Source organism: Zingiber officinale, chromosome 1A (genome assembly GCF_018446385.1).
Source record: "Zingiber officinale cultivar Zhangliang chromosome 1A, Zo_v1.1, whole genome shotgun sequence".
Classification (NCBI taxonomy): domain Eukaryota; kingdom Viridiplantae; phylum Streptophyta; class Magnoliopsida; order Zingiberales; family Zingiberaceae; genus Zingiber; species Zingiber officinale.
Genome location: NC_055987.1, coordinates 77,341,627 through 77,485,805, shown reverse-complemented (window position 1 = coordinate 77,485,805; position 144,179 = coordinate 77,341,627). Strand labels below are relative to the sequence as shown.

At 39.6% G+C, this 144,179-nt stretch overlaps 1 protein-coding gene across 1 annotated transcript; it reads right to left on the bottom strand.

Annotated features, from left to right (window-relative positions):
• Positions 1–138,176: 138,176 nt before the first annotated feature.
• Positions 138,177–139,481, bottom strand: LOC121998886 (xyloglucan galactosyltransferase KATAMARI1 homolog). Its single transcript, XM_042553880.1, has one exon. The coding sequence runs from the start codon at positions 139,413–139,415 to the stop codon at positions 138,177–138,179; it is 1,239 nt and encodes a 412-aa protein (XP_042409814.1). The 5' UTR covers positions 139,416–139,481.
• Between the last annotated feature and the right edge of the window lie 4,698 nt (positions 139,482–144,179).

The window sequence follows — 144,179 nt, the reverse complement described above, 5'->3', positions numbered from 1 at the left end:
AAATAAAATAGTTTTATATTAATTGAGATAGATAAACTAATTGAGCTATGAGTTTTGTAATTTGCAGATTAAAACTAAATTTACTCCTAAAAAATCAATATCATATATGAAAATAAAATATCATAAAGTTTATTATATTAAGATAAAAAACTTACCCATTACAAAAAATCAAAGTCCTCATTGTCATTGTCATTATCATTATCATCCCTGTCGTTATCGTCATCGTCCTCCTCCTCCTCCTCCTCCTCCTCCTCCTCATCATCATCATCAATTTCAGTTGCATCCACGTTTATGGTTACTCCACTGGGATCTCGTAATGTTGGAATAATATATTCCTCAGTATGAAATGTATTCGTAACTTTCTCTTGTTGATAAGCAATGTCCTCCCAATGTTCCTCAATTTTTTTCCGTGCTTTCGTTTTACAAATGGCCCACCAATCAACTTTGTCACATTTTAGACTAGGATATGAAGCATAGAAAACTTGAATTGCTTGATGTGCCAACACAAATAGTTCATATTTTTTGTACAATCTCTTATGATTTATTTCAATCAATTTATATCGTGGATGAACCTTCATCCCTCTGATAGGGTCAAACCAACGACACATGAATATAATTACTCTCATTTCTGGGCCAGGATATTCTATCTCTATAATTTCATCCAGCAAATCATAAAAATCATTACTTGTATCACAAACTCCACTATTCATTGTAGTTTTTCCCATTCTATAATTTTGAGCAAGTGTGTACCATTGCTTTTGGACCTCATGCCAGATGAATTAACAAATCTTGCTCAATGTAAGTTTGATTATCAAGAACCTAAATTCAAATACGACAATTATTACAAAATTATTAAGCAAAAACCAAATTTAAATTGACTACTTAAAAACCAATTATTACCTTGGTGCAAATTCTTCTTGACATAAGTGATCAAACTCTTGTGTCGACAAATCAGAATATAAGTTTTCAAAAATCCTACGATAAAAAAATAAACTATAACTCTAAATGTTACGACATAGAACATATAATATATATATATATATCTAACTCGTAAAATGATGATACTTCTAAACAATTCAGTAAAATATATGTATGGGTTGTCCGTCATTCTTGACCAGTTAAGTATCTCTGCTTACATGGTCCACTTGATCGACCAAGGTAGTTAAAAATTGAGAATGAGTTTAAATTGGGATCAATAGGGCCCTCATCATTTCTTCCTGGCCTTCGCCTTTTTCTCTGAATATGAGGCTCAAAATAATATGATGCAAAAGTTGTGACTTCCTCAACAATGTATGCATTAACAATAGATTCTTCAACATGTACCTTATTTTTGATTTTTTTCTTCAAATGATATAAGAATCTGATTATGATAAAACAAATCATATTAGATATTAATATATAATTAAATTAGTAAATTTTTATACATTCAAATTATCGAAGTATATTAGATAAAAAATTAACCTTTTAAAGGGATACATCCATCGAAAATGAATAGGTCCTCCAACTTTGGCCTTATATGGCAAGTGAATCAAAAGATGTTTCATGGAATTAAAAAATGAGGGTGGAAATATCCTTTCTAAATTACACAAAATGATTGCAATATCTCTTTCTAATTTCTCCATGTGTGATTTTCTTAAAACTGTGGAGCAAATATCATATAGAAAAATGCTTAACTCTGTAATAGCACCTTATACAAAATTTGATAAGAGTTCCCTAAAGCCAATAGGAATGAATCTTTGTATTATTATATGACAATCATGACTTTTCAAACCAATCAATTTACATTCTTTCATATCGACACATCTTCCAAGATTAGAGACATACACATCTGGAAATTTTAATGATTTTAACCATTCACACACAACACGTCTATGATCCTTATTTAATGTATAAGCTGCCATTGGCTTTGGTCCCCTACTATTTTCATCGACATCAAGATTGAGCCTTTTACAAATAAGTCGCATATCTTTTCTTACATTCAGGTTGTCTTTGGTTTTTTCGTTAATATCCAACGCTGAATTTGTGAGATTATCAAAAACATTCTTATCAATATACATTACATCGAGATTATGATGAATCAAACGACTAAACCAATATGGAAAATCCCAAAATATACTCCGTTTAGTCCATTTATGTGTACCTCCTTATTCATATATTATACCATGTGGCTCTTCAATAACAGATAGAAAGTTAACTACTCACCACCAAATCTGTTCATCAATTAATCTCAATGGTGGAGGGGTTCTTTCAATTCTATTCATAGTGAATTCATCTTTATTTCTTCTGAAAATATGATTTGTGTTGGGTTTTTCGGGCCGTAAAAACCGCTTTTTGCATTGCGGAAACCCCGAAATTCCCATGCCACGGATCCTTGTGAAGAAATAAAATTTCGTAAAAACTTTCACGTACAAGTTTTCTAACCTAGATCTACAAGATCAAAAGGTATACCTTTGAAGCGAAGCCCTTCGCGTATCCTGCTCGTCCAAGGTTCGCCGGATCTCAAGGTTGTCAAGTGTACAACCCTTTATGCATATCCACACGAACAAATGATGGAGAAACCTAACAAAAGGTGTGCTAGCACCTTTGAAAGATTCGGCCAAAGAGGAGGAGAGGGAGAGAAGAGAGCTTGAGGAAGAAGATGGAGGTTACTCACCAAATGAAAAACTCCCAATTGAATTAAGTGGCCGGCCACATTGAAAAGAAGGCTTTTAAACCTCCATGGGATACCAAGAGTCACAACTCTTGGTCTCCCTCATGAGGTGGCACACACATGTGCAAGCCTTGACGATGTGGCACATCATTATTGGCCCACTTAATGCCAACTCACCAATGAGGTGCCAAATGGTCAAGTCAAACTTGAACCTTCATCTTCCTCTCAAGTCAAGTCAAACTTGACCACTTCTCTCCCATGGTTGATCTAATCTAACCATTGGTTCAAGTTAATTTTAATTTAATGAAGCTCTATTCATTGAATTAAATTAATTAAATGAGTCTAAGTCCAAATTAGACTCACTTAACATACGAACCAAATTGAGTCCAACTCAATTAGCTCAATTTGGATTACTTTTAATCCAATTTGGTTCATCACATGAATCTAATCCTTTAGGTTCATCAAATGAACCTAATCTCCATCTAATTGCCCTTTGTGTGTGACCCTATAGGTTCTTATAACGTTGGCAATGCTCCTAAACTCATTTAGAAGTATAAGTAATGAGCGGTATCTAGCAACACATCATTACTACCCAAGTTATAAGAATGTTGAGATCTAACATCACCTTGTGACTACTAATTGCGACTCTTCACAATATATGATATTGTCCTTCTATCGTAGACATCTAGATTGATCAATATGAGGCATAGACTGTGTCATCCTCTAATCAATCTAAATCTTGAATCCCAAGTAGACTCACTCAATCAAATGAGCTCAATATCTCATATTGACTCATTTGGGCATGGTCATGCACTTAGTGATCTCACCCTATCAAGAATATCGATGTCACTCCCGTCATATAGGAGGGATAGATCCCATCTACATCACTCACATCCCTACGCATAATTTGTTACATACCCAGTAATCGCCTTTATAGTCCACCCAGTTACGGGTGACGTTTGACGAAGCCAAAGTACGTAACTCCTTATGTAGGGAATCATGGTGACTTCAGATCCAAGGACTAGTAGTCATACTAATAGCCACATAAGAAAGTATATGACACTCATATAACAATCCATGATACTTTCTCATGGCGGGGCATTCAGTATACATTCTCCAATGCATACCCATGTGTCAACTTGATATCTCCATATCCATGACTTGTGAGATCAAGTCATCGAGTTGGCCTACATGCTAGTCTCGTCGCATTAACATTGTCCTTGAATGTTAATACTTGACTAGGAATGATTAAGAGTAGTGTTCCCTATATCATCTCACTATCGATTCAACCAATCTATTGATATAGGTAAGAACCATCTACTCAAGGATGCTATTATACTTAGTTATTTGGCACCAATACAAGTAAGTATAATAACTCAAACAAATGTCTTTATTTATATACAAGAATATGATACAACGAGTCCATACAACAATCATCAAATAATTGGCTCTAAGACTCTAACTAACAATCTCCCACTACACTAGTGTCAATCAATGTAGGCTCTAAGGCCTAATGACCTAGTGTGACCATCATGCTTTCTCTATGGCAAATCCTTGGTCAATGGATCTGCGATGTTAGCCTCTGTGGGTTCTCTGCAAATCTTCACATCTCCTCTCTCGATAATCTCTCGAATGAGATGGAAGCGTCGTAGTATGTGTTTGGTCCGCTGGTGTGAACGAGGTTCCTTAGCTTGTGCTATTGCTCCATTGTTGTTACAATAGAGCTCTATGGGATCAGCTATGCTAGGAACCACCCCAAGCTCGGTAATGAACTTGCGGATTCAAACTGCCTCCTTTACTGCTTCTGATGCAACAATATACTCGACCTCTATCGTAGAATCAGCTATTGTGTCCTGCTTCAAACTCTTCCAGCTCACAGCACCACCATTTATGCAAAACACGAACCCTGAGTGCGATCGATAATCATCCTGGTTGGTCTGGAAGCTGCCATCACTGTAACCTTTTACAGCTAGCTCGTCATCGCCTCCAAATATCAAAAAAATATTCTTTAGTCCTTCTCAAGCATTTAAGAATATTCTTGACCGCTATCCAGTGACTTTCACTTGGATCTGACTGGTATCTGCTTGTCATGCTCAAAGCATACGAGACATTAGGACAAGTACATAGCATGGTGTACATGATAGATCCTATGGCTGAGGCATAAGGGATCTGATCCATGCGGTCTCTCTCCTCTCTAGAAGTGGGACCTTGAGTTTTCGAAAGACTCACGTCATGTGACATCGACAGAAATCCCTTCTTGGAGTTCTGCATGGCAAACTGTAGGAGTACCTTGTCAATATATGTACTCTTACTTAGGCCAAGCAATCTTTTAGATCTATCTCTATAGATCTATATGCCTAGAATGCGAGATGCTTCACCTAAGTCCTTCATTGAGAAACAAGTCCCTAGCCAAGTCTTGACAGACTACAGCAAAGGGATGTCCTTCCCAATGAGTAGTATGTCATCCACATACAATATAAGGAAGACAACTGTGCTCCCAACAACCTTCTTGTAGACACAAGGTTCATCTTCATTCTTGATGAAACCAAACTATTTGATTGCATCATCGAATCGAAGATTCCAGCTCCGAGAAGCTTGCTTTAGTCCATAAATGGGCCTATGTAGCTTGCATACTCTGCTAGTATGCTGTGGATCTACAAAACCCTCAGGTTGTGTCATGTACACATCCTCGAGCAGGTTTCCATTCAGAAACGTAGTTTTGACATCCATCTGTCATATCTCATAGTCATGGTATGCTACAATAGCAAGCATGATCCGAATGGACTTAAACATCGCTACTGGAGAAAAGGTTTCATCATAGTCAATACCATGAATCTGCTTGAAACCTTTAGCTACCAAGCGACCCTTATAAATAAGTCCATCCATGTCAGTCTTTCTCTTAAAGACCCACTTACACCCAATGGGTTTGACCCCTTTGGGTGGATCAACCAAAGTCCATACTTGGTTAGTGTACATGGATTCCATCCCGGATCTTATGGCCTCTAGCCATTTCTCGAAATCTGGACTCATCACAGCTTCCTGATAGGAGGTAGGCTCATCCTCAATGAGCACAACGTCATCATGGTCAGACAAGAGAAATGAGTATCTCTCAGGCTGACGGCGTACCCTATCAGATCTAGGAAGAGGTAGGTCTACTTGAACTGGTTGTGGTTCCTCAACTCCTTGTGGAACAACATCATCCACAACACTTTGTGGTTCCAGTTCAACTTCCATCGAGGCTTCAGTGCTATGGTCCATATCTTGAACTTCTTTAAGATCGAACGTACTCCCACTAGTCTTTCTAGAAACAAAGTTCCTTTCTAGAAATACCCCAGTCTTAGCCACAACTACCTTATGTTGACTGGGAATGTAGAAGTAATATCCCTTCGTTTCCTTGGGATATCCAATGAAATAGCACTTGTCGAATTTGGGTCCCAATTTGTCCGAGACTTGACATCGAACGTAAGCCTCACAACCCCAAATCCTCATAAAAGACACCTGGGCATCTCTACCAGTCCATATCCTATATGGTGTCTTTATTGTAGCCTTAGATGGAACTCGGTTGAGAATGAAGGTTGCTGTGTTTAGAGCATAGCCCCAAAGATACATAGGAAGATCTGTGTGACTCATCATAGATCGTACCATATCTAATAAGGTACGATTCCTCCTTTCGGATACACCATTCCACTATGGTGTTCCAGGAGGAGTGAGTTGAGATAGAATCCCACACTCAGCTAGATAGTCATGAAACTCATGGCTAAGGTATTCACCACCTCGATCTGATCGAAGTATCTTAATACTTTTGCCAAGCTGGTTTTGTACTTCATTTTTTAATTCTTTGAACTTTTCAAAGGATTCTGACTTATGTGTCATCAGGTACATATAACCATATCTACTGAAGTCATCAGTAAATGTAATGAAGTACCTATAACTACCTCTAGCAGTGACATTGAAAGGGCCACATACATCACTATGTATAAGACCTAACAAGTCAGTCGCTCTCTCACTGTGTTCACTAAAGGGAGTCTTGATCATCTTGCCTAGAAGACATGACTCGCATGTCTCATATGATTCAAAATCAAATGAGTCCAGCAAACCATCTTTATGGAGTTGGGATAAGCGTTTGTCATTTATATGACCTAAGCGACAGTGCCAGAGATAGGTTTGGTTCATGTCATTTGACTTGAACCTCTTGGTACTAATGTTATAGATAGGGTTCTCAAGGTCTAGAATATAGAGTCTGTTTATCAGAGGTGCACTACAATAGAACATTTTATTTAAATAAACTGAACAACATTTGTTCTTTATAATAAATGAAAAACCTTTCTTGTCCAAATAAGAAACTAAAATTATGTTCTTAGTTAAAGCAGGCACATAACAACATTCATCTAATTCTAATACAAGCCCAGAAGGTAGAGATAGATGATAAGTTCTTACAGCAACATCAGCAACCCGTGCTCCATTGTCTACGCGTAGGCCCACCTCGCCCTTCGTCAATGCCCTGCTGTTTCTCAGCGCCTGCACATTAGTACAAATGTGAGAAGCACATCCGGTATCTAATACCCATGATGAAGAAATAGATAGATTGACTTCTATAACATAGATACCTGAAGTGGAAGTCTCACTTCTCTTCTTCTTAAGATCTTCCAGGTACACTTTGCAGTTCCTCTTCTAGTGCCCGGTCTGACCGCAGTGGAAGCAGGTAGCATCCTTGGCGACCCCTCCTTTGGGTTTCGGTGCCTTTCCCTTGCCCTTGGCTTGGGACTTTCCTTTGCCTTTGGGCTTGCCCTTGTCCTTATGTTTCTGAACCATCAAAATAGAGTTGGGCTTAACCTTCTTAAGGTTGAGCTCAGCAGTTCTCAACACGCTAAGCAGCTCGGGCAGTGACTTGTCAATTTCGTTCATGTTGTAGTTCATGACAAACTAACTGAAGCTCTCTGGTAAGGACTACAAGATCAAGTCAGTGGCCAGCTCTTGGCCAAGGGGAAATCCCAACCTCTATAGGTTTTCTATGTACCCAATCATCTTGAGTACATATGGACCTGCTGTTAGAGTCTATACTGAAAGCCTAGGCTTTTGTAAACATTTATTTTGAATAAAGAATCACATTTGGTCAAATTGTCTACATTTAGTTGTAGTTGTTCAATTAATTTATATTGTAGATAACATAGTATGTGGTGCCACATACAGAAGAGGATGTTATCAGTACCTTATAAATTATAAACAGTAGCTCACGACCAAAATGGAAAGGAACAAACCATTGGAAGGTCGTAGTGTAATTAGAAATTAGTTTATCTTAACTATATAATTACACTAGTACACTTAGAGTGTATTGAGTAGGACCATTTGAGGTTGTTTCTTTTATACTGACTTTATAAAGGAACAAATACCTCAGTTATTATGGAAGTGTGTACTCTTAATCCTAATATAATAACAAGCACATATATTTGATATTTATTTCTTTAATTTATCAATGGGTGAGATTTAGTTCGATGAATCAATAAGCCCGATAAGTTGAGAAATGATATCACTTATAGTGTGTGTTGTTGATTATAGAAGGAAATTGTGTCCTAGTAATTTAGGTTGATAATGTCCCCAAGATGAGCTCATAAAGATTGTCATGTTAAACCCTGCAGGTGGACTTAGTCCGACATGACGATAAGGTTGAGTGGTACTATTCTTGGATTAAGATATTAATTAAATGAGTTGTCAGTAACTCACTTAATTAGTGGACATTCGACATCTTAAACACAGGGAGACTAACACACTCATAATAAGAAGGAGCCCAAAAATGTAATTTGGGATTGGTGCGGTAGTTCAATAATAGTTCTCTAGTGGAATGAATTATTATTGATAAAATTAAGTTGTGTGTTCGGGGCGAACACGGGATGCTTAATTTTATCGGGAGACCAAAACCAATTCCTCCTCTCGGTCCCTATCGTAGCCTCTTATTTATAGAGTACTATACCCACCTATACCCACCTTCATACTTATAATAAAGGGACCGGCCAAGCTAGCTTATGGTTCAAGCTAGGGTCGACCAAGCCTGGTTCATGGGTGGCTGGCCCTAGCTTGAACCCAAGCTTAAGTGGCCGGCCCCCATTAAATTTAAAAGAATTTTAATTTTAAATTTTTATTATGTGGAAGATATAATTTATTGAAGAGAATTAAAATTAAAATATCTCTTCTACAAAAGATTAAGAAAAGAGATTAGATCTCTTTCCTTATTTGTAGATAGGAAAAATATTTTATTTTTTCTCTTTGAAAATTATTCACATGTTGAAAAATTAAAATTATAGAAATTTCTTTTTATCAACCATGAAGGGATTTTAAAGGGAATTTTTTTTTTAAATTTCCGAAGACAAATAAGGAATTTTTAATTGTTGATTGAAAATTGTCTTGTTTGCTCTCTATGAGGTGGCCGACCATTACAAGTTTAATTGGGAAATTTTATTTTATTTTTCTCAATTAATTCATGTCAAGGAAAATTAAGGAAATTTTATTGTAATTAAATTTCCTTATTTACCAAAGCTAAGGAATATAAAAGAGGGGGTTGGGGTGCCTTGATCAGATACAACCTCTATTGTTCTCTCCCTCTTTTCCTTGGTGTTGTGGTCGGCCATCCTCTCTCCCTCTCTTCCTCTTTGTGGTGGACGAAACCTTCTCTTGCTTGGAGCTCTTGTGGTGGCCAGATACTACTTGGAGAAGAAGAAGAAGGAGAGAAAGCTTTCATCCCTTGGAGTTTGGTTGGTGTTTTTTTTCTTCATCCTTGGTAAAGATTTTGATTTGGCCGAACCTAGCAAGGAGGAGAAGAAGGTGCTTTGGTGGTCCTCATCTTGGAAGATCGTTGCCCACACAACGTCTGAGGTTAGAAGAGGAATACGGTAGAAGATCAAGAGGTCTTTCTAGAAGGTATAACTAGTATTTTTCCTTTCCGCATCATACTAGTTATTTTTGGAAATAATACCAAATACTAGAGGCATACGATTTTAGTGTTTCGAATTTGTTTTCGATGTAATGTTCTTTTGTTTTTCTTTTCCTTGTGATTTGATTGTTCTTTTTGGTTGACCTAAAGTTATTTTAGGAAATTAAATATTAGTTTTCCTTAAAAGGTTTTGTCTAGTCGGTGGTGGTTGCTCCCATATTCAAGAAGGCCATGTGCCTCTCCACGTCAGCACTGGAAACCAATTTTGGAAATTAATATTTAATGGAATTAATAACCTAGGTGATTTGGATCGAACGTGTTAAGTTCCGCTAGAGATCCGAGTCTAAACCTAAAAGAACAAATAGATTAAATTTGGATCAAACGTGTTAAGTTCCGCAGGCAATCCAAGTTTAATTTAAAAGAACACATGGTACCTAGGAAAAGGTTCAGACCTTTGTACAAAATTTTTGTACAGTGGAACCATTAGGTTTTCCGAGTAGCAACCAACAATTGGTATCAGAGTTAGGGTTTTGCCTCTGTGTATTTGGTATTAGTTTAATTATGCACATGTCATACATAATTTAGGCAGGTTAATAGTAGGATGTGCTAACTTTGTGGATGCAGGATCCAACTATTATGGCTTATAGTTTTTATGTGTGTGATTGGGCCCTTGGACATGTCAAGGGCAATTATATGTGTGTGTATGATTGTATTATAAAATACAGCAGGAGCTGTATTTAGTTTTATTAGGATTTTATTTTTGATCTAGTTACATGTACATTCCTTTTATGGAATATAGGATCGATAGTTGTAAATTTTTTATTTTATGTTCGATCTAGTTTACATGTACATTCCTTTGAGGAATATAGGATCGAAAATGCAAAATTCTATTTGTGTCGCGGATCGAATCTTGCAAGGCGTGGAACCTTTTGAGGACCAGAGGCGCAGCGGAACAAGGAGCAAGATGGATGCGACAGCAAGACCCGGTGGCGGTGGTCAAATAAGGCAGTAGCTAGGGTTGGCGACACACGGAGGACAACAATAGATAAAAGCCATAATAGTTGAAAATTAGTTTTTCATTTATTGCTTTTATATTGTGCTGTGTGTGCATGTTAGTATACATGTCTAGTAGGCTAGCATAGTTAAAATTCCTCATTTATAAATAACTAAGTGGGAGAGGGATTTTAAATAAATTCCACGGTCTCCATTACTGGTTTGTAAATGATGCAAACAAGCTTGCGCATTGGCTCTGAGTGCCTTCCTCCATATCGGATGAGCTTGTTTGTGGATCACTAGAACAAACTTCCATTATGGATGACTATAGGAAGTTAATTAAGAGCGTGAGATCTTCCCCATCGGAAGGGGCACAATCTTATTAATGGACTTAGTGTCAAGTAATGGTATACACTTAAGAACGTTTAATAGTATCCTCCCCATCGGAGTCACTGCTATTATTCGTGTGACCAAAGGATACCAACTATTTGTAGGACCGTGATCGTTCGATAGAGGGGGGGTGAATATCGATTCGAAAACTCGAGTGTAAAAGTACACAGCGGAAAAGTAAATGAACACAGTTGATTTTACTTCGTTCAGAGCCTGTGACGACTCCTACTCGAAGGCCCGTGGTCCTTGACCACTTTCGTTGGGCAATCACTAGCAATTCGAATATGATTACAAAAAGAGTACAAGAAATGCTAATGAAACAAAGTGATACCGACAAGGAAATTAACCAAAGAAAAAGGAGCACTTTGTCGGAGCTTTGTTAGCGTCGTAGGAGCGTAGAGCAGCAGGGCAAGCAGTCGAAGAGTTCTCAGTTGTGTTTGAAGCTCCACCCCTGGGGCTTCTTTTATATGCTGCTCCGGGCGCCTGGATCCCTTCCGGGCGCCCTGGTGAGACGTGGCAAGTCCAGTCAGGATGCTCTACGTGTCGAGGCGACGCAGAGGATAAAAGTTGCCTCCGGGCGCCCGGATCCCTTCCGGACGCCCGGACCTCCGGGTGCCTGGACCACCTTTTTCCAGAGATTCCTTCTCCTGCAAAACAAGGTTAGTCCGAGGCAAAATATACCCTGCAACACAGATTGTTAGCACAATTTATAAAGTATGAATTAACAGAAAAAGTATGACTTAGATTCCGTCTTTTCGAGACCGGAATCTAGTCACGATCTCGACTTAGATATCCGAAATGGATCTAAGCCGGATCGACGCCTAATGTTCCCTTCCCGGGAATGCGTCCTCGCAGTCACTCCCTTCCAGTGACTTACCTTTACTCACCTGCCAGACGTCCGGTCAGCCCTTCGACCCGTCTGGACTTCTCGCCAGCTATCCGGTCAGCCCATCGACCTAGCTGGACTTCTCGCCAAGCGTCCGGTCAGCCCGTCGACCCGCTTAGACTTCTCGCCAGCTATCCGGTCAGCCCGTCGACCTAGCTGGGCTTCGTGCCAGACATCCGGTCAGCCCGTCGACCTGTCTGGACTTCTCCTGCACACTCGATCAAAGTGTCAGACAACAACAAAACTAACTTAACCCATTTGTCATTCATCAAAACCTAGGTTAGACCGTTAGTGCTACCCGCACCAACAATCTCCCCCTTTTTGATGGAATGACAACCTGGTTAAGTTAGTGAAAAGACGCAATAAATAAAACAGGTACATGGTTTTTTAAAGTTAGTTTTGGTGTTTTCAATTTGGTTTAGCTAACGTAACCACCTAACCCTCCCCCTTTGGCATTCATCAAAAATAGGCAATGGTAAACAAGCATAGTGTAGAGTTACTGTAAAAATTTGTAAATTTAAGAGACAGCTAAAAAAGATACTGATAAAAGTACAATTTTTTAAAACCAAGTTAAAAATAGTTAAGTTGACTTGGGGGAGTCTAGATTAAAAAAAAAATTTGCTTTAAATTTTACTTTTTAGCCTTTGAAAAAAATAGCTAAGTTATGAAAAACTTAGATTGCAGAGTAATTTTCAAAAGATAATATTTGCAATAATGAATTTTAAAAGTTATAAGTTTAAAGTTGATAATCTTTTCAAACGTGTAAAATTTTTCAAATCAGGTTTTTCAAATTTAGATTTTAAGTAACATATACTTTTCAAAAGGTAAAATCTAATTTTCAAATTCCAATTTTCAAACACTAAGTTGAATCTAGTTTTAAGTAAGTAAAATTTTAGCCAAAATAAATTTGTTAAAGCTAATTTGATAAAAACTAAGTTTGGAAAGTTTAATTTTCAAGCATATGTTACAAAACTGAATAAGTTTAAATTTGTAATAAATTTCAACTTTAAAATCAAGTTTTATTTTAAAAATTAGGTGGGATTTTTAAACTTCCAATTTTTCAAACACTCAGTTAAATTTAACTTTTTGAAAACTAGTGTTCAAAAATAAATTAGTTTTAAAATAGATGTACAAAAGCATTTTTCAAATATACAAAATTTTAATTAATTTCTCCCCCTGAATTTGACACTTAAAATTAAACAGCTGTCTAACCAATTAGATACTAACTAACTATCAGAAGATAGTGGCTTTCATTTGGTTAGTCAGATTAAGTTGATTATAAGCAGCCAGTGTTTGACTTGACTGATGAACTTAATCTGATTAATGTCTGAATTGTATTTAACGTCCAGACTTATGCTGATGCACTGATATAAGCATCTTAAGTCCAGACAGTTGGCCTATGCATCTCCCCCCTTTCTATGTTTGTCAAACACAGGCAAGGTAAACCTAAGGTGTTGGTGAGATGCTCAAAGACTAGTCCTATGGGTACATGTTTTCTAGGGATTTTGAACTAGTCTACGGCTAAAACTTTATTTGAAAATCTAAAAAGACGGAAGGTTTTGAAAACACAATATGTTTCAACCTATAATTTGAGAAAGCCATTTTTGAAAATGTTTTTGAAATTTGAAACTCCTAGTCTATTAAGATAGAACATAATCAATGCAGGTCTGAAATATCACTAGATAGATCCAAAATATTTTACAGGTAGTGTAGCTACAGAAGTGAGTCATAACTAGAGCTACTGAGATGATGAAGGGGGTGGTCCAGATCCCAAGGATCGGAGAAGCGCCATCAGCTCAGTGTGTCGGGTCTCCCTGGCAGCTCGTAACTCAGCAACCTCTCGCCGTATGTCCAGATGAAAATCAGAGTTCTCCTGCTGGAGACTCGCCATAGCTCTCTCTAGTACGGTCATACGGTCGGCTAGAGTGCGGGGAGCATGACGTGGTGCTCGAGCTGGGGGCGGTGGTGGAGTCGGTACGGCTTCCTCTGGAAACAGTGCAAGCATGAACTCATCCACCTGTGCGTCTGGATCGGGCTGGTGCTATGCCCCCCTCTGCCAAGACATAGTCCCGTCATCTCTATCTACGTGGATACCAACTAGGGAGAAGTTCCGAGCTGCTATAATATCGAACTCGGTCATATAGGCAATGTCTCCTCTAGTGACATCAATGTGCAACGAGGACATATAGGCTGTCAGAATGTGACAGAATGGCATGTGGACTCGTCTATCAGTCACGTATCCAGCCGAGTAGATAATGGTGGAGAAGATATGTAGGCTGATGTCAATATCTAACCTAAGACTCAGGGCATAGAGTAAAAATGAATGGAATGGGCGCATCACAGCGATGTCCCGAGTAGTCAGTGGTAAAATGCAAAGGACTAAGACCCTATAAAGAGCGTAGTCCTGGACTCAAAGTTCTACCGACCTAAACTGGGTCACAGTGGGATCTCGCTCTCCCCCAAAAAAATATGAATAAATCGTATCGAGAGTAATATGTGAGTAGGGATCTCCGAATGGTAGATCCCTAGGAGGATAGCACAAAAAAGAACAAGTAGATGGACGTAACTCTAAAAACTCTCGGATAGTCGTAGGGGAAAATGTGATATCAGTACCCGTTGCCCTAGTGGTATAGGTGAGATCGTCTACTTTCACTAGGTTATTGCAAAATTCAGCACACAGACTTATGTTTACTGGACTGGTACATTCGACAAGATTCTTTAAGTTATAGTGGTTTATAACCTCTATTACGGAGGGACATGAACCTAGAAAGAACGATCTATCTATGCAGGTAGTCCTAATGGCCTTATAAACGGTTGACTCAAACTTAATCCTTAGTTCATCTGTGGGAAACCTAGGGTCAGTGCTAGCATTAGAGGGTCCAACACCAGTATTTGTTCGTTTCCTACTGTATATAAAAAAAATATTTTAAGAAAAAATAAGAAGACAAATTCTAATAAATTTTTAGAGAGGGGAAGAAGTTTTACCGAGGAGCCATCGACAAATATAGATCTGACGACCTCGGTTGAATCGCAGCAGCGTCTTCACCGCAAGAAAAATTTGATTTAAAATACTCTCGCACTGAGGTTCGGAGTGAACCTTGGCAAAAGTGAAGTTTTTGTGGGGCAAGGGTTGGGGGCGCCTGCTGCCCCTTATTTATAGGGAGCTCCGGGCGCCTGGAGCCATTCCGGGCGCCCGGAGTTGATTTTAGGCGGGGCGCCCCGGAAGTGAATACCAAGGGCGCCCCCCTTTTAAAATTAAGTTTTTTTTTTAAATTATTAAGTTTTAAAATTAAAATTCAAATTTTAAAATTAATTAAAATTAAGTTTTAAAATTAAAATTTTAAGTTTAAAATTCAAATTTTGAAATTAATTTTTAAGTTTAAAATTAAAATTTTGAAATTAATTTTTAAGTTTTAAAATTAAAATTTTGAAATTAATTTTTAAGTTTAAAATTAAAATTTTGAAATAATTTTTAAGTTTTAAATTAAAATTTTGAAATTAATTTTTAAGTTTAAAATTAAAATTTTGAAATTAATTTTTAAGTTTAAAATTAAAATTTTGAAATAATTTTTAAGTTTAAAATTAAAATTTTGAAATAATTTTTAAGTTTAAAATTAAAATTTTGAAATAATTTTTAAGTTTAAAATTAGAATTTTGAAATTAATTTTTAAGTTTAAAATTAAAATTTTGAGATTAATTTTTAAGTTTAAAATTAAAATTTTGAAATTAATTTTTAAGTTTTAAAATTAAAATTTTGAAATTAATTTTTAAGTTTTAAAATTAAAAGTTTGAAATTAATTTTTAAGTTTAAAATTAAAATTTTGAAATTAATTTTAAAGTTTAAAATTAAAAATTTGAAATTAATTTTTAAGTTTAAAATTAAAATTTTGAAATTAATTTTAAAGTTTAAAATTAAAAATTTGAAATTAATTTTTATGTTTAAAATTAAAATTTTGAAATTAATTTTTAAGTTTAAAATTAAAATTTTGAAATTAATTTTAAAGTTTAAAATTAAAAATTTGAAATTAATTTTTAAGTTTAAAATTAAAAATTTGAAATTAATTTTTAAGTTTAAAAAAATTTAAGCCTTATTTTCTCACCCGATCTATATTATTAATCAATGAATCCTATGATTTTGTGAGATGAAATTGGATTGTTAATTATGGAGTTTTGGTTTAACTTGTGTTAGATTCAGATTTAGCTTTGGTTTCCACAAATAGGCAATCTTCGAATAAACTTCTAAGCTTGGTGAGTCACATGGACGTCATTAGAAGTAACCAACCTATCCACGGAGCTTAGTACTAAATCTTGGTCTAACTGGTTAGGATTCATTTAAGGGTAGCTTCGGTTAGTTCCACTTGGCCAAATGCACCATATCTTTCTAGACATGCGATGCCCAAGTTTACCTAACGTACTATCATCCAAAAACTTCACCAGTACCATGATTCAAGTTAAACTTGGTCTCTAATCCTAATTACCCTGCCGGGTTAGTTTGTTTTAGGTTACCCTGTCGGGTAAGTTAGTTTTGGAGGTGCCAGCTATTCTGGAGCCTCCCCCTGAATTATTGGTCATTTTGGTGTTAGGTTTGTGTCGATTCCTTTTATAGTTATAGTTAACTTGGTGATAATTTTGTTGATTTTTAAAGTGTTTAGATTTTGAATTTGATTTAGGTTTGTATTTTATATTTTGGTTTGGTTTATTCGATTTTATATAATGTATTTTTTCTTTAGGTATATAATATTGATTAAGTCCTATTCGCGTGGTTAAGCACGCTTTCGGAACCCAAGCTAGATTGGTTGATTTGTATTGGGTTATTAATGATTTGAAGGTTTTATTTGAATTCGACTTATATCCTAGTCTGGTTTTATTATAGCATGCTTTTTGATTATTTAGGATTAAGTCTAGATTTTTCGATCTTGTTGTGAATTAATAATTTTTTGATTATTTAGGAATTTGGTATCCTATGACCAATAATTTTGAACTAATAGGGTATTCTGACTCAGATTATGCTGGATGTAAATTAGACCGCAAAAGCACAAGTGGTGGATGCCAATTATTAGGTTCATCACTTGTTAGCTGGTTTAGTAGAAAGCAACATTGTGTTGCTCTATCTACAACTGAGTCAGAATACATAGCTATAGGCGAATGTGTTGCACAATTATTATGGATGATGCATACTCTAAAAGATTTCAACTTAAATATCACAAATGTAAAAGTATTAATTGACAATATAAGTTCAATTAACTTAACCAAGAACCCTGTGCATCATTCAAGAACCAAACATATTGAAATTAGGCACCACTTTATCAGGGATCATGTTACTAAAGGTGATATTGAACTCAAATACATTGAGTTCAAATCAAATTTAGCTGACATTTTCACAAAACCACTCCCTGAAAGTGAATTTAGCAACTTACGTCGAAAATTAGGGATGTGCTTAATAGACTAGGAGTTTCAAATTTCAAAAACATTTTCAAAAATGGCTACCATCGCGAATTTTCATGTCCTAAAACCCCCCAACAAAATGGAATTGTAGAAAGAAAAAATAGAACCTTACTAGAAGCCTCTAGAACTATGTTAAATGAATATAACCTACCTAAATATTTCTGGGCAGAAGCTGTTAGCACAGCCTGCTATGTGAAAAATAGAACAACATTAAATAAAAGACATAATAAAACCTTCTTTGAAATATTTTATAACAAACAAGCTAACATAAAATATTTTAAAGTATTTGGGTGTCCAGCCTTCATCCTAAATACTAGAGAACATTTAGGAAAATTTTCCTCTAAAATTGAAAATGGAATTTTTGTAGGATATTCCCTAAATAGTAGAGGCTATAGAATTTATAATAAGGTTACCTTAAAAATTGAAGAGACTACTAATGTAAAATTTGAAGAAACTAAACAAAACTTAGAACTTACACAACCACTTGAATTTGTTCCAGAAACCAACCAAACTCTAAGTCATGAAGAAGAGGAACAACATCAAGAGAGTCAACCCCCTAGAACAATAAGGGTTAACCCAAATCACCCAACTGATCAAATAATTGGTGACCCAGACTTGAGAGTACAAACCAGATCATCCTTTAGAAACCTAAGTCAAATTTCTCTAATTTCAAAAATTGAACCCAAAACTGTAGATGAATCCCTACTAGACCCAGACTGGATTATAGCTATGCAAGAAGAACTAGCCCAATTTGAACATAATGAAGTTTGGGACCTAGTACCACCACCTAAGAATAAGAAAATAATAGAAACAAAATGGGTATTCAGAAACAAATTAAGTGAAACTGGGGAAATTACTAGAAATAAGGCTAGGCTAGTTGCCAAAGGGTTTAGTCAGGTTGAAGGACTTGACTATGATGAGACCTATGCCCCAGTAGCCAGATTAGAATCCATTAGAATGTTACTAAGTTATGCAGCCCATAAGGGATTCAAACTATACCAAATGGATGTTAAGTCTGCCTTTCTTAATGGACTAATTAAAGAAGAAGTTTATGTAGGTCAGCCTCCTGGGTTTGAAAGTCTAGAACACCCTGATTACGTTTTTAAGTTAAAGAAAGCATTATATGGACTTAAACAAGCACCCAGGGCATGGTATGAAAGGCTAACATCTTACTTAACATCTAAAAGATTCAACCAAGGTCAAATTGACCCAACCTTGTTTGTTAAATCATTAAATACAGACATATTTATTGCACAAATATATATAGATGATATAATATTTGGTTCAACAAATTCAGATTTTTTAGAAGAATTTATTAATCTAATGGAAAAAGAATTTGAAATGAGCTTAGTAGGAAAATTAACTTATTTCTTAGGATTACAAATCAAACAAACAAATGAAGGAAATTATATTTATCAACACAAATACACTAAAGAATTACTTAAAAAATTCGGAATGAAAAATACAAAAGAAATAAAAACACCTATGGCAGTAAACACAATCTTAGATAATGACCCAAATGGAAAACCAGTTGATTTAAAATATTATAGGAGTGCAATAGGTAGCCTACTGTACTTAACTGCAAGCCGACCTGATATTTTATTTGTAGTTAGTATGTGTGCTAGATACCAAACCTGTGCTAAGGAATCCCATTTGACACAAGTGGTATCAGAGCGGGTACCGCTCTGATTTGGTGCAACCACCAATCAGACAGGGGGTGAAAAATTAATTTTTATTTGTCAAAAAGTTAGGTTGACAAGATAATAAAATTAATGGGTTAAAACCCTCCTTTTACAAATGTTGAATTTGTATACGTCCACACTATCGTGGCATACAAAATTCACGGTGTTTTGAGGTGTTGGTTAATTTAAAATAGTATTGTTTGAGGAATCAATATTATTCTAAATTTAGAGTTCTGACCAAAAGTTATTTGTGATTCTTAGGATGACTTTCAACCCACTGTCCATCATACTACAACAGAATAGACTTACTAGTCCTAACTACATAGATTGGAAAAGGAACCTGGACATTGTTCTTACTGTTGAAAGCTATAAGTTTGTACTGACTGAGCCTTGTCCTGATGCACCCACTGGTGAATCTACCCAAGAGGAGATTGAATATCATAGGAAATGGGTAAAGGTAGATGAGATGGCGCGGTGTTACATTTTGCCTTCAATGTCAAATGTATTGCAACATCAGCATCAAGATTTACCAACAGCTTATTATATTATGACCAATCTCAAGGAACTCTTTGGTCATCAGGATCGGGCTTCTAGACAAGAAGCCATGAGAAAGATAATGACAGCCACCATGCAAGAGGGTACTCCTGTGAGGGATCATATCCTAAAGATGATGGCTTATCTAAACGAAATACAGATCCTTGGAGGAGAAATTGATGGGGAAAACCAGATCGATATGATTCTCCAAACACTACCTAGAAGTTTTGAGTAATTCCGCCTGAATTACAATATGAACAAAAGAGTATATTCATTGGCGGAACTACTGACAGAACTTCAGACAGCAGAATGTTTGTTTCGTCACAATTCTCATATTCACTATGTTGAAAATGGTTCTACTTCTAAACTGAAAGGAAAGAAGAAGAAGAAACAAGTTGGTTCAGCAAAGAAAGTGAATAAATCTCAGAGTACAGGACCTAAAGCTGGAATGAAGAAGTCGAAGGGCAAGTGCTTCATTTGTAAGCAGTCAGGGCATTGGAAGGCGGACTGTCCTCGTAGAAATCAGAACAACAAAGGTATATCTCATGCTCTAGTTGTTGAAACATGTTTAGCGGTGTTATCTACCAGCACCTGGTGTGTAGATACGGGAGCCACTGATCATGTCTGCAATTCCTTGCAGGGGTTCCAGGAAACCCGACGACTAACTGAAGGAGAGATTACCATCTACATGGGCAATGCTACTAAGGTGGCGGCTGTTGCAGTGGGAGACGTCCACTTATCTTTTAATAGAAATAGAAATTTAGTTTTAAGAAATTGTCTTTATGTACCCAGTTTTAGAAAGAATTTAATTTCAGTTTCTAAACTTTTTTTAGATGGATATTCAGTTTCCTTTAGTAACTATGTAGTTATTAAGAGAAATAAAGTGATTATCTGTTCTGGTGCATTAGTTGACAATTTGTATACTTTAAATCCAATTTCTCCCACAAAGCAAAACAAGGAAATTTATAACTCATCTTCTAACTCTAATAAGAGAAAAGAACCTTTGGAAATGAATCAAGCATATCTTTGGCATCTAAGGCTTGGTCATATTAACTTAAGTAGGATTCATAGGCTTACAGCCGATGGAATTTTGGGTTCATTAGAGTTGGAAAATTTTCCAACTTGTGAATCTTGCTTGGAAGGTAAAATGACCAAGAGGCCTTTTAAGGCCAAGGGGTATAGAGCCAAAGAAGTGTTAGAATTGGTTCATTCTGATTTGTGTGGTCCTATGTCTGTTCAGGCAAGAGGTGATTTTAAATATTTTGTCTCTTTTATAGACGATTATTCAAGATACGGATACATTTATCTAATGCGTCGCAAGTCCGAGTGCTTTGATAAGTTCAAAGAGTACAAGGCTGATGTGGAGAAACGACTAGGTAAAAGTATCAAGACACTATGGTCTGATCGTGGTGGCGAATACCTCTTAGGAGAGTTTAGGAATTACTTATCAGAGGTCGGGATTCAATCCCAACTGTCTGCACCTGGTACACCCCAACAGAATGGAGTGGCAGAACGAAGGAATAGGACTCTTATGGAAATGGTTAGATCGATGATGAGTTATTCAGAATTACCAAATTCGTTTTGGGGATATGCTCTGGAAACAGCAGTGTACATTCTGAACTTAGTACCTTCTAAATCAGTTTCTTCTACTCCCACATAATTATGGAATGGGCGAAAGCCCAGTCTAAGACATTCGGATATGGGGTAGTCCAGCACATGTGCTGAAACCAGATGCTGATAAGTTAGAATCTCGTACAGAAGTTCGCGTGTTTGTGGGGTATCCCAAAGGAACGAAAGGTGGTTTATTTTATAGTCCTAAAGACCAGAAGGTCATTGTTAGCACCAATGCCCAGTTTTTAGAAGAAGACTATATAATGGATCACAAGCCTAGTAGCAAAGTTGTTTTAGAAGAACTTAGAGAGGATATGTCTACTTCAGTACCAACAGTACAAGATGAAGTACCACAAGAGACTGCAACACGTGTCACACATGATACACAATCACAGACAGTGCCTCGTCGTAGTAGGAGGGTTGTAAGGCAGCCTGAAAGATTCATGTTTTTGGGAGAGTCTTCGGACTTGATCCCGGGTAAACATGAACCTGATCCCCGAACATATGACGAAGCACTCCAAGATATAGATGCAACATCTTGGCAAAAGACAATGAATTCTGAAATAGAGTCTATGTACTCTAATATGGTCTGGGAGCTTGTAGAACCACCTGATGGTGTAAAAGTCGTTGGATGCAAGTGGATTTACAAAAGGAAAAGAGGGACAGACGGGAAGGTAGAAACCTTCAAAGCTAGGCTTGTTGCGAAAGGGTACACTCAGAAAGAGGGAATCAACTATGAGGAGACCTTTTCACCGGTAGCCATGCATAAGTCTATCCGGATACTCTTATCCATTGCTGCTCATATGGATTATGAGATTTGGCAAATGGATGTCAAGACAGCTTTCCTTAATGGAAGTCTTGAAAAGAACATCCATATGAAGCAACTAGAAGGGTTTATTGAAAAAGGCAAAGAGTATCTAGTGTGCAAGCTCAATCGGTCCATTTATAGACTAAAGCAAGCTTCAAGGTCTTGGAACATCTGGTTTAATGAAGTAATCCAGTCATATGGATTTATTCAGTGTCCGGATGAGTCTTGTGTATACAAGAAGTGTAACGGAAACGTGGTGGTATTTCTTGTACTATACATAGATGATATTTTGTTAATTGGCAACAATGTCAAGGTATTATCGGACGTAAGGGTATGGTTGTCCAAACAATTTGATATGAAGGACTTAGGAGATTGTGCACACATTCTTGGGATCAAAGTTATAAGGGATCGCAAGAAAAAAATATTGTGTTTGTCCCAAGCTTCATATATAGATACAATCCTTACTCGTTTTAGCATGCAGGATTCCAAGAAAGGTTTCTTACCTTTTAGGCATGGAGTAGCTCTATCTAAAGAGATGTCTCCGAAGACATCAAAGGAGATAGAGGACATGAAAGCAGTTCCTTATGCTTCGGCTGTTGGAAGCCTAATGTATGCAATAATGCTATGTACGAGACCTGATATCTGTTTTGTCGTGGGCATGGTTAGCAGATATCAGAGTAACCCTGGACAAGGACATTGGACTGCGGTAAAGCATATATTAAAGTACCTGAGAAGGACTAGAGATTATATGCTAGTTTACCAAGCAGACGATTTGCTCCCTGTGGGTTACACGGATTCAGATTTCCAATCAGATAGGGACAACAGTAAGTCTACATCAGGCTATGTGTTTACTTTAGGAGGTGGAGCCATTGCATGGAGGAGTGTTAAGTAGAAATGCGTTTCAGACTCAACCATGGAAGCTGAGTATGTAGCAGCCTCTGAGGCGGCTAAAAAAGCAGTATGGCTAAGGAATTTTCTAATGGACTTAGATGTGATTCCTGGTTTGCCCAAAATCATCACAATTTATTGTGATAATAGCGGTGCAGTTGCAAACTCGAAGGAACCATGAGCCCATAAGGCAAGTAAACATATAGAGCGCAAGTACCACCTGATACGAGATATCGTGAAGCGAGGAGAAGTTGTCATCGCCAAGATTGCATCAGCAGATAACCTGGCAGATCCTTTCACTAAGGCCCTTCCGACAAAAGCTTTTGATCGGCATGTGGAGGGAATGGGAATCAAATGTATGGCAGAAGATATGGCAGCTTAGTCATTAGTATAAGTGGGAGATTGTTAGAGTGTATACTGAAAGCCTAAGCTTTTGTAAACATTTATTTTGATTAAAGAATCACATTTGGTCAAATTGTCTACATTTAGTTGTTGTTGTTCAATTAATTTATATTGTAGATAACATAGTATGTGGTGCCACATACAGAAGAGGATGTTATCAGTACCTTATAAATTATAAACAGTAGCTCACGATCAAAATAGAAAGGAACAAACCATTGGAAGGTCGTAGTGTAATTAGGAATTAGTTTATCTTAACTATATAATTACACTAGTACACTTAGAGTGTATTGAGTAGGACCATTTGAGGTTGTTTCTTTTATACAGACTTTATAAAGGAACAAATACCTCAGTTATTATGGAAGTGTGTTCTCTTAATCCTAATATAATAACAAGCACATATATTTGATATTTATTTCTTTAATTTATCAATGGATGAGATTTAGTTCGATGAATCAGTAAGCCCGATAAGTTGGGAAATGATATCACTTATAGTGTGTGTTGTTGATTATAGAAGGAAACTGTGTCCTAGTAATCTAGGTTGATAATGTCCCCAAGATGAGCTCATAAAGATTGTCATGTTAAACCCTGCAGGTGGACTTAGTCCGACATGACGATAAGGTTGAGTGGTACTATTCTTGGATTAAGATATTAATTAAATGAGTTGTCAGTAACTCACTTAATTAGTGGACATTCGACATCTTAAACACAGGGAGACTAACACACTCATAATAAGAAGGAGCCCAAAAATATAATTTGGGATTGGTGCGGTAGTTCAATAATAGTTCTCTAGTGGAATGAATTATTATTGATAAAATTAAGTTGTGTGTTCGGGGCGAACACGGGATGCTTAATTTTATCGGGAGACCAAAATCAATTCCTCCTCTCGGTCCCTATCGTAGCCTCTTATTTATAGAGTACTATACCCACCTATACCCACCTTCATACCCATGATAAAGGGGCCGGCCAAGCCTTGGTTCATGGGTGGCCGGCCCTAGCTTGAACCCAAGCTTAGGTGGTCGGCCCCCATTAAATTTAAAAGAATTTTAATTTTAAAATTTTCTTATGTGGAAGATATAATTTATTGAAGAGAATTAAAATTAAAATATCTCTTCTACAAAAGATTAAGAAAAGAGATTAGATCTCTTTCCTTATTTGTAGATAGGAAAGATATTTTATTTTTTCTCTTTGAAAATTATTCACATGTTGAAAAATTAAAATTATAGAAATTTCTTTTTATCAACCATGAAGGGATTTTAAAGGGAAATTTTATTTTTAAAATTTCTGAAAACAAATAAGGAATTTTTAATTGTTGATTGAAAATTGTCTTATTTGCTCTCCATGAAGTGGCCGACCATTACAAGTTTAATTGGGAAATTTTATTTTATTTTTCTCAATTAATTCATGTCAAGGAAAATTAAGGAAATTTTATTGTAATTAAATTTCCTTATTTACCAAAGCTAAGGAATATAAAAGAGGGGGTTGGGGTGTCTTCATGAGATACAACCTCTATTGTTCTCTCCCTCTTTTCCTTGGTGTTGTGGCCGGCCATCCTCTCTCCCTCTCTTCCTCTTTGTGGTGGCCGAAACCTTCTCTTGCTTGGAGCTCTTGTGGTGGCCGGATACTACTTGGAGAAGAAGAAGAAGAAGGAGAGAAAGCTTTCATCCCTTGGAGTTTGGTTGGTGTTTTTTTTCTTCATCCTTGGTAAAGATTTTGATTTAGCTGAACCTAGCAAGGAGGAGAAGAAGGTGCTTTGGTGGTCCTCATCTTGGAAGATCGTTACCCACACAACGTCCGAGGTTAGAAGAGGAATACGGTAGAAGATCAAGAGGTCTTTCTAGAAGGTATAACTAATATTTTTCCTTTCCGCATCATACTAGTTATTTTTGGAAATAATACCAAATACAAGAGGCATACGATTTTAGTGTTTCGAATTTGTTTTCGATGTAATGTTCTTTTGTTTTTATTTTCCTTGTGATTTGATTGTTCTTTTTGGTTGACCTAAAGTTATTTTAGGAAATTAAATATTAGTTTTCCTTAAAAGGTTTTGTCTAGTCGGTGGTGGTTGCTCCCATATCCAAGAAGGCCATGTGCCTCGCCACGTCAGCACTGGAAACTAATTTTGGAAATTAATATTTAATGGAATTAATAACCTAGGTGATTTGGATCGAACGTGTTAAGTTTCGCAGGAGATCCGAGTCTAAACCTAAAAGAACAAATAGATTAAATTTGGATCAAACGTGTTAAGTTCCGCAGGTGATCCAAGTTTAATTTAAAAGAACACATGGTAGCTAGGAAAAGGTTCAGACCTTTGTACAAAATTTTTGTACAGTGGAACCATTAGGTTTTCCGAGTAGCAACCAACACCTACGGGATTCCCATCTTGCATCTTGCACTGAAACAGTGCCTTAGAGATCTCGAATCTCTCGTGCCTCGCTTGTCCTTGATATAGTTGACGAAGATGTTCAAACCATATCATAAGCGCCCATCAACTCGTGTTGCTTTTGAAGCTCAGAGTTCATGGTCGCGAGCATAGGACATGACACATCTAATGCGTCATCTTGATGCTTCTTGTAAGCATCTAGGTCAGCTCGCGTGGTAGTGGCATGAGGTGCCTCCGGAATGGACTACTCCAGAACGTACAGTTTACGTTCTTGTGTGAGAATGATTCTCAGGTTCCTGTACCAGTTCAAGAAATTTGCTCCGTTGAGCTTGTCCTTCTCAAGGACGAAATGCAGGGAGAAAGAGTTCGTATTTGACGTCATGGTTATCTACAACAGAAAAATACAGAAAAATAAATAAATATCATATTTTATTAATCATTTAATTAGGCCTTTTAATCAAATGATGGTCCCACTAAATTCTATAATTCATGTGGGACAAGATCCACATCATACTACGCCTTGAGTTAGCTTTGGCTAAATCGCCCAAGACTTAGTATGATCGGTAGGTAACTCAATTACATCTCTATGCAACTCTTATTTATAGGATCAAAATTCGCATTTATATTAAAACTCGAGTTAGCTTTGGCTAATACACCCAAGAGTTAATATAAACGTGATTTTGACCTATCTACCCACCATTGGAAAATGCCTATAGTTAAACTCGATCCAATTGAGTTAACTAGTTACTCAATCTAATTGAGTTGTACTCACCCATGCGTTGATAGGAGAGACCAAAATTGTCCCTCCGTACCCTACCAAGATAATAGGGGTGTCAATTCGGGTGGGTCGGGTCGGGTTGGGTCGGGTTGAGTTTTTTTTTTTTTTTTTAACCCAACTCGAACCCAACCCGAACCCGAGTTCAACCCAAAACACCTAAACCCGAACCCGAACCCGACCAACCCGATCAACCCGAACCCGACCCATATAACCCGAAAATCCTATTCAAAATGACTTTTTTGGACTATTTTCCCTATAATTCTTCACTTTTATCTCAATACTCCATCATTATCATACAAATATACATAAAAACATCTAAATTTTTAAAATAAAATTTGATTTAACCTCAAAAAAACCCACAAAACCCTATATTTAAGTCAACCCGGGTCAACTCGAACCCGGCCCGACCCAACCCGAAAATTTTTTACTCTCCAACCCTCCAACCCGAACCCGACCCGAACCCGAAAATGCCCAACCCGAACCTGATTTTTTTCGGGTCGACTCGGGTTGGGTCGTCAGGTCGGGTTCATTTTTGACACCCCTACAAGATAATATGTGTTGCTTTGCTTTGGTAGATTCAATAACAACATGTGATCGAGGTAGTGATAGGTATCACGGCATGGTTGGCATTACGAGTTGACGCGATTGAGATCTAATCTAATCGACGAGGTGTATCATATACGTGATTTAGATCTAATCTAATCGTTAGGACGCATTATGTACGCGATTTAGATCTAATCTAATCGTTAAAGCGCTAATTAATTACTATTCTAGCATGCATCACATATACACACACAAGCAATTAATTAAATATTTTGTGATTAGTCATGGCCCTACTATGATCTTCTCAAGCCAATGAGAAGATCGGATGGTCAACCTAAGGTCAACAGCTTCTCAAGCTCCTTCCTTTGACCACCTTGTGTTGCTCGTGCCCTCCTCGTAACTCCGTCTCGAGTGGACCTTCCACCGCTCCAATTTTGTACATTACAATTTTGAAACTCGAGTTACATTCGAGTCTAAAAACTATTTTACAACAGGAATATAAAATAGAGGAAGGCACGACACGCAGGTCGCGAATCAAGTACAACACGCACAATCACATGACGGCACGCAGGCCGTATTATGAATTACAACACACAATATCCAATCAAATTGGGTCTTTTGGGCCATGACCATCAAAAAATAATACATAATTCTAAATTATGTAATTTCTAAAAATTTCTGTAATTTTTCTTACAATTTTTACAATTTTTATGAGTAAAAATTCTCGGCGGTCCCATTTAGCGATTTTCGGGTCCAATCGCGGAACGAAGCCCCTTGCGGGGTCAGGGGCAGCACCCCTACCTGCGATATAACCATCGCGAGTGTTCCTAAGTGATCCTACAGCGCCTTATCCCGCTGCCCCAAAACGATTTTGGGGCGAAACCTTGCCGTTTCGGAAATATTTTCTCGGTAGTCGAAGCTTACAAGTGTTTAAACTCTTGTGCTTCGCTTCTACGAGAAAAATACCCATAAAATCTATAAAAATCACAAACTTACAGAAATTCGCAGATCTGTAATTTTCATAAAAATACAAATTAAAACTCGTATGTGCTTTGCACGTGGCTGTGATACCATTGTTGGGTTTTTCGGGCCGCAAAAACCACTTTTTACGTTGCGGAAACCCTAAAATTCCCATGCCACGGATCCGTGCGAAGAAATAAAATTTCGTAAAAACTTTCACGTACAAGTTTTCTAACCTAGATCTACAAGATCAGAAGGTATACCTTTGAAGCGAAGCCCTTCGCGTATCCTGCTCGTCCAAGGTTCGCCGGATCTCAAGGTTGTCAAGTGTACAACCCTCTATGCGTATCCACACGAACAAATGATGGAGAAACCTAACAAAAGGTGTGCTAGCACCTTTGAAAGATTCGGCCAAAGAGGAGGAGAGGGAGAGAAGAGAGCTTGAGGAAGAAGATGGAGGTTACTCACCAAATGAAAAACTCCCAATTGAATTAAGTGGCCGGCCACATTGAAAAGAAGGCTTTTAAACCTCCATGGGATACCAAGAGTCACAACTCTTGGTCTCCCTCATGAGGTGGCACACACATGTGCAAGCCTTGATGATGTGGCACATCATTATTGGCCCACTTAATGCCAACTCACCAATGAGGTATCAAATGGTCAAGTCAAACTTGAACCTTCATCTTCCTCTCAAGTCAAGTCAAATTTGACCACTTCTCTCCCATGGTTGATCTAATCTAACCATTGGGTCAAGTCAATTTTAATTTAATGAATCTCTATTCATTGAATTAAATTTATTAAATGAGTCTAAGTCCAAATTAGATTCACTTAACATACGAACCAAATTGAGTCCAACTCAATTAGCTCAATTTGGATTACTCTTAATCCAATTTGGTTCATCACATGAATCTAATCCTTTAGGTTCATCAAATGAACCTAATCTCCATCTAATTTCCCTTTGTGTGTGACCCTATAGGTTCTTATAACGTTAGCAATGCTCCTAAACCCATTTAGAAGCATAAGTAATTAGCGGTATCTAGCAACACATCATTACTACCCAAGTTATAAGAATGTTGAGATCCAACATCACCTTGTGACTACTAATTGTGACTCTTCACAATATATGACATTGTCCTTCTATCCTAGACATCTAGATTGATCAATATGAGGCATAGACCTGTCATCCTCTAATCAATCTAAATCTTGAATCCCAAGTAGACTCACTCAATCAAATGAGCTCAATATCTCATATTGACTCATTTGGGCATGGCCATGCACTTAGTGGTCTCACTCTATCAAGAATATCGATGTCACTCCCGTCATATAGGAGGGATAGATCCCATCTACATCACTCACATCCCTCCGCATAATTTTTTACATACCCAGTAATCTCCTTTATAGTCCACCCAGTTACGGGTGACGTTTGACGAAGCCAAAGTACGTAACTCCTTATGTAGGGAACCATGGTGACTTCAGGTCCAAGGACTAGTAGTCATACTAATAGCCACATGAGAAAGTATATGACACTCATATAACGATCCATGATACTTTCTCATGGCGGGTCATTCAGTATACATTCTCCAATGCATACCCATGTGTCAACTTGATATCTCCATATCCATGACTTGTGAGATCAAGTCATCGAGTTAACCTACATGCTAGTCTCGTCACATTAACATTGTCCTTGAATGTTAATACTTGACTAGGAATGATTAAGAGTAGTGTTCCCTATATCATCTCAATATCGATTCAACCAATCGATTGATATAGGTAAGAACCTTCTACTCAAGGACGCTATTATACTTAGTTATTTGGCACCAATACAAGTAAGTATAATAACCAAAACAAATGCCTTTATTTATATACAAGAATAGATACAACAAGTCCATACAACAATCATCAAATGATTGGCTCTAGAGCTCTAACTAACAATTTGGTGGTAAAAATTATCTATGACAATCAAATAACTCGATTTTTTTCCATGTTTCAATCGGATTGACTTCGATCTCTCCATACATATTGGGCTTCCTAATATCCCAGCGGTACTGAAACCCGATAACATACCATAAACCGGAAAGTCATTCATGGTCCAAAGAAGAGCAGCCTTCATTATAAATATATGATTAGTATGAACATCGTATGTAGAAAACCTTCATCCCATAATTGTTTCAGTTCTGCAATCAATGGTTGCATATAAATATCTATTAACTTTTTTGGATTTTGTAGGCCAGGGACAACCAAAGTTAAAAACATATAGGGTATTTTCATGCACATCCCAGGTGGAAGATTATACGGAGTTACAATAACTGGCCAACATAAATAATTTCTTCTTGATTTACCAAATGGAGCAAAACCATCTGCACATAGACCTAATCTAATGTTTCAAATCTCCTTTACAAATTCTGGATATGTTTTATCAAAATTTTTCCATGTCTCTGTATCTGATGGATGACACATTAACCCCTCTTCTGTTTGATGATTTGCATGCCAAGTCATGTGTTCAGTAGTTGCCTTTGATGCATAAAGTCTTTATAACCTATGAGTTAAAGGCAAATAAAACATCTAACTGTATGATTTACATCGCTGTTGATTCCTTTTGGTGCTCTTGTACCAATCTTGATTACAGAATTTATAAACATCTGCATCTGCATTATCTCCCCAATATAGCATACAACCATCTCTACATATATCAATTCTTTCTACCGTAAAACCTAATTCTTTAATAAGTTTACAGTAAAAATCATTGGGCAATATATTATCACGCGACAATGCCTCTTCAAAAGTTTGAACAAACCTATTAAAACAATCTTCCAACACATTAAACTCTGACTTGACATTCAATAGTCTTGCGGTGAGAGATAATTTAGTGTGAGTGTCACAACTATCCCATAATGGTTCATCAGCAGTACCAATACTTCTTGAAATTTAATATATGTTTCATCAACACCTGGTGCTTGTACCTCCTCCAATGGTGATGTATAAGTATTAAACATTTGTTCAACCGATGGAGTATAACTAGAACTTGTACCATGCATGTCAGAATTGAAATTCTAACCTGCTACATCAATTATCATCCTCTGATATGAATTTAGTTGATTATAATAACTCTGATCACCACTAACTAAGACTTGTATGTTTCGTTCATAATCCTCATCAGATATGAATGGTTCACCAAGAGATGTTTGATTATAGTAATTCGGAGTAAATCCAAATCTACATAAATGTTCTTCAACTTTATCAGAGGATACAAATTTACCATTGTGACACTTTCTACATGGACACCTTATCTTATTGTCATCCATATACTCAACTTGACTACATGCAAAATTCAAAAATTTCCTCAAGCCAGTGATAAACTCATCAGTTAAACCTCGACCATGTAACACCCATGATTTTTTTTTTTTGAAATTTATAAGCATATATAGCTGCAGACATCACTTGCACATAATTCCCAAAATGGGTTCTTAATTCAACTAAAATACATAGAGAGCTCTTAAAACATAAATTACTAGCGAACTGTAGCTCAAAATTTATTCTTCAAAAGAAACACCTAACTAATGCGGAAACTAAACTAGAAGGTCTTCGGGTTGTACTGCCATGGTTATAATCTATGAGTCGAGAGACTCAGCATATTCTGAACTATGTTGTGCAATAGGTAGCACCCATAATTTAGTGTACTACGAGGTACCTGAGCAAGGTAACTTAGGACTTACCGAAATTTTATGGGCATAAGCATAGACATTAACATAGATATGCAGACATATGCATACACATAAGAATGTAAATAACTAAGCATGAAATAGACATAATCATGAGCATGTATATAAACATAGGCATAAGTATACGTACATGGCATAAACATACATACTATGGAGGAACAAAAATGTAAGCATAAGCATGTAATTAACTAAGCATGGATTAGACATGATCATGAGCATGTATATAAACGTAGGCATAAGCATACATACATGGCATAAATGTACATACTATGGATGGGCATAAACATAAGAATCATCGTGTACATAACCTAAGCATAAACATAATCACATAGGGTTAGTGAGCTCCTGGCCTAAGGTCACCGGTCACACTCAACTACATAGTTTGGTGAGCACCCAGGCTAAGGACACCGGCCACGCTCAACCACTTAGAATTTTGGTGAGCTCCCGGGCTATGGACACCGATCACACTCGACCACATAGATTTGGTGAGCTCTTGGGCTAAGGACACCAGTCACATTCGACCACGTAAAATTTGGTGAGCTCCCAGGCTAAGGGCACCGGTCACAATCGACCAAGTAAAATTGGGTGAACTCCCGGGCTAAGGACACCGATCACACTCTACCGTGTAGATTTGGTGAGCTCCCGGGCTAAAGACACCGGTCACACTCGATCACGTAGATTTGGTGAGCTCGAGGGCTAAGGCCACCGATCACACTCGACCACATGAATTTTGGTGAGCTCCCGCACTATGGACACCGGTGACACTCAACCACATAGATTTTGGTGAGCTCCCGGGCTATGGACACCGGTCACGCTCAATCACGTAGATTTGGTGAGCTCCTTGAGCTTAGATCCTCGGTTCATAACTTAACCCATAATAAAATTCATAACATGCACAATTATTTATCGCAAAATTCATAACATGTATAATCATTAATTATCATAAAATTCATAACATGTATATCCTTAAATAACGAACTAATCTAACACTAAGTTATCAATAGCACAGCGGACTTCATAGCATTTTAAACCATAAAACGAAACTAAATTAGCATGCTAAGTTATCAAAGTAGTGGCTGGTTTTGTAACATATTAAACCATAAAAACTGAAACTAACCTATACTACACAGTTAATGAAACTAGGGTTAATTTCATAGCATCCTAATCCATAAAGATCCAAACCATGATTGTTTTCAAGTTCATAATACTCATACTTGCACAAAATCCATGGAGCATAGTACACATTAAATTATGACCATGCATGTATTATGGTAGAGCATTATAATCTCATTGAAATCCAAACGCACTTACATACATTCCCAAGGAGCATAAATAACCCATCAAAGTCTAGAACCTGAGCCATCCATACATATTTTTTCCCACCAGCATAATCAAGCAATGAATCCGAAACTACTCATCCATATATGTTATCATTATCACAATAAAGTTACGGACTTGAAGCTATGCATGCCTAGGTTTTTCCAATAACATGATAAAGATAGTACATCAAAGCACCCAATTGTCTCCTAACCCCAAATTAAACATGCATGAATCAACTCGTCCCCATATCATACTAAAACCAGGCGGGTTGTGAGATGCAATTACCTAGATTGATCCCTATGCCTAAACATCAATTTCACATCTTATATATACTAAATTATTTCTACAATGAAAGGGTGAGGAACGTGCACAAAATTGTAGAGCAAGGACACCTTTCCTAAATAAATCCAAAACTTATAGTCCATACAATAATTTGGACCACAAGAAGAGAACCTAAACCGTGAGTATCATGCTCTCCAAAACAACCAAGAACACCAACCATGCTATCCGAAATTCACAAACTATAGAAACCAACTAAAGCATTAACAAAGTAGGGAACATGCTACCCGAAATTCTCCCTTCTTTGTCTCCCCGTGGTGCTCTAGGACTGGTGGAGAATGATGGAGAGGGTGGAGCTTCTTAGGGCCAGCCGCCAAAAATCCCCTAGAGCTTTTAAAGGTAGGGGTTTAAAGAGGTGAAAGGTTAAGACTTTGTCTAAATTTTATCCACTAAATTATATAATTTATTTATTTATTTTTTAATACTTTATTTCCATATATATATATATATATATATATAATGCATACATACTATATTAATCTTATATATATTTTTATTCTTATTTAATTATATATATTATATTATATATAATATATTATTTATATTTTATTTATACGTTATATGTTATATATATATTTATATATATATATATATAATATCCTATTATTTTATTAATTAATTAATCAAAATTTCATAATTAGATTAACTTAATTAATTAAATCTATCCACATTAATAAATTCTAAATTAAATTAAATGAACACTCTTAATTAAACGATTGGATTTTCGGATACTATAGATGGTTAGGCAAATTCTTATTATACATCCAATTTCTTTCATTCTATATTTTATTTTTTTTATAATAAATTACATTAATAAAAACGTCTAGACAACAAACTAATGGTAAATATGTACCAAGTGTACATATTAAAATACTATATAACAACCAAAATAAAAACAAGACATAGTACAATAGACAAACACAGTATCATTATAAATAAATGAGTCTAGATAGATATACCTAAGCATCTCTCCAAACCACATCAGTGTACAAACCTACACAAACAACAATACAATGTTTACAATTATATATAAGATTCAAAAAAAATTATATCCTCCGACACCCACGAAGAGCAGCAACCAATGGGGGCTGGAAGCGACTGTCGACGGCAGCAGGAGACTGGCAGTAGCTCCCCTAGGCATCACAGGGGAGCGACGACCGACCGCCGGCCGTCAAGGCCATCAGCGGCCGCCAAGGCCATTAGCGGCCACCGACGGCTGCTAGCGTACAGGAGGCCGAAAGATACCCACCCTGGTCGGCAGAGGACGAACTTTTGGTGTAGGAAGCATCCGACGATCGAACCTATATTTTAATTATGTCAAAGGATTCAAAGTTAAGTTGTCTTGTTATCTAATGTATTTAAATGAGATTGCAGGAGACTGGCAGCAGCTCCCCTAGGCATCACAGGGGAGCGACGACCGACCACCATTGTCGCCAAGGGACCGACAGCCACCCTCGGGCCGGAAGCATTCGCCAAGGCCATCAGCGGCCGCCAAGGCCATTAACGGCCACCGAGGGCTGCTAGCGGCATACAAGGGGCCGAAAGGTAACCCACCCTGGTTGGCAGAGGATGAACTTTTGGTGTAGGGAGCATTCGACGATCGAACCTATATTTTGATTATGTCAAAGGATTCGAAGTTAAGTTGTCTTGTTATCTAATGTATTTGAATGAGATTACAGGAAAGTCCTAAGTATATTTAGGCAAAAGCCCTAATTACGGTTAGGCAGGTGGAAAACCCTAGGGGGTGGTAACCCTAAGTGAAGAAAAGTCCTAACTACAGTTAAGTAAAGGAAAAACCCTAGGGGGTGGTAACCCTAAGTGAAGAAAAGTCCTAACTACAGTTAAGTAAAGGAAAAACCCTAGGGGGCGGTAACCCTAGGTTCTAGGGGGTGATAACCTTAGGCGGAAAAGTCTTGGTGGGTCGAAAGCTTTGGGAGAAAAATCCTAGGGGGTGGTAACCTTAGGTTTAAAAGTCCTGGTGTCGCGAACTAGGTGGAATTTTGGGCGGGTCGTGGAGCGGGCGTCCAACATGAAGATCGAAAGCATCGGGTGCTGAGCAAAAGTTCAGTTGGTCTAGAAGATCGAACAGGCAACAGGTATACTCTCCTGAGTGGAGTAGGTGAGGATGCGTTCCCCGGAAGAGGGAACAGTAGGTGTTGGTTTGACCTAAGATTTCTTGTCAAAAATCTAAAGTCAGAATCGGACAGTCTGGTGACTATCAGATATTCATATTTATGTTATTATTATGTACTAACTTTTTGTTGCAGGGTATGCTTGGCATTTTGGGACTAACATATCTTACAGGGACAAAATAGCATAATTTACCTTGGATGAATAGTACCCAAGGCGCCCTCCATGGAGCTTGGAGGCGCCTCGGGTGCAAGAGCTGGGGAGTGCGCGCAGCAGAGCTGGAGGTGCCCTCATGGAGTGCTGAGGTGCCTTCAAGGGCATCGCTCAGGTGGATAGGCTGTGAAGGAGTCAAAGCTCATCTACATTGCGAATCAGTCGGTAATGGAGGTGCCCTCTGTTGGTGCAACCTTAGGTCAAGGTTGACCTGGTTGACCCGACTCAAGTTGACTTGACTCGAGTTGTATTTTGATGTTTGACTTGGGAAGATTGTTGATGCAACTTTAGGTCAAGGTTGACCTAGTTGAGTTGCATGTTGATGTTTGACACTCGTGAGGGAGCTCTATTCTTGATATGGGACAAGAATAGATGTTTGGGAGATTATTGGTGTAACCGTAGGTCAAGGTTGACCTGGTTGACCTGAAAAGTCCAAGTATGGAGACTTGGCACTGGAAAGGTCCAAGCAGGGAGCTTGGCATGCGAAAAGTCCAAGTATGGAGACTTGGCACGGGAAAAGTCCAAGTATGGAGACTTGGCACTGGAAAAGTCCAAGTATGGAGACTTGGCACGGAGAAGTCCAAGCAGGGAGCTTGGCACGAGGGAAAGTCCTGGTGAGTGAAGCCAGGCAGTGGGAAAGTCCTAACTGGGATGTTAGGCAGTGTGGAAAGTCCTGGTGAGTGAAGCCAGGCAGTCGGAGAAGTCCTGGTGAGTGAAGCCAGGCAGTCGGGAAAGTCCTGGTGAGTGAAGCCAGGCAGTCGGAGAAGTCCTGGTGAGTGAAGCCAGGCAGTCGGGAAATCCTGGTGAGTGAAGCCAGGTGAAAATCCTAGTGAGTGAAGCTAGGTGAAAGTGGAAGTCCTGGTGAGTGAAGCCGGGCATTCGGGAAAGTCCGGGTGAGTGAAGCCGGGGAGAATGGAAGTCCTGGAGAGTTAAGCCAGACAGATTGGAAATCCGGTGAGGGCAGGTGAAAACCCTAGTGAGTGAAGCTAGGTGAAAGTCCTGGTGAGTGAAGCCAGGCAAGGGAAAATCCAGATGGATCAAGGGTGATCGGACATCTGGTGTTGGGAAGTCCAAGTAGATCAAGGGAGTGATCAGATACTTGGCACGAAGAGGAAAGTCCAAGTGGGTCAAAGGGATTGACCGGACACTTGGTGGAGAGTCTTAGCAGGTCAAGGGACTGACCGGATGCTAAGCATGATGTACCAACAGGTCAAGATTGACCGGATGTTGGTTTGAACTTGGTTTGGGCGAAAACCATGAGCTGGATCGATCTGGTGATCGATCCAGTGATACCGCGAATATTCTGATCGGTCTGGTGACCGATCAGTAACACATCAGTAGCATACTGTGTGATAACTGATAGGTCTGGTGACCGATCAGGAGTCGATCAGAAGCCGAACAGGAGCGAGGCGCGAGAGGGGCTGATCGGTCAGGGGACCGATCAGCACAAAGCCTGATCGGTCCCCAGACCGATCAGGAAGTTCCCTGATCGGTCTATGGACCGATCAGGAGGTTCCCTGATCGGTCCATGGACCGATCAGGGACGGAACAGAAGCAAAGCTTCTTCCCTGATCGGTCCCCAGACCGATCAGGAAGTTCCCTGATCGGTCTGTGGACCAATCAGGGACGGAACAGAAGCAAAGGCCTCTTCCCTGATCGGTCCACAGACCGATCAGGGTTCTAGCCGTTGCGACGCAACGGCTAGTTTCTTCTGTCTTCTTCGCAGGTTATAAAAGAGGTTGAGAAGCTACTGTTGAACTTCTTCTTCTTCCTCCTTCCTGTTGCTAAGTGCTGCTGTGCTTGAGTTTTGTTGAGCTCGTCCAAAGCTTCGCGTGAGCTTCCCCGACTGGAACAGCTGCTGCTGTTAGAGTTTTTGAAGCTGCTGCTTCATCCGGACTCCAGTCGACGAGAAAGCAAGATTGGTAGAGTGCTTGTGTATTCTTATTGTATTTCTTGCTTACTCTTTGTTCTTGTACTCTTTGTTTGCTGTTGCAAACGTTTGTGGCGAGGTTTCTCCACCCACAAGGAGTATATTGTATTAGCCGGTTCTCCGGGGACTCATCCACCGACGGATTGACTGGACTCGTCCACCTTACGGACACGCCGAGGAGTAGGAGCCCTAATCTCCGAACCTCGTTACATCCTTGCGTTTGAGGTTTGCTTTCTTATCCTTAGTTTCTTCTTTGTATTTCCGCTGCAACTAACCTAATCGTAGGAAGAAACGCGAAAGTTTGGGGTCGGCTATTCACACCCCCCTCTCTAGCCGTACAAAGGATCCTAACAAGTGGTATCAGAGCGAGGTTGCTCTTCATCGGATCAACACCCGTGGGAGCAAAGCTAGAGATGGATCAATTCGGAGAAGACATCACCATTCCACCCTTCTACAACGACAACTTCGCATATTGGAAGGTAAGGATGATGTATTTTCTTAGGACTAATATGTTGAATTGGTTTTGTGTACAAGAAGGTTTTACTCCTCCAATGGATAAAGAAGGAGAGCCTCTAGAGAAGAACAAGTGGACAAAGGAACAAGTCCATCAATCCACGATCAACAATGAGGTAACTAAAACAATTGAATTTTCATTACCTACTAATATTTTGCGTAAGATAGGTGAATACAACAATGCCAAGGAATTATGGGATAACTTGGCCAAGTACCATGAGGAGAGCTCCACTTCAAGCCATGAAGAGGAGCCTAGTGAGCCAAGTAGCTCACATCATGGAGGGAGCGAATTGGGAGTTGAGGGCTACTCAACATCCAAGGAAGAAGAGGAGGAGAGTTCCTCTTGTTCAAGTTCGGAGCAAGAAGAAGAGACATCTACCTCCGGAAGGGATGAGGAAGAGAGCTCACACCCATCCCCAAACCTAGGTAACTCAAGCATTTCAATTTCAAATAAGTTACATATAATATGCTTTGAGTGTAGGGAATTTGGGCACTACAAGAGTAAGTGTCCAAAGAGGGTAAGGAAGACTCCACCGCGCCAAAGGTCAAGGTAGCCGGAGTCCCGACACGCAAGGGCAAGGAGCACGTGGTGTGCTTCCAATGCAAGCGAAGGGGACATTATCGGAGTCATTGTCCGAGGGGAGGCAACCTCACAAGGGCAAGAAACCGAGCACTTCTATAGGGGAGCTAAGGCAAACCCTAAGGTATCATTTAAGTCTCATTCGTGCAATACTAGTAAGATACATGCTAGAAATTTTATTGCACTAGTCAATAATGATAAGCATGATAACATTAGAAATCGATACACATGCTTAGGTGCCAAACATGTGAGCCTAGATAAGGATAACACTAGGAAAGCCAACCCTAGAATTACCTCATCTAAGGTTAAGGAGAACCTAGGTAGGAATCCCAAATCAACTAGACACATGCCTAGGAATGCCTCAAAGAAAATGACAAATCAAAAATTGAGGTATTAGAGAGGAGAATCAAGTCTTGAGGTCAAGACTTGATACTTTGGAAAAGGCTCTTAAGAACTTGGAGAAGTCATCTCTAGGGTTTAAGGGTCAAAAACCAATGTCCAAGGACAAAAAGGGTTTGGGTCACAAACCTAAGTCCCAAGTGGTCAAGCCCACTTATCATAATGTTCCATTCAATTATGGAACAAAACCTAGGGCTAGGAAGACCACCACCAAGGTCACAAGGGGAGTCACCCCTAGAGTTGATCTTGATGAGTCCCAAATGACCAAGGCTTTAAAGCCTAAGAGGGTCATTAGGAGAGTTGCTAGGGAAGTCATCCCTAGTGAATATTTAGTGAACCCAATGAGCTCTAATAGGTATTGGGTTCCTAGGAGCATCTTCTCTACCCCATAGATGGGTTAGAGAGTGTCAACTCCAATTAGAAGGGTAGTTAACCCAACTTTGAGGAAATTGACACTCAAGGAGCATTTTCAAGGTCTTGATAACCTTTGGAAATGAAAAAGAATTATTAATTACTCCTTAAAGAGTAAAATGTGCCATTATGGAAAAGAATGATTTTAATTGGCACAATTTGAGGAAAACCTAGAGAAATACCATAATTGGGATTTTGGTTTTCTTAGGGATATATGGGCAATCTAGGGTTAGATTTTAAGTTAGCTAAGGCTAAGGATACTTAGATACGGATTTAGGTATTTTATTTGAGCTAACTTGCCATGATTGGTTGCCATATGCCATGCCATGACATCATATTTATTTTATTATCATTTGAAATGTCATGATAATACTTAGGCTAGTTTATATGTCATGTGTTAGTTTAGTTTCAAACTTTATGCCATGACATCATGACATTGGCACATGTTCTCATTTATGATACCATTTTATGCCATGTCATCATCTCTTGCATTAATAATCAATTGAATTGATTTAAGGATGAAAAACATATTTTGATATTGAGATCAAATTTGTGTTTAGAAAATGCATGAGACCTTAGCCTAAGATACCTAAACCCATATCTCACATCAAAATTGACATGGATGTGCTTGATACACTTTAGATGTGTGTGAGATATTAGGATCATGAATTAGGATCAAGGTGCATAGTTCTTGTACCTAGATGAGCCTAATTCAAGATATGGAGGATCATAGGGAAAGCTTGTGTACAAGTTATGTGCATATAGCCCTAAGATTATGGTCCTAAATTCAAATGGTTTTAAAAGCATTTTAAAATTGATTTGAAAAACCTTGATGAAGCTTTCCTAGTGATAGCATTCATCATTGAACATTGTGATACAAAGTTGAGTTAAACTTGAACTTTTTCAAAGTTTTTGAACTTTGTATCAAGATTGAAAAATGGAAACTACTTTCATAGAAAACTATTTTTCCATGGTAGTATATGTTATGAGGAATGTATCCTCAGAATTTCACATTTTGTCGAATTTTCTGGAATTTTCTAGGAGTTTCTGAATTTCGGGAAGGAAATTTCAGAAATCTGCCTATCAGAGTCTGGATCGGTCTGGGGACCGATCCAGGTAAGTCCTGATCGGTCTGCGGACCGATCCAGTGAAGCATGGATCGGTCTGCAGACCGATCCAGTAGGTTCCAGTAGCACGGGTGCGATCTGGTGAAGGCCTGATCGGTCTGGGGACCGATCCATGGGGTTTCTGATCGGTCTGGGGACCGATCAGAGCGTGCCAGTTTCTGATTTCAGCTGTTGGTCTGAAATTTCAGCTGGAAGTTGGGTTTTTGTAGATTTCTAAAGGTTTGGAACTCCCAAAGACATTGTTGGTGCAATGGTCAAGGGGGAGTTGGCTTTTAGGGGGAGTTTTTACTCCTTAAGATTTTTAAGGATTAGTGATATGGGATTATCACTAAGTTGATTGTTGAGTTTAGTATCAAGGGGGAAATTAAGAGTTTCAATGAAAGGTATGGGACTTTCATTAGGAAGAAACTCTTGACCTTGATCCTCTTTTTTTGATGTGTGTCAAAAAGGGGAGAGTGCTCATTGGAGAGTTATTGGAGAACCCAAGTTAGGTTATCGGGTTAACCTAAGCTAGGGGAAGATTGTCAAGGAATGTTCGAGGAAGAACATTGGAATACTTTTTGATGTGTGTCAAAAAGGGGGAGAATTATTAGAGAATCCAAGTTAGGTTATCGGGTTAACCTAAGGGGAGAATGTCCAGAGAATGTTCAAGGAAAGAACATTGGACATTGGAAGATGGTTGGAAAACCTAAGTTAGGTTATCGGGTTAACCTAACTTGATTATGATTTTGTCAAACATCAAAAAGGGGGAGATTGTTGGTGCAACCTTAGGTCAAGGTTGACCTGGTTGACCCGACTCAAGTTGACTTGACTCGAGTTGTATTTTGATGTTTGACTTGGGAAGATTGTTGATGCAACTTTAGGTCAAGGTTGACCTAGTTGAGTTGCATGTTGATGTTTGACACTCGTGAGGGAGCTCTATTCTTGATATGGGACAAGAATAGATGTTTGGGAGATTATTGGTGTAACCGTAGGTCAAGGTTGACCTGGTTGACCTGAAAAGTCCAAGTATGGAGACTTGGCTCGGAAAGGTCAAGGAGCTTGACATGAAAAGTCCAAGTATGGAGACTTGGCACGGAAAAGTCCAAGTATGGAGACTTGGCTGGAAAAGTCAAGTATGGAGACTTGCACGGAGAAGTCCAAGCAGGAGCTTGCACGAGGAAAGTCCAGTGAGTGAAGCCGGTGGGAAAGTCCTAACCGGGATGTTAGGCAGTGTGGAAAGTCCTGGTGAGTGAAGCCAGGCGGTGGAGAAGTCCTGGTGAGTGAAGCCAGCTGAAAATCCCTGGTGAGTGAAGCCAGGCGGTCGGAGAAGTCTGGTGAGTGAAGCCAGGCGAAGGAAAGTGAGTGAAGCCAGGTGAAAATCCTAGTGAGTGAAGCTAGGTGAAAGTGGAAGTCCTGGTGAGTGAAGCCAGGCATTCGGGAAAGTCCTGGGGAGTGAAGCCAGGCAGTTTGGAAGTCGTGGAGGGTGAAGCCGGGCAGGTGGGGAATCCTGGTGAGTGAAGCCAGGTGAAAACCCTAGTGAGTGAAGCTAGGTGAAAGTCCTGGTGAGTGAAGCCAGGCAAGGGAAAATCCAGATGGATCAAGGGTGATCGGACATCTGGTGTTGGGAAGTCCAAGTAGATCAAGGGAGTGATCAGATACTTGGCACGAAGAGGAAAGTCCAAGTGGGTCAAAGGGATTGACCGGACACTTGGTGGAGAGTCTTAGCAGGTCAAGGGACTGACCGGATGCTAAGCATGATGTACCAACAGGTCAAGATTGACCGGATGTTGGTTTGAACTTGGTTTGGGCGAAAACCATGAGCTGGATCGATCTGGTGATCGATCCAGTGATACCGCGAATATTCTGATCGGTCTGGTGACCGATCAGTAACACATCAGTAGCATACTGTGTGATAACTGATAGGTCTGGTGACCGATCAGGAGTCGATCAGAAGCCGAACAGGAGCGAGGCGCGAGAGGGGCTGATCGGTCAGGGGACCGATCAGCACAAAGCCTGATCGGTCCCCAGACCGATCAGGAAGTTCCCTGATCGGTCTATGGACCGATCAGGAGGTTCCCTGATCGATCCATGGACCGATCAGGGACGGAACAGAAGCAAAGCTTCTTCCCTGATCGGTCCCCAGACCGATCAGGAAGTTCCCTGATCGGTCTGTGGACCAATCAGGGACGGAACAGAAGCAAAGGCCTCTTCCCTGATCGGTCCACAGACCGATCAGGGTTCTAGCCGTTGCGACGCAACGGCTAGTTTCTTCTGTCTTCTTCGCAGGTTATAAAAGAGGTTGAGAAGCTACTGTTGAACTTCTTCTTCTTCCTCCTTCCTGTTGCTAAGTGCTGCTGTGCTTGAGTTTTGTTGAGCTCGTCCAAAGCTTCGCGTGAGCTTCCCCGACTGGAACAGCTGCTGCTGTTAGAGTTTTTGAAGCTGCTGCTTCATCCGGACTCCAGTCGACGAGAAAGCAAGATTGGTAGAGTGCTTGTGTATTCTTATTGTATTTCTTGCTTACTCTTTGTTCTTGTACTCTTTGTTTGCTGTTGCAAACGTTTGTGGCGAGGTTTCTCCACCCACAAGGAGTATATTGTATTAGCCGGTTCTCCGGGGACTCATCCACCGACGGATTGACTGGACTCGTCCACCTTACGGACACGCCGAGGAGTAGGAGCCCTAATCTCCGAACCTCGTTACATCCTTGCGTTTGAGGTTTGCTTTCTTATCCTTAGTTTCTTCTTTGTATTTCCGCTGCAACTAACCTAATCGTAGGAAGAAACGCGAAAGTTTGGGGTCGGCTATTCACACCCCCCTCTCTAGCCGTACAAAGGATCCTAACACCCTCAAGGGGCTTGAAGGCGCCCTCAATGGCTTATATAAGTCTGCCTCGACCAGCAGTTAGCAACAACACAGTTTTGGTAATCCTTCTTCAGTGCACTGCGAACGAGACGATCCGGCTGAGCTATAACAAGACCCCGACAACCCAAAGCTGCGAAGTTTCAATTCCTTGTTGTCGGTATAGCTTTTTTAGTACAGTTTTGTAATAATCTCTTGTAACCTTTTACGCGATTATAGTTGTTGCCCAAAGTAAACGCTTAACGAGCGTAGCCCTTGGAGTAGGAGTCACCACAAGCTCCGAACCCAGTAAATCCCTGTATTTGCTGGTGTCCTCCTGTGCATTATTTCTTTATTATTCCACTGCATTATTTGATAAGTTTTAAACCGAAAAGTTAAACCCATGAGCGTTATTCCCCCCCCCCCCCCCCCCCCCTTTAGCGCCTCTCGATCCAACAATTGGTATCAGAGCGGAGTCATTTCGACTTGGTGCAACCACCAATCAAGCATATTTTTCGTGGTGATTTTCAATTTTTTGAAGTCAATCGAAATCGATATTATTGTCGCCTTTTGATCTAGTATTTTTTCGTAATCGAATTTTTCCTCGAAGTTGGTGCAACACCACTCAAGTTCACGTGTTTATTATTTTTTTCCCGTACTACTAAATCCAAGACCTAGTCTTGGAATCTTTGTTGTTTATTTTTCTGTGTGCGAGATTCATTTCTCAAATGACCGATCAAGAAGGCTATAGCACAGCCCGACCACCGCTCTTCTCCGAGGAAGACTTTGGCTACTGGAAGGGCCGAATGGAGTCCTACCTCCAAACTTAGTTTGAGGTATGGATGATCATCAAGACTAGCATCTCGCTCCCACTTGACGGCGCAGGACAACCCGTATCATGCGAAAACTAGGAACTTAGCATAATAAAGAAGGTAGAAGCCAACGCAAAAGCAACGTGTATCCTTCAATGCGGCCTTACAAAGGAGGAGCTAAATTGAGTTGGCCCATTCTCAAGTGAAAAAGAGTTGTCACAAAAACTGATCGAACTACACGAGGGTACATCAGACACGAAGGTAAGAACGAGGGATCTCATTTGTAACAAATTATATAACATAAAGTTGCAGGAGGGTGAAACGACAAGCCAATTGCATGCCCGTATACAAGATCTACTCAACGGACTCCACGCAATCGGACAGAGAGTGAAGAACCACGACGTCCTAAGGTACGCCCCAAATGTCTTTCCGAGGAATACCTTGTGGGCATCCATGATAGAGACGCTTACAAGGTATCCAAAGATTTATCTTTAATTAAACTTGATGAATTATTTGTTGAATTTGAATTACATGAACAAATTAATGCTCAATCGTCCGAGAAGGGTATAGCTTTGATTGCAGGTACAAGCAGAGCACGCGAACCAAAAGTAAGACGCAGAACCGAATCGGAGTCAGAAGAAGAACTAGACTCAGACGATGACGACGACGAGATCACAGCCGAACTCGTCAACTTGGTAAGAAAACTCTACAAAAAGAAGAAGGGCTTCAACAAGAAAGACATCAAGAAGGTGTTCCAGTCCAAGGAGGTTCAACTAAGCTCAAAGGTGAAGTTTGAAGTAACCTGCTACAACTGTAACCAAAAGGGCATATCAAAGCCAACTGTCCGAATCAAAAGGATGCAAAGAAACAAAGAAAGAAGAAAGCTTTGAAGGCAACCTGGGACGAGTCCTCATCAGAAGTGTCCGATGAAGAGCTCGAACAGACGAGCTTCCTTGCACTGACGACCTGGGACCAAATCAACGAATCCGAAAGCGAGAATGAATCAGAAGCAGAATTAGAGAGAAGCCACGGATCCCTATCCATTTCCGAAGGGCCTAACCCCGATGTAAGAATTTCTTGGTTGCATAATCTAGTTAATTATCTTATGCGTAAATTAGCTAAATCTAACATTCGGATCAAATCACTTCTAAAGGAGGTAACTGTCCTTAAAGAAGTGACTAACTCTGAATCATTGACTGACCCTATTCAAACTGAAACCTCAACTCAAGTCCAAAAGCTTGAGGAGGAGAATTCCAACCTGAAAACTCAAGTCAAGGATTTGAAGATCACGTTGGAACAGTTTACACTGGGTTCCAAGAATCTTGATTTGATTCTTGGAAAACAAAAGGTCGTATACAATCGATCCAGACTTGGATTTAGGATAAAAAAGAAACACTGTTCATATCTATCTCTTGTCAATAGAACAAACAAGAAACTAGTCCAAGCATGAGTCCCTAAGTCAAACTTGGTTAATCAAGTTGGACTTGGCCAATATTGGATCCCCAAGGATCAAGTCCATTACCTTGATAGACCATATCGAGGTTATGATCTAGGGGGAGACAATAGAAAGTCCAATGTTAGAATTGTTTGATGAATGCTTTGTTTCTTCTGCTTTCATTATATGCTTAGATTAGGATAGATTAAGGACCCAGGCGTAATTTACACTTGATTGGTTAGTCCTAGGAGTTTCAAAAAGGAAAAATCAAATACCCAATTTCTTTGAGCGACTTTGTCTAGAAGTGGTGGATTATCCCATACACAAGAAGGCCTAGTGCCTCGCCACAGCCTGGAATCCAATCTTTGAAATGTGTATTTAATTGACCAATTGAAAAACCTGAGTCTAACTTAAATGTAAATTCATCCTTAAACATAACATAAATCAAAGATAAAACTAAATCATCTCACAAAATCCATAAGGATTCCTGATTAATAACTTAAAAATGGGTGAGATGGACCTAGGTAAAATTTAGAAGTAAATTAAAATAATTTTAAATTAACAAATTAATTTTAAACAAACAAATCAATTGTAACCTAATTAATTTCATTTTAAATAAATAATTAATTAATTTTAACTTAATTAATTTTATATTAATTTTCACATAATTAATTTTCACCTAATTAATTTTAACTTAATTTTCACTTAAATAATTTACTTAATTACTTAAATAATTTCAATTTATTTTCACTTAAATAATTTTAACTTAATTAATAAATAATTTTAACTTAATTAATAAAAAAAATATATATACTTAAATCTAACCAATTCTTGACTAAAACTGTTTAACTCAATAAAACCATCTCACACACACTCATAAGCTGAATATGCTTGATAACCTACAATGGGTGAGATGGAAAATTAGGAAAACAAATAATAACCTTTATGTTTTATTTTATACTTTTGACTCTAAAACCCTCACATATTCTTAGCATGACTTAAGGGGGAGTGCAAAGAAATTTAAAGATTTTAATTCTTATTATTTTTCAAAGATTTTAAAAAGTTCAAAATATCAATTTTATTTTGTAAAAATGAATTATCTTTGACAGAAACTAAGTATTCGCTAAAATATTTTCAAGTATTTTTACAAGAAAATATTTTTTAAAAAGTTAAGTACTTCTAATTAAGTTTTTAATTAACTTATTTTGAAAACTAAGTTTTTTTAAATAGCTAACTATTTTCAAAAATCTATACTTTAGCTAAGTTTTTTTTTAAAAAAAAAATATTTTCAAAGTTAAATTTCGTTGAATGCTACCCTTCAGGGGGAGCTTATAATTAAAAAGAATAATTTTTTTTACAACCCTCTCTCTACTTAGTATGCTTTTTTGATTTATGTCAAAAGGGGAGAGAGAAGTCAAAGTTAAGTAAAGGTTAAAGTTAAGACATAATCTTTTAACTAAGGGAGAGCATAAAGAAATTTTTTTATGAATTAATTTTATACTCATTCATGCTTAAATTCCTTTATTATGTTGCTATGTTTTCTTAACTTTGAACCATGTTACCATAATAAAAAAGGGGGAGATTGTTGGTGCAGGAAGCATCCGACGATTGAACCTATGTTTTGATTATGTCAAAGGATTCAAAATTAAGTTGTCTTGTTATCTAATGTATTTGAATGAGATTTCAGGAAAGTCCTAAGTGTACTTAGGCAAAATCCCTAACTGCGGTTAGGCAGGTGGAAAACCCTAGGGGGTGGTAACCCTAGGTCATAGGGGGTGGTAACCCTAGGTGAATAAAAGTCCTAGCTGTGGTTAGGCAAAGGGAAAACCCTAGGGGGCGGTAACATTAGGTCCTAGGGGGTGGCAACCCTAGGCGAAAAAGTCTTGGTGGGTCAAGAGATTTGGGCAAAATCCTAGGGGACGGTAACCCTAGGTTAAAAAGTCTTGGTGTCGCGAACTAGGTGGAAGTCTGGGTGGGTCATGGAGCGGGCATCCAGCATAAAGACCGGAAGCTTCGTGCGCTAAGCAAAAGTCCAATTGGCCTGAAGGATCAAACTGGGAATAGGTATACTCTCTTGAGTGGAGTAGGTGAGGACGCGTTCCCCGGAAGAGGGAATAGTAGGCGTTGGTTTGCCCTAAGGTTTCCGGTCGAAAATCCGAAGTCAGAACCGGATAGTCCGATGACTATCAGATATTCATATTTATGTTATTATTATGTGTTAACTTTTTGTTGCAGGGTATGCTTGGTATTTTGGGACTAACACATCTTGCAGGGAAAAAATAGCGTAATTTGCCTCGGATGAATAGTACCCGAGGTGCCCTCCATGGAGCTTGGAGGTGTCTCGGGTACAAGAGCTAGGAGTGCGCGCAGCAGAGCTGGAGGAGCCCTCAAGTGGATAGGCTGCGAAGGAGTCAAAGCTCATCCACGCTGTGAATCAGCCGGTAATGGAGGCACCCTCAAGGGGCTTGAAGGCGCCCTCAACGGCTTATATAAGCCTGTCTCGACTAGAAGTTAGCAACTACACAATTTTGGCAATCCTTCTTCAGCGCACTACTAACGAGACGATACGGCTGAGCTACAACAAGACCCCGACAACCCGAAGTTGCGAAGTTTCAATTCCTTGTTGTCAGTATAGCTTTTTCAGTACAGTTTTATAATAATTCTCTTGTAACCTTTTGCGCAATTATAGTTGATGCCCAAAGTAAACACTCAACGAGCGTGAGCCTTGGAGTAGGAGTAGCCACAGGCTCCGAACCAAGTAAATCCCTGTGTTTGCTAGTGTCCTTCCTTGCATTTTTTCTTTATTATTCCGCTGCGTTATTCGATAAGTTTTAAACAGAAAAGTGAAATCATGAGCGTTATTCAACCCCCCCCCTCTAGTGTGTCTCGATCCAACACAAACAAGGGTTGGATCAGGCGCCCCACGCCTACTATGCAAGAACAACCGCCGCGACCAAGTAACAACTTCTGCGGTACGCCCCAGTATGCTTGGGAAAAAAGAGAGGGGGAGAAATAAACTTTACCTGTCGGAGATCGTGGCCGAAAAAGATGGAGATGCCTGCACCGCCGCGCGCCGCCAACGAGCTGAGAATAGAAGAGAGGAGATAAGGCATTAGGGCAGTGTAGAGATCGGGAATATATTAGGGATTTTGCCGACGAAAATAAACTTTACCTGTCAAGAAATAAACTGTAACACCCCTAGAAAGCCTAGATAAAGTAAGGGCAATGAGAGTACGAATGTAATGAAAAGAATGTGTAGATAGTCTATGTTGAATGTTACGATGGGAAGGATTTAGATGATTAATAACTTTATGAAAGAAAATAAAGTTGAGAATATAAAGTTCTATACATGATTTATAATGCAAGGAATTAATGTAAACAAAAGAGATATGAGATATTATATATGCATGTATGAAATATTTATGCATAATGCATATACATGAATTATTTTGTACAAAAATATGTTAGGAGAAGGATTTGATCCTTGGTTCTCTTGTGGATGCATGCATGTGTTAACCAAGTGTGATAGGAGTGAATATTGTAAAAGGAGAGATGGGAATTATAATTAAAGGAAAGAAAGGAGAGAAATTAAGAGAAAGAAAAGAGAGAAACTCAAGAAGCATTTCTCTAGCATATTCTTTCTCATTAAGAGGAGAAGTAAATGAGGAGGATGAATCAAGTCAAGTTTTCCTCCCCTCACTTTAGTATAAATAGGCATGGAGGGGGGGGCTTCATCCTCAACTCACTCTCCTCTCCTCCATTTGTGTCGAGCACTCTCCTCCCTCTTTCCTCTTGTTGCCGAGAGCAACAACTCTCCCCTTCTTTCATTCTTTTTGTTGCCGACCAACACAAGAGGAAGAAGCCTCCTCTTCTTCCTCCTCCTCTCCACCAAAAGACCTAGCCACTTCTTCCTCCATTGGTGCTGAGCAAAGCAAGCAAGGAAGAAAGGTCCACAAGCAAGTTCTCAACTCTAGGAAACTTAAGCAAAGAAGGTAAGCTTCCCTCACCTGCAGTACAAGGCTTTCATGTGATTTTGGATTCTTTTCTATGCCTTGAAAGAAAGTTTTCCCTATGTTTGTATACATATATGATGCATGATCAGAGGTGTATGTAACCCTAGAATTTCAATCAAAAATATTGTAAATAGGTTAGGAAAATTATTGTCTAACCAAACTAGTGCAAGTTTCCCTCTATGAAATGCTAAGGACCTTCCTATGGTTTTCTTGCTTGGAAGTTGATTGGAACCAAAAGAACCCCACTCTCATGTTTCGGCCAAGAAAGAATTTAGGGTTAGGAGGACCTTGAATTTAAAATAACTATGCTTATATGACATGATATAAAGTTCTTAAGAGTTGTATACTTGTATGTTGAAAGAAACTCATGAACCTTACTCTTAATATTTCGGCCATGGTAAGGTGATAGTTTAGAGAAGCTTAAACAAAATTCTAATATACTCAATGACCTCTGTGATATTATGTTATGAAAGACGATTAATGCTCTCATGTTTAATTGGAATGTAGAAAATTAGTTACATGATTTATGACATGTAAGATCACAAGAGTCCTAGCTTGTTTATGATCCAACCTTGTGTATGATGTTCTTAGTAAATCTTGCTATGAAATTTACTTAGGTTTCCCATGCTTTAGGCCACTTAAAGGAAGTTTATATTCTATGAATTTCGGCCAAGTAAGGTTTAAAGGACCTAGAGGCCTTGGAAATGAAACCTAAGGGGTTAAAAGTACTTCTTATGAAAACTTGATAATGTGTGAATGTGATACATGTTTGTATGACCTAAATGAATCATTATGTGTTCGGCCATGAAGGGATAGATGCCCTAGAAACCCTAGAACAAAAATTAAATATGTCTATGCCATGCTGTATGAAAATGATATGATAATAAGTTAGAATGCATGATTGCTTTAGTTACGAAATGATATGCATAATGAAGTTATATTATGAAATATGCCATGATGTGTTATAGCATAGAAAATGCTATACATAATGTAAAGAAATGAAGTTATGTTATGATATGTGATAGCATAGAAGATGCTATACATAATGAAAAGAAATGAAAAGAATAAATGCATGAAAGATTGTTAAGGACATGATATGATAGTTATGCATGATAAGTTATTTTTATGGTTTGTACCAAGGGTGGGCTCCGTAAACGCTCCGGGGTCGATGGAGTAAGACTCGGGCCTCGTCAGTAATGGGCCTTTGAGTGTCCTAGGTCGATGGAGTAAGACTCGGGCCTAGTATGTATGCATGGTAGGGCTCAAGACTTGCTACCTTGGACCTACGCATTATGTATGTGGTACAAACCGGGATCCCAAATGATGATGATATTAATTTCAAGTACTATTAAGTATAAGTTTTCAAATTCACGATGCATTTCCTACATTCATATGTGCTTGAATTATATGATGATATGATATAATGTCATGTGATATTATGATATGAATATGATGCCCTTGTATGTCTCATGCTTGTGATTTATTTGTTTTATGATATGATATTCATGCTTCTATGAAATGATATGTGAATAAGAAATATGCATGATATGTTTGAATAGAATGATATGTTATGTTATGATTATTTGAGACGATGATATGTTGATCCATTCTTGATATACGATGATTCTCGGTTTTAGTGAGTAGGAAAGGAACTTACTGAGCCATGAGTGCTCATAGCTTACTTTCCTTGTACCGCAGATAAAAGAGAAAGCTGGATGTACAACGGAGCAGCAGGAGGAGCAGATAGTGATGTGTGTGGTGGTGGCTCGGCAAGAACGATTCGGACAAATTAATATTTTTAGTTATAAGTTCAATATATGCACATTTGAACAAATCAGAATATGTGATATTATGCTTAATAAATTAAATTCTTTAAAGTTTTTATTCTTCCGCTGTTATAACTAAAGTATGTACGTAAGTAGTATAAGTACGTAGCGCCGCCTTTGGTTGGGTAAGAAGGGTGGGCGTTACATAAACTTTACCTGTAGAGATCGAGAAATAAACTTTACCTGTCGGAGATCGTGGCCGAAAAAGATGGAGATGCCTTAGGGACGAATTCCAAAATTCGTCCCAAACTTTTTTTTAAGTTATGCATTTAAAAAATGGAAGATGACCCTAGAGAGTTCAGAATGATATGAAACAAGTTTCTATTGGTTTGTCTCATTCTCCTGATCTTACTAATGCGCTCAAACATAATTTTTAACCAAAACACGGATGTTTATAAATTTTTTACCCCGAACGACTAATAAATATTAAATTCTTGTTCCAAAAATTTATAAATATCGGTGTATTGGTTAAAATTTATGTTTGAGCACATTAGTAAGATCAGGAGAATGAGACAAATCTATAGAAACTTGTTTCGTGTCATTCCGAGCTCACTAGGGTCATCTTCCAATTTTTAAAAGTATAATTTAAAAAAAAATTGGGACAAATTTTTAAATTCGTCCCTAGTTTGCGAAGAACCTGGAAGTTAGTCCCAGATTTGGGACGAATTTCCAAGTTCGTCGCAAAATTTAATTTTTTCAAAAATCAATATAAATGCTTACAAAATATGGAAGATGGACTTAGACAGCTCTGAATCACATGAAACAAGTTCCTATGGCTTCGTATCGATCTCCTGATCATAATGATGATCTCAAACATTTTTTCTATAAAATATATTTTGGTGAGTGATTTTTGGATATAAAAATCACTTTACCATTTTCAAACTCTAGCTTTTTTCCCCTAAGTCATACGATTTATAAAATCCATCTAATTATTATTATGATTAAAAAAATGTATTAGGTATTTGAGGTCATCATTATGATCAAGAGATCGATATGAATCCATAGAAACTTGTTTCATGTAATTTGGAGCTCTCAAGGTTCATCTTCTGCATTTTGGACGTATGTATTTTGATTTTTAAAAAATTAAATTCTGCGACGAACTTGGAAATTCATCCCAAATCTAGGATGAACTTCCAGGTTCGTCACAAATTAGGGATGAATTCCAAAATACATCCTTATTTTTTTTTATGTTATACTTTTAAAAATTGGAAGATGATCCTAGAGAGCTCGGAATGACACAAAACAAGTTCTATGAGTTCTTCTCATTCTCCTAATCTTACTAATGCACTCAAACAAAATTTTTAACCAATGCACCGACGTTTATAAATTTTTACCCCTAACTACTAATAAATATTAAATCTTATTTCAAAAATGTATAAACATCAGTGTAATAGTTAAAAATTATATTTGAGTGCATTAGTAAAATCGGGAGAATGAGTCGAACCCATAGAAACTTGTTTCGTGTTATTCCAAGCTCTCTAGGGTCATCTTCTATCTTTTTAAAAGTATAACTCAAAAAAAAATTGGGGATAAATTTTGGAATTCGTCCCTAATTTGCGACGAAACCTGGAAGTTTGACCCAGATTTGGGACGAATTTCAATGTTTGTCGTAAAATTTAAATTTTTCAAAAATCAAAATAAATGTTTCCAAAATACGGAAGATGAACTTAGACATCTCCAAATCAAATGAAACAAATTTCTATGGGTTCGTATCGATCTCCTGATTATAATGATAACTTCAAACATTTTTTCTACAAAATATATTTTGGTGAGTGGTTTTTGGATATTAAGATCACTTTACCATTTTCAAACTCTAGCTTTTTTCCCTAAGTCATATGATTTATAAACTCCATCTAATTATTATTAAGATTAAAAAATTTTATTAGGTATTTGAGGTCATCATTATGATCAAGAGATCAACACGAATCCATAGGAACTTGTTTCATGTGATTTGAAGCACTCTAGGTCCATCTTCCGCATTTTGGACGCATTTATTTTGATTTTTGAAAAATTTAAATTTTGGGACGAACTTGGAAATTCATCCCAAATCTGGGATGAACTTCCAGGTTCGTCACAAATTAGGACGAATTCGAAAATTCATCCCTAATTTTTTTTTAAGTTATACTTTTAAAAAAAATGGAAGATGACCCTTGAGAACTCGAAATGACACGAAATAAGTTTCTATGGGTTCATTTCGTTCTCTTAATCTTACTAATGCACTTCAACATAATTTTTAACCAATACACCAACGTTTATAAGTTTTTTTACGCCAAACGACTAATATATTAAGTTCTTGTTCCAAAAATTTATAAACATCGGTGTATTGGTTAAAAATTATGTTTGAGTGCATTAGTAAGATCAAGAGATTGAGATGAACCCATAAAAACTTATTTTGTGTCGTTCTGAGCTCTCTAGGGTCATCTTTCATTTTTTAAAGTATAAATAAAAAAAAATTGGGGGATGAATTTTAGAATTCGTCCCTAATTTGTGATGAACTTGGAAGTTCATCCCTAATTTGTGACGAATTTACAAGTTCGTCGCAAAATTTAAAATTTTCAAAAATCAAAATAAATGCTTCCAAAATATGGAAGATGGACCTACAGATCTCCGAAACACAGAAAATAAGTTTCTATGGCTTCGTATCGATCTCCTGATCATAATGATGACCTCAAATATTTTTTTCTACAAAATATATTTTGGTGAGTGATTTTTGGATATTAAAATTACTTTACCATTTTCAAACTCCAACTCTTTCTCCCTAAGTCATACGGTTTAAAACTCCATCTAATTATTATTACGATTAAAAAATATATTAGGTATTCGAGGTCATTATTATGATCAGGAGATCAATACAAATTCATGGGAACTTATTTTATGTGATTCGGAACACTCTAGGTCCATCTTCCACATTTTGGACGCATTTATTTTGATTTTAAAAAAAAATTAAATTTTGCGACGAACTTGGAAATTCATCCCAAATCTAGGATGAATTTTCAGATTCGTCACAAATTAGGGTGAATTCCAACATTCGTCCCTAATGTTTTTTTAAGTTATACTTTTAAAAAATGGAAGATAATCCTAGAGACCTTGGAATGACATGAAACAAATTTCTATAGGTTTGTCTCATTCTGTTAATCTTACTAATGCACTCAAATATAATTTTTAACCAATACACTGATGTTTATCATTTTTTTACCCTGAACGACTAATAAATATTAAATTCTTGTTTCAAAAATTTATAAACATTAGTGTAATAGTTAAAAATTATGTTTGAGTACATTAGTAAGATCAAGAGAATGAGACGAACCTATAGAAACTTATTTTGTGTCATTCCGAGCTCTCTAGGGGTATCTTCCATTTTTTAAAAGTATAACTTAAAAAACATTGAGATGAATTTTGAATTCATCCCTAATTTTTAAAGAACCTAGAAGTTTGTCCTAGATTTGGGATGAATTTCCAAGTTCGTCGCAAAATTTAAATTTTTCAAAAATCAATATAAATGCTTCCAAAATGCGGAAGATGGACCTAGACAGCTCCGAATCACATGAAACAAGTTCCTATGGCTTCATATCGATTTCCTGATCATAATGATGACCTCAAATATTTTTTCTATAAAATATATTTTGGTGAGTGATTTTTGGATATAAAAATCACTTTAGCATTTTCAAACTCTACTTTTTTTCCCAAAGTTATACGATTTATAAAATCCATCTAGTTATTATTATGATTAAAAAAATTTATTAGGTATTTGAGGTCATCATTATGATCAGAAGATCGATATGAATCAATAAGAACTTGTTTCATGTAATTTGGAGCTCTCTAGGTCCATCTTCCGTATTTTAGATGCATTTATTTTGATTTTTGAAAAATTTAAATTTTGCGACGAATTTGAAAATTCATTCCAAATTTGGGACAAACTTCCTGGTTCGTCGCAAATTAGGGATGAACTCCAAAATTTGTCCCTAATTTTTTTTTAAGTTATACTTTTAAAAAATAGGAGATGACCCTAAAGAGTTTGGAATGAGACAAAATAAGTTTCTATGGGTTTGTCTCATTCTCCTGATCTTACTAATGCACTCAAACATAATTTTTAAATAATACACCGATGTTTATAAATTTTTTACCCCAAACAACTAATAAATATTAAATTCTTGTTCCAAAAATTTATAAACGTTGGTGTATTGGTTAAAAATTATGTTTGAGCACTTTAGTAAGATCAATGATACGAACCCATAGAAATTTGTTTTGTGTCATTTCGAGCTCTTTAGCGTTATCTTCTCTTTTTTAAAAGTATAACTTCAAAAAAATATTTGGGAAGAATTTTGGAATTCGTCCCTAATTTGCGACAAATTTAGTGATGAACATATATTCGTTGCCAATTAGCGATGAATTCAGAGATTTGTCGCAAAAATTACTTTGTTTACATCAGCTTCTACGGCGAAGAATCTTTTTTGTCACAGATTTTATAAAATTTCCAATGAAGTTTATATTTCGACGCTGATTGGGAACGAATTATGTGATAAAAATATATTTATTGCTAATTTGTGACAATGTGACAAATGTTTTTCGTTGCTATTATTGTTGCTAATGTGCGATGAATTAGGTTTGTGTTGTAAAATCCATCGCAAATTTGCAACGAATAATATTCTCTAATAGTTAAGACCTCCCATGCTATTAGAATGGATGAGTATAAGGGTGTATTGCATAGTTGACACCTTAGATGAGAGTATCGTTGTATTACAATTTAAGTGATAAATTTTATATATATATATATATATATATATATATATAGGATTTAAACTAATTAAATGTTGATATAATTAAATGATTTTAGGGGAAATAAAAATATTTTAGTGGATAATATATCAGGAAATAATATTTTATGAATTTATAAAATTTTATGAAATATTTTCAGAATTTAAATGAGTTATTTTAAGTTTTAAGGGTATAAATGGGTAAGGGAAAAGTCTCTTTAGAAATAAACAATTAAAGTGGGAGTTGATTGAGTATATAAAGCAAGGTTTATTAATCAAATCCTAAGTTGGTTTCTATTCCTCTGCTTCCTCTCATCCTCCGGTGGTGACACCTTGGCGGCAGGCACGTCTGCGCGACCACCGTATCCGTGAGACCGCCGACACCTGATCGCCTCTCACCGCTACCGCCGTGTCTCTCCTTCACTCTTCGATGGGATCTCGTGCCGTGCGATTCATGTCGAATCCGCTCCTCTTATTTGTGCGGCAGCGCTGCTCTCCGCCATGCAACCGATACAAGACCACCATCGCCGTTGCCTTCCCCACGCGTGATATACGCCTCACAGTTGGCCATCAGCACCGTGCGCTGCTGCCCACACCACCGTCCTTGGTGGTCGGCCGAAGGCAAGCCACCCGCCCGTTCACCCCGCCGTCGGCGGTGGTTGCTACTCGCTAAGTGCCTTTCGCAAGAAGCTTAATCGCGGTGACCATCGTCGCCTGCTCTCCTGTTGTAGCCCACTGCCTTCTTCTTGCAAGTCACCATCCTTGCGAGCAGCCATGGCCGGTTTTCCCTTGTCGTTGCTGCCATCCTCCCTCCCAGTCGCCTGCCTTCAAGTAGCCATGAAGGGCACAGGAAAACCAGGAGAAAGACTCTCCTTGCTCATTGTCGCGAGCTCCTAGTGGCCGGCAACCCTTCTTGTTGCCACTGATCTGACGAGAAATTGTTAGTGCCTACCGTCGGACCTGCTACCGTTGCCAGCAGCAATGGCCTCAGCCCCTGGATGTTGGTTTCATCGATGTCTCCCTGTCCTTCCAAACCGACGACGGCCATCATGTGCCAGCACATCTAAGTCATCGTCACAAACCAGTAGGTGAACGTTAATTAATTCATTAATTATGCTTTGATTTAATTAATGTTGTTTGGTTAGTTTAATTAGTGTAATGTGGATGATAAATTAATTAGATTGATTATACGAATTAGGTGGTTACCCAACAGATATTTCATAACTTATGTATATATATATATATATATATATATATATATATATAACATAGGAATCAGTTAATGGGTTGATAAACTGATTAAATTGGGTTATTAGGATTGTCCTAGTACTTAGTTTTCCTACATCGTATCTTATACTTGTAGAATTCGAGCACGAGGTAGATCATTGACTTGAAGATGATTAGAAAAATCTACAATCAAGGTGAGTATAGTAGATCCTGCTTATCTACTTGATAATTTTGATTATAGTGCATGATTAGTTATTGTCATGTATTGATGATGTCGTACTTTCTTGTTTACCTTATGTCATGCCCTGGGAGAGTCTCTGCCAGAAGAAATTTCGACAGCATCTCTCCTGTACGGGTGATAATCTGAAACTTTCTACATCCATCCAAATACCTCGGCCAACATAGCTAGAACAATAAATATATATATATATATATATATATATATATATATATAGATATATATATATATATATATATATATATATAGATATATATATATATATATATATATATATATATAGAGTGTTGTTCTCCTGCGTGGCACGCACAGTGCGCGACTGTGCGCGTCGCGCAGGAGATAGCTTTGTTTTTTTTTTATTTTTTTTATTTTTTAAATATTTTAAATTAAAAAAATCAATTAAAAAAATTAATATTTCCTTATATAAATTCTTAATACATTAATATATCCCCTTAACATATTACAATACTCAATAAATACTTAAATTAATTTTATTTTAATTTTTTTTAAAATCAAACACTATAATCTGATTGGGAAGTCTGAACCCCATAGGTAAAATAAAAAAAAATAGCTTTGATACTATAACCCAAAGCCTGAACCCTAAAAATAAAATTTTTAAAAAATATTTTAATTATTTTTTTTAATTCAAAAATTAAAAAAAAACTAAAATCACTGATATCCTGCGCGCACGCACAGTCGCGCACTGTGCGAGCGCGCAGGATATCAAATTCCTATATATATATATATATATATAAACAAACAATCACCACGCAGTTTAATATTAAAACTAAACAAATGCAACGATAAGAAAACCAAGTCAAAAATCCTACTCAACTACACCCATAAAGCTCAAAACCAGTATCCTACTCCACTACATCCATAAAACACAAATCACAATGAACTCACCTCTTCTGCCATCCAGGTAGACATATAGCAAAAACACATTCAAATAAAACTCATCAACAATAAAGATAACATAATATCCAAGTGTCAAAGCTAGAACAAATCTAAAAAGTACAATAAGAAACCAAAAGATAAAAGACATCCTCGCGATCTACTGGGGACTAGCGATTGGAACTCTCCGGGCAAACTCAACCTGAAAATAGTAAATATCCACGGGGTGAGTCAATTCCTCAGCGGGTAATATTGACATGCATAGTAAGAAAATAACAATTAGCACTAATCATGCGTACAGTCTCCTGATATAAAAATGATAAATGAAACTGAAATAAACAGGAGAAAACTGTACTAACCAGGACCTGGTGTATGGATAATCAACCGAGAGATATAGGAATCCTCTATGCATGTCAAACAAATGCATCCATCCAATATGCAGCATACAAGTGCAGCAAACACAAGCAATAAATGCATCAATGCGTATGATGCCAATGACATGTCCTGGTCACCCCTACTCACCAGTCAGCTATCTCACACACGATGGTGAGACCGAGTGGGTAGGACTGTGACAACCATTCACTCTCCCATCACTTCTCCTGATGAATGATTGAGTGGACGATATGTTGTTAGAGTACACCTATCCTCCTACCCTAAATCATAAGTGGGGGAGCTCAATGCTCTCATCTCCCTGAGCAAGTCCAGAGGAGGGATCCTTATCCTGCTACAACGCTGCGTCACACTACCTATAAGTGGACCAACGGAGCCCTTGACAGAGCACCTGCTGCAACACACACTACCTGATAAAAAAAATCACTAACCCATGAGTGGTTGTGTGTGCAGATCCATGTAACTGGCGATGTGCTCAACAATAATGGAGCCGACTATCGCACAGCATGCAATCATGCGAGATGGTGCATGATACTAAATATGAGAATATCCTGAACCTATCCATATATATAAAATGTGTACCCTAGCATCAATGGATCAAATCCAAAGATCTAAGGTACACAGGTAAGATATGGTAAAAACCTAGTCCGGTATATCAAAAGGCATGGTATGCCATTACCTCTATGATCATAAGCAATCTGAAGGGTATAAACATGAATGCTAAACAGGTAATAATCAAAGCATGCTCAGGTAATAGATAATGACATACCGATGCAGATATAAACATATCTATTACTCTTTGTTAAAATCTACTATGCATATCAAATGACCATATCAAAAGATAAGTCAAGGTACCCGCCTCCAATAGAAAAATCCAATCCGGTCCAAATCCGACGTCGAGATACTCGTCTCTCGTCAAAGTCTTGTGTCATCAATATAAATATATTTTATTTAGCTACAATTCTTATAAATAGCTAAATAAAATCTCTAACCCTAAATTAGGACAAAACCCTAATCACATGACCATCATCCTGCCTAAACAAAATTGACAATCAATTAGGGTTAGTTACCTAATCCCCAATCAACCATTAGATTAATAATAAAAACCTAATTCCTTTTACACATAAATAACTAATTACATAATCCATAACATACCTAATTCAACACATATATCAAATCCCTATCCTTACCTTATATCAAATCCCTACCCTTACCTCAAGTTTATAGCCGTTCTTGCTGCTGGAATCAAAGAGTTGCTGGAATCCTGTAGCTTCTGTGGCAGCAACATAGAAAATTCCAATCTTCAGAATAGAAAGCACTAGGAACTATGACACGAGAGGAAGAAAGGTTACCTGAGGTAGGGCAGAAAGAAAGGTTGCTGCCGGCGGTCTCGCAGTGGAGATCAGCGTCAGGGACAACTAGGGTTCGACTGAACCTGGTGATCAGATGCTGGCGGTGCTAGGGCACAAGTGATGGCGGTGCTAGGTTAGACCTGGTGGTCAGCGATAGTGCTAAGGCACAAGGCGTTGGACAATCGGCCGATGGGAAAAAGGGCTCGACTCCTTGCTCTTGTCCGAGACCAACCCGAGCAAGGTGGCGCCTCCGATCGGGAAAATGACGGCCTGATCAGGTGCTAGGGCACCGTTGGAATGAGGGCTTGCATGTCGACGAAGGTGGATTGGCCGAGAAGGGACAGTTGCGTGAGGAAAGATCCGTCGGTGATGATGCCCAGTGTCTGCTGATTGGCACGATGGGGGATCGAGAGTAGCGGTGGCAGGCAATCATGCGGTGTCTAGGATCTCTGTGACGACAAGGCGACTGGCAAAGGAGGGGAAAGCAATGGTAAGGCCTCAGAGCTTTCCTTGGCCGATGACTTTTGTACCGAAGGGGAAGAAACCGCTTCAGCACCTGAAAACTGGTCTCGCAGTCTACTGTTCAAGTGAACTTCACGCCTTTCCTGGTCAGGCGTGTTAGCAGCATAGTAATCCAGGAGAAACCCTCGACGAACCGTCTATAATATCCTGTTAGTCCCAGAAAACTATGGATCTCCTGTACTGATTTCGGCTGCTCCCAACTGGTGACAGCCTCGATCTTCTGAGGGTCTATTGAAATACCTCGGCTAGAGACCACGTGTCCTAGAAAACCAACTGAGGATAGCCAGAAAGCACACTTGCTGAAATTTGCGTATAACTGATGTCGTTGAAGAGTCTCCAAGACTGTGTGAAGATGTTGTGCATGCTCCTTCTCGGAACGCGAGTTGTCACGCCGTATCGACCGATATTGGCCTACCTTCGTTCGGCAGGCATGTATCGTTCGATATTGGTTTACCTTTGTTCTGAAGGTATGTCCCGACCAATATTGACTTACCTTCATACGGCAAGCATGTATCGATCGATGTTGACTTACCTTTATACGGCAAGCATGTATCGACTGATATTGGCCTACCTTCGTTCGGCAGACATGTATCGACCGATATTGGCCTACCTTCGTTCGGTAGGCATATATTGTTCGATATTGGTTTACCTTTGTTCTGAAGGTATGTCCCGACCAATATTGACTTACCTTCATACGGCAAGCATGTATCGGCCGATATTGGTTGATCTTTGCTCTCGAGTGTGTATCGGTCGTTATTAACTTACCTTCATACGGCAAGCATGTATCGACCAATGTTGACTTACCTTCGTTCGGCAAGCATGTATCGACCGATATTGGCCTACCTTTGTTCGACAGACATGTATCGACCGATGTTGACTTACCTTCATACGGCAAGCATGCATTGACCGATATTACCCTACCGTCGTTTGGCAGGAATGTATCGGCCGATATTGGCCTTCCTCCTTTGACTCTTTCTTCGTTTTCTTTCCTCATCTGAATACCCTTAAAACCTAACCCATATCAGCGTCCTTGAGTAAAGGTTCTTACCTATATTAATCGATTGGTTGAATCGATAGTGAGATGATATAGGGAACACTACTCTTAATCATTCCTAGTCAAGTATTAACATTCAGGGACAATTTTAATGCGACGAGACTAGCATGTAGGTCAACTCGATGACTTGATCTCACAAGTCATGGATATGGAGATATCAAGTTGACACATGGGTATGCATTGGAGAATGTATACTGAATGACCCGCCATGAGAAAGTATCATGGATCGTTATATGAGTGTCATATACTTTCTCATGTGGCTATTAGTATGACTACTAGTCCATGGACCTGAAGTTACCATGGTTCCCTATATAAGGAGTTACGTACTTTGGCTTCGTCAAACGTCACCCGTAATTGGGTGGACTATAAAGGCGATTACTGGGTATATAACAAATTATATGGAGGGGCGTGAGTGATGTAGATGGGATCTATCCCTCCTATATGATGGGAGAGACATCGATATTCTTGATAGAGTGAGACCACGAAGTGCATGGCCATGCCCAAATGAGTCAATATGAGATATTGAGCTCATTTGATTTAGTGAGTCTACTTAGAGATCAAGATTTAGATTGGTCAGAGGATGACACGGTCTATGCCTCACATTGATCAATCTAGATGTCTAGGATAGAAGGGCACTTGTCATAAATTGTGAGGAGTCACAATTAGTAGTCACAAGGTGATGTTGGATCTCAACATTCTTATAACTTGGGTAGTAATGATGTGTTGCTAGATACCGCTCATTACTTATGCTTCTAAATGAGTTTAGGAGCATTTCAACGTTATAAGAACCTATAGGGTCACACACAAAGGGCAATTAGATGGAGATTAGGTTCATTTGATGTGCCTAAAGGATTAGGTTCATGTGATGAACCAAATTGGATTAAAAGTAATCCAAATTGAGCTAATTGAGTTGGACTCAATTTGGTTCATGTGTTAAGTGAGTCTAATTTGGATTTAGACTCATTTAATTAATTTAATTCAATGAATAGAGATTCATTAAATTAAAATTGACTTGAACCAATGGTTAGATTAGATCAACCATGGGAGAGAAGTGGTCAAGTTTGACTTGACTTGAGAGGAAGATGAAGGGTCAAGTTTGACTTGACCATTTGCCACATCATTGGTGAGTTGACATTAAGTGGGCTAATGATGATGTGCCACATCATCAAGATTAGCACATGTGTGTGACACATCATGAGGGAGATCAAGAGTTGTGACTCTTGATATCCCATGGGGGTTAAAAACCCCTTCTTGAATGTGGCCGGCCACTTTAGTGTCAGAGGAGTTTCATTTTGTGTGGTAACTCCATCTTCTTCTTCCTCAAGCTCTTCTCTTCTCTCCCTCTCCTCCCTTGGCCGAACCCTAAAAAGGTGCTAGCACACCTTTTGTTTGGTCTCTCCATCTCTTGCATGTTGCAAAAGAAAAAGGTGGAACCGCCACCTTAGCGGCCCCCTGTATCCATCTCTTGCTTGTGTGGATACACATAGAGGAATGTCTACTTTGACACCCTCGAGATCCGGCGAACTTTGGACGAGCGGGATTAAGCTAAGGGCTTCGCATCAAGGGTAAAGTTCTTCTCCTTTGTAGATCTAGTTTAGATCTAGGTTAGAAAACTTATACTCAAAGTTTTACGAAATTTTAATCTTCGCACGGATCCGTGGCATGGGAATTTCGGGGTATCCGCAACACAAAAAACGGTTTTTGCGGCCCGAAAAATCCAACAGTGGTATTAAAGCCACATGCGAAGTGAGTATGAGTTTTTATTTGTATTTTTATGAAAAATTAAAGATCAGTAACTTTCTGTGAATTTATGATTTTTGGTGTTTTTATGGGTATTTTTCTCGTAGAAGCGTAGCACAAGTGTTTAGACACTTGTAGGCTTCGACTACCGAGAAAATATTTCCGAAACGGCAAGGTTTTGTTGGAGTGTATACTGAAAGCCTAAGCTTTTGTAAACATTTATGTTAAATAAAAAATCACATTTGGTCAATTTATCTACATTTGTTTGTAGTTTTTCAATTAATTTATATTGTAGATAACATAGTATGTGGTGTCACATATAGAAGATGATGTTATCAGTACCTTATAAATTATAAACAGTAGCTCACGACCAAAATGGAAAGGAACAAACCATTGGAAGGTCGTAGTGTAATTAGGAATTAGTTTATCTTGACTATATAATTACACTAGTACACTTAGAGTGTATTGAGTAGGACCATTTGAGGTTGTTTCTTTTATACTGACTTTATAAAGGAACAAATACCTCAGTTATTATGGAAGTGTGTGCTCTTAATCCTAATATAATAACAAGCACATATATTTGATATTTATTTCTTTAATTTATCAATGGGTGAGATTTAGTTCGATGAATCAATAAACCCAATAAGTTGGGAAATGATATCACTCATAGTGTGTGTTGTTGATTATAGAAGGAAACTGTGTCCTAGAGATACTAGGTTGATAATGTCCCCAAGAGGAGCTTATAAGGATTGTCATGTTAAACCCTGCAGGTGGACTTAGCCCGACATGACGATAAGGTTGAGTGGTACTACTCTTAGGACTAAGATATTAATTAAATGAGTTGTCAGTAACTCACTTAATTAGTGGACATTCGATATCTTAAACACAGGGAGACTAACACACTCATAATAAGAAGGAGCCCAAAAATGTAATTTGGGATTGGTGCGGTAGTTCAATAATAGTTCTTTAGTGGAATGAATTATTATTGATAAAATTAGGTTATGTGTTCGAGGCGAACACGGGATGCTTAATTTTATCGGGAGACCAAAACCAATTCCTTCTCTCGGTCCCTATCGTAGCCTCTTATTTATAGTGTACTATACCCACATATACCCACCTTCATACCCATAAGAAGGGGGCCGACCAAGCTAGCTTGTGGTTCAAGCTAGGGTCGGCCAAGCCTTGGTTCATGGGTGGCCGGCCCTAGCTTGAACCCAAGCTTAGGTGGCCGGCCCCCATTAAATTAAAAAGAATTTTAATTTTAATTTTTATTATGTGGAAGATATAATTTATTACAGAGAATTAAAATTAAAATATCTCTCTTTAAAAGATCTACAAAAGATTAAAAGAAAGAGATTAGATCTCTTTCCTTATTTGTAAATTGGAAAGATATTTTATTTTTTCTCTCTGAAAAATTATTCACATGTTGAAAATTAAAATTATAGAAATTTCTTTTTATCAACCATGAAGGGATTTTAAAAGGAAATTTTATTTTTTAAAATTTCCAAAGACAAAAAAGGAAGTTTTAATTGTTGATTAAAATTATCCTATTTGCTCTACATGAGGTGGCTGACCACATATAATTAATTAGGAAAATTTATTTGATTTTTTATTAATTAATTGTTGTCAAGGAAAGTTAAGGAAATTTTATTATAAATAAATTTCCTTATTTGCCAAAGCCAAGGAATATAAAAGAAGGGGTAGGGGTGCATTCATGGTGTACAACCTCTATTATTTCTCTCCCTCTTTTGTTCCTTGGTGTGGCCGGCCATCATCATCCTCTCCCTCTCTTCCTCTTGTGGTGGGCGAACCTCTCTCTCCCCTTGGAGCTCTTGTGGTGGCCGGATACTACTTGGAGAAGAAGAAGAAGAAGGAGAGAAAGCATAGCATCTCTTGGAGCTTGGTTGGTGTTTTGATTTTCTTCCTTGGTGAAGCTTCGTTATTGTGGCCGAACCTAGCTTGGAGGAGAAGAAGGTGGTTGGTGGTTTCTCATCTCGGAAGATCGTTGCCCACACAACGTCCGGGTTAGAAGAGGAATACGGTAGAAGATCAAGAGGTCTTTCTAGAAGGTATAACTAGTAGTTTTTCCTTTTCCGCATCATACTAGTTATTTATGGAAATAATACCTAATACAAGAGGCTTGCGTTCTAGTATTTCGAATATGTTTATCGAAGTTGTGTTCTTTTGTTTTATTTTTCCTTGTGATTTGATTGTTCTTTTCGGTTAACCTAAAGTTATTTTAGGAAATTAAATATTAGATTTCTATAAAAGGTTTTGTCTAGTCGGTGGTGGTTGCTCCCATATCCAAGAAGGCCATGTGCCTCGCCACGTCAGTACTGGGAACCAATTATGGAAATTAATATTTAATGGAATTAATAACTTAAGGTGATTTGAGTCGAACGTGTTAAGTTCCGCAGGAGATCCAAGTCAAAACCTAAAAGAACAAATAGATTAAGTTTTGGATCAAACGTGTTAAGTTCCGTAGGCGATCCAAAATTTAATTTAAAAGAACACATGGTAGCTAGGAAAAGGTTCAGACCTTTGTACAAAATTTTTGTACAGTGGAACCTCTAGGCTTTCCGAGTAGCAATCAACAATTGGTATCAGAGCTAGGGGTTTGCCTCTGTGTATTTGGTATTAGTTTAATTATGCACATGTCATACATAATTTAGGCAGGTTAATAGTAGGATGTGCTAACTTTGTGGATGCAGGATCCAACTATTATGGCTTTTAGTTATTATGTGTGATTGGACCCTTGGACATGTCAAGGGCATTTATATGTGTGTGCATGATTGTATTAAAAATACAGCAGGAGTTGTATTTAGTTTTATTAGGATTTTATTTTTGATCTAAATACATGTACATTCCTTTTATGGAATATAGGATCAAAAAAAATGTAAAATTCCATTTATGTCGCGGATCAAATCTTGCAAAGCGTTGAACCTTCTAAGGACCAGAGGCGCAGCGAAACTAGGAGCAAGATGGATGCGACAGCTAGACCCGATGGCGGTGGCCAAATATGGCAGCAGCTTGGGATGACAACACACGGAGGACAACTATAGATAAAAGCCATAATAGTTGAAAATTAGATTTTCTATTTATTGCTTTTATATTGTGCTGTGTGTGCATGTTAGTATACATGACTAGTAGGCTAGCATAGTTAAAATTCCTCGTTTATAAATAACTAAGTGGGAGAGAGATTTTAAATAAATCCCATGGTCTCCATTACTGGTTTGTAAGTGATGCAAACAAGCTTGCGCGTTGGCTCTGAGTGCCTTCTTCCATAACGGATGATCTTGTTTGTGGATCACTAGAACAGACTTCCATTTTTGGATGACTATAGGAAGTTAATTAAGAGCGTGTGATCTTCTCCAACGGAAGGGGCATAATCTTATTAATGGACTTAGTGTCAAGTAATGGTATACACTTAGACACATCTAATAGTATCCTCCCCATCGGAGTCACTGCTATTATTTGTGTGACCAAAAGACACCAACTATTAATTTTATTTGTCAAAAAGTTAGGTTGACAAGATAATAAAATTAATGGGTTAAAACCCTCCTTTTACAAATGTTGAATTTGTATACGTCCACACTAACGTGGCATACAAAATTCACGGTGTTTTGAGGTGTTGGTTAATTTAAAATAGTATTGTTTGAGGAATCAATATTATTCTAAATTTAGAGTTCTGACCAAAAGTTATTTGTGATTTTTAGGATGACTTTCAACCCACTGTCCATCATACTTCAACAGAATAGACTTACTGGATCTAATTACATAGATTGGAAAAGGAACCTGGACATTGTCCTTACTGCTGAAAGTTATAAATTTGTACTGACTGAGCCTTGTCCTGAAGCACCTACTGGTGAATCTACCCAAGAGGAGATTGAATATCATAGGAAATGGGTAAAAGCAGATGAGATGGCGCGGTGTTACATTTTGGCTTCAATGTCAAATGTATTGCAACATCAGCATCAAGATTTACCAACAGCCTATGATATTATGAACAATCTCAAGGAACTCTTTGGTCATCAGGATAGGGCTTCTAGACAAGAAGCCATGAGAAAGATAATGACAGCCACCATGCAAGAGGGTACTCCTGTGAGGGATCATATCCTAAAGATGATGGCTTATCTGAATGAGATACAGATCCTTGGAGGAGAAATTGATGGGGAAACCCAGATCGATATGATCCTCCAAACACTACCTAAAAGTTTTGAGCAATTCTGCCTGAATTACAATATGAATAAAAGGGTATATTCATTGGCGGAACTTCAGGCAGCAGAAGGATTATTTCGTCACAATGCTCAAATTCACTATGCTGGAAATGGTTCTACTTCTAAACCGAGAGGAAAGAAGAAGAAGAAACAAGTCGGTTCAGCAAAGAAAGTGAATAAGTCTCAGAGTACGGGATTTAAAGCTGGAGTGAAGAAGCCGAAGGGCAAGTGCTTCATCTGCAAGCAGGCAGGATATTGGAAGGCGGACTGTCCTCGTAGGAACCAAAACAAAGGTATATCTCATGCTCTAGTTGTTGAAACATGTTTAGCGGTGTTATCTACTAGCACATGGTGTGTAGATACGGGAGCCACTGATCATGTCTGCAATTCCTTGCAGGGGTTCCAGGAAACCCGACGACTATCTGAAGGAGAAATTACCGTCTACATGGGTAATGCTACTAAGGTGGCAGCTGTTGAAGTGGGAGACGTCTACTTATCTTTTAGTAGAAATAAAAATTTGGTTTTAAGAAATTGTCTTTATGTACCCAGTTTTAGAAAGAATTTAATTTCAGTTTCTAAACTATTTTTAGATGGATATTCAGTTTTTTTCAGTAACGATGTAGTTATTAAGAGAAATAAAGTGATTATCTGTTATGGTACATTAGTTGACAATTTGTATACTTTAAATCCAATTTCTTCCACAAAGCAAAACATGAAAATTTATAACTCATCTTCTAACTCAAATAAAAGAAAAGAACCTTCGGGAATGAACCAAGCATATCTATCTTTGGCATGTATGGCTTGGTCATATTAACTTAAGTAGGATTCAGAGGCTTATAGCCGATGGACTTTTGGGTTCATTAGAGTTGGAAAATTTTCCAACTTGTGAAACCTGCTTGGAAGGTAAAATGACCAAGAGGCCGTTCAAGGTCAAGGGGTATAGAGCCAAAGAAGTGTTAGAGTTGGTTCACTCTGATTTGTGTGGTCCTATGTCTATCCAGGCAAGAGGAGGTTTTGAATATTTTGTCTCTTTCATAGACGATTATTCAAGATATGGATACATTTACCTAATGCGCTGCAAGTCCGAGTGCTTTGATAAGTTCAAAGAGTACAAGGCTGATGTGGAGAAACGACTAGGTTAAAGTATCAAGACACTACGGTCAGATCGTGGTGGCGAATACCTCTTAGGAGAGTTTAGGAATTACTTATCAGAGGCCGGGATTCAATCCCAACTGTCCGCACCTGGTACACCCCAACAGAATGGTGTGGCAGAACGAAGGAATAGAACTCTTATGGAGATGGTTAGATCGATGATGAGTTATTCAGAATTACCAAATTCATTTTGGAGATATGCTCTGGAAACAGCAGTGTATGTTCTGAACTTAGTACCTTCTAAATCAGTTTCTTCTACTCCCATAGAATTGTGGAATGGGCGAAAACCCAGTCTAAGACATATTCGAATTTGGGATAGTCCAGCACATGTGCTGAAACCAGATGCTGATAAGTTAGAATCTCGTACGGAAGTTCGAGTGTTTGTGGGATATCCCAAAGGAACGAAAGGAGGTTTATTTTATAGTCCTAAAGACCAGAAGGTCATTGTTAGCACCAATGCCCAGTTTTTAGAAGAAGACTATATAATGGATCACAAGCCCAGTAGTAAAGTTGTTTTAGAATAACTAAGAGAGGACACACCTACTTTAGTACCAACAGTACAAGATGAAGTACCACAAGAAACTGCAACACGTGTCACACATGATACACAACCACAGACAGTGTCTCGTCGTAGTGGGAGGGTTGTAAGGCAGCCTGAGAGATTCATGTTTTTGGGAGAGTCTTCGGACTTGATCCCGGGTAAACATGAACCTGATCCCCGGACATATGACGAAGCACTCCAAGATATAGATGCAACCTTGGCAAAAGGCGATGAATTCTAAAATAGAGTCTATGTACTCTAATAAGGTTTGGGAGCTTGTAGAACCACCTGATGGTGTAAAAGCCGTTGGATGCAAGTGGATCTACAAAAGGAAAAGAGGGACAGACGGGAAGGTAGAAACCTTGAAAGCTAGGCTTGTTGCGAAAGGGCACACTCAGAAAGAGGGAATCGATTATAAGGAAACCTTTTCACCGGTAGCCATGCTTAAGTCCATCCGGATACTCTGCTCATATGAATTATGAGATTTGACAAATGGATGTCAAGACAGCTTTCCTTAATGGAAGTCTTGAAGAGAACATCCATATGAAGCAACCAGAAGGGTTCATTGAAAAAGGCAAAGAGCATCTAGTGTGTAAGCTCAATCGGTCCATTTATGGACTGAAGCAAGCTTCAAGATCTTGGAACATCCGGTTTAATGAAGTAATCAAGTCAATGGATTTATTCAAAGTCCGGATGAGTCTTGTGTATATAAGAAGTGTAACGGAAACGTAGTGGTATTTCTTGTACTATACGTAGATGATATTTTGTTAATTGGCAACAATGTCAAGGTATTATTAGACGTAAGGGTATGGTTGTCCAAACAATTTGATATGAAGGACTTAGGAGAGTGTGCACACATACTTGGGATCAAAGTAATAAGGGATCGCAAGAAAAGAATGTTGTGTCTGTCCCAAGCTTCATATATAAATACAATCCTTGCTTATTTTAGCATGCAGGATTCCAAGAAAGGTTTCTTACCTTTCAGGCATGGAATAGCTCTATCTAAAGAGATGTCTCCTAAGACTTCAAAGGAGATAGAAGACATGAAAGCAATTCCTTATGCCTCGGCTGTAGAAAGCCTTATGTATGCAATGCTATGTACGAGACCTGATATTTGTTTTGCCGTGGGCATGGTCAGCAGATATCAGAGTAACCCTGGACAAGGACATTGGACTGCGGTAAAGCATATATTAAAGTACCTGAGAAGGACTAGAGATTATATGCTAGTTTACCAAGCAGACGATTTGCTCCCTGTGGGTTACACTGATTCAGATTTCCAATCAGATAGGGACAACAGTAAGTCTACATCAGGCTATGTGTTTACTTTAGGAGGTGGAGCCATTTCATGGAGGAGTATTAAGCAGAAATGTGTTTCAGACTCAACTATGGAAGTAGAGTAAGTAGCAGCCTCTGAGGCAGCTAAAGAAGCAGTTTGGCTCAGGAACTTTCTAATGGACTTAGATGTGATTCCTGGTTTGCCCAAATCATCACAATTTATTGTGATAATAGCGGTGCAGTTGCAAACTCGAAGGAACCACGAGCTCATAAGGCAAGTAAACATATAGAGTGCAAGTACCACCTGATACGAGATATCATGAAGTGAGGAGAAGTTGTCATCGCCAAGATTGCATCAGCGGATAACCTGGCAGATCCTTTCACTAAGGCCCTTCCGGCGAAAGCTTTCGATCGGCATGTGGAGGGAATGGGAATCAGATGTATGGTAGAAGATATGGCAGCTTAGTCATTAGTATAAGTGGGAGATTGTTGGAGTGTATACTGAAAGCCTAAACTTTTGTAAACATTTATGTTAAATAAAGAATCACATTTGGTCAATTTACCTACATTTGTTTGTAGTTGTTTAATTAATTTATATTGTAGATAACATAGTATGTGGTGTCACATATAGAAGATGATGTTATCAGTACCTTATAAATTATAAACAGTAGCTCACGACCAAAATGGAAAGGAACAAACCATTGGAAGGTCGTAGTGTAATTAGGAATTAGTTTATCTAGACTATATAATTACACTAGTACACTTAGAGTGTATTGAGTAGGACCATTTGAGGTTGTTTCTTTTATACTGACTTTATAAAGGAACAAATACCTCAGTTATTATGGAAGTGTGTGCTCTTAATTCTAATATAATAACAAGCACATATATTTGATATTTATTTCTTTAATTTATCAATGGGTGAGATTTAGTTCGATGAATCAATAAACCCGATAAGTTGGGAAATGATATCACTCATAGTGTGTGTTGTTGATTATAGAAGGAAACTGTGTCCTAGAGATACTAGGTTGATAATGTCCCCAAGAGGAGCTCATAAGGATTGTCATGTTAAACCCTGCAGGTGTACTTAGTCCGACATGACGATAAGGTTGAGTGGTACTACTCTTAGGACTAAGATATTAATTAAATGAGTTGTCAGTAACTCACTTAATTAGTGGACATTCGATATCTTAAACACAGGGAGACTAACACACTCATAATAAGAAGGAGCCCAAAAATGTAATTTGGGATTGGTGCGGTAGTTCAATAATAGTTCTCTAGTGGAATGAATTATTATTGATAAAATTAGGTTGTGTGTTCGGGGCGAGCACGGGATGCTTAATTTTATCGGGAGACCAAAACCAATTCCTCCTCTCGGTCCCTATCGTAGACTCTTATTTATAGAGTACTATACCCACCTTCATACCCATGAGAAGGGGGCCGGCCAAGCTAGCTTGTGGTTCAAGCTAGGGCCGGCCCTAGCTTGAACCCAAGCTTAGGTGGCCGGCCCCCATTAAATTAAAAAGAATTTTAATTTTAATTTTTATTATGTGGAAGATATAATTTATTACAGAGAATTAAAATTAAAATATCTCTCTTTAAAAGATCTACAAAAGATTAAAAGAAAGAGATTAGATCTCTTTCCTTATTTGTAGATTGGAAAGATATTTTATTTTTTCTCTCTGAAAAATTATTCACATGTTGAAAATTAAAATTATAGAAATTTCTTTTTATCAACCATGAAGGGATTTTAAAAGGAAATTTTATTTTTTAAAATTTCCAAAGACAAAAAAGGAAGTTTTAATTGTTGATTAAAATTATCCTATTTTCTCTACATGAGGTGGCCGGCCACATACAATTAATTAGGAAAATTTATTTAATTTTTTCTTAATTAATTGTTGTCAAGGAAAGTTAAGGAAATTTTATTTTAAATAAATTTTCTTATTTGCCAAAGCCAAGGAATATAAAAGAAGGGGTAGGGGTGCCTTCATGGTGTACAACCTCTATTATTTCTCTCCCTCTTTTGTTCCTTGGTGTGGCCGGCCATCATCATCCTCTCCCTCTCTTCCTCTTGTGGTGGCCGAACCTCTCTCTCCCCTTGGAGCTCTTGTGGTGGCCGGATACTACTTGGAGAAGAAGAAGAAGAAGAAGAAGGAGAGAAAGCATAGCATCTCTTGGAGATTGGTTGGTGTTTTGATTTTCTTCCTTGGTGAAGCTTCCTTATTGTGGCCGAACCTAGCTTGGAGGAGAAGAAGGTGGTTGGTGGTTTCTCATCTCGGAAGATCGTTGCCCACACAACGTCCGAGTTAGAAGAGGAATACGGTAGAAGATCAAGAGGTCTTTGTAGAAGGTATAACTAGTAGTTTTTCCTTTTCCGCATCATACTAGTTATTTATGGAAATAATATCAAATACAAGAGGCTTGCATTCTAGTATTTCGAATATGTTTTTCGAAGTTGTGTTCTTTTGTTTTATTTTTCCTTGTGATTTGATTGTTCTTTTCGGTTAACCTAAAGTTATTTTAGGAAATTAAATATTAGATTTCTATAAAAGGTTTTGTCTAGTTGGTGGTGGTTGCTCCCATATCCAAGAAGGCCATATGCCTCGCCACGTCAGTACTGGGAACCAATTATGGAAATTAATAGTTAATGGAATTAATAACTTAAGGTGATTTGGGTCGAACGTGTTAAGTTCCGCAGGAGATCCAAGTCAAAACCTAAAAGAACAAATAGATTAAGTTTTGGATCAAACGTGTTAAGTTCCGCAGACGATCCAAAATTTAATTTAAAAGAACACATGGTAGCTAGGAAAAGGTTCAGACCTTTGTACAAAATTTTTGTACAGTGGAACCTCTAGGCTTTCCGAGTAGCAACCAACAGGTTTCACCCCAAATCGTTTTGGGATAGCGGACTAAGGCGCTGTAGGATCACTTAGGAACACTCGCGATGGTTATATCACGAGTAGGGGTGCTTCCCCTGACCCCGCAAGGGGATTCATTCCGCGATTGCGCCCGAAAATCGCTAAATGGGGCTGCGGGAATTTTTACTCATAAAAATTGTAAAAATTGTAAGAAAAATTACAAAAATTTATAGAAATTACATAATTTATAATTATGTATTATTTTGTGATGGTCATGTCCCAAAAGACCCAATTAGATTGGAAATTTGTGTTATAATTCATATTATGGCCTGCGTGCCATTTTCTGTGATGTGCGTATTGTATATGATACGCGACCTACGCGTCGTGTCTTTCCTATTTTTATATTCGTGTTGTAAATAGTTTTGACTCGAATGTAACTCGAGTTTCACCTTTGTAATGTACAAATTGGAGCGGTGGAAGATCCACTCGAGACGGAGTTACGAGGAGGGCGCGAGCAACACAAGGTGGTCAAAGGAAGGAGCAAGAAAGGAGCTTGAGAAGTTGTTGACCTTAGGTTGACCATCCGATCTTCTCATTGGCTTGAGAAGATCATAGTAGGGCCATGACTAATCATAAAATATTTAATTAATTGCTTGTGTGTGTATATGTGATGCATGCTAGAATAGTAATTAATTAGCGCCTTAACGATTAGATTAGATCTAAATCACGTACATGATGCGCCCTAACGATTAGATTAGATCTAAATCGCGTATATGATACACCTCGTCGATTAGATTAGATCTCAATCGCGTCAACTCTAAATGCCAACCATACCATGATACCCATCACTACCTCGATTGCATGTTGTTGTTGAATCTGCCAAAGCAGAGCAACGCATACTATCTTGGTAGGGTGCGGAGGGACAATCTTGGTCCCGCCTATCAACGAATGGGTGAGTACAACTCAATTAGATTGAGTAACTAGTTAACTCAATTGGATTGAGTTTAACTATAGGCATTTTCCAATGGTTGGTAGATAGGTCAAAATCACGTTTATATTAACTCTTAGGCGTATTAGCCAAAGCTAACTCGAGTTTTAATATAAATGCAGATCTTGATCCTATAAACAAGAGTTGCATAGAGATGTAATTGGTAATTAGTTACCTACCGATCATACTAAGTCTTGGGCATTTTAGCCAAAGCTAACTCAAGGCGTAGTAAGATGTGGATCTTGTCCCACATGAATTATAAAATTTAGTGAGAGCATCATTAATTAAAATACCTAATTAAATGATTAATAGAATATGATATTTATTTATTTTTCTGCATTTTTCTGTTGTAGATAACCATGATGTCAAATACGAACTCTTTCTCCCTGCGTTCCGTCCTTGAGAAGGACAAGCTCAACGGAGCAAATTTCCTAGACTGGTACAGAAATCTGAGAATAGTTCTCACTCAAGAAAGAAAGTTGTACGTCCTGGAGCAGCCCATTCCCGAGGCACCTCCTGCCACTGCCACGCGAGCTGATCGTGATGCTTACAAGAAGCATCAAGATGACGCATTAGATGTGTCCTATCTAATGTTCGCGACCATGAACTCTGAGCTTCAGAAGCAACATGAGTTGATGGGTGCTTATGATATGGTTGAACATCTGCATCAACTATATCAAGGACAAGCGAGGCACGAGAGATTCGAGATCTCTAAGGCACTGTTTCAGTGCAAGATGCAAGATGGGACTCCCGTAGGCCCATATGTACTCAAAATGATTGGGTATATAGAAAACCTACAGAGGTTGGGATTCCCGCTTGGCCAAGAGCTGGCCACTGACCTGATCTTGAAATCCTTGCAGGATAGCTATAGTCAATTCGTTTTAAATTATAACATGAACGAAATTGACAAGTCACGGCCAAAGCTGCTTAGCATGTTAAGAACTGCTGAGCTCAACCTTAAAAAGGTTAAGCCCAACTCTATTTTAATGGTGCAAAAGGGCAAAGGCAAGGGCAAGCCTAAAGGTAAGGGAAAGTCTCAATCAAAGGGCAAAGGCAAGGCACTGAAACCTAAAGGAGGGGTTGCTAAGGATGCTACCTGCTTCCACTGCGGTCAGACCGGGCACTGGAAGATCTTAAGAAGAAGAGAAGTGAGACTTCCACTTCAGGTTTCTATGTTATAGAATTCAATCTATCTATTTCTTCATCATGGGTATTAGATACCGGATGTGCTTCTCACATTTGTACTAATGTGCAGGCGCTGAGAAATAGCAGGGCATTGACGAAGGGCGACACTGAAACCCAAAGGAGGGTCGCTAAGGATGCTACCTGCTTCCACTGAGGTCAGACCAGGCACTGGAAGAGGAACTGCAAAGTGTACCTGGAAGATCTTAAGAAGAAGAGAAGTGAGACTTCCACTTCAGGTATCTATGTTATAGAAGTCAATCTATCTATTTCTTCATCATGGGTATTAGATACTGGATGTGCTTCTCACATTTGTACTAATGTGCAGGCGCTGAGAAATAGCAGGGCATTGGCGAAGGGCGAGGTGGACCTACGCGTAGTAAATGGAGCACGGGTTGCTGCTGTTGCTGTAGGAACTTATCATCTATCTCTGTCTTCTGGGCTTGTATTAGAATTAGATGAATGTTGTTATGTGCCTGCTTTAACTAAGAACATAATTTCAGTTTCTTGTTTGGACAAGAAAGGTTTTTCATTTATAATAAAGAACAAATGTTGTTCAGTTTATTTAAATGATATGTTCTATTGTAGTGCACCTCTGATGAACGGACTCTATATTCTAGACCTTGAGAACCCTATCTATAACATAAGTACCAAGAGGTTCAAGTCAAATGACATGAACCAAACCTATCTCTGGCACTATCGCTTAGGTCATATAAATGACAAACGCTTATCCCATCTCCATAAAGATGGTTTGCTGGACTCATTTGATTTTGAATCATATGAGACATGTGAGTCATGCCTTCTAGGCAAGATAACCAAGACTCACTTTAGTGAACACAGTGAGAGAGCGACTGACTTGTTAGGTCTTATACATAGTGATGTATGTGGCCCTTTCAATGTTACTGCTAGAAGTGGTTATAGGTACTTCATTACATTTACTGATGACTTCAGTAGATATGACTATGTGTATTTGATGACACATAAGTCAGAATCCTTTGAAAAGTTTAAAGAATTCAAGAATGAAGTACAAAACCAGCTTGGCAAAAGTATTAAGATACTTAGATCAGATCGAGGTGGTGAATACCTTAGCCATGACTTTCGTGACTATCTAGCTGAGTGTGGAATTCTATCTCAACTCACTCCTCCTGGAACACTACAGTGGAATGGTGTATCCGAAAGGAGAAATCGTACCTTATTAGATATGGTACGATCTATGATGAGTCACACAGATCTTCCTATGTATCTTTGGGGCTATGCTCGAGACACAGCAGCCTTTATTCTCAACCAAGTTCTATCGAAGGCTGTAATAAAGACACCATATAGGATATGGACAGGGAGAGATGCCCAGGTGTCTTTTTTGAGGATTTGGGGTTGTGAGGCTTACGTTAGACGTCAAGTCTTGGACACATTGGGACCCAAATCTGACAAGTGTTTTTTCATTGGATATCCCAAGGAAACGAAGGGATATTACTTCTACATTCCCAGTCAACACAAGGTAGTTGTGGCTAAGACTGGGGTATTTCTAGAAAGGGACTTTGTTTCTAGAAAGACTAGTGGGAGTACGTTCGATCTTGAAGAAGTTCAAGATGTGGACCATAGCACTGAAGCCTCGATGGAAGTTGAACTGGAACCACAAACTGTTGTGGATGATGTTGTTCCACAAGGAGTTGAGGAACCGCAACCAGTTCAAGTAGACCTACCTCTTCGCAGATCTGATAGTGTACGTCATCATCCTGAGAGATATTCATTTCTCTTGTCTGACCATGATGACGTTGTGCTCATTGAGGATGAGCCTACCTCCTATCAGGAAGCTGTGATAAGACCAGATTCCGAGAAATGGCTAGAGGTCATGAGATTCGAGATGGAATCCATGTACACTAACCAAGTATGGACTTTGGTTGATCCACTTGAAGGGGTAAAACCCTTAGGGTGTAAGTGGGTCTTTAAGAGAAAGACTGACATGGATGGACTTATCTATAAGGGTCGCTTGGTAGCTAAAGGTTTCAAGCAGATTCATGGTATTGACTATGATGAAACCTTTTCTCCAGTAGTGATGTTTAAGTCCATTCGGATCATGCTTGCTATTGCAGCATACCATGACTATGAGATATGGCAGATGGATGTCAAACCCGCGTTTCTGTATGGAAACCTGCTCGAGGACGTGTACACGACACAACCTGAGGATTTTGTAGAACCACAGCATACTAGCAGAGTATGCAAGCTGCATAGGTCCATTTATGGACTAAAACAAGCTTCTCGGAGCTGGAATCTTCGATTTGATGATGCAATCAAACAGTTTGGTTTCATCAAGAATGAAGATGCACCTTGTGTCGACAAGAAGGTTGAAGGAAACACAGTTGTCTTCCTTATATTGTATGTGGATGACATACTACTCATTGGGAAAGACATCCCTTTGCTGCAGTCTGTCAAGACTTGGCTAGGGACTTGTTTCTCAATGAAGGACTTAGGTGAAGCATCCCACATTCTAGGCATACAGATCTATAGAGATAGATCTAAGAGGTTGTTTGGCCTAAGTCAGAGTACATATATTGACAAGGTACTCCCACGGTTTGCCATGCAGAACTCCAAGAAGGGATTTCTACCAATGTCACATGGCGTGAGTCTTTCGAAGACTCAAGGTCCCTCTTCTAGAGAGGAGAGAGACCGCATGGATCAGATCCCTTATGCCTCAGCCATAGGATCTATCATGTATGTCATGCTATGTACTTATCCTGATGTCTTGTATGCTTTGAGCATGACGAGCAGATACTGGTCAGATCCAGGTGAAAGTCACTGGATAGCGGTCAAGAATATTCTTAAGTACTTGAGAAGGACTAAAGAATATTTTTTGATATATGGAGGTGATGACGAGCTAGCTGTAAAAGGTTACAGTGATGCAGGCTTCCAGACCGATCAGGATGATTATCGATCACAGTCTGGGTTCGTGTTTTGCATAAATGGTTGTGCTGTGAGCTGGAAGAATTCGAAGCAGGACACAGTAGCTAATTCTACAATAGATTCCGAGTATATTGCTACATCAGAAGCAGCAAAGGAGGCAGTTTGGATCTGCAAGTTCATTACCGAGCTTGGGGTGGTTCCTAGCATAGCTGATCCCATAGAGCTCTATTGTGACAACAATGGAGCAATAGCACAGGCTAAGGAACCTCGCTCACACCAGCGGACCAAACACATAATACGGCGCTTCCATCTCATTCGAGAGATTATCGAGAGAGGAGATGTGAAGATTTGCATAGTACCCACAGAGGCTAACATCGCAGATCCCTTGACCAAGGCTTTGGCACAGAGAAAGCATGATGGTCACACTAGGTCATTAGGTCTTAGAGCCTACACTGATTGATACTAGTGGTAGTGGGAGATTGTTAGTTAGAGCCCTAGAGCCAATCATTTGATGATTGTTGTATGGACTCGTTGTATCATATTCTTATATATTAATAAAGACATTTGTTTTGGTTATTATACTTACTTGTATTGGTGCCAAATATCTAAGAATAATAGCGTCCTTGAGTAGAAGGTACTTACCTATATTAATCGATTGGTTGAATCGATAGTGAGATGATATAGGGAACACTACTCTTAATCATTCCTAGTCAAGTATTAACATTCAAGGACAATGTTAATGCGACAAGACTAGCATGTAGGTCAACTCGATGACTTGATCTCACAAGTCATGTATATGGAGATATCAAGTTGACACATGGGTATGCATTGTAGAATATATACTGAATGACCCGCCATGAGAAAGTATCATGGATCGTTATATGAGTGCCATATACTTTCTCATGTGGCTATTAGTATGACTACTAGTCCTTAGACCTGAAGTCACCATGGTTCCCTACATAAGGAGTTACGTACTTTGGCTTCGTCAAATGCCACCCGTAACTAGGTGGACTATAAAGACGATTACTGGGTATGTAACAAATTATGCGGAGGGATGTGAGTGATGTAGATGGGATCTATCCCTCATATATGACGGGAGTGACATCGATATTCTTGATAGAGTGAGACCACTAAGTGCATGGCCATGCCCAAATGAGTTAATATGAGTTATTGAGCTCATTTGATTGAGTGAGCCTACTTAGGATTCAAGATTTAGATTGATTAGAGGATGACACGGTTTATGCCTCATATTGATAAATCTAGATGTCTAGGATAGAAGGACAATATCATATATTGTGAGGAGTCACAATTAGTAGTCACAAGGTGATGTTGGATCTTAACATTCTTATAACTTGGGTAGTAATGATGTGTTGCTAGATACCGCTCATTACTTATGCTTCTAAATGTGTTTAGGAGCATTGCCAACATTATAAGAACCTACAGGGTCACACATATAGGGCAATTAGATGGAGATTAGGTTCATTTGATGAACCTAAAGGATTAGGTTCATGTGATGAACCAAATTGGATTAAGAGTAATCTAATTGAGCTAATTGAGTTGGAGTCAATTTGGTTCATGTGTTAAGGGAGTCTAATTTGGAATTAGACTCATTTAATTAATTTAATTCAATGAATAGAGATTCATTAAATTAAAATTAACTTGTACCAATGGTTAGATTAGATCAACCATGGGAGAGAAGTGGTCAAGTTTGACTTGACTTGAGAGGAAGATGAAGGGTCAAGTTTGACTTGATAATTTGCCACCTCATTGGTGAGTTGGCATTAAGTGGGCTAATGATGATGTACCACATCATCAAGATTAGCACATGTGTGTGCCACATCATGAGGGAGATCAAGAGTTGTGACTCTTGATATCCCTTGGGGTTTAATGTTAGTTAGAGACCTAGAGCCAATCATTTGATGATTGTATTATGGACTTATTGTATCATATTCTTATATAAATAAAGGCATTTGTTTTGGTTATTATACTTACTTGTATTTGTGCCAAATAAACTAAGTATAATAGCGTCCTTGAGTAGAGGTTTCTTACCTATATCAATCAGTTAGTTGAACCGATAGTGAGATGATATAGGGACACTAATCTTAATCATTCCTAGTCGAGTATTAATATTCCGGGACAATGTTAATGAAATAAGACTAGCATGTAGGTCAACTCGATGACTTGATCTCACAAGTCATGGATATAGAGATATCAAATTGACACATGCGTATGCATTGGAGAATGCATACTGAATGACCCGCCATGAGAAAGTATCATGGATCGTTATATGAGTGTCATATACTTTCTCATGTGGCTATTAGTATGACTACTAGTCCTTGGACCTGAAGTCACCATGGATCCCTATATAAGGAGTTATGTACTTTGGTTTCGTCAAACGTCACCCGTAACTTGGTGGACTATAAAGGCGATTACTGGGTATGTAACGAATTATGCAGAGGGATGTGAGTGATGTAGATGGGATCTATCCCTCCTATATGACGGGAGAGACATCGATATTCTTGATAGAGTGAGACCACGAAGTACATGGCCATGCCCAAATGAGTCAATATGAGATATTGAGCTTATTTGATTTAGTGAGTCTGCTTGGAGATCAAGATTTAGATTGGTCAGAGGATGACACGGTCTATACCTCACATTGATCAATCTAGATGTCTAGGATAGAAGGGCACTTGTCATAAATTGTGAGGAGTCACAATTAGTAGTCACAAGGTGATGTTGGATCTCAACATTCTTCTAACTTGGGTAGTAATGATGTGTTGCTAGATACCGCTCATTACTTATGCACCTAATGGGTTTAGGGGCATTGCCAATGTTACAAGAACCTATAGGGTCACACACTAAGGATAATTAGATGGAGATTAGGTTCATATGATGAACCAAGAGGATTAGATTCATTTTATGAATCAAATTGGATTAAGAGTAATCCTAATTGGGCTAATTGAGTTGGTCTCAAGTTGATTCATGTGTTCAATGAGTCTAATTTAGATTATGACTCATTGAATCAATTTAATTAAATTAATTAGATTCATTATATTAAATTGGCTTGAATTAAATGGTTGGATTAGATCAACCATGAGAGAGATTAAGTCAAGTTTGACTTGACTTGAGAGGAAGAGGAAGAGTCAAGTTTGACTTAACTTTATGCCACATCATTTGTGACTTGGCATTAAGTGGCCAATGATGAGGTGCCACATCACCATGTTTAGAACATGTGTGTGCCACCTCATGGAGGTTACAAATCTCTTTAATAGCCACACTTAATGCAAAATGGGGGTTACAACTCCTTGAATGTGCCCGGCCACTTTTGATGGGTGTGAATGAATTTTTCATTCAAGTGAATTCATTCACATCTTCTTCCTCCTAGTGCTCTTTCTTCTTGCTCTTCCTCTCCTCATCTTGCCGAACCCTACTAAGGTGCTAGCACACTTTAGTTTGGTGATCTCCTTCTTGTGTTTGTGTGGATACTTCTAGAGGGTTGTCTACTTTGACAATCTCGAGATCCGGCAAACCGTTGGACTAGCGGGATAGCGAAGGGCATCGCATCGAGGGTAACGCTCTTATCTAGTGTAGATCTAGTTTTATAAACTCTTCCTCGTATGCTTTCGAAAGTCTTTACTTCGCACGGATCCGTGGCTGGGGGTTTCGGGGTTTCCGCGACGCGAAAAGCGGTTTTCGCGGCCCGAAAACCCCAACAGTGGTATCAGAGTCACGTGCGAAGACTTGTACGAATTTAATTTGATTTTTTATGAAAAATATAGCTTCTGTGATTTTCTGTAAATTTATGTTTTTTATGGTTTTTATGAGTAATTTTCTCGTAGAAGCGAAGCACAATTGTTTATACACTTGTTGGCTTCGACTACCGAGAAGCGTTTTCCGAAACGGCAAGGTTTCTCCTCAAAACTTTTTGGGACAGCAGACTAAGGCGCTGTAGGATTGCTTAGGGACACTCGCGATGGTTAGATCGCGGGTAGGGGCGCTGCCCCTGGCCCCGCAAGGGGATTCGTTCCGCGATTGCGCCCAAAAACTGCTAAACGGGACCGCCGGGAATTTTTACTCGTAAAAATTGTAAAAATTGGTATTAAAATTGCATAAAATTATAGAAAATACATAATTTAGAATTATGTATAATTTGTGATAGTCATGGCCCAAAAAGACCCAATTGGATTGGTATATTTTATGTTGTAATTCATAATACGGCCTGCGTACCGTCATGTGATTGTGTGTGCTGTATTGTTTGATACGCGACCTGCGCATCGTGCCTTTCTCAATTTATTCTTGTTGTAAATTAGTTTAGACTCGAATGTAACTCGAGTTTCAAAATTGTAATGTACAAAATTGGAGCCGTGGAAGGTCCACTCGAGACGGAGTTACGAGGAAGGCGCGAGCAACACAAGGTGGTCAAAGGGAGGAGCATGGGAAGCTGTTGACCCTAGGTTGACCATCCGATCTTCTCATTGGCTTGAGAAGATCGTAGTAGCGCCATGACTAATCACGAATTAATTTAATTAATTTCTTGTGTGTATGTGATGCATGATTAGTAATTAATTAGTGTCTAACGATTAGATTAGATCTAAATCGTGTACAAGATGCACCCTTTCGATTAGATTAGATCTATCGCGTATTTGATACACATCGACGATTAGATTAGATCTAATTCGCGTCAACTCTAATGCCTACCGTGCCGTGATACCTATCACTACCTCGATCACATGTGTTGTTGAATCTGCCAAAGCAGAGAAACACATATTATCTTGGTAGGGTATGGAGGGGCAATCTTGGTCCCGCTTATCAACGCATGAGCGAATACAAACTCAATTAGATTGAGTATTCCTAGTTAACTCGGTTGGATCGAGTACAACTATAGGCATTCTTCCAACGGTTGGAAAGATAGGACATAAATCACATTTATATTAATTCTTGGGTGTATTAGCCAAAGCGAACTCAAGTTTTAATATAACTGCGGATAATGATCCTATAAACAAGAGTTGCATAGAGATGTAATTGGTAAATTGTTACCTACCGATCATACTAAATCTTGGGCGTATTAGCCAAAGCTAATTCAAGGGTTAGTATGATGTGGATCTTGTCCCACATGAATTATAGAATTCAGTGGGAGCATTATTTAGTTAAAGGCCTAATTAAATGATTTAAAAGAATATGATATTTATTTTCTGCATTTTTCTGTTGTAGATAACCATGACGTCGAATACGAACACTTTCTCCCTGCGTTCTGTCCTTGAGAAGGACAAGCTCAACGGAGAAAATTTCCTGGACTGGTACAGGAACTTGAGAATAGTTCTCACCCAGGAACGTAAACTGTACATTCTGGAGCAGCCATTCCGGAGGCTCCTCCTGCCAATGCCACGTAAGCAGACAAAGAAGCTTACAAGAAGCTTCAAGATGACGTATTAGATGTGTCCTGTCTAATGCTCGTGACCATGAACTCTGAGCTTCAGAAGCAACACGAGTTGATGGGCGCTTATGATATGGTTGAACATCTTCGTCAACTGTATCAAGGACAAGCGAGGCATGAGAGATTTGAGATCTCAAGGGCACTGTTTCAGTGCAAGATGTCAGATGGGGCTCCCATAGGCCCATATGTACTCAAAATGATTGGGTACAGAAAACCTACAGAGGTTGGGATTCCCACTTGGCCAAGAGCTGGCCACTGACCTGATCTTGCAATCCTTGCCGGATAGTTATAGTAAGTTTGTTCTAAACTACAATATAAACGAAATTAACAAGCCACTGCCCGAGCTGCTTAGCATGTTGAGAATTGCTGAGCTAAACCTTAAGAAGGCAAAGCCCCACTCTATTCTGATGGTTTAGAAACATAAGGGAAAGGGCAAGCCCAAAGGCAAAGGAAAGTCCCAAGCTAAGGGAAAAGGCAAGGCACTGAAGCCTAAAAGAGGGGTCACCAAGGATGCTACCTGCTTCCACTGCGGTCAGACCGGTCATTGGAAGAGGAACTGCAAGGTGTACCTGGAAGATCTTAAGAAGAAGCGAAGTGAGACTTCCACTTCAGGTATATATGTTATAGAAGTCAATCTATCTATTTCTTCATCATGGGTATTAGATACCGGATGTGCATCTCACATTTGTACTAATGTGCAAGCGCTGAGAAATAGCAAGGCATTGGTGAAGGGCGAGGTGGACCTACGCGTAGGCAATGGAGCACGGGTTACTGCTGTTACTGTAGGGACTTATTTTCTATCTCTACCCTCTGGGCTTGTATTAGAGTTGGATGATTGTTGTTATGTGTCTGCATTAACTAAGAACATAATTTCAGTTTCTTGTTTGGACAAGAAAGGTTTCTCTTTTATTATAAAGGACAAATGTTGTTCTGTTTATTTAAAAGATATGTTCTATTGTAGTGCACCTCTGATGAACGGACTCTACATTCTAGATCTTGAAAGCCCTATCTATAACATAAATACCAAGAGGTTCAAGTCAAATGACCTGAACCAAACCTATCTCTGGCACTGTCGCTTAGGTCATATAAATGACAAGCGCTTATCCCAGCTCCATAAGGATGGTTTACTGGACTCATTTGATTTTGAATCTTATGAGACGTGTGAGACATGCCTACTAGGCAAGATGACCAAGACTCCCTTTAGTGGGCATAGCGAAAGAGTGACTGAATTGTTAAGACTCATACATAGTGATGTATGTGGCCCTTTCAATGTCGCTGCTAGAGGCGGTTATAGGTACTTCATCACATTTACTTATGACTTCAGTAGATATGGTTATGTGTACTTGATGACACATAAGTCAGAATCCTTTGAAAAGTTCAAAGAATTCAAGAATGAAGTACAGAACCAGTTTGACAAGAGTATTAAGATACTTCGATCAGATCGAGGTGGAGATACCTTAGCCATGAGTTTCGTGACTATCTAGCTGAGTGTGAGATTCTATCCCAACTCACTCCTCCTGGAACACCACAGTGGAATGGTGTATCAGAAAGGAGGAATCGTACCCTATTAGATATGGTACGATCTATGATGAGTTACACAGATCTTTCGACATTCCTTTGGGGCTATGCTCTAGACACGACAGCTTTTATATTCAACCGAGTTCCATCCAAGGCCGTGATAAAGACACCATATAGGATATGGACTGGGAGAGATGCCCAGGTGTCTTTCAAGAGGATTTGGGGTTGTGAGGCTTACGTTAGACGTCAAGTCTCAGACAAATTAGGACCCAAATCCGACAAGTGTTATTTCATTGGATATCCCAAGGAAACAAAGGGATATTACTTCTATATTCTCAGTCAACACAAGGTAGTTCTGGCAAAGACTAGGGTCTTTCTAGAAAGGGACTTTGTTTCTAGAATGACTAGTGGGAGCACGTTCGATCTTGAAGAAGTTCAAGATGCGAACAATAGCACTGAAGCCTCGATGGAAGTTGAACTAGAACCACAAAGTGTTGTGGATGATGTTGTTCCACAAGGAGTTGAGGAACAACAAGCAGTTCAAGTAGACATATCTCTTCGCAGATCTGATAGGGAACGTCGTCAGCCTGAGAGATATTCATTTCTCTTGTCTGACCATGATGACGTTGTGCTCATAGAGGATGAGCCTACCACCTATCAGGAAGCTGTGATGAGACCAGATTCCGAGAAATGGCTAGAGACCATGAGATCCAAGATGGAATCCATGTACATCAACCAAGTATGGACTTTGGTTGATCCACCTGAAGGGGTAAAACCCATTGGGTGTAAGTGGGTCTTTAAGAGAAAGACTGACATGGATGGACTTATCTATAAGGGTCGCTTGGTAGCTAAAGGTTTCAAGCAGATTCATGGTATTGACTATGATGAAACCTTTTCTCTAGTAGCGATGTTTAAGTCCATTCGGATCATGCTTGCTATTGCAGCTTACCACGATTACGAGATCTGGCAGATGGACGTCAAAACCATGTTTCTGAATGGAAACCTACTCGAAGATGTGTACATGACATAACCTAAGGGTTTTGTAGATCCACAGCATACTAGCAGAGTATGCAAGCTGCATAGGTCCATTTATGGACTAAAGCAAGCTTCTCAGAGTTGGAATCTTTGATTCGATGATGCAATCAAACAGTTTGGTTTCATCAAGAACGAAGATAAACCTTGTGTCTACAAGAAGGTTGTAGGGGGCATAGTTGTCTTCCTCATATTGTATGTGGATGACATACTGCTCATTGTGAAGGACATCCCTATGCTTCAGTCTGTCAAGACCTGGCTAGGGAGTTGCTTCTCAGTGAAGGACTTAGGTGAGGCATCTCGTATTCTAGGGATACAGATCTATAGAGATAGATCTAAGAGATTGCTTGGCCTAAGTCAGAGTACATATATTGACAAGGTACTCCTTCGGTTTGCCATACATAACTCCAAGAAGGGATTTCTGCCGATGTCACATGGCGTGAGTCTCTCGAAGACTCAAGGTCCCTCTTCTAGAGAGGAGAGAGATCGCATGGATCAGATCCCTTATGGCTCAGCCATAGGATTTATCATGTACGCCATGCTATGCACTCGTCCTGATGTCTCGTATGCTTTAAGCATGATGAGCAGATACCAGTCAGATCCAGGTGAAAGTCACAGGATAGCGGTCAAGAATATTCTTAAGTACTTAAGAAGGACTAAAGAATATTTCTTGATATATGGAGGCAATGACGAGCTAGCTGTAAAGGGTTACAGTGATGCTAGCTTCAGGATGATTATCGATCGCGATCATGGTTCGTATTTTGCATAAATGGTGGTCTTGTGAGTGGAAGAGTTGAGCGAGGACACGATAGATGATTCTACGGAGGCGAGTACATTCGCATCGGAGGCGCAGGAGGCGGTTGGATCCGCAAGTTCATCACTGAACTTGGGGTGGTTCCCATTATCGCTGACCCTTTTGAGCTCTATTGTGACAACAATGGAGCTATAGCACAGGCGAAGGAACCTCGCTCACACCAGCGGACCAAACACATACTACGGCGCTTCCATCTCATTCGAGAGATTATCGAGAGAGGAGATGTGAAGATATGCAGAGTACCTACAGAGGCTAACATCGCAGATCCCTTAACCAAGGATTTGGCACAGAGGAAGCATGATGGTCACACTAGGTCATTGGGGCTTAGAGCCTAAACTGATTGGCACTAGTGCTAGTGGGAGATTGTTAGTTAGAGCCATAGAGCCAATCATTTGATGATTCTATTATGGACTTGTTGTATCATATTCTTATATAAATAAAGGCATTAGTTTTTGGTTATTATATTTACTTGTATTGGTGCCAAATAAACTAAGTATAATAGCGTCCTTGAGTAGAAGGTTCTCACCTATATCAATCGGTTAGTTGAACCGATAGTGAGATGATATAGGGAACACTACTCTTAATCATTCCTAGTCAAGTATTAACATTCAGGGACAATGTTAATGCAATAAGACTAGCATGTAGGTCAACTCGATGACTTGATCTCACAAATCATGGATATAGAGATATCAAGTTGACACATGGGTATGCATTGGAGAATGCATACTGAATGACCCGCCATGAGAAAGTATCATGGATCGTTATATGAGTGTCATATACTTTCTCATGTGGCTATTAGTATGACTACTAGTCCTTGGACCTGAAGTCACCATGGATCTCTACATAAGGAGTTATGTACTTTGGTTTCGTCAAACGTCACCCGTAACTTGGTGGACTATAAAGGCGACTACTGGGTATGTAACGAATTATGCAGAAGGATTTGAGTGATGTAGTTGGGATCTATCCCTCCTATATGACGGGAGAGACATCGATATTCTTGATAGAGTGAGACCACGAAGTGTATGGCCATGCCCAAATGAGTCAATATGAGATATTGAGCTCATTTGATTTAGTGAGTCTACTTGGAGATCAAGATTTAGATTGGTCAGAGGATGACACGGTCTATGCCTCAAATTGATCAATCTAGATGTATAGGATAGAAGGGCACTTGTGATAAATTGTGAGGAGTCACAATTAGTAGTCACAAGGTGATGTTGGATCTCAACATTCTTCTAACTTGGGTAGTAATGATGTGTTGCTAGATACCGCTCATTACTTATGCACCTAATGGGTTTAGGGGCATTGCCAATGTTACAAAAACCTATAGGGTCACACACTAAGGATAATTAGATGGAGATTAGGTTCATATGATGAACCAAGAGGATTAGATTCATTTTATGAATCAAATTGGATTAAGAGTAATCCTAATTGGGCTAATTGAGTTGGTCTCAAGTTGATTCATGTGTTCAATGAGTCTAATTTAGATTATGACTCATTGAATCAATTTAATTAAATTAATTAGATTCATTATATTAAATTGGCTTGAATTAAATGGTTGGATTAGATCAACCATGAGAGAGATTAAGTCAAGTTTGACTTGACTTGAGAGGAAGAGGAAGAGTCAAGTTTGACTTGACTTTATGCCACATCATTTGTGACTTGGCATTAAGTGGCCAATGATGAGGTGCCACATCACCATGTTTAGCACATGTGTGTGCCACCTCATGGAGGTTACAAATCTCTTTAATGGCCACACTTAATGCAAAATGGGGGTTACAACTCCATGAATGGGTGAGAATGAATTTTTCATTCAAGTGAATTCATTCACATCTTCTTCCTCCTAGTGCTCTCTCTTCTTGCTCTTTCTCTCCTCATCTTGCCGAACCCTACTAAGGTGCTAGCACACTTTAGTTTGGTGATCTCCTTCTTGTGTTCGTGTGGATACTTCTAGAGGGTTGTCTACTTTGACAATCTCGAGATCCGACAAACCGTTGGACTAGCGGGATAGCGAAGGGCATCGCATCGAGGGTAACGCTCTTATCTAGTGTAGATCTAGTTTTGTAAACTCGTACTCGTATGCTTTCGAAAGTCTTTACTTCGCACGGATCCGTGGCTGGGGGTTTCGGGGTTTCCGCGACGCGAAAAGCGGTTTTCGCCGCCCGAAAAACCCAACATTAAAAAACCCCTTCTTGAATGTGGTCGACCACTTTAGTGTGAGAGGAGTTTCATTTTGTGTGGTAACTCCATCTTCTTCTTCCTCAAGCTCTTCTCTTCTCTCCCTCTCCTCCCTTGGTCGAACCCTAAAATGGTGCTAGAACACCTTTTGTTTGGTCTCTCCATATCTTGCTTGTGTGGATACACATAGAGGAGTGTCTACTTTGACACTCTCGAGATCCGGCGAATTTTGGACGGGCGAGATTAAGCCAAGGGCTTCGCATCAAGGGTAAAGCTCTTCTCCTTTGTAGATCTAGTTTAGATCTAGGTTTGAAAACTTATACTCGAAGTTTTATGAAATTTTAATCTTCACACGGATCCGTGGCATGGGAATTTCGGTGTTTCCGCAATGCAAAAAGTAGTTTTTGCGGTCCGAAAAACCCAACAGATTTCTAGTTTCAGCTGCGTTCCATATGATTTGATCGTTTGTTCATCACTTGTGTGTGATGGACATATTCGTCCAATATAATCTGAGTAAATCTCCTTCCATGTGACGAATGATTGGCTTGATCTATTATGCGTCTGATTTCCATAATTCAATTTGTTCTTGGCTTGTTCTTGCTTAGTTTCCATTTTGTTAGCACTGTTTAATTTGAGAAGTATTAGTTAGTTTCATTAGTTTAGTTGTGAAAGGAGTTCAGTTTGATTCTGTTACATGACCTTGATTCATGTTTTCCATTTGTGACTTTGCTTCATGCTTTAATCTTGTTTGTGTTTGATTTTTGTTCTTGCTTGTTGTTTGTTTAGAATGTGAATTGGTCAGATCGGTTTCAATTAAGTGCTCAAGTTTCCTTAATTGCTTTGTTCTTCTTTAATTCATTCCATCAGTAGTTTAGATAGGATATCTTTTACTACTTGTCTTTTAGCATTTATAGTTTAAAAACCCAAACCCCATATTCAATAAATCAATCCTAAAATACCATCATCGTTACATTCGTTGGGAGACGACTCGAGTCATCTCTATGCTACATTAGTGTAGAATGAATTCGGTCATTAATTCTTTTGATACTCATTTTACGACAAAATTAGGGTTTATCAAAATTGGTGTCGTTGCCGGGGAATGTAGCGGTGTTTGATACCTTAGGATTGTTTCTTTTTCTTTTTACATAAAAATTTGAAAAAAAATTGTTTCAATTGCTTTTATGTTCATATATCCATGTGTTTGATATTATATGCTCCTGTGTCTTCTGATTTTATTTCCTAGTGTTTCAGTATAAGAGCAGGAAATTTCTTTGACCATGGATCCATATTATCAGTACTATCAGCCTCAGACTTGGTTCTATCAGCCTGAACATCAGTACTACCCACCTGTGGATCAATCAAACTTTAGGTCTGAGGTTGCACATAGTTAGTTTACTGACTCATATCCAGCATATCGAAGCCCACAAGAAGTTCAGAATGATTATATAGCTATGTGGAAAAAGATTTGTGGTATTCAAAAATTCAAGGAGGAGACATTGAGTGAATATTGGAAGAGATTCAAGGAACTTTGCTCTAGTTGTCCTCAACATCAAATCAGTGATCAGTTGCTTGTCCTACATTTTTATGATGGGCTTTTTCCGTTTGATTTGTACATGGTGGATAAAGCTAGTGGAGGGCCCTTGATTGATAAGACTCCTGATGAAGTTATGAAACTTTTGGAAACCATGGCAGCCAACCCTCAACAATTTAGAAATGGGCAACCTGTTACCTTAAGAGTTGATGAGACCTCCCCTACAAATATTGAGGTGCTTGAGCAGAGGGATTGTAGTGTCTTTGACAGACTTGATCTCCTTTCCATTACTCCACAGGACTCCTCTAATACTTCTTGTTGTGATGCTGCAGTTGTAAAAATTTCTGACTCTACTGATAATGTTGTTGTAGATGTTGTTGATGATGTAGGTACTGATGTAGATGATGATGTAAGTGTAGGGGATTGCACATTGGAAGCAATACCCCAAGAATCACCTGAACTAGATGTAACGCCCGCCCTCCCTGCTACTCAAAGGGACGGGGCTACTTACTTACTTAACTATTCGAGGATACATACATATTCAAAATTTCTTTCTTATAACATAAAGCAGCGGAAATGTCATAGAGTTATACTGGAATGTAACATAAATACAATGGTTCATGTCAAACATAACAAAACATTATAGCAGGTCTTATTTGTCTTACCGAGCCACTACCGCACACACTTCCTTGCCTCTCCTGCAGCTCCCTTAGGTCATCCATCCCTTGCCTTTATCTGTGGTACAAGGAAGTAAGCTATGAGCACATGAGCTCAGTAAGATTCTTTCCTACTCACAAAATCCGTATCTCAAGCATAATCATACAAGCATATCATCAATGAAAACATAATCATCAATATGTGAGCATAGTTTCTTATTATAACATATCCTTATGAATCGTGTTTCTAACATATCTTAAACAAAGGAATCATATGAGGTGAATCATGAGAAGCATAACATATCATCAGATTACATGGAACATAGAAAGAAACATATCATATATAAATGGGTGCATGATGCAAAATGTCCTTTTAAAACATATGTCATGTCGAGTGCAAGATGTCTTTATACATATCTTTTAATACTTGAACATAATATCATCATCATGAGGGCCTGGCTTGTACCACATACATACATAAATGCGCGCAATCCCTAGGACAGGGTAGCTTACCCCGAACCTACTAGGGATCTAGACCCGTTCATAGTCCGTCGGTCTAGGGGCGTACTAAGGAGCCCATCCCTTTTTACTAGACCCGTTTATAGTCCGTCGGTCTAGGGGCGCTTATGGAGCCCACCCTTGGTACAAGTCATACAAAGTAAAGTACATGTCATGCATATCATATAATTGTCATATCATATCATCATAAATGTCATGCTCTTGTCTTAACATGAAGAGTGCTCTTAATCCCAACTTAAGGGAAGTAACTCTTTGCCATTTTCTTATCATATCATAAGGCATACATTCTTGGCACATGGCCATCATATAAAATCATTATCATGCTTGGTTCATAAGCTTACATAGTGAGCATGCAACATATTGACAACATACATGCTTGAGTACATAGTCATCATAAGAATCATATCATGCATAATTCATAACATACATAATCAACATGTTACTGTTCTTATCATAAAACATGCGTACTTAAACATAAAACATATCATAAGGGTCATCATCATGCAAAATTCATGAGTATCCTTAATTAAGTACATGAATTATCGTAGGCAACCATAAACATACATGGAAAACATATACTAGCATCTCTTAGTTCATATTCTAGTATGTAAGACACCTAGTAAGGTCATGATTGGGTCTCTAACCCTAGTTATATATGGTGGCCGAGAGTCACCATGCTAAGTTTAAGTTACAACTACATATAAGCATGTGAACTTTCAATCAATTTCATGTCATAAGCTAATAAGAATGTCATGAGCATAGGTAGTAGGTTCTAAGCTTCTTAACCCCTTTTAACTTAATTGTGGCCGAACCCCTAAGAGTATTAAGTTCTACATAAGCATAAGATAGCAACTACCTTCATATCATATCACAAGGAAAATTCATGGCTTGCTAAGTTTAAGTTTAAACTTTCTTGAATCCTAGGTTATATTCATGGCCGAGAGTTCATAACAAAAGACTACTCCTAAGCAACATACAACATGAATACTTAGCAAATTTCATAACATATCATAAGAATTCTATGAACATACTAAATTAGGTTTTGAGTTTCATGAACCCTAACACCTTATCGTAGCCGAAACATCATATAACAAGGAGTAAACTTCTAAGCAACATATGAACACAAATACTTAGCCAAATTGATAACATATCATAAGGAAGTCCATGAGCATGCTAGATTGGGTTTTGAGCTTTATGAAACCCTAAAATCTTATCATGGCAGAAACTTCATAAGCAAAGAATACAAACTTCTAAACAACATGTAACATGAACACCTAGCTAATTCCATCATATATCATAAAGAAGTCTATGAGCATACTAAATTAGGTTTGGAGCTTCATGAACCCTAAGGACTCATCATGGCCGAAACTTCATCAAGTAGGAAATGAACTTCTAAGCAACATATAAGTATAAGTTTCTATCCCATTTTATAACATATCATAAAGAAGCCTATGAGCATACTAACTTAGGTTTTGAGCTTCATGAACCCTAAAAAGTTATCATGGCCGAAACATCATGCAACAAGAACTAGACTTCTAAGTAACCTTTTAACATGAATACCTAGCCAATTTGTTAACATATCACAAGGAAGCCTATGAACATTCTAAATTAAGTTTGGAGCTTTATGAAACCCTAAATCTCTATCATGGCCGAAACTTCATAAACTAATAAGTAAACTTATGAGCAACATGTAGACATAAATCTCTTAGTTAATTTCATAACCTATCACATGGAGGTCTATGAGCATACTAATTTAGGTTTTGAGTTTCATAAACCCTAATATTTGTTGGTGCGGGAAGCATCCGACGATCGAACCTGAGTTTTGATAATGGCAAAGGATTCAAAGTTAAGGTTTGTGGTGATCTAACATGTTGAATAAGTGTTTCAGAAAAGTCCTAGCTGCGGTTAGACAAAGGGAAAATCCTAAGGGGTGGTAACCTTAGGTCCTAGGGGGCGGTAACCCTAGGTGAGAGAAAATCCTAAGGGGTGGTAACCTTAGGTCCTAGGGGGCGGTAACCCTAGGTGAGGGAAAACCCTAAGGGGCGGCAACCTTAGGTCCTAGGGGGCGGTAACCCTAGGTGAAGGAAAACCCTAAGGGGCGGCAACCTTATGTCCTAGGGGGTGGCAATCCTAGGTGGAGAAAAACCCTAGGGGGTGGTAACCCTAGGTCCTAGGGGGTGGTAACCCTAGGCGGAAAGTTCAGTCGGTCTGGAGGACCGGACTGGCATCAGGTAATCTCTCCTGAGGGGAGTAGGTGAGGACGCATTCCCCGTAGAGGGAACAATAGGCGTCGGGTCGACCTAGGGTTTCCGGTTGGAAATCCGAAGTCAGACTCGGACAGTCCGAAGACTGTCAGTTCTTCTTTACTATGATTTATCATATTCTAACATTTCTTGCAAGGTATTTGCTCAGACTAACCTTGTTTTGCAGGAGAGGAACCTACTGGAAAAAGGTGGTCCGGGCGCTCGGGATGGATCCAGGAGCTCGGAGATCCAAGCGCCCGGAACAGGTCCGGGCGCCCAGGACCAAGTTTTATCCCTGCCGCGACTTCGCCACGTGGAGCATCCTGGTTGGTTGGCCACGTCACACTCTAGGCGCCCAGAAGGGATCCAGGCGCCCGGAATGTCATATAAAAAGAGGGTCGAGGGAGCAGCTAGAGAACAAGATTTTCTAAGCTTTCTTCTGTGAAGTGCTGCCATCGAGACGACCTTGAAGTGCTACGACTCGACGCCGACGACCCGAAGCTCAGACTCTTCTATCTTTCGTTGTCGGTATTAGTTTTCGCTTTACATAATTGCAATCTCTACTATATTCCAGTTGTAATATTTTACGAGCTTATAGTTGTTGCCCACGGAAAGCGATCAAGGATCGCGGGCCTTCGAGTAGGAGTCGTCCCAGGCTCCGAACGAAGTAAACTCCTTGTGTCGTTCTGTGCTTGCTTTACTTTTTCCGCTGTGTTACTTAATATTATGATTCCGATATTTCGAAAAACGAAATAGCCACGAGCGCTATTCACCCCCCCCCTCTAGCGCTTTCGATCCATCAATTGGTATCAGAGCGGGGTCATTTTGAATCGGTGCAACCACCATTCAAAATATTTTTCGTGGTATTTTCAGATTTTTCGGAGTCGATTAGAATTTAGCTTCATAGCTATATTCTAATTCTTTTTCTTGAATCAGTTTTCTGCTCGGAGTTGGTGCAGCACCACCCGAGTTCGTGATCCATTTTCTTCCTTCCGCACTACTAAGCCAGGACCAAGTCCTGGAACATCTTGTCAATTGTTTTCTTTTTAGGTTGACCTGAAATGGCCCTTCAAGAAGGCTACAGTACAACCCGCCCTCCGCTATTCACCGGAGACGACTTCGGGTACTGGAAGGGTCGGATGAAGGCATATCTCCAGACTCACTATGAAGTCTGGATGATTGTCAAAACCGGACTCCAACTGCCAACTGATAGCGCCGGCAAACCACTACCATACGAGGATTGGGACGCATCTCTTATTAAAAAGGTGGAAGCTAATGCCAAGGCAACCTGCACCCTCCAGTGTGGCCTATCAAAAGAAGAACTCAACCGCGTCGGCCCCTTCAACAATGCCAAAGAGTTGTGGGAGAAGCTCATTGAACTTCACGAAGGGACAACCGACACCAAAGTAAGTAAAAGAGACTTAATTTTCAATAAATTATTTAACATCAAATTGCAGGAAGGTGAATCAGCTGCCCAACTCCATGCTCGGATTCAAGATCTGCTCAATGGTCTTCATGCAATTGGACAGAAGGTAGACAACCGGGACATCATAAGGTATTCTTTAAATGCTTTTCCAAGGAACACCTTGTGGGCATCCATGGTAGATGCCTACAAGGTCTCCAAGGACTTATCTACCATTAAGTTAGATGAACTTTTTGCAGAATTTGAACTTCATGAACAGACTAATGCACGCCCGACCGAGAAAGGGTTGGCTTTGGTTGCAGGAACAGGGAGAACGTACCAATCAAAAATCAAGCGCAGAACCGAACCTGAGTCAGAAGAAGAACCAGATTCGGAAGACGACGATGAACTTACAATCGAAATAGTCAACTTGGTAAAGAAGCTCTGCAAAAAGAAGGGCTTCAACAAAAAGGATGTCAGAAAGGCCATCCAGTCTAAAGAAGCCCAACCAAGCTCAAAGGTTAAATTCGAAGTGACCTGCTACGGGTGCAATCAGAAGGGGCACATCAAGGCAAACTGCCCGAACCAGAAGGATCCAAAGAAACCAAAAAGAAAGAAGGCATTGAAGGCAACATGGGACGAGTCTTCTTCCGAGGAATCCGACGACGAAGAACTAGAGCAGACTAACTTTCTCGCATTGACAGCCCGGGACTACACCAACGAATCCGGAAGCGAGGACGAATCGGAAGCCGAGTCCTAGAGAAGCCACGAATCCGCATCCGTTTCCGAAGGGCCAAACCCTTCTGTAAGTCAAAATAGGTTATATTGCATAATTAATTATTTAATGCATAAAGTAGCTAAGTCCAAAATTCGAATCAAGTCGCTTCTAAAGGAGGTAACACTCCTTAAAGAGACGACTAATAATGAATCCTTGACTGATCCAGTTCAGACTGGAACCTCAACTCAAGTTCAAAAACTTGAGGAAGAGAATTCCAACCTAAAAAGTCAAGTCAAGGAATTGAAGACAACCTTAGAACGATTTTCCTTGGGATCCAAGAATCTTAACTTGATTCTTGGAACACAAAGGGCAATCTACAATCGAACTGGACTAGGATACAAAACGAAAAACAAATATAGGTCATACCTATCTCTCATACAAAGAACAGATAGAAAAATGGTCCAAGTATGGGTTGCCAAGTCCAACCTGATCAATCAAGTTGGACTTGGACAGTATTGGGTTCCTAAAGATCAAATACATTACCTCAATAGACCTTATCGAGGCTATGATATAGGGGGAGCTAAAACAATTCAAATTTGAAATTAATTATTAAAATTCAAATTTAAATTCGAAATTAATTATTAAAATTCAAAATTTAAATTCAAAATTAATTATTAAAATTTAAAATTCAAATTCGAAATTAATTATTAAAATTCAAAATTCAAATTCGAAATTAATTATTCAAAATTCAAAATTCGAAATTAATTATTAAAATTCAAAATTCAAAATTCGAAATTAATTATTAATTATTAAAATTCAAAATTCAAATTCGAAATCAATTATTAAAATTCAAAATTCAAAATTCAAAATTAATTATTAAAATTCAAATTCAAAATTAATTATTCAAAATTCAAATTCGGAATCAATTATTAAAATTCAATTTTAAAAAAATTTGAAATTAATTCAAAAATTCAAAAATCAAAATAGAGGGAGGGTCCAGAATAGCTGGCAACTCCGAAATCTATTTACCCGACTGAGTAACCGAACTTAATCTACCCGAAATGGGTAAACAAGAGTAGATTACCCGACAGGGTAGGTAAGGATAGATTAAAAGGGTTAGATTTAACTTGAAACACAGTACTGGTGAAGTTTTTGGATGATAATACGTTGGGGAAGCTTGGGCATCGCATGTCTAAGAAGATATGGCTTCGACCTGGTGCATTTGGCCAAGTGAGACTAACCGAAGCTACCCTTAAATGGATCTTAACTAGTTAGACCAAGGTTCAGTATTAAGTTCAATGGGTAGGACTATTTGGAAAACCTCAAAGGCATGGTTATTTTAATGAGCTCCTTGTGACTCACCATAGTCCAGAAGTTTATCCAAAGAATGCTTACTTGTTGAACCCAAAGCTAAACCCAAATCTAACATAAAGTTAACTAAACCCTAAAAATTGAACTAATTCATCTCACAAAATGATAGGATCCCCTGATTGAAAACATACATTGGGTGAGATAACTAAGCAAATTAAAATTTAAATATTTTCAAAATTAATTTAACTTAAATATCTCTCAATTAAACATCAAATCACCATACAAACACCAATAGAATTAACTCAGATTGGGTAAGATGCAAAATTAGGGACTTACTTCAATCAAACTGTCTTTTGATCCATCAACTACTTTATGTGTAGGAATTGGATCAATGGATGTTGGACAGTGGATGCTCCAGACATATGACTGGAGATATGTTGAAGTTCACTAAGCTAAAACTAAAGAACTTAGGATCAGTTGCATTCGGCAACGATGGAAAACTGAAAGTAATCGGAAAAGATAATATCGAACTTAACTCTGATTTCATTATTCAAAAAGTATTATTAGTTGAAGATTTTAATTTCAATTTATTAAGTATAAGTCAATTATGCGATACTGGTTACTCAGTCAATTTTACCAAGTCCAAATGTATAGTCAAACATGTTGATAATCCAAAAATCGTACTTAAGGGTACTAGGAAAGATAATGTCTACACTGTTTATCTACCAACATCCTCAATAAAGTATTTTTTAACACAACAAGAGGAAACTGAGCTGTGGCACAGAAGACTCGGTCACACTCACACAAAACTCATTTAAAAAATGAGTCAAAATGGACTAGTTAGAGGGTTGCCCAAATTAAAAGTTATTGAAAACTCAATCTGTAATGCATGTCAACAAGGAAAACAAACCAAGTCCACCCACAAGTCAACCAATTCAGTTAGAACTACCTATCTACTTGAGCTCCTTCACCTAGATCTATTTGATTCACATGGAGCCAAGTCACTAAGCAAGAACCAGTATTGCTTAGTCATAATCGATGACTACTCCAGGTTCACCTGGGTAAAGTTTATAAAAACAAAAGATGAAACCTTTGAAATATTTAGCAATTTTTGCAAATTAATAGAAAATGAAAAAGATACCAAAATCAAAAGAATAAGGAGTGACCATGGAAGAGAATTTGAGAATCACAACTTCACTAAATTTTGTGAGATAAATGGGTACAAACATGAATACTCCTGCCCTAGAACCCCCCAACAAAATGGTTTAGTAGAACATAAAAACAGAACCCTACAAGAAGCTGCTAGAACCATGTTAAATGAATATAAACTATCTAATCAATTCTCGGCTGAAGCAGTTAGTACAACATGCTACATTCAAAATAGGATTTTAATTAACAAATTTCAAAATAAAACACCCTATGAAATTTATTATAATAAAATTCCTAACTTAAACTATTTAAAGGTATTTGGGTGTAAAGTTTTCATTTTAAACACTAAAGACTATTTAGGAAAATTTACATCAAAAAGAACCCCGGGAATATTTTTAGGGTACTCAACCACTAGTAGAGCATATAGAGTATATAACAAAAATACCCTAAAAGTAGAAGAAACAACAAATATAAAATTTGATGAAGACACTATAAATGAAACTGAAAATACAGAAAATGCTAATCCAATAAACAAAGAAGATGACGAAATTCAACTTGAACCTATTGAATCTGAAGAACAAATCACTAATTCAAATGACACACGACCAACCAGAACAAGTACAAATCACCCATCTTACCAAATCTTGGGTGATCCAACTGTAGGAGTCAGAACTAGGTCATCCTATATAAACCAGAGTCAAATAGCCCTAATTTCAAAATTTGAACCCAAAACTATAGAAGAAGCCCTACCAGACCCAGATTGGACGATAGCAATGCAAGAAGAATTGGCCCAATTTGAAAGAAATCAGGTATGGGAATTAGTGCCTAAACCCATTAACAAAACCATAATTGACACTAAATGGGTTTTTAGAAACAAATTAAGTGATCAAGGTGAAATAGTCAGAAATAAAGCCAGGTTAGTAGCCAAAGGATTCAATCAAATAGAAGGGCTAGACTATAATGAGACCTATGCTCCTGTAGCAAGACTTGAATCCATTAGGATGCTGTTGGCCTATGCAGCACACAAAGGATTCAAGCTATTCCAAATGGATGTAAAATCCGCATTCTTAAACAGATTTATTAAAGAAGAAGTATACGTAGGTCAACCCCCAGGATTTGAGGACATAGAACATCCAAATTATGTCTTTAGATTAAAAAAGGCCCTGTATGGACTAAAACAAGCACCTAGGGCTTGGTATGAACGACTGTCCAACTATCTAATATCAAAAGGGTTCAACCAAGGTCAAATAGACCCAACCCTTTTTGTAAAAACCTTTGAAAACGACATCTTTATAGCCCAAATTTACGTCGACGATATTATTTTTGGATCAACCAACTCAAAATTTCTAAAAGAATTTACCAAACTAATGGAAAATGAATTTGAAATGAGTCTAGTAGGTGAACTTAACTTCTTTTTAGGGTTACAAATTAAGCAAACCAAAGATGAAATTTATATTTATCAAACCAAATATGCTAAGGAATTAATTAGTAAATTTGGAATGGAAAACTCAAAAATCATTAATACACCAATGGCTACTAATGTTAAAATTGACTCAGACTTAGAAGGTAAACTAGTAGACTTGAAATACTATCGAAGTGCGATTGGAAGTCTACTGTACCTAACTGCAAGTTGACCAAACATCATCTTTGCAGTAGGTATGTGTGCAAGATACCAATCTTGTGCAAAAGAGTCTCACTTAACCCTAGTAAAAAGAATCCTTAGGTATGTTAAGGGAACCCTAAACGTAGGAATTTGGTACCCTAGATCTTGCACCCTTGATCTAACCGGCTACTCTGACTCTGACTATGCCGGATGCAAGCTAGATAGAAAAAGCACAAGTGGCAATTGTCAATTTTTAGGGCACTGCCTAGTAAGTTGGTCAAGTAGAAAGCAACACTGTATTGCCTTATCTACCACTGAAGCTGAATATATAGCACTAGGTGAATGCACATCTCAATTACTATGGATGATGCATACCCTTAAAGACTATCAACTTGAATATCAAAAAACAAAAATCTCAATTGATAACATTGTTGGAGGATCGGTGGCCGACTTGAAGGGGGGTTGGATAGACAGCACCCCCAAATCGTTAGCTTCCTATACTATTGTTAGCTTGCGCAGCGGAATACAAATAAAAACAAACAAGCTAAACTAAATACAAGACAAAGAAAGGAAATGCAAACCAAACCGCTAACACGTTCGATGTAACGTGGTTCGGAGATGATGCTCCTACTCCACAACGTGTCCGTAAGGTGGACGATCCCTCAATTCGTCGGTGGATTAGTCCTCGGAAACTCCGGCTAGCTCAACCTCCTTGTGGGTGGAGAAACCTCACCACAACACTCACCAACAACACTTGGGCACAAGGAAACCTTGAGCACTTTGGTGACTACTAATTAGGCTTTAACCAAGTCTAATTTCGTCAAGTTGGCCGGCCATCCCAAGCTCCTTCTTATAGAGCTTGGGGAAATCAGCCTTGCTGATTTGCCCGTTACAGTCGTCCATGCACCACCAACGGTGCGACCAACGACTCCAGATCTATCGATCGTGGTCCCATGACGGTCGATCAACCATTTCGGGCAATGTACATGCTCAGATCGTGGTCCCAGATGCGATCGGTACAACCCTAAACTTAGGGTTTCCCATCCCGAGTACATTTCACTCGCACTCGGACCCTCACGACTCACTTGACTCTTCTTTGCAGCTTTGACCTCTTGCCTTCAAGCCTACTTCCTTTGGCTCTCGTCCCTCGGATGCATCCAAGCCCGCGGCTTGTCTCCAATGTCATCCTTCGCGTATGCCTCGAAGTCGCTTCCCTCGGCCCTTGTCCTTGCTGCCTTGTCCACGATCCCTCAGATGCATTCAAGCCCGCGGCTTGTCCTCAATGCCATCCTTCATCGGACCCGAAGCCGTCAACCTGAGTCACATGTGTCACCTGCAGTCCTGCACAACTCAAGTACACATATCAAATAACGAGGGTAAACCTAACTTAAACCCTTTGCCCAAACACCAAAACACATGGTCCCACGAACCATTGGGATTGCTCCAACAATCTCCCCCTTTTTGGTGTTTGGCAATACGTTTAAGTTAGGGAAAACAAATAGCAAAACAATATGCTAAAACAAATGGACTTACGATGCCAAGGCTACACACTTGGACTTACTCCGCCGAATGGACTTACGTTGCCAAGGCTACACACTTGGCAACCGTCGAATGGACTTACATTGCCAAGGCTACACACTTGGCAACTGCCGAATCAATGCACCAAGCATTGGAACCTATCACAAGGCTCCCCCTACACCTAAGCTCCCCAATGAGCTAGGATTTTACCACGGGCTTTTTAAGAACCTATCCCAAGGCTCCCCCTACACCTAAACTCCCCAATGAGCTAGGATTTTACCACGGGCTTTTTAAGAACCTATCCCAAGGCTCCCCCTACACCTAAACTCCCCAATGAGCTAGGATTTTACCACGGGCTTTTTAAGAACCTATCCCAAGGCTCCCCCTATGCAAAGGCACTTAAGGTTTTCCCAAATTTAAACCTTACTTCTCCCCCTTTGCCTAACATCCAAAAAGTTCTACAACAATATCCCAATTGTTGAAAACTTATTATCTAACTGACCCTAAACTCATGTATTAATCCCCCTTGGATCCCATACATCTAGGTGAGTTGACATGGTCACAAACCAATGCTGAAAACAGTTTCAGACTGGTATCAGTCGACTGCCCCAAGTGCCAGTCGACTGCCCCCCTTCGACAGAACCTTACAGAAACATTCTGTGGTCGAAAAACACTGGTATCTGCACCAGTCGACTGGTACCCTTTTTCTGAAAAAATCAGCCTTTTCAGGCCAACTTCAGAAATGTACCAGTAATTCCTTAGACCTCAAAAAATTCCCAAATTTTGTGGAGAGGTCTATTGTACCAGTGTCTACTTGGGAAAAACACATTACAAAATGTATATATCACCAATCCCAAGATTGACACAAAGTCCAAAACTAGCTAAATGGTTCAATTGAACCTTGACCTAAAGTCCTAGTTTTGGCTTCCTTTTGATGTATTTGCCCATACCAACCCAAAATGCATCCCTAGAATTGGTTTATATGGCATCTATACATCCAAAATCAATTATCATGCTATATGACCCCAAATGTCATATTTCTTGCATGAAACACAAACCATGTGTGCCAATTCCCTAGGTTTGAGACTCAAGTCCGTCTCTAAATCACTTGGCACACTCCATGGCTCCTCTAGACCCCCAAGTAGAACCCACCTGAGATCCATTGGCCATGGGTCCCAATTTGACTCTTTGAGCTCCCCCTAGAGCTCTTAACCTTAGCCACCTCCCTAGGTCACTCATCTATTGTGGCTACACCACAATGATGTCCCTTAGAAGATCTCCTTATCTTCTTGATCTTGGACACATCATCCTTGCCATAATCATATGCAACCCTAGCATATTTATTTTTAGCCTTGGATGGCTCTCCCTTGCCCTTATCATGTGCCACCTTAGCACGTGGTCTCCTTTTGACCTTGGAGACACTAGATCGGTATCCCAAACCCGATCTATCATTGTTGGGTTTTTGACTCCCCAACACCATACTTAATCCCTTAGATCCAATAGTGAATCTCTTAAGGAATTTCTCTAAACCATCAAGCTTTGCCTTCAAAGCTTGATTCTCCCTTTCTAGATTCCTAACCCTAGAGTCAACATGTCCACCTTGGACATTCCTAGACCTACCCTTTCTAGGCATATGTCTCCCCTTCTTGGGATTAATGTCTTGGGTCTCCTTAGGTCTACCATTTCTAAATTTATCATGCATAGATTTCCTAGGTTATGATCCACATTTACCCTACTCCTATCATGATATCTAAAACCAAAATTTTGCATGGGCATATAATGATTAACATTATTTTTCCTAGCATGCATGGAGGAGTTTAAATTTGAATTAACCTTCAAGTTAGGGTATACCTCCCTTACCCTTGAAGCTCCCCCTTGACTCTTGCTTCTCTTCTTCTCCCATTTCTTCAAATGCGCCAACTTCTTGATTTCTTTCTTCTTTGGGCATTTGGTGTGGTAATGACCCCGCTCACCACACGTGAAGCACACTATGTGCCATTTCTTCTCCTTCTTTTGGGCTTCTTTATTCCTACAACCCATGTTAGTATTCAAAATAACTTGATTGGGTTTAGGAGTTACCTTCTTCTTACCCAATGGACACCTACTCTTGTAGTGCCCCTTCTCATTGCAACCGAAGCATACTATGTGATCTTTTGACATTGCTTCGGTGGAGGTGCTCACTAGGTTGACCTCCAAGACCTCTTCTTCATCCGTCTTGGATTCTTCTTCAACCCTTGAGGATGTTGATGATGCTTCATCTTCCTTCTCCTCCTCGAATGTTGAGCGTGACTCAACTTCCGTTTGCTCCACCTCCTCTTCTTGAGCTACTAAGCTCAACTCCTTGGGCTCCACATCCGATTGGTCCTTCTTCTCCTCTTGGACCACTTCATCACTTTCTTCGGATTTTTCTTCTTCTTCTTGTGTAGGCAAAAATTCCTCCCATGGAAATTTCTTCACTTTGCTCCACAAATCATGGGCGTTCTTATACTCACCTACACCATTTATCACATTAGGAGGCAATAAATCAATTAAAATTGCTATTACCTTTGAGTTTGCTTCCGATCGTGAGGTTTGCTCCTCCGTCCAATGTCGTGTTCGGAGCTTCTTTCCTTTCTTGTCTCTTGGGGCTTCAAATGGTTCTTCGACAACCATCATTGTGTCCCAATCCGTGTCGAGGAAGCTCTTCATCTTCACCATCCAAAAGGTGATGTCCCCAAGGCTTCCTCCTTCAAATTTTGGAGGGACAATAAACCCGGCCATCTTATGCTTCCTTGGCGGTTAGTCCAACGGAGAGCAACCTCGCTCTGATACCACTTGTTGGAGGATTGGTGGCCGGCTTAAAGGGGGGTTGGATAGACGGCACCCCCAAATCGTTAGCTTCCTATACTATTGTTAGCTTGCGCAGCGGAATACAAATAAAAACAAACAAGCTAAACTAAATACAAGACAAAGAAAGGAAATGCAAACCAAACCGCTAACACGTTCGATGTAACGTGGTTCGGAGATGATGCTCCTATTCCACGACGTGTCCGTAAGTGGACGATCCCTCAATCCGTCGGTGGATTAGTCCCCGGAAACTCCGACTAGCTCAACCTCCTTGTGGGTGGAGAAACCTCACCACAACACTCACCAACAACACTTGGACACAAGAAAACCTTGAGCACTTTGGTGACTACTAATTAGGCTTTAACCAAGTCTAATTTCGTCAAGTTGGCCGGCCATCCCAAGCTCCTTCTTATAGAGCTTGGGGAAATCAGCCTTGCTGATTTGCCCGTTACCAGTCGACTGGTCCATGCACCAGTCGACTAGTGCCAGCCCAACGGCACTCCAACGGCTATCTATCAGTCGACTGGTCCCATGACCAGTCGACTGGTCCCATGACCATTCGACTGATCCCAGCCATTTCGGGCACAGAATGCTTCTGTGCTCACCGCCAGTCGACTGGTCCCAGTACCAGTCGACTGGTACAACCCTAAACTTAGGGTTTCCCATCCCAAGTACATTTCACTCACACTCGGACCCTCACGACTCACTTGACTCTTCTTTGCAGCCTTGACCTCTTGCCTTCAAGCCTACTTCCTTTGGCTCTCGTCCCTCGGATGCATCCAAGCCCGCGGCTTGTCTCCAATGTCATCCTTCGCGTATGCCTCGAAGTCGCTTCCCTCGGCCCTTGTCCTTGCTGCCTTGTCCACGATCCCTCAGATGTATTCAAGCCCGCGGCTTGTCCTCAATGCCATCATTCATCGGACCCGAAGTCGTCAACCTGAGTCACATGTGTCACCTGCAGTCCTGCACAACTCAAGTACACATATCAAATAACGAGGGTAAACCTAACTTAAACCCTTTGCCCAAACACCAAAACACATGGTCCCACGAACCATTGGGATTGCTCCAACAAACATCAGTTCAATAAATTTAACAAAAAACCTGATTCATCACTCAAGGACTAAACATATAGAAGTGAAGCACCACTTTGTAAGGGATCATGTAGCTAAGGGTGATATTGTACTCAACTTCGTTGAGTCCAAATCAAACCTAGCTGACATCTTTACAAAACCTTTACCTGAACTTGAGTTCGGTACACTCAGAAGACAAATAGGAATGTGTTGGGTAGAATAGGTATCTTCAAATCAGTCCTCTTAATGCTTTTTGGTTTAAAATTACATTTCTAAAATTCTAGGCAAAATTTTGATTTTTCAAAATCCCTACTTTACTAGACTTTCTAAATTTGGATTTAGCCTAGGCTTTTTTCCCTAGAAATCATGTTCCCCCAGGACTCAGCCAGAGTATCTCACAAACACCTAGGTTTACCTTGATTGTGTTTGTAAAACATAGAACAGTGTGAGATGCATAGGGTACAGTCTGGACTCAAGAATGCTTATTTCTGTGCATCAATATGAGTCTGGGCGTTAAAGACCTTATTAACAGTAATCAAATCAAGTCTTCCAGCCCTAGTCAAATCTAACTGGATCAATTGACTTGACTTGACTAACCAAGTGAACACTGTTGCTGTCTAGGCAATCAGCAAGTAGCTAAAGGTTAGACAGTTGGTGAAGGAAATAATAAGTTCAAGCATGCTTGTACTTAAGGGATCTGATACCTGATCAAAACAAATCTTAACTCATGCTTGGACCTTAGGGCTTTGATACCTGACTAAAACAAAATTTGTAAACTATTAAACACTAAGGTTAACGCTTCTCCTTTACCTTAAGTATCTTTGAAATTCATTTATCTTAAACAGCTTTTCAAAAACTTTTTCAAATTTACGACTTTCAAGTCTCTTCTATTTAAAATTTTTTTTTTTTAATTCTATTAGAAAATTCACTAAGTTAAAAAGAGCTGAATATCACAAAGAAAAATATCCTCTAGCAAAATCAATGGTTTAAAGTTCTTTTTGCACTTAAACTATTTTCCTTAGCCAAATTTTCTTTCAAAAATGCTGCTATTAAAACCAATTCTAAGATGTTGCTTTTCACTTATTTTTTTTGCCTCTTGCCTAAGTTAAGATTTTTAAACAAATTCTGCTAAGTTTTGTCTTGAAAAGTTAAGTTTTTTCAAAACTAGCTTATTTTTGATATATGGCAAAGGGGGAGAGTAGAGAAATTCAAAGAGAACAAAAATCCAAGTAGAGAAATTTAAAGAGAACAAAAATCCAAAGGGGAGGATATATTAAGGGGGAGTTTGTAATGCCATTTTTTTCTTTCTTTCCTTGTACTTAAACCTTACTGCATATTATTACTTAACTTTGAATTTCGGTTGTCATAATCAAAAAGGGGGAGATTGTTGGTGCGGGAAGCATCCGACGATTGAACCTGAGTTTTGATAATGGAAAAGGATTCAAAGTTAAGGTTTGTGGTGATCTAACATGTTGAATAAGTGTTTCAGGAAAGTCCTAGCTGCGGTTAGGCAAAGGGAAAATCCTAAGGGGTGGTAACCTTAGGTCCTAGGGGGCGGTAACCCTAGGTGAGAGAAAATCCTAAGGGGTGGTAACCTTAGGTCATAGGGGGGCGGTAACCCTAGGTGAGAGAACATCCTAAGGGGTGGTAACCTTAGGTCCTAGGGGGCGGTAACCCTAGGTGAGGGAAAACCCTAAGGGGCGGCAACCTTAGGTCCTAGGGGGCGGTAACCCTAGGTGAAGGAAAACCCTAAGGGGCGGCAACCTTAGGTCCTATGGGGTGGCAACCCTAGGTGGAGAAAAACCCTAGGGGGCGGTAACCCTAGGTCCTAGGGGATGGTAACCCTAGGCGAAAAGTCCAGTCGGTCTGGAGGACCGGACTGACATCAGGTAATCTCTCCTGAGGGGAGTAGGTGAGGACGCGTTCCCCGTAGAGGGAACAGTAGGCGTCGGGTCGACCTAGGGTTTCCGGTTGGAAATCCAAAGTCAGACACGGACAGTCCGAAGACTATCAGTTCTTCTTTACTATGATTTATCAGATTCTAACACTGTCTTGCAGGGTATTTGCTCGGACTAACCTTGTTTTGCAGGAGAGGAACCTGCTGGAAAAAGGTGGTCCGGGCGCCCGGAGGTCCAGGCGCCCGGAACAGGTCTGGGCGCCCGGGACCAAGTTTTATCCCTACCGCGACTTCGCCATGTGGAGCATCCTGGTTGGTTGGCCACGTCACACTCCAGGCGCCCGGAAGGGATCCAGGCACCCAGAATGTCATATAAAAAGAGGGTCGAGGGAGCAGCTAGAGAACAAGATTTTCTAAGCTTTCTTCTGTGAAGTGCTGCCATCGAGACGACCTTGAAGTGCTACGACTCGACGCCAACGACCCGAAGCTCAGATTCGATCTTTCGCTGTCAGTATTAGTTTTCGCTTTACATAATTGCAATCTCTACTGTATTCCAGTTGTAATATTTTACGAGCTTATAGTTGTTGCCCACGGAAAGCGATCAAGGATCGCGGGCCTCGAGTAGGAGTCGTCCCAGGCTCTGAACGAAGTAAACTCCCTGTGTCGTTCTATGCTTGCTTTACTTTTTCCGCTGCGTTACTTAATTTTACGATTATGATATTTCGAAAAACGAAATAGCCACGAGCGCTATTCAACCCCCCCCCCCCTCTAGCGCTTTCGATCCATCAATATTTCCATCATGGCCGAAACTTTCTCAAGCAAGAACATAACTTCTAAACAACATATGAACATGAATCTCTAGCCAATTTCATAACACATCATAAATAAATCCATGAGCATGTTAGATTAAGTTTTAAGCCTCATGAACTCTAAATCTTCATCATGGCCGAAACTTATAAAAGGAAAAGAAGGTCATTAAACATCTTAATAAGAAGATCAAGCTTAACATCACACACATAATTTCTTTTCTAACTATATTCCTACTAAGATTCATGACCATGGTTTCTTCTCTTCTTTTTATTTTTATTTCCAAGAGTTCTAATCTTTCAAAAACTGTAAGCAACTTGTACCACAGGTGAGGGAATACTTACATCCTTATTTGCTTAAGGAAAAGGGATCTTGCTTGTGGAGCCTTCCTAGAGAGGAGTCTTCTTTGTTTTTGGATTTCGGCAAGGAGAGGTGGGGGAGGGTTCTTGGTCACGGTGAGGAGAAGGAGGGATGAGGAAGAGGAGAAAATGAGTTTTCCTCTTAAATTTCCCTTTTATTCATCATGAGGGAAGGAAGGGAAAATGTATTTTTCCTTCTCCTTTCTTTTATTTCTCCTTAATAAAAATAGGAAGCAAGAATCCTCTTTTCTTTTGAGAGGAAGAAGGCAACTCTAACTTCTCTTTCTCAATGAAAAAGCTCTTCTCTTACTCTTAACTATATTGTTACTTCTCTCTTTAATAATAACTTCTCTTGGTCTATTGGTTAAGACGTGCATATATCTAGTAAGAGTCCAAGGTTCAAGCCTTGGTCATCTCTCTTTTTGGTTCTATTTTATTTTTATTATTTTTGTAATTTTCACATAAGGCCTATTTTTTATTCATGATAAAAATATCTAAAATCTTGCTAAGTACTCTATGGTTGTTACAGTCCCCCATACCTCATAAAAGTTCATCCTCGAACTTAAAATAGTTCCGGATACTTTGGTGGCCTACAACTTCCGGCTGAGTGCATCAGCCACTTTGTTCGCTTTGCCCGGATGATAAAAGATCTCGTAGTCATAGTCCTTGACTAGCTCAAGCCATCTTCTTTGTCTCATGTTCAGGTCCTTCTGTGTGAAGAAATATTTCAGACTTTGGTGATCTGTATAGATCTTACACTACGCTCCATATAGATAGTGTCTCCATATCTTAAGAGCAAAGACCATGGCTGCTAGTTCCAAATTGTGTGTAGGATAATTTTTCTCGTGTTCTTTGAGTTGCCTGGAGGCATAGGCAATGACCTTGTCATTTTGCATGAGTACAGCTCCGAGTCCTAATTTAGAAGCGTCACTGTACATATCAAATCCTTCGTTGCTTTTCGGAAGAGTAAGAGTTGGAGCACTGGTCAGTCTCTTTTTCAGTTCTGTGAAGCTCTTCTCGCAGTCATCTGTCCATTCGTACTTTCTATTTTTCTGAGTGAGGGCTGTCATTGGTGCTGCGATTCTGGAGAAACCCTCTACGAACTTCCGGTAATAGCCTGCTAGTCCGAGAAACTCCTGATTTCGCTGGCATTCCTGGGCCTATTCCAGTTACTGACAGCTTTGATCTTGGTTGGGTCTACCATTACTCCATCCCTAGAGATAACATGACCCAGAAATGATACTTGGTCGAGCCAAAATTCGTATTTGGAGAATTTCGCATACAATTGCTTTTCCCGAAGAATTTGTAATACTATTTCCAGGTGTTTGGCATGCTCTTCCTGGGTTCTCGAATAAATGAGAATGTAAAATACCGGAAAAAAATAGGAAATATTAATAAGGGATTTTTCCGGAATTTTTAGAAATTTTTCGGGAATTTTTCGGAGCTCGTACGGACGAGTTAACGGGGATAAAAACGGGGCCCGGAAAAGCCTGTTTAGGCTACCCCGTTTATGTGAGGAAATGTTTATATTTACATTTCCTTTTCTTTATTTTCTTTATTTAGTTTTTGTTTTTTTTTTTTTTTTCCCTTTTCTTTTCTCACCGTTTCCTTTCCCTCCCGCACGCGCCGACGCCGAGCCGCACCTCCTCCGTGCCCTAACCGCCGGCCACTCGGCGGTTACCTCCTCTCCTCTCCCACGCGAGCATAAGTCCCGGACCAAGGGAGAAAGCCGACGCCTTCTCCTCTCTGTGCTTGGGCCGTGACGCCGGTTTCCTCCACCCGACAGCAACGCCGGTGCCTTTTCTTCCGCGCGGCGTCTTCTCCTGTGCCCTAACCGGCGATCTCTCCATCTTCCTCTCCTCTTCCCTTCCGAGCCACACCGCCGACGCACACAGACGCCTTCGCCGTGGAGATTCCACCGCCGACACTGCTCCTCCTCAGCTCTAGCCCGACCCGCGATTCCTTTCCCTCTTCGGCCACCTCCGCACGGTAGAGAACCCCAGTGCCGGCCCCTCTTCTGTGTCGGTGCCCTAGCAAGCCGTCGGCGTCGCCCGTAGCAGTGCCGCTCCTCACTACGCTGCCTCATTTAGGCTGTGCCCTAGCGCTGGTAGCCGATTCATCTGTGCCCTAGCACTGTCGCCGGAGTCTTGGATCACCTCCGATCAGTGGAGAGGAAGAAGATAAGGTGAGTAGGGTTGTGTAGGATCTGTGATTTCCACTGATTGATCCTTTTTCTGATCAGTTTGATTTCAGCAGTGATCCCAGCTTTGAGGTGAAGTTTTGTGCTGTGGTTGGACAGTCACTCCATACAGTGGCTATTGGTTCTTGTAACGACGGTGAATTTGAGGTAAGGTTTAGGATATTGAACTTCGAGTAGGTTGATTATGTTTATGTTTGGAGTAGGTAGATTTGATTTGCTTTAGACTTTTAATCTAATGTTATGATTAGGGTTAAAGGAAATTAATCCTAGTTAATTGTTGGATTTAATTTAGGAGGGTCGAGATTATGGTTTAGGGTTTTTCCCTAAAACTGTTCTTAAGGATTTTTATTTAGTTATTCGTTTAATTTGTAGCTAAATAAAAATGTATGTTTGGTATCACAGGACTTTGACGCGAGACGAGTATCTCGGAGTCAGATTTGGACTATTTTATCGGAGGCGGGTACTTTTGACTCTTGTTGTCTTTGATATGCTTAGTAATGGAATTAACATGTTTCATTAATTATGTTTCTTATCTATTTCGGTTAATCACTACCCAAATCTTACATGCTTGATTGATTGATTGGTTTTGCATCTCAGGTATATTTTTACCTGTTTATACATGCTTATAGGGGTAGTGATATGCCATGCTTGACCATGTTCAGGACCTAGGTTTTATACCTTCCGTGTACCCTGATTTGATATGATTCTTTGACCTAGGGTGCACATTTCTATATATATGGATTAGGTCAGGATGTTTATATGGTTATTGCCATGCATCATTTGCATGATTGCATGCTGTGCGATAGTCCGCTCCATTATTGCTGAGCACATCGCCAGTTACATGGATCTGCACACACCACCACTCATGGGTTAGTGGTCGATTCAGGCTGAGTGTGTCGCAGCAGGGACTCTGTTAGGCACCGTTGGTCCGCTCATGGGTAGTGTGACACAACGAGTTATCCGACAGGGATTCCTCCCCGTCTTTGAGTACCGGGAGTTGAGAGCATTGCGCTCCCCCATCTATGATTTGGGGTAGGAGGATAGGTGTACTCCGACAGCATCCCGTCCACTCGGTCACTCATCAGGAGTAGTGACGACAGAGTGCACGGTTGTCACAGCCCTACCCACTCGGCCTCACTTTTGTATGAGACGATCGACTGGCGTCAGGGGTGACCAGGACGCATCATTGGCATCATATGCATGATGCATTTATTGCTTGTGTTTGTGGTTGCTGCATTTATATGCTGCATATTGTTTGGATGCCTATGTTTGACATGCATACAGGATTCCTATACCACTCGGACTGTTTGACCTTATACTCAGGACCTGGTTAGTACAGCATTCTCCTGTTTACTTCAGATGCATATTTATATCTTTCTTATATCAGGAGACTGTACGCATGATTAGTGTTAGGTGTTATTTCTTTACTTTGCATATCAATTGTACCTGCTGAGTGTTGGACTCACCCCGCCTCCATTGTTGATATTTTCAGGTTGATGCTGTCAGGAGAGAGTTCCAGTTGCTGGTCCCTGCAGACCTCGAGGATAGGATTTGGTTTCCGTTTTGGTTTCTTTTCTGTTCTAGACTATTTAAAACTTGTTATGTTTTAGATTTTTTTCCACCTATGGACGTTGTATGGATTTTATGATGTCGATGAAATTGGATTTGGTTTTATTCTACTACATGCCTGCCTGAACGGCAGAAGAGGTAAGAAAAAAATCGGATTTGGGCTTTACGAGTGTAGTTGAGTAGGGTGGATTTCGAGTCAGAGTATTATTACTGCGTGGTTGTGTCAGCCAGAGGCTGAATATATATATAAACTGCGTGGTGATTGATTTTATTTATTGTTATGATTCCAGCCGCCTGTGGCTGAGTATTTAGTGCTTGTAGAAATTTTTGATTGTCCGTCGTACAGGGGAGATGCTGCCGAAATTTTCTCGGACAGGGACTCCTCTGGGGGCGTGACAATTTAGTGGTATCAGAGCACAGTTATACGATCTTTTGTTTCGTATTTTGGATTTTCGGGATTTATCTGATACCAATTTATTGGTATCAGAGCAGGTTATGGATACCTGCTTTTGGTGTTCTGGAGATTTATCGGATACCTGTTGTTGGTATTCTGGATATTTGGGTTAGCCAGGTTTGCGAGTCAAACTGGGCATTATCGGATTTTCGATATGGTTATGTTTCGGATTTCCGTTTCGGATTTATTTGGATTTCCGGCGATATGTACGTTCGGAATTTTGAGGTCAAATTGGGGACTGGACAGCGACGGAACATCTCCAGACAGCAAATAGGTATGTTGTTATTTTGTGTTGGTTATATTGGTATTGATATCTGTAATTTAATTTAACAGATATGAGACGATCTACTCGTATTGCTGCGAGACGTGGTGCTGGACGACCACGTGCGAGGACCACGGGATCTCTGGATATGCCAGAGATGCCCACTGTTAGTGAGCCTGTCAGTCAGGGACAGACTCAGGAGGCAGCGGGAGCATCGGGCTCTCAAATCCCGATAGCTCCTGTAGAGATACCTACTTTGGCCACACCGACGGTATCCACGCCTACCCTGTTTACAGTACCATCAGGAGTACCATTGGTGTACCCGACGTCTGCTCCAGCGCAGCCTACGGTGTATTCAGGACCACCGCCACTTGGACCTACAGTGTACCCGACACCAGTGGCACCTGTACCTCCAGTGCCTACAGTAGCAGCAGCTGCTCCACATCCGGTACCTTTTCCTACCGTACCTCCAGTTGCCACCACGTTTGTTCCCCAGGCAGTACCACCGACGGCTTATGCTCCGGTATATACAGCAGCACCGGGAGTTCCTCCTCCGGCCAGCTCCAGTGTTTCCGCCAGTTCCTGCAGCCGTCCCGACACAGCTCACTGATATTGTCGCTGCACGAGCTAGGATTCCAGCACTGGCCGAGTCGATGAAGACTCGTTTCACTCTTTTCCGCGGAGATCTCGATCCGAGTATGGCTCTGTCATGGATAGAGACTATGGAGCAGACTTTCTTCTATATGGCTTGCTCCGAGTGGGAGAAAGCAGAGCTGGCTGCTTACCATTTACGGGATGAAGCTAATGCCTGGTGGGTTACTCAGCGTTCTATTATTGGTGAGCGCAACGTCACATGGACCAGGTTCAGAGAGGCTTTGAGAGCCGTTTCTTTCCCTGCCCTATCGGATGTCTCACGATGTGATTTTATGAGTCCGAGATGAATAACCGCCAGGACCGAGTATAATACGAATTCTCCGGTTGGCTCAGCTTTTGTCGAGTTAGTTGCGGAGGACGAACTCGCATGATGCAGCTTTATATGGATTGGATGGTTATCTCGCATGTACGCTTCTTGGGATTAGGGATTACATCTTACTCGATGCATTGAATCGAGCTTTGATGATAGAGTTAGCTCGGCAGACAGATATCCGACAGAAAAGAAAGCATACGGTCGACATCGAGGCGAGTCCAGCAGACTCGAGCGGCAGTGACCTCGAGTAGTCGCAGACAGTCAGCGAGTTCTTCCGGGCGCCTCGTAGGCCTCAGAAATCGAGACGGTCTTCTTCAGGACGCCCCGGTTTCTCAGCAGAACCGCCTTCCTGATACTCATTGTTTGATGTGGATCGAGATCACCTCACCCCTTGCTCTTCGGGATTTTGCTTTTATTGCAACCGCCGGGCACCAGAGCCGAGATTGTCACCAAGGCTCAAGACACGGCCTCCGGAGGGTCGTCGAGGGACAGTCTAGTCACTGTAAGATATCGAGGAGGCGAAGCCCAATCTTCACGGAGTAGCTCCTCCGCAAAGATTTGGCATGCTTGGACAGAGTACTCAGGCTTCAGAGCACCCGAGTTTTGCTCCAGACCTTATTATCCGACTCAGATCGACTCGATCTCGCCACCACCGCACAAGATGTCAGTCACCATCTTCTCGCCTTATCTCGCACATAGCCCTACTGGTGGCAGCCACAGAAATGGCGGCAAGATTACCACCTCCTCCTCCGCCAGAGACTGGTCGTGTTCATGCTATTACCAGAGAGGATGCTCAGCGGGCCGACGGATCCGTTTTCCGCGGTACGATTTCCATTTATGCATTTACTGCTGATATTTTGATTGATACTGGTAGTTCGCACTCTTTTATATCCCGTACCTTTATGCGGGAGATTGGTAGATTACCTACTGTTAGACTGCAGCGGTTGACCATCTCCCTACCGTCCGGTGATACTTTAGACGTCACCCAGGAGATCAGAGGTTGCCCGTTAGACTTTGGCAACATGATACTTACGGTAGATCTTCTAGTATTGGAGATGGTCGAGTTTGATATCATTCTTGGTATGGATTGGCTATCAGTATATCATGCTACCGTTGATTGCCAGACGAGGGTGGTCACCTTCCGGCCTCCGAACCAACCCTCGTGGAGTTTCACTGGCATCAGAGACGACGACATCTCGATTATTTCGGCGATTCAGGCGCAGAAGCTGCTGTCTCACGGCTGTCATGGTTTTCTATTATCGTTGATCAGTACTGCGGACAGTAGTAGTTCGCAGCTCTCCGACGTTCCTGTTGTCCGGGAGTACCCAGATGTATTTCCAGAGGAGTTGCCAGGTTTGCCTCCTAGAAGGCCAGTGGAGTTCGCTATTGAGCTGATTCCAGGAACCGCGCCGACATCGAAAGCTCCGTATCGTATGGCACCAAAAGAGTTGAACGAGCTGAAGGTTCAACTCCAGGAGCTTTTAGACAGGGGATTTATTCGCCCTAGTGTTTCACCATGGGGTTCTCCAGTTCTATTTGTCAAGAAGAAAGACGGCACCATGAGGTTATGTATTGACTATAGGCAGCTGAATGCAGTGACCGTCAGAAATAAATATCCATTACCACGGATTGAGGATTTGTTTGATCAGCTCAGAGGTACTTCAGTGTATTCTAAGATTGATCTGCGATCCGGATATCATCAGTTGAGAGTCAGAGATTCTGATATCCAGAAGACAGCTTTCCGTACCAGATACGGTCATTATGAGTTTTTGGTAATGCCATTTGGGCTTACCAATGCTCCAGCGGTGTTTATGGACTTGATGAACCGCATATTTCTGGAGTATCTGGATCAGTTTGTTATCGTTTTCATTGATGACATATTGGTCTACTCTCGTTCCGAGGAGCATGCACAGCATCTTCGCACAGTCTTGGAGATTCTTCGACGACATCAGCTGTACGCGAAGTTCAGCAAGTGTGCATTCTGGCTATCCTCAGTCGGTTTTCTAGGACACGTGGTTTCTAGCAGAGGTATTTCAGTTGATCCTCAGAAGATCGAGGCTGTCACCGGTTGGGAGCAGCCGAAGTTCTGGGATTAGCCGGATATTACCGACGTTTTGTCGAGGGTTTCTCGCGTATTGCTATGCCACTGACACGTCTTACCCGGAAAGGCGTGAAGTTCATATGGTCCGAGGATTGCGAGACCAGCTTCCAGGAGCTGAAGCGGAGATTAGTGTCGGCTCCAGTTTTGGTTTTACCTTCTGGAGAGGATGGATTTGTACTTTACACCGACGCGTCTCTACAGGGTTTGGGCGCTGTTCTGATGCAGCACGGTAGAGTAGTCTCTTATGCTTCTCGTCAGTTGAAGGAGCATGAGAAGAACTATCCAGTTCATGACTTGGAGTTAGCTGCCATCATCTTTGCTCTGAAGCTTTGGCGTCATCATTTATACGGTATCACATTTGAGATTCTCACTGATCATAAGAGTCTCAAATACATTTTCACTCAGAAGGAGCTTAATCTCCGACAGAGGAGATGGATGGAGTTCCTGAAGGACTACGATTGTACCATTAGCTACCACCCGGGAAAAGCTAATGTGGTTGCCGATGCGCTCAGCAGGAAGTCCAGAGGGACTTTGGCTTGCCACCGGACTTCAGTCACAGACTTGATTCAGAGTTTCTCGGAGTTAGATCTTGAGGAGCAGGGACCGACAGAGCAGGGTATTCTGGTTACCATGGTTGCTCAGTCGTCGATCAGGACGAGGATCCGAGAGGCACAGGCTAGTGATCAGCATTTGCAGTTTATTAGCAGTCAGATAGCTTCCGGGCAGCAGACCGAATTTACACGAGACGAGGAGGGTATCATATACTTCCGAGGCAGATTATGCGTACCTCAGTCTCATCCGGTCTTACAGGAGTTATTACAGGAGGCACACCGTTCTCGATTTGCGATCCATCCAGGCGGGACCCGCATGTATCGAGACTTGAGGCGTTCCTACTGGTGGAACGGCATGAAGAAGGACATCGCGGATTTCGTAGCTAGATGTCTTGTTTGTCAGCAGGTGAAGGCTGAACACCAGAGACCTGCAGGGTTACTTCAGCGGATTCCTATTCCTGAGTGGAAGTGGGATCACATTACCATGGACTTTGTGATAGGGTTGCCGAGGACACGACGAGGCCATGACGCGATTTGGGTAATCGTTGATCGATTTACCAAATCAGCGCACTTCTTAGCGATTCGGAGGACTGATCCCCTGGATCGATTAGCAGATTTGTATTGCCGAGAGATTATCAGACTACATGGCGTTCCATTGAGTATCATTTCGGATAGAGATCCACGGTTTACGTCTCGCTTTAGTCTGCAGCAGCCTTGGGCACATTGCTTTCAAGATACCTTCCATCCACAGCGGATGGACAATGAGCGGACCATTCAGACTTTAGAGGACCTGCTGAGATCATGTGTTATGGATTTCGGAGGCAGTTGGGAGGACCATCTGCCATTGGTAGAGTTTGCCTACAACAACAGCTTCCATTCGGCTATCCAGATGGCACCGTTTGAGGCGTTGTATGGTAGACCTTGTCGGACACCCGTCCTCTGGGATGAGGTTGGAGAGGCTCAGTTGTTGGGACCTCATAGAGTTCAGCAGGATGCAGAGTTGGTCCGTACTATCAGACGGAGGATGTCAGAGGCGCAGGATCGCCAGAAGAGTTATGCTGATCGGAGACGCAGACCACTAGAGTTCTCTGTTGGCGACCATGTATTTCTGCGAGTTTCACCCACGAAAGGGGTGAAGAGATTTGGCCTCAGAGGTAAGCTAGCTCCGCGGTACATTGGTCCCTTCGAGATCTTGGAGAGGATCGGAGCAGTAGCTTACCGACTGGCACTACCACCGTCCCTGTCAGGCGTGCACGATGTATTTCACGTATCGATGCTGAGGAGATACGTGCCTGACCCGACGCATGTACTGGCTGATATTCCAGTTCCAGTTCAGCCTGATATTACATATGAGGAGGTTCCGGTACGGATACTCGACCGGAAAGAGCGTCAGTTGCGGAACAAGACTATCCGGCTGGTTAAAGTCGGATGGCAGCATCATTCGGACGAGGAGGCTACTTGGGAGCTCGAGGATACTATCCGAGCTCGATATCCCCATCTTTTCACTTGAGGTATGTGACTTATTTACCGTTCAGCATTTATACTCTATTATCTGTTGTTAGTACTTGCTGGTGGTAGATAACGAAATTTGGGGACCAAATTTTTATAAGTGGGGGAGAATGTAAAATACCGGAAAAAATAGGAAATATTAATAAGGGATTTTTCCGGAATTTTTAGAAATTTTTCGGGAATTTTTCGGAGCTCGTACGGACGAGTTAACGGGGATAAAAACGGGGCCCGGAAAAGCCTGTTTAGGCTACCCCGTTTATGTGAGGAAATGTTTATATTTACATTTCCTTTTCTTTATTTTCTTTATTTAGTTTTTGTTTTTTTTTTTTTCCCTTTTCTTTTCTCACCGTTTCCTTTCCCTCCCGCACGCGCCGACGCCGAGCCGCACCTCCTCCGTGCCCTAACCGCCGGCCACTCGGCGGTTACCTCCTCTCCTCTCCCACGCGAGCATAAGTCCCGGACCAAGGGAGAAAGCCGACGCCTTCTCCTCTCTGTGCTTGGGCCGTGACGCCGGTTTCCTCCACCCGACAGCAACGCCGGTGCCTTTTCTTCCGCGCGGCGTCTTCTCCTGTGCCCTAACCGGCGATCTCTCCATCTTCCTCTCCTCTTCCCTTCCGAGCCACACCGCCGACGCACACAGACGCCTTCGCCGTGGAGATTCCACCGCCGACACTGCTCCTCCTCAGCTCTAGCCCGACCCGCGATTCCTTTCCCTCTTCGGCCACCTCCGCACGGTAGAGAACCCCAGTGCCGGCCCCTCTTCTGTGTCGGTGCCCTAGCAAGCCGTCGGCGTCGCCCGTAGCAGTGCCGCTCCTCACTACGCTGCCTCATTTAGGCTGTGCCCTAGCGCTGGTAGCCGATTCATCTGTGCCCTAGCACTGTCGCCGGAGTCTTGGATCACCTCCGATCAGTGGAGAGGAAGAAGATAAGGTGAGTAGGGTTGTGTAGGATCTGTGATTTCCACTGATTGATCCTTTTTCTGATCAGTTTGATTTCAGCAGTGATCCCAGCTTTGAGGTGAAGTTTTGTGCTGTGGTTGGACAGTCACTCCATACAGTGGCTATTGGTTCTTGTAACGACGGTGAATTTGAGGTAAGGTTTAGGATATTGAACTTCGAGTAGGTTGATTATGTTTATGTTTGGAGTAGGTAGATTTGATTTGCTTTAGACTTTTAATCTAATGTTATGATTAGGGTTAAAGGAAATTAATCCTAGTTAATTGTTGGATTTAATTTAGGAGGGTCGAGATTATGGTTTAGGGTTTTTCCCTAAAACTGTTCTTAAGGATTTTTATTTAGTTATTCGTTTAATTTGTAGCTAAATAAAAATGTATGTTTGGTATCACAGGACTTTGACGCGAGACGAGTATCTCGGAGTCAGATTTGGACTATTTTATCGGAGGCGGGTACTTTTGACTCTTGTTGTCTTTGATATGCTTAGTAATGGAATTAACATGTTTCATTAATTATGTTTCTTATCTATTTCGGTTAATCACTACCCAAATCTTACATGCTTGATTGATTGATTGGTTTTGCATCTCAGGTATATTTTTACCTGTTTATACATGCTTATAGGGGTAGTGATATGCCATGCTTGACCATGTTCAGGACCTAGGTTTTATACCTACATCCTTGATTTGATATGATTTTTTGGTACACATTTCTATATATATGGATTAGGTCGATGATGATTTGGTTATTGCCATGCATCATGATTGCATGCTGTGCGATAGTCCGCTCCATTATTCTTGAGCACATCGCCAGTTACATGGATCTGCACACACCACCACTCATGGGTTAGTGGTCGATTCAGCCGAGTGTGTCGCAGCAGGGACTCTGTTAGGCACCGTTGGTCCGCTCATGGGTAGTGTGACACAACGAGTTATCCGACAGGGATTCCTCCCCGTCTTTGAGTACCGGGAGTTGAGAGCATTGCGCTCCCCCATCTATGATTTGGGGTAGGAGGATAGGTGTACTCCGACAGCATCCCGTCCACTCGGTCACTCATCAGGAGTAGTGACGACAGAGTGCACGGTTGTCACAGCCCTACCCACTCGGCCTCACTTTTGACTGGCGTCAGGGGTGACCAGGACGCATCATTGGCATCATATGCATGATGCATTTATTGCTTGTGTTTGTGGTTGCTGCATTTATATGCTGCATATTGTTTGGATGCCTATGTTTGACATGCATACAGGATTCCTATACCACTCGGACTGTTTGACCTTATACTCAGGACCTGGTTAGTACAGCATTCTCCTGTTTACTTCAGATGCATATTTATATCTTTCTTATATCAGGAGACTGTACGCATGATTAGTGTTAGGTGTTATTTCTTTACTTTGCATATCAATTGTACCTGCTGAGTGTTGGACTCACCCCGCCTCCATTGTTGATATTTTCAGGTTGATGCTGTCAGGAGAGAGTTCCAGTTGTTGGTCCCTGCAGACCTCGAGGATAGGATTTGGTTTCCGTTTTGGTTTCTTTTCTGTTCTAGACTATTTAAAACTTGTTATGTTTTAGATTTTTTTCCACCTATGGACGTTGTATGGATTTTATGATGTCGATGAAATTGGACTTGGTTTTATTCTACTACATGCCTGCCTGAACGGCAGAAGAGGTAAGAAAAAAATCGGATTTGGGCTTTACGAGTGTAGTTGAGTAGGGTGGATTTCGAGTCAGAGTATTATTACTGCGTGGTTGTGTCAGCCAGAGGCTGAATATATATATAAACTGCGTGGTGATTGATTTTATTTATTGTTATGATTCCAGCCGCCTGTGGCTGAGTATTTAGTGCTTGTAGAAATTTTTGATTGTCCGTCGTACAGGGGAGATGCTGCCGAAATTTTCTCGGACAGGGACTCCTCTGGGGGCGTGACAGAGAATATCATCGATAAAAATAATCACAAATTTGTCAAGATGTATTGAGAATACCCGGTTCATCAGGTCCATGAATAGAGCAGGAGCATTTGTCACTCCGAAGGGCATTACTACGAACTCATAATGTCCGTATCTTGTTCGGAAGGCCGTTTTCAGTATATCATCTTGTTTCACCTTCACTTGATGATAGCCAGATCTCAAGTCAATCTTGGAGAAAACAGTGGCCCCCTTCAACTGGTCGAACAAATCGTCAATCCGTGGTAAGGGATATCTGTTCTTGATTGTAACTTTATTCAGTGCTCGATAATCTATACACATTCGCATAGACCCATCCTTCTTTTTAACAAACAGTACCAGAGCCCCCCATGGTGAGTGACTAGGGCGGATAAGTCCCTTGTCGAGCAACTCCCGTAGCTGTTTTTGAAGTTCCTCCAATTCGGCCGGCGCCATACGGTAAGGTGCTTTAGAGATTGGCCTTGTACCAGGAACTAATTCAATCTCGAACTCAATTTCCCGGTCAGGTGCTAACCCTGGTAGTTCATCTGGAAATACCTCTGGGTAATTGCATACGACTTTGACATCTTTTGGCTTCAGTTCCCTTTCCTGATTTATATCAATTACATGCGCTAGAAACCCAGTGCATCCACTGTCTAACATCTTCTGTGTCTTTAAAGCTGATAAAAACTTTTTAACTTCTTTCTTGTTTTCTCCAATGAATTCGAAGGTTGGTTCCGCTTCAGGCCGGAAAATTACTCTTCTTTTTCCGCACTCTATCGAAGCTCCGTATTTATTCAGGAAATCCATGCCTAGTATAATATCATAATCCTGCATGTCCAGCACTATCAGATTGCAGTAGAGTTCTCTGTCTACAATTCTGACGGGTGCGTCTCGTAGTATATGTGTGGATGGCATCACATCTCCCGATGGTAACGTCGTTAAAAATTTGCAGTCTAAGGTTTGTGGTGGCATGTCTATCTTTCCCGTGAAAGGTGTAGAAATAAACGAGTGTGTTGCCCCAGTGTCAAACAACACAGTAGCATACTGATTAAAGACAATTATCTGACCTGTGATGACCGTGGAAGCATTGGCCGCATCCTCCTTGGTGATGGAGAAAATCCTGGCATCCGTCGCTACTGGCGGAGCTTCCAATCTCCCTTGGCTTATCTGCGGGCCTTCTATTGCAGCTTGCATCATGTGTAGCTGTGGAAGTACACCTTTGTTTGGAACCTGCGAAGGGATCGGTGTCTGGATCTGAGTAGGACAATTCCGAGCCATATGTCCTTCCATCCCACAGTTGTAGCATCTGTTTGTACCTATACGGCATACCCCCGGGTGCTTCTTTCCGCAAGTAGTACATTGAGGGAACATGAGTTGCTTGCTGGCTGGACCACTCTTGGAATCACCCCATTGCTTCCTCTTGCCACTGTGATTTCCTTTCCAGCTGGTTCGGTTACTTTGTGATTTCTGTCCCCCTGACTGAGTCTGATTCTTGCCCTCATTCATTGCCTTCTGATAATGTTCCGTGATTAGGGCGCTGGTGATTAATTCTTCGGCGGTCTACGGTCTATTAACTCCGCCGGCCACGTTCAGGGCTATCTCAGGTTTGAGCATCTTCAGCATCAGTCTGACTCTTTCTCTCTCTGTACTGACCAACTCTGGGCACAGGCGTGCTAGGCGGTCGAATTTCTTAATAGCTTCATTGACGGATAGATCACCTTGCCGGAACTCGGTGAATTCATCATAGTGTTTATTTATGACTCGCATATGGAAAAATTCTTCAAAAAATTCTGTCTCGAAGTCTGTCCACGTCATCTGATTTACTTGTCTTTTTGCCTTTACTCTGTCCCACCACATTCTGGCATCTCCAGTAAGGCAGAATGATGCACATTTAACTTTCTCGTGTTCAAGCCAATCCAGTAACTCCACTATGCTCTCCACCGTCTTGAACCAGGCCTGTGCATCCCACGGTTCACAGTTTCCGGAGAAAGTTTCTGGCTTCAGTCTCTGCCACTGTATCAAATATGCCTCCTGACGAACCACTGGAGCTGGGCCTACCGGTGGGGCAGGTGTCGGTGGTACTGGAACAGCTGTAGGTATTACTGTACTACATTCTGGTGTCCTGGCGGGGTAACAGGATTCCCTTGTTGATTCAGCAGAGCAGTGATCATTTGCTGCTGTTCCGTAACTTGACGCTGGAGCTTGGTAACTACATGCATCAGATCAGGTGGAGGTGCTGTTTCCTCTGCTCTGGTATTACGTCTTCTAGCCATCCTTATCTTCATTAATGATAACAGAGCTAGCGTAAGTTATTATCATTCCTAACCAGACTAACGAAAGGTTAATGTCATTTCTAACTATTTGTAATTTGTTGTGTTATCATCCCTAACCTACCATCATGCAACCTAAACTAAAAATGTGACTTAAAAGAATAAATTAAGCAGGTATACTACTAAAGCATCATATATAAAATGAATAAACTGAGCATAAGCAAAATAATAAACTGAGCATAAGCATCATAAGTAAAATAAATAAATAAACTGAGCATAAACATCATAAATAACATAAATAAATAAACTTAGCATAAGCATCATAAAATAAATATACTAAGTATAATATATATATATATATATATATAATTTCTTACTTGGAGCGGCAGAAAGAGACTCGATGTGTGTGCAGTGGAAAGGCTAACCTAGCTCTGATACCAAACTGTAACGCCCACCCTCCCTGCTACTCAAAGGGACGGGGCTACTTACTTAACTATTCCAGGATACATACATATTCAAAATTTCTTTCTTATAACATAAAGCAGCGGAAATGTCATAGAGTTATACTGGAATGTAACATAAATACAATGGTTCATGTCAAACATAACAAAACATTATAGCAGGTCTTATTTGTCTTAGCCGAGCCACTGCCGCACACACTTCCTTGCCTCTCCTGCAGCTCCCTTAGGTCATCCATCCCTTGCCTTTATCTGTGGTACAAGGAAGTAAGCTATGAGCACACGAGCTCAGTAAGATTCTTTCCTACTCACAAAATCCGTATCTCAAGCATAATCATACAAGCATATCATCAATGAAAACATAATCATCAATATGTGAGCATAGTTTCTTATTATAACATATCCTTATGAATCATGTTTCTAACATATCTTAAACAAAGGAATCATATGAGGTGAATCCTGAGAAGCATAACATATCATCAGATTACATGGAACATAGAAAGAAACATATCATATATAAATGGATGCATGATGCAAAATGTCCTTTTAAAACATATGTCATGTCGAGTGCAAGATGTCTTTATGCATATCTTTTAATACTTGAACATAATATCATCATCATGAGGGCCCGGCTTGTACCACATACATACATAAATGCGCGCAATCCCTAGGACAGGGTAGCTAGCCCCGAACCTACTAGGGATCTAGACCCGTTCATAGTTCGTCGGTCTAGGGGCGTACTAAGGAGCCCATCCCTTTTTACTAGACCCGTTCATAGTCCGTCGGTCTAGGGGCGCTTATGGAGCCCACCCTTGGTACAAGCCATACAAAGTAAAGTACATGTCATGCATATCATATAATTGTCATATCATATCATCATAAATGTCATGCTCTTGTCTTAACATGAAGAGTGCTCTTAATCCCAACTTAAGAGAAGCAACTCTTTGCCATTTTCTTATCATATCATAAGGCATACATTCTTGGCACATGGCCATCATATAAAACCATTATCATGCTTGGTTCATAAGCTTACATAGATGAGCATGCAACATATTGACAACATACATGCTTGAGTACATAGTCATCATAAGAATCATATCATGCATAATTCATAACATACATAATCAACATGTTACTGATCTTATCATAAAACATGCGTACATAAAACATATCATAAGGGTCATCATCATGCAAAATTCATGAGTATCCTTAATTAAGTACATGAATTATCATAGGCAACCATAATCATACATGGAAAATATATACTAGCATCTCTTAGTTCATATTCTAGTATGTGAGACACCTAGTAAGGTCATGATTGGGTCTCTAACCCTAGTTATATATGGTGGCCGAGAGTCACCATGCTAAGTTTAAGTTACAACTACATATAAGCATGTGAACTTTAAATCAATTTCATGTCATAAGCTAATAAGAATGTCATGAGCATAGGTAGTAGGTTATAAGCTTCTTAACCCCTTTTAACTTAGTTGTGTCCGAACCCCTAAGAGTATTAAGTTCTACATAAGCATAAGATAGCAACTACCTTCATATCATATCACAAGGAAAATTCATGGCTTGCTAAGTTTAAGTTTAAACTTTCTTGAATCCTAGGTTATATTCATGGCCGAGAGTTCATAACAAAAGACTACTCCTAAGCAACATACAACATGAATACTTAGCAAATTTCATAACATATCATAAGAAGTCTATGAACATACTAAATGAGGTTTTGAGTTTCATGAACCCTAACACCTTATCATAGCCGAAACATCATATAACAAGGAGTAAACTTCTAAGCAACATATGAACACAAATACTTAGCCAAATTGATAACATATCATAAGGAAGTCCATGAGCATGCTAGATTGGGTTTTGAGCTTTATGAAACCCTAAAATCTTATCATGGCCGAAACTTCATAAGCCAAGAATACAAACTTCTAAACAACATGTAACATGAACACCTAGCTAATTCCATCATATATCATAAAGAATTCTATGAGCATACTAAATTAGGTTTGGAGCTTCATGAACCCTAAGGACTCATCATGGCCGAAACTTCATCAAGTAGGAAATGAACTTCTAAGCATCATATAAGTATAAGTTTCTATCTCATTTTATAACATATCATAAAGAATCCTATGAGCATAATAACTTAAGTTTTGAGCTTCATGAACCCTAAAAAGTTATCATGGCCGAAACATCATGCAACAAGAAGTAGACTTCTAAGCAACCTTTTAACATGAATACCAAGCCAATTTGTTAACATATCACAAGGAAGCCTATGAACATACTAAATTAAGTTTGGAGCTTTATGAAACCCTAAATCTCTATCATGGCCGAAACTTCATAAACTAATAAGTAAACTTATGAGCAACATGTAAACATAAATCTCTTAGTTAATTTCATAACCTATCACATGGAGGTCTATGAGCATACTAATTTAGGTTTTGAGTTTCATAAACCCTAATATTTCCATCATGGCCGAAACTTTCTCAAGCAAGAACATAACTTCTAAACAACATATGAACATGAATCTCTAGCCAATTTCATAACACATCATAAATAAATCCATGAGCATGTTAGATTAAGTTTTAAGCCTCATGAACTCTAAATCTTCATCATGGCCGAAACTTTCTCAAGCAAGAACATAACTTCTAAACAACATATGAACATGAATCTCTAGCCAATTTCATAACACATCATAAATAAATCCATGAGCATGTTAGATTAAGTTTTAAGCCTCATGAACTCTAAATCTTCATCATGGCCGAAACTTATAAAAGGAAAAGAAGGTCATTAAACATCTTAATAAGAAGATCAAGCTTAACATCACACACATAATTTCTTTTCTAACTAAATTCCTACTAAGATTCATGAGCATGGTTTCTTCTCTTCTTTTTATTTTTATTTCCAAGAGTTCTAATCTTTCGAAAACCGTAAGCAACTTGTACCACAGGTGAGGGAATAGTTACATCCTTATTTGCTTAAGGAAAAGGGATCTTGCTTGTGGAGCCTTCCTAGAGAGGAGTCTTCTTTGTTTTTGGATTTCGGCAAGGAGAGGTGGGGGAGGGTTCTTGGTCATGGTGAGGAGAAGGAGGGATGAGGAAGAGGAGAAAATGAGTTTTCCTCTTAAATTTCCCTTTTATTCATAATGAGGGAAGGAAGGGAAAATGTATTTTTCCTTCTCCTTTCTTTTATTTCTCCTTAATGAAAAGAGGAAGCAAGAATCCTCTTTTATTTTGAGAGGGAGAAGGCAACTCTAACTTCTCTTTCTCAATGAAAAAGCTCTTCTCTTACTCTTAACTATATTGTTACTTCTCTCTTTAATAATAACTTCTCTTGGTCTATTGGTTAACACGTGCATATATCTAGTAAGAGATCCAAGGTTTAAGCCTTGGTCATCTCTCTTTTTGGTTCTATTTTATTTTTATTATTTTTGCAATTTCCACATAAGGCCTATTTTTATTCATGATAAAAATATCTAAAATCTTGCTAAGTACTCTATGGGTGTTACACTAGATGTGGATGATGAGAGTGTAGGGACTTGTACTATGGAGGCAAGGACCCAAGAATCACTATCTGTGGTTGTACATTTACCTGAGCCAAAACCAGAGTCTGAGCTATTATTTGATGATGAGGAGGTCACAGTCATCATTTTAGAACCTCCAGGTACCTTTCAACATGACAAGGTTAGTATTTCTTGTGATTCATTAGAAGATTTTATAAAGGTACCATTTATTGATTTTGTTGGATGTGATGCATTTCTTGAACCATGTAATGTAGAAACTAATATTTTCCCATACTTGCAAGAGGTGTTGTCTTTTGTTGATTTTGTAGGAGAATATAAGCTTCCGGAGTGGATGCTTAAATTGAACCGTCTTCAACCTCCGGGACAAATTTTCAAGGAGCACATGGTGGGAGGAGAGGTCTTGACCTCAATGCACAATATTTCATTTCCAACTTGGATTTTGCACCTCAATCAACTCCAACCACCGGGAAGAACCATTCCAATACTGGCGTGGATTATACTTCTAAATCGTTTGCAACCACCTGGAATAAATGGGAGTTCGTTCCTTATTTTTCTTTTTGCTTTATACGTTTCTTTTGCTTTACATACTTTACATTCACATTTTGCTTAATACCTTGTACTTTGTTTAGTATACATAGCATCTCATTTGGAATAAAATTCTCCATGAAATTGTTCTAGTAATACTTTTAAGATGGTAAAAGTTCTTTAATTTTGACCATCAAGTTTAGGTCATTTTACATGATTGAATACTTTACTTGCATAATATTGGTTAGTGTGGTGATGGATTCCATTTTGATTAATTGAGTTTGATTGCAAAAAATTACCTAGAGAGAACCACTTTAAGCCTATACTTAATTATTCTTTTGTGTTGCATGCACTCACAACAATTGTAACTCTAGAACTTGCTTAGTTTCTTTTCAAAATCATAATAATAATTGTATGCATGAACATGATAAAGGATATTTCTTTCCTATTCTTTGATTTCTATTCTCATTCTTTGATTTCTATTCCTTCCAAATTCTAGTTGGAAAAAAATTCACGCAACATTGTTACTTTCCACCATATTTGTTTTGCCTTCATTCTTTTGAGAGTTTGGTTGAATTCTTGATGAGTTAGATTGCCAAGATGGACAAATTTTAAGTGTGGGGGTCATGTTGCATAATTTGAGAATTTTGAAGATTTTGCAAGGATTCATGAAGTATTAGTTCAATTTCTTTGCTATTGAATTACTTAGTGGAATTTTGGAGCTGAAATTTTTTATGCAATTTGATTTTCCTTGCTCTTGTTGAAGTAAAGAAATGATTTGAAACACTTTGTGATGAATGGACAGTGGAGAAATCTAGAAAATAATGATGAAAAAAATAACATTGATAAATTGAGTGTGCTATTTTGGGAATTGTTTATGCCAAGATATTGATTGAAGATTTAGATAGTGATTGAACTGATTCAGAGTGCCCATCTTGTAGTGTCATTTGATATTTTCTCTACTAAGAAAGAAAGAAAAAAGAGAGAGAGAAAATCCACTGGAAGTACATTCAAGAAATCAGCCCCATGAAACATGAAACTGCATCAAATTCAATTATGTTTTGTGCCAACTAATCATGTTGCTTCTAATTGAAAAATGAACTGAACTCAAGTCCTATCAATTCAATGCTAAATAAGATCTCTTTTCAAGCTGAATACTTCAAGTCTTAACCTAAAATTTTCCTAGAACTAGAGTTCTGAAACTAAATCCCTTGGATTTGATTAATTGACTGAAGTGCTGGAATTTTGAACTGATATGCAGGGAATCTGATGTGTTTAATTTGATATATGATCACTATATAATTGGTTAACTATTAAAGATTAGTATCTAAGTTGTAATCTGAAAATGCAGAATTTGATCTCTGGAAACTGTGAATGCAAAACTAGAAAAAAATTCAATTCTGAATTGTTGTTGCTGGGCTACTTTAAGCTTGGTTTGGTTCCCTACCAATGCAATGGAATGCACTCCTCTAGCTGGTTGGAAATGATGGTCATATGCAGAGGAAGAAAGGAAACAAATTTAGAGTCATAGATTCTGAATTCTGAAATCAGATTCTGTTGTGTAAGTCTGGGATTTGTGGAGCTGAGTTTACTTAAGTGCAAGGGCTGAATGTAACTAACTGTTGGGGAAACTGAACACTCACCTTCATTGAGTCCTATGTGAGTTTGAAGGATGATACAAGAAGTTCAAACAGTTGTTTACCAGACATAAAAAAGTTTAGAGATAGCTACTAAAACTTAAAGTGATGTATCAGTTTCAACGTGACGTGCCAAGCTCTTGTTGCAAAGGAAACTGCACTATAGGAAATAAAGAAAGATAAAAATTGTTCAGTGCTAAATTGGAAGCTTGTCTTCAGATTTTTGGAGAAGCAAAAACCATACAAAGATGGACAAAGCTGCAGAAATTGAAGAGAGCAAGATGATAAGAAGATTAATTCAGTTGTAATGCATTGAGCTGAAATCACATTGAATTCCAGTTGCTGAAACTTAATACACGAACTTGATATTTTCTGAATTGTTGAAATTCTGTGCAAGCTGCAGGATTAAAATCAGAGTGCTTGATACAAGTTTTGTGCCAATATCAGTGAGCATTCTTGAATCTGATTTTTGAAATTGGATTATAGTAGTTGGTATAGTTAGCAATTCCTCCATCTGAGCAGCAAGATGACAGTGCAGAAAATCCAGCAAGTCAAGTTTTCAGCAGTCTCAGAATTTTAAACCAAAATTCTAAGTGTGGGGGAGGATTTGGACAAAATCAGAGGTCTTAAAGACTTTTGATGGCTTCATGAGGGTGGATCTTTGATTTTGGAGCATGATGTAGAGTTTCTCTAATAGGAAATTTATGTATTGAAGATTTCCAAGTTTTATATTGATTGAAGTTGTTGATCGGTTGGTTGATTTGTTTGGATGTTGCATCAGTCAACCTCTTTACAGCTGGTCCAATTGGGAATTAAGGTGATGTATCAAGTGCAGGGAATTCCAAAGAAGAAATATGGGAAATAAAAAGAGCTAGATATTTCAACAATTAGAACTATGAAGCTGGATAATGTAGAGGTTGATACTTGTAGGTTAGAATGATGAAGAATATTTGCTCTAGTGGTGTAAGATCTAGTAACCATCTTCGATAAAACTATTACAAGAAGAAAAAAAAATTCTGTCAAACTGTTACACGTGGAAAAGCATAGAAAGTGGTTACTGAATTTGTTAGTTAATTCTAGTGAGAGTTTCCTAGCTGTTGGGAAGCCAAAAGTGATCTTTAAAGAATTGTGATACATGAAGTTTGATTTCCAAATGCTATCTATAACAAAAAGAGAAAAATAAAAGAGATACAATCCCTATTGGAAGTGAAAAAAAAAAGAAAGAAAAAAATCTGTTAACAGTTGGTTTCCTTTACTGCTAGAAGTGATCTTAGCAATTCACATTTCAATGGTTGCTGGAAATTGAATTGGTCATAGTATCTTTGGTTTGAACATAGGCAACAAGCATTACACCAAATTGCTTCAGTTGATGATGAAAAACAGCCAATAGACTCTAAATTGACATCTGAAAAGAAAAAAAAATCTGAAATTCAGAAACCAGTGTATCAATTCAACAAGTTGTGTGCCAGGGTTTTGTTGCAGATTGCTAATCAATGAAAAATGTAAGTAAAGTCTTTACTTACTCAGAGGCAAATGGTGTTTTACTCTTCTCAAGTCGTTGATGATTCAAAACTTGTCAAATCTAGTAATCTGAATTCTGAAATCAGATTTCTGGAGCTGATTTCTAAATTGACATGATTCAGGAATGGATGCTACACCAAATTTGTTTGGTTTTCCACCTATACAACATGATAGCAATTTGGATATTTTGTGTGCCAAGTCCTCTTCGTGGTTTGATCAGTAAAGATTCCTAGTGAAGCTCTTGCTCTCTTCTTGTCTTCCTTACCAAATTCTTTTATGGTTCAAAATCTATAAATCCAGGAAGCTGTCGTCTGAAATTGTTAAGTTGTGAATTTGATCAACATTGCTGCGTGCCAAATTTTTAATGCAAGCTTTTGGATAGTGAAAGACTAAGAAGTGCAATTGTCCTTCCATTGTTGTTTTTCTCTTCTTAGTTCTGAATTTAGAGAATACAATGGATTGAAAAAAAAATATAAAGAAGAAAATAGAAAAAAAGAAGAGTGATAAGGAGGGTAGAGAATCTGAAACTAAAGTTACTGATTCATAGGAGTTGCTGGACAGCTGTGTCAATTTTATTGAATTTCCATTCTTATTAGGAGAGATTTGTTGTTGTGTTACTGCAATTGTGTGGATTTTGCAAAGAATAGCACTAATTTCGTTTGATTGAAGTAAGGATAACGGTTAAGAAAGTTTCTGATTCTGTTATCTGTTTGGATAGCTGATGTTGCTAATGAATTGCTGTAACATCGATTTAAGTCATCTTTGAAGGGCTGTGACCAAAAGCTGCAGAATTTGAAGGGAACTGAAGAATGCAACAGCTGCTGATTTCTGCAATCTATTATCTGTTCGGCCAGTTTTGAAGTCTGAATTTCATATTCCAGAATTCAGCATTGTTGTGGCTGTTGGGATATATTGTCATGGTCAGGTTTTATTGGAGATCTGATAGGAGCTATATTGTTCAGAAATGGATAGTTTTCTGCTGCATTGGGAGACACTTGTACCTACAATACACCACAGAAAAGAGGGAGACAGAGATCAGATCTGCAGAATGAAGAATGGAAATAAGAAGTGTGCCTATAAGCATTTCAGTTAGTTATGATTTGTTTCATTGTCCGAGACGGTCAATGTTTTAAGTGTGGGGGAAGGGAACTATTTTCCATTAGCTAATGTGAGATTGTTTAGCTTTCAAAGTGATGGAATTGAGTGTCAAAACAGTGAAGAAAAAAATTGGCAAATCAAGAGTATCAAGAATTTTGGTTTGCCATCAAATTGAAGGGGAGGTTAGCTTGGTATTTTGAATTGATAAAAACAAATGGTATTCATCTCTTCTCAAATCAAAATGGTCAACTCATCAAGTATATTCCTCTAATACTCTCATCTTCTCATTTTCTTCATTGAATTCTTTTCTTTTGCCATTTCATTCACTTTCATTGTTTCTCTTGATTCCATTAAAACTCTTAATAAATCCTTTTGATTCATGTATGTTATGTTTTATAGTGGCGGAGAATAAGAAAATAAGCAAGCTTATGGTAGTGAAATGTTGTGAGTGACATTGAGTTGAGCTCCATTTATACACATGTTTGAGTGTGAGAGTTAGAATAGGTAAATACCTTGTGAGATTGCATTTTGCTTAATTTTTCAATTGGATTGAAACCACCATACCTACTTATTATTATTTGGAATGAATTCATGATTATTTGTGATCTTTAGATGGTCTTAGTTAAATTCTTTTTACTATCTTCTAGGTATTGCTAGGGAATTATTGTGGAGATGAATTTTAGTTGTTTTTTTTGTTTTGTTTGCTTGCTCGGGATGTGCAAGAATAAGTGTGGGGGAATTTGATAACCATCATTTTGTCACATTGTTTAGGATCCTAAACTCACGCTTTTGAGTTGATTGTGTGTTTAAATCCACATTTATATAACATGTTAAGAGTATGAATTGATTTTGATCTTTGATGCAATATATCATCTATTTATGGACTTATGGTTAATCATTTGAATGTGGTCTTGTAGGTGATCGAAGGGGCAAAAGATTAGATCAGATCAGACCAAATTTGGCTCAAATCTAGGGCTAATTGAAGAGATCAAGCTCTTAAGCAATATAGATCGTTCATTCAAGATTAAGAGGGATCTGAGCCATTCATCAAGGATCTGGTTCATCCGAGCCAAGGGGAAGTAGATCACGGCTATCGATCAAGATCCAAAGCTTTTGGATCAGATTTTGAGCAACTTCCACCATTGGATCGATCATGAGAAATCTCAACCGTCCATTCAGATATCAAATCTAATTTAAAAGGGAGAAACTACAGTGCCATTCGGGGGGGATCATCAATTGCTACAGTCTGCGTCAAGAAACAGGGAGCGCAAGCTCGCTCCGACGATCTTCTTCCTCGATCCATTCCACCGCCGATGGTCAAGGGAGGTCAAGGGCGTCCCTTCCTCCGGTCATCAGCCATCTTCCAGCCGGCGACGCCATCTCAACCATCTGAACACCAATTTCTACCGCGACATCGTGCGAGGAAGAAGAAGCAAAGAAGGTGGAGGAATTTGGTGGTTTCAGCCGATTCACTTTCCTTCCGACCGGCGATCTTCCTTTCTTGAAGCTTCTGACTCCTCTGATCTCTGCATCGATTTCTAGTTTCAGCTGCGTTCCATATGATTTGATCGGTTGTTCATCACTTGTGTGCGCCGGACATCTTCGTCCAATACAATCTGAGTAAATCTCCTTCCATGTGACGAATGGTTGGCTTGATCCATTATGCATCTGATTTCCATAATTCAATTTGTTCTTGCCTTGTTCTTTCTTAGTTTCCATTTTGTTAGCATTGTTTAATTTGAGAAGTATTAGTTAGTTTCATTAGTTTAGTTGTGAAAGGAGTTCGGTTTGATTCTGTTACATGACCTTGATTCATGTTTGCCATTTGTGACTTTGCTTACTTCATGCTTTGATCTTGTTTGTGTTTGATTTTTGTTCTTGCTTGCTGTTTGTTTAGAATGCGAATAGGTCAGATCGGTTTCAATTAAGTGCTCAAGTTTCCTTAATTGCTTTGTTCTTCTTTAATTCATTCCATCAGTAGTTTAGATAGGCTATCTTTTACTACTTGTCTTTTAACATTTATAGTTTAAAAACTCAAACCCCATATTCAATAAATCAATCCTAAAATACCATCATCATTACATTCGTTGGGAGACGACCCGAGTCATCTCTATGCTACATTAGTGTAGAATGAATTTGGTCATTAGTTCTTTTGATACTCATTTTACGACAAAATTAGGGTTTATCAGTGACGTGCGTAGATTGTATACTCTTGTTTAGCATGTTTTGACGCACATTCACATACTTTGAGCATGCTTTATCTATGCATTTTCGTACTTCCAGCTTTCCTTTCAGCATATTTACTCTTTTTGTTCGGAGATCAGCTTTTGTGCATTTTCTGTATACAGGGGTCAAATTTGGTGAAGGATTCATGTTCGAGGCCAAATCTGCAAGCGAAGCTAGAGAGGAAGGCGCTGTACCTGAACCTTACACGGCCCTACCATGGGGAGTTGCCCAAGCCGTGAGGAGATCCTTGGCCATATGGTTGCAGCAGAAAAGAAAGTGGCTTCGGTCGTGTGAACCTCACACGGCTGTGCCAAGATTTGAAGCCAAAAGAAGCCTCGGCCGTGTACGCCACACGGCTGTGCAAGGTTTCCAGAGGCAGAGGCAGTGCAGGTCGTGTAGATCTATACAACCATATAAAGGGAGTTGTGGAAGAAGCATGTCACGGCCGTGTATCACACACGGTCGTGTAAGGTAGGTAGAGAAGGGAGTGGCCTTGGCCGTGTGAACCTCACACGGCCGTGCCTCGGGGCCGTGTGGCGCCCAAACCTTCTCTCTATATAAGGCCTCCTTCATGAATTAAAAAGGGATCTTCTCCCTTTTTGGGGGAAATCAAGATTTGGGCGTTCCTCCACCATCTTAGAGGGATTTTCCAGCGATTCAAGGGTGGATTTTCAACGCTTCGACTCCAAGATTGTGGATCGGATCCGGAGATGGTTCTTCATCATAGATAAGCTTTCTTTCTTCCTCTTCTTGGATTTAGGATCAAGAATGCTTGTAATCTTCCTCTCTTCGGATTTCTTTCCCCATTTTATGGAGTAGATTTCTTTGTTCTAGGATGGAGGGAGTAATTTTACAGATGATTTGATGTAAAACTCTTGTAGATATGTCAATTTCCTATTTCTATAATTTTGCCCTGTTTGTTTCCATTCTTTCTTGTGTGGATGGTTGTGATTAGAGCTTAATTACCATGCTTGATTGAATTTTTGGCTTGTAGAGGTAATTCCTCATTCGATTTTCTGAGGGGCGTACGTGACAGACATGCCCGTGTAAGGACGTTTGAGGGTTGATCTTGAAGGTGAAATAGGATTATTCAAGGGGGTAGGATATATAGTATGCATAAATATTTGTATCTTTATGCTGTTGATGAATTGTGAATTCCTATGTTGATTATCCGAGGGGCGTTCATGATAGGAACAAGCCCGTGTAAGGACAACATAGATTCATACCTAATTGATCACATTTAGGTATAGATTTTAGTACTAGGCCGGTTGTCTATTGCAAGAGAGAACCGGCAACCTTCTACAAATAATGGACAATTGAGGAATAAGATTTGGTAGATCATTTACATTTGATAAGCTTACAAAGAAACCAAAACTCCTAGAATATCCCTTATCATTGCCCTTATTCTTGTTTCTTATTCTTTTGTTTCTATGTTTTACTTTTCATAGTTACACTTTGCTTTTGTGAATCAATTGATTAGTTGTTTAGCTAACTTGCATTGAGACATCTTTAGTGGTTATTCCTGTCCCTGTGGATACAATATCTTTTATTATTACTTACGACATTTTCATACACTTGCGGAGAGTCAACACTTGATAGTTAGTATGATCACTTGTTCATGCATACATACACGCATTACCATTTGTGACTTGATGTTATTATTATATCGTATTGCCATTTGTGTTGGCTTGAATTGGTTCCATATCATATCTCCTATATTGTCACTAGAAGGTACCGCCCGATTTGGTGGACAAGTATACCCTCGAGGTGTGACACAAGGTCAATCAATAGGTTTTAGTTAAAATCTACTGATCAACATAGAGACCTCATATTATAATCATTTTAGATCTTTGAGATTTCTGAAATTATAAGGAGTCCAAATATTCTCTCCATTACTATTTTTGACTTTCCTAGGGGATAAAATTTTTTTTTTCCTTTCTATTGGGTCTAATATCTCCTCATATCAGGCTCACGTTGAGCCTGATATGAGGAGATATTAGGTCCAACGCGGCCCATAACAAGTCTAAGGAAAAAAAAAGAGAATTTATTTTTTAAAAACCTCTGGACAACCTCTAGGAAAGTCAAAAATAATAATAGAGAGCATATTTGAACTCCTTATAATTTTAAAAATTTACAGGACTTAAAATGGTTGTAATTTGAGGTCTCTAGATCGATCAGTGGGTTTTGGTCGAAACCCACTGATCGACCTAGAGACCTCAGATTGTAACTATTTTCGGTCTTATGAATTTCTAAAATTACAAGAAATCTAAATATACTCTCCATTGTTAATTTTGATTTTACTAGTGATAGTCCAGAGATTTTTTAAAAAAAATTAATTCGTATTGAATAAAATAAAATAGGTGAGAGAAAAGAATAAAAAATTTAATTCATATTGAATAAAATAAAATAGGTGAGAGAAAAGAAGAAAGATATTTGATTATTTTCCACAAGTGAGTAGGAGAGAGAGGTTGCATGTAGATATAATTATGAGAGGGTAAAATAGAAAAATTAAATATATTAATACATCCTTTAATAATTATCAAAGTAAAGTATCATACATCTTTTAGTAATTAAAAAGTTAGGTAAAGTTAGGTATTTTTTTTTTGATAAATTGCCAAATATTCAAATGGATGTTGATGTTTTAATTCACAGTGGCATTACTATGGATAAAATTGAAGTATTTTAAATGTAATCTTCTATATATATATATTCAACTAGCTAGCTAGTTGATGTGGAAGATTTGCTTATGCCAAATACACAAAATTGACTTAAGCGACGGAAAAATCATGATGTAGGTTTAATCAGAAGGCGGTGGAAATAAGTATGAATCAGTTTCTTTTCACCTTCTCGATCCATCTTTTGTTTCTTTAGCTAATGATAAAAAAGAAAGTCAAAACAGCGAAGGTGGTGCTGAGCAACTACTATACGTACTTTAATTTATCTACAAAATGAGGAAGAAACCGAAGTGTTAAAACAAATACAAAAATATATATATGTATGTATGTTTGCTATATAGGCCTTAATTAGCATCTCAACCCGAAGCCATATACTTGATCGGGTCGGATCGGGGATCGGGGATCGGACATGCTTAGATTTAATGTTAATTCCTCCCTTTGCGGAAGAAACGCTCCCACCCGGCAATTTCCTTCTCCCTCCCCACCAGTGCATACTTCCATGTTTCCCTTTCTTTGAAAACCACCGTAGCTTTTCTTCTTCTAATATCCCTCACCCTTTCGATCACGCCGGCAATTGCCACATCAAAGGCGTCCCTCACCCCTGGCGGTCTTGCTCTCGGATCCGCATACACCAACCTCGGGATCATCCTTATCACCTCCTCTCTCATCGCCCTCACCACCTTCTTCTTAATTTTCTTCAGTGCCTCCTCGATCCTCACATTCCCCTCCCTCACCTTGTCCTCCGGGATGAATACCGAGTACCTATTGTAGTTCCTCGGCAGGTGCCATAGATACTGAACGTAGGCCGACCCCGGGTGGAAGAAGACAGGCACGCACCCGGCCACCATGGCGTCGAACATCGACCGCCGTGTGAATGAATCCCCCTGCGGCTGGAGGCAGAATACGGAACGCTCGAACATCCGCATCACGCTGTCCGGCGAGTGGCATTTGCTGTAACCGATGTTGCACTCCAGCAACTTGCACTGTCGCGACTGCCGACACTGCTCCATTGCCTCGTTGCGGATCCATGCAGTCTCGCCTGGCCGCGCTCCGCCTGCGAAGGTGAACAACCACGGCCTCCGTGCCCGCCGCATCTTCTCCTGCCATGCTCGCACCTCGCTATCCGTCGATGGGTGGAAGTAGGTCGGGTAAGGTACTCCGACGTCGTTTCTCTTCCACGGGCTCGACTCGATCACTAGCACCGTCAAATTCTGTGCCTCCGGCAGAAGCATCAACTTGTTTCCCCAGTCATCGTCGTGATCCGTCGGCCTTTGGAAGTCCCATGTGATGCGCCCTGCCACCATGAAGTGGTCCTGTCCACTCATGGCCCCCCACTCCGGCTTCGACCGGAGCCAACGGAATAGCTCCCGAGGAGTTGCATCGCGGACTGCCGCGGTGTTTGGAGCCCAGAGGTATCTCGCGATGTCAAGGCCGGCATAGTAGGGTACAAATATGGCAGCTGCGAGGGAAGAGTTGGTTGTGAGGCACTCATACTGCCGCATCCGGTTATGGAAGATAACGTCGAGCGCGAACTGATTTGTGGCGTACCATCCGCGGCCGGAGAAGACATTGCCATTTTTCTCTAGCTTGGGTCCGAGCCCCGCATTGGACGTGTACCGACACATATCGGTCCACCGGCTTAGCGTCCGGCAATGTTGGAGCATCTCGATGTTGAACTCCGGCGGAAGGTCGTGCACGAAAATGTAACGCCCGGCGCAGCGATCATCTTCCTTGACGATGGAGCGTCGAGGTTGTTGTTGCCGTGGCCGTGGTGGAGGCGACCGCGGTGGAGGGGTCCTTAATGGCGAAGGCGGAGCTGGAGGTGGAGAAGGTGGAGGTAGCGAAGTATGGGATGAAAGCAACCCGACTGGCATCCCAACGACAACTACAGGTTCCTCGGAATTCTTAGGATATAGGATTAAGAAGAACCACAAAGCACCGGAAACCGTGACGAGGAAGGCGCAGAAAATGGGGAGTAGGATCCAGTAGCGAATTTTGCTGCAGCCGATGATGTGTTTGTTGCCGAGTCTCGCCATGGCTGGCCTCAAAACCAGGCGGCGTCTCATGAAATGCCGCGGACGAGGTACTAGCTAGTTGAGGCAGGGAGCCAAATCCAAAGGCAAATCTTTGGTGGAAATTTTCTGCAATGATCTTTTGTCCTAAAATTTTAGAGGAATTTCGGTTCCGGCATTGATTGAATCTATTGTGGGGAGGGACAGGCCAACGACGACAATATCCTTCCCATTCTTAGCCGTGGCTGACAACGTCCATCTGTTTTTGGCCATGGCTTCCCGAAACATCGCGCATCAAGTGGACGAATTAACGTTTGCACATGCGTGTTTTTCTTTTTCTTTTTGAAATTTTGTAAATATTATTTGCTATTTAATTAATTCAGAACTCAAGAGCAAAGTGACCCTTGTTGAGGCAAATGTGGCAAAATTCTCGTCCTTAGTTCTTTATTTCTTCAGCTTGTTAATTGTGCTAGTTATATATGCTAAAAGACTGAGAGAATTCCTTTGAGATTGTAATTATAGGAGTATTATATTTCATGAGAGGATAATATATGCCATGAAGAGTATCAAGTGATGTTTAATTAGTAAAATTGCCATATTGATCATCTACAAGAATATATATTAGTAAATTGTACTCAAATTGAGTGCCCAATTGCAATTAAATTATTAGCAACAATTTTAATTGATTACATATATTCATTGATAGATTTATCTCCTGATTGCACTGATTGTAGTTACATGTGAAGTTAAAGATTCATACTTGAGAATGTGAAACAAAGGTTCTAGTAAGAGCTTTCAATATTTGGCAAGAGCTATCAAGTTCTACAATTATAGGAAATATATGCTTACTAAGTGTCTAAATCAGTCATGCCACAATTAGTTGATCTTTCTTGCTTCAGATAATATAATTTGGATCGTCTTCTTTGGGCTTAATATGGGTACCATCAAAACTCCAAGTAAAAAGGCGAGTAGTGATAACTATCATTTTATCACATTATTTAGGTCATATACTCATACTTTTAGTCCTCTCGTGTGTTTTAATTTGCATTTATATTATATTTTACGAGTTTAGAATCATTTTGAGTTTTGATGTAATTTATCTTATATTTGTAAAATTATTACTAAATATTTAAATGTGCTATTCTTTGTAGACAATCAAGGGACCATGAACTCGAGTCGGATAAAATCATATTGAGCTTAAAGCTAAGGCTAAAGGAAGATAACCAATTTGTTCTAATTTGGACTGTTCATACAAGATAAGGAGCTATCTGAGCCATCACTCAAAGATCTGGTCCATCCAAGTCTAAGGAGAGTAGATTGCACCTATTGATCAAGATATAGAGCCTTTGATTCCGGATCTGAACTGATCCAATTGTTGATCAAGATCTAAAAATTTATGTACCGTCCATTTAGATATGAGATCAATTCAAAACTGAGAAGCTACAATTGGAGGAGATGGTCAATTGGAGGCGGGGTGCAAAGTAGAGGAGGAGGAGAGAGTGATTTCCACCACCATCGCCGCCCATTAGAGTCCATCCATTGTCATCCATCAAGGTTAAGGGCTTTTCCTTCCTCATCTATCGACATCTAGAGAAGCAAGGGAATTCCCTACTTCCTCCCAGAGTAGTCACCAAGCTCCATTCATTAATCACCCATCGACGCTGATATGGATATGGCAGAAGAGTAATTAAAGGAAAGAAGAGGGGTAATTTGGTAAAAGGATGGTGTAGGGTTTTAAGGGGAGAACATTGTAGCAAAAAAGAGGGGGGAGGGGGGGGGGGGAGGGGTTCGTGGAGCCGGTTTGAGCCGCCACCAACAGGAACCAAAGGGAGGTCTTCTTCCTCCCTCTTACAGGCCTCTCCGACGAGGACATCGATCGCTGGTTGCTACCCTCCCTTCCTTCCTCCAACAGCCACTTCTTCTCTTGTCTCTCGCTTCTACGCCTCTTCCGCCGCCAAAGGAGGGAGCCAACTTCTCTCCCTCGTGCTCAACTCCTCGCCGACCCCAGTTGTCGTTCTGCCCCTCTCTTCCTCCTCGCGATGCCACCGCTGAACCAGCCACTCCTCTTCTTCTTCTTCCTCCCCGCGATGCCGCCGCCGGATAGCGTCGCAACACCGCTCCTCTACTACTCCTCCAAAGATGGCTGCCTCCAAGGACGACCACCCCCTTTCTCCATCTCAACCGCTGCCTTCATCTGTAGCTCAGCGTATGTTGTCTTCTCGGGTTGCCACTAGAGTCGCCGGAGCCGACAGCCCACTGCCCTCCTCTTCCTCTCTTCCCGCTGCCGCTATCGGAGCCGCTGCCGGCACCGCAGTCCACCGCCACAACTGCTTTTCCCCTATTTTCGGTGGTCGCAGCCCTTATCGCCGGTGGGGCAAGCCACCGACCATCCTTGCATTTTCCAGCATTGTTATCCGCTCTATAACCCACAACAAGCAGTTCTTAGTCGTCGATGTCGCTGCCGGCATCGCAGATCTGTTGGTCCGGTTCTCTGGCTCTCGATCCATATTGTTGTATGTTTTCACCATCGATCGGGCCTCCGGGCCACTATCGCCATTATGCTCCAATCTGACATGTCTCTAACTTTTGAGTTGCGATTGTGTTTTACACTATGTTTTGTGTCTAGTGTTCTTGTTGTTGTTATTTCCCGACCTGCGTGCCGAGATCCTATCCTGACATGTGTGCCGCTATTAGTATCCTGACCTGCGTGCAGTTATTATTTCCCGACCTGCAGCCTAGCTTCCGGATCCAGACCGCGTTTGGCTCTGTGCCTCTAGACTCAGCTCCACATCCGACTCTCGTTCGTCTACTCTTCTGGGTCCCGACAACTCGAGCCGTGTCCTATCCGAGGGCGCCCCCTGGGCCAGGGTATATTTTCCATACTCACCCCTCAATTATTTCATTATTATATTATTAACCTATTACTCATATATCCGTTGGATCTGCCTCGAGCCTCGGGATACCTGGGATCGGGGGGATATTAGTTAGAGCCCTAGAGCCAATCATTTGATGATTGTTGTATGAACTTGTTGTATCATATTCTTATATATATAAAGGCATTTGTTTATGGTTATTATGCTTACTTGTATTGGTGTCAAATAACTAAGTATAATAGCGTCCTTGAGTAGAGTCCTTCAATCAGTTAGTTGAATCAATAGTGAGATGATATAGGGAACACTACTCTTAATCATTCCTAGTAAAGTATTAGCATTCAGAGGGACAATGTTAATGCGACGAGACTAGCATGTAGGTTAACTCGATGACTTGATCTCACAAGTCATGGATATAGAGATATCAAGTTGACACATGGGTATGCATTGAAGAATGTATACTGAATGACCCGCCATGAGAAAGTATCATGGATCGTTATATAAGTATCATATACTTTCTCATATGGCTATTAGTATGACTATTAGTCCTTGGACCTGAAGTCACCATGGTTCCCTACATAAGGAGTTACATACTTTGCCTTCGTCAAACGTCACCCGTAACTGGGTGGACTATAAAGGCGATTACTGGGTATGTAACAAATTATGTGAAGGGATGTGAGAGATGTAGATGGGATCTATCCCAACTATATGATGGGAGAGACATCGATATTCTTGATAGAGTGAGACCACTAAGTGCATGGTCATGCCCAAATGAGTCAATATGAGATGTTGAGCTCATTTGATTAAATGAGTCTAATTGGGATTCAAGATTTAGATTGATTTGAGGATGACACGGTCTATGCCTCACATTGATCAATCTAGATGTCAAGGATAGAAGGACACTTGCATATATTGTGAAGAGTCACAATTAGTAGTCACAAGCTGATGTTGGATGTCAACATTCTTATAACTTGGGTAGTAATGATGTGTTGCTAGATACCGCTCATTACTTATGCTTCTAAATGGGTTTAGGAGCATTGCCAATGTTATAAGAACCTATAGGTCATACACAAAGGGCAATTAGATGGAGATTAGGTTCATTTGATGAACCTAAAGGATTAGGTCCATGTGATGAACCAAATTGGATTAAGAGTAATCTAAATTAGGCTAATTGAGTTGGACTCAATTTGGTTCATGTGTTAGATGAGTCTAATTTGGACTTAAACTCATTGAGTCAATTTAATTCAATGAATAAAGATTCTTTAATTTAAAATTGACTTGAACGAGTGGTTAGATTTGATCAACCATTGGAGAGAAGTGGTTAAGTTTGACTTGACTTGAGAGGAAAATGAAGAGTCAAGTTTGACTTGACTTTATGCCACCTCATTGGTGAGTTGGCATTGACTGGGCCAATGATTAAACTCATTGAGTCAATTTAATTCAATGAATAAAGATTCATTAAATTAAAATTGACTTGAACTAGTGGTTAGTTTGATCAACCATTGGAGAGAAGTGGTCAAGTTTGACTTGACTTGAGAGGAAGATG

Excerpts from the sequence above, each read along its gene's own strand:
- LOC121998886 (XM_042553880.1), bottom strand. The coding sequence starts at position 139,415 with ATGCTCCAACATTGCCGGACGCTAAGCCGGTGGACCGATATGTGTCGG.